The 144,179-nt window shown below is 29.9% G+C and overlaps 1 protein-coding gene across 2 annotated transcripts; it reads right to left on the reverse strand.

Annotated features, from left to right (window-relative positions):
• Positions 1–53,725: 53,725 nt before the first annotated feature.
• LOC148231290 (uncharacterized) lies at positions 53,726–108,939 on the reverse strand. Of its 2 annotated transcripts, none has more exons than XM_088194095.1 (3): positions 108,746–108,939; positions 60,260–60,363; positions 53,726–56,111 (listed from the first exon to the last, which is right to left on the reverse strand). In XM_088194095.1, the coding sequence occupies exons 2-3, from the start codon at positions 60,303–60,305 to the stop codon at positions 54,223–54,225; spliced, it is 1,935 nt and encodes a 644-aa protein (XP_088050221.1). In that variant the 5' UTR covers positions 60,306–60,363; positions 108,746–108,939; the 3' UTR covers positions 53,726–54,222. The 2 variants fall into 2 exon arrangements, with proteins under 2 accessions (XP_088050221.1, XP_088050222.1); XM_088194096.1 differs by lacking the exon at positions 108,746–108,939 and adding an exon at positions 65,403–65,600.
• Between the last annotated feature and the right edge of the window lie 35,240 nt (positions 108,940–144,179).

The following is a 144,179-nucleotide window of genomic DNA, read 5'->3' on the forward strand; positions in this document are numbered from 1 at the left end:
AATATATTATTGTGAACAATCAATTAAAACATAATATTTATAGAATGTGTATTTGTTTTACTAAATAAGAAAAACTAGTTTTCATGCTGTTTTGTCATGCTGTTTTTTTTTATCTTGTTTGCGAAAAATAACCTTAAACGTAAAATTAAAATTTTTGAACCAATCCTAAATAAATTTAAAAAATCTCTCTACTACTCAAATAATATTTCATAAGGTATACAATTGTATATAAAAAGATTGAAACAGTAGAAATATAGTAATTTATTAAAAAAAACTGCATTAATCTAAGCTAAAATTAATTTACTGAAAAAAAAGCATTTATAAAATATGTAATTTCTCACTAACACTACAAGTACATGTCCTTTTCTCATAAGTTATTATTAAGTAAAATTGTGTATGAAGACCAGCAAAGAAAGTACTTGTATTATATATAAAAATATATATATACGTAGATTAAATATTTTATTTTAATATTTAAAGTCGTTCGACGACGACGAGCGGCGGTACTTATAGCCAAAAAATATATTCCTAACACTTTATTGCATTAATTTAATAATTTTAAATTATTAATAATTCATGCTTTAATCTTGACTACAACTAATTATTAAAATTTATTAGTTAATTTAATTGCTTAGAAACTTAAAGATATTTATCAGGAAAAAAAAAAATATCAGGCATCGTGTTTCGTATATCTAAAAATATTTTAAATAAATAATAATAATTATACGGCTATAAGTAAGCAAAAACGATCGTTAAGAAATAGGTATACAAGCATGTACATATTTAAAATTTTACAGACTTTACAAAGATTATTCTTTAATTTAAAATTAATTGTGTTTATTGTAGAGCCTGTGATTTGTGTTTAAAAATAAAACAACAGAGCTCTTTCATATTGATCGATTATGATATAAATATTCATTAAAAAAGCAGTACTATTCATCATTCAAAACAAAATATGACTAGTGATAAAAATCTATTGCGTGTTTTGTATAAATGTCAAACCTAATGTTTTACAGCTTAAACTATAAATAATCTTAAAAAATAGCTTTCTGGAATTCGTATTAATATAATGTTTTTTAAGCAGTTCTATATTTTTATCCCAGTCTATATTCTTATTTTTATTATCAATCGTCCTGTCGATAAAAATAACGAATAACACGAATCGATTCATAACCGAGTGACGTGCGAGCAATTTCCAAAATGGACGACATTGACACTCGTCAATTTAGTTTTGTCAAAAAAATGTATATGTACCTATATCCAAGCCTAGGTATTTTGGATTCGATAAGATCGTCTGGGAAGGAAAGCCAATCACGTAATGTTGATGGATTGAAAGGATCCGCGACGAATATAATAAAACACGTAGCAGCGCAGAGTGATGGATACGTTTATATTTTTTTCTGCGGCGTAATGAAAAAGTGTCATGTCATCTGATTATGCCACAGCAAGTACGAAGAATTGGAAACGTCGAAATGCTTCACCGTAGACGTGTTTGATGGGATGGAAATTATTCACGTTTACGTGAAGGCTGCGTTTGCATTTTATTATGGAGCAAAGATACGGACAATAGACTATTTATCGCATTTTGTATATTTTCAACACCGTGTTAGCATTAATCAAGTTTTTCAGATACATTTACATGATATCAATAAGACCTTTTTTATTCTGTCATATATATTTTATATTTCTAGGCATTAGTTAATTAATTATTGCTTTACTAGATCTTGAATCACATTCGCGCTAAAGTCTGTTAAAGTAACATAGTTTTTCTTACAGTTTAAATTTTTTTAGTATCAACAAAAGCAAGGAATCCTACATAGTTTTGTGTTATTTAAATAAAAACGCGCCATTAAATACATTTAAAGAAACACGATATGAGAACCCCAAGAAGCAGATTTTGATGAAAACTTTCGAAAACGTAAACTAAGTACGCGTGATGTATATTTTATATATTTTTAAATTATTTTATTTTATAATAAATAAATACAAATATATTTTTATGGTATATAGAACTGTAATTGAAAGACGTTAAATTATAATCTATTCTCTAAATTGAGGCATAAAAGTTGCCGTCAACGCATCCATCATATGCATCCTTCAGCGTCAAAGACGATAAAATCCCGCAGAACCCCTTTTATCCCCCAAACACCCCATTCTATGAAACCAGGTTGTTTTTCCCCGGTTTAAATATAACGTCACTCACCGGCGTTAATATTGTTATGGACGTCGACTAAGACCTCCGGCAATTCCGGACACGTTTTCCCCTCGGCGCAGAATAAACACGGACCTTAAGCGCATTAATATACTGTCAACTGGCCGAATATTTAACAGCCAAGGACAGGTCAGGATAGGAAGAAGGTTAGCCGAAAAGAGAGTTGAACCCCCGAAGGTTTCGTGAAAGCTAGAGTTCCGGAAACGTATATTTGTGAAGCGTATATACTGAATTATTTTATACTACTAGATATACATTATTTTTTGTTTAAGGACTAAGTAAATTTACTTTTTCGGACAGTAATAGGCTTGATGAATATATCTTATGTATTTATTTATTGCACAAATTAGCGTATGCATACTAATATACAAATATATAGCATGGTGCTTGTGTCGGGGGTCAGTATCAAATGCGAGAATATCTGAATGACTCGTAATGGTGTAGTTAGTCGTAAATTGCTAAGTTAAACGATGTCAAAAGTCTGAATATAATGGGCGCAAAAGTATTGTCGTAAAGGGCATAAAGTATCCTTGATTATTTACTATCTAATATATTTATATATACAATTTAAGCTAAGACCACCATGACCTAAGAAGTCACACTAATATACGTCATCAAAAACTGAATCGTTTCTTGGTTCGTAAAAATGTACAAAAGTCATCTCTAAACTATAAGGAGGGTGAACAATTGTTTTTGTCAAATTTTGTCAAACCTCACTGCTATGAGGTACCGAAGCTAGCGAGTGTGCGAATACCGGACCCTCAAATTTTTGTGTTTTAAATATATTTTTTGCTTCGTTCTAATTTTTTTAATATATTTACTTTATAAACAATATAACAAGTGGGTAGTTTTGCAATTTACAATATAAATGGAAAGAGATCGCACGTGTGCGTTCGAGAAGTATGCGGTTGATTCTAGTGCATTTTTTACTGTTACCGCGTTACTGCGTAAATTTACGCACTATATAAACAAATATTTAGGATTTTCAATGATAGTCAAAATGCTTTTATTTATAAAAACCTTTTTACCATTTTTAGTTTATTTGAAAATAGGTTTACAACTCAGCTAAATATTTCCAGAAGAAAACATATTATATTATTCAAAGCTTGATTTGAAATTTTGATATTTAATGATAAAACATTGTATAATATATCATTTGAGATTAGGCTTACAACTTTGCTAGATAATAATAAAACTAAACAATTTATTACATTTATTTAAAATAGATTTGAAGCTTGGCTAAATAATTATAAAACATAATACGTCTTACTGATGCTACAACACAATCAATGACTTATAGTTGGTTCAATGTGGGCGATTATAAGTCATTGATTGTGTTTTAAAGTATTTCAGGTGTTTGAGCGCCCGCTTCATTGAAATAATTAAATAAACACTATAGTTTTTTAGTTACACCATAAATTACTTTATATTTAAAAAAAAATGATATGTTTTATGCGTAAATAGAAAAGCAAATTTTTAATTACATTTACTAATTAGAAAGAAACAATAAACATAAATTATCGACCAACTAATATGTTGCTTTGGACTACAAATGGACAGTAAGCACAATATGCGCTTTAAAAATGTTAGTAATTTTGAGACCTTTATCTTTTAATTTTTATTAAAAATATTGTATTTTGATTTATATTTTTTTTAAGTAAATGTTTTTTCTGCCTAGCATTATATATTTTAATAATTAATAAGTGCAAAAAGTTTTCACTGTACTTAAAATTTATATTAAATCAAACATTTAAAATTTATAATAAACTAAAAATATTTTAAATTTATAATAAAATAAAAATTATTTACAAGGTTGAAAAATATATTTTTTATAAATCTTAAAATTTTATTCGGAAACTTCATCATTTTAAAAATGTTTAAATTAATGTTTTACAATTTTGTGTAGTTTCCTTTTGAACGCGTCAGTAAATATGATTTTTGCAAAACCATATTAGTAGTTAATTGTTATTGACAACACTTTACGCGCTGTCATTGTGACAGCGTGAAATTAATATTGTTGTCACGTTGCTATCGGCCCTAGTTTTATATTTAAATGCATATTTTTTATTGGTCGACAGCAAAATAATTCATTATTAAAGGCTCGGAAATCAACAAAGGCAACTTAATTTTTATTTTTATTGATTATAATTAAATATATTTTCTTTGTTTATGTGTACTATTATGCTACGATCATACAGAGCGATACGATTAACAGTGTAAGAAGATTAACGTAGTGTGTTTCATTATAAAGCGAGTGCGTACGGATGCTACTGCTTAGAACAATTATATATATATGATAATAAATACTTGAGCTATCTTAAATAAATAATTTAAAGTTATTTACAATATATATTGTCTAGAATGAGAAAAATTGTTAATATAAGTACAAAACAAATATGCAAATTATTAAATAAACTATTGTACTAAAAAAAATTATTATTATAAATAAAAAATTCATAATTCAATTGTGAATATGTATAAGAACATAAGTACAGATAATATAATATTGACAAATGTCTACGTTACAATTTCCGTTTCAATTTCGTTACAAATGTAATATACAAAAATGTTTATGCTTGACCTAATTTAAATAAGATGCTTTTTTTTTATTTCATAATCTGTTAGTCAGATTTAATATTATGCTCTGATATAAACTAAATTAATGTTATTATCTGACACAAACCGAAATAGTGTAATGTAGTTATTTATTATGAGATACAAAAGAGAGAACATTTTGAGTTAACACTACAATAAATATATCTATGTATTACTATATGTACATATACTTGTCTGTATTACAATTATTATTCGATCATTTAGAAAATTTAAACCTAAATTATTGTTGTATGTAAACTGCGAGGTTTAAATTAAAAAACTGAAACACTTGAAAAATCATCGTTTTTAAATTTAATATAGCATTGAAGGGTACTTTTTGCATTTCCAATTCTTAAATTGATTATATATTAAGTAACATTTTATTCTATAAAAAATATATATTTAACTTTGGCTAAGTGGCTTTTGCTTTAAAAATGATGCGCACTACTGGCAAAGTTACTATAAAGATAAATTAATGTTATATTTGTTACGAAAAAAGGGTAATACTATATAGAAAAGGATAACGCTGTCAATTTTTTTTTTAATATATATTCATTTATTTTGCGTCGAATCCTGAAACTCAATTTAACTTTTACAACAAAGTAAGATCAAAAACATCACTGTGTAGAATAATATTAAGCATGACGGTTTCTCAAAAAAGATACGTTTTTGATTAGATTTAAAATAGTTTTATTTTCAATTTTAACTATTGAATCAGAAAATATACGAAAATATATAATTATTAAAAATATTTTTGTCTAGACCTCTAACGAACCCGATTACCCCCGTTACAAAACGTCTCATAAAAAACTGATATCGCTATTTGCTATCTAACATGGCATTGTTTTGAAAAATCACTTTTACAATTTACAATCGACACGTGTCTGGTCCCATGTCTCAATTTACGACCCTAGACTCCCCCGAGTGTAATGTCGCCTCGTGACAACTTCACGTTTTTGAACTCGAACAAGCCGGCAGACGTTTCAATAAAAAATGCCGTAAAAACGTAAAAGGCGTGACTTTATCGCCGTTTTAAACCCGTCCGCGGAAAATCCGATTTAAGCCACCGTGCCATTAGACTTATGCATTCCAAATGCGAATGCACTCATTTGATTTTACTAAACCTTTAACTGATGCTGAGAAATTTTCACGAACGTGTGCGGATTTTCACTCATAATCCCGACCATTACCACTAGGGTTTATCTTGAGAGATTGCCGGATATCAGTCTTTTTTAAATTATTTTGCGTTAAAGAAAAAATAAAAGTTAAATTAGTAATATATAACAAAATAAAAATAGAAATATTATATGTTCTTATACGATAAATTAATTATGGCACATAAAAAATCGGCAGCTGAGACTAAAATTAAGAATAGACAGCAAAGATATTCTTAATTCTTAAACGACACAGATAGGCAAACATTTAAAGCAAAATAAATGCTTCTTTGTTAAAGTAGGCCGCCACCGTGAGAAAACTTTTGTACTAAATAAGTCAAAGTACCTTTCATGTATCAAAAATAATAGCACTTTAATACTTGACACCCTCTACTACCATTTTCACTGAGAGTTGAAGGGAAAAAAATGATATTTATATTTTAACATCCACTTCTGATTTCAAAGCATTGGAACTTTAACTAACTTAGACTTGCTAAGTTTGTACGAACTTTTACCAAAGGGAAGCCAACGAAATCAGACGAAGCCACCGCTTCTCTTTTCGCTTCCCCTGGTCCAGTTATACATTTAGAATTCAGAGTTGAACCTGTTTAAAAGATTAAGTATAAACAACAAAATAAATATTACGCTTAAATTATATGTACATTTTCAAATGATCGACTTATTTTGGACTGCTCTGTACTAAAAAATACACGTTACACCCGCTTATTAAAACATGTCTTAATTCGACAAGGCAGTGGCGAGATTGCGTTCTATTTTCACTGCCTTTTTGCCTGAAAACAAAAATAGTAACGCCCCAAGGGAAGTGGTTAATGCGGTACTTTCGTAATATCCCCGACTCTAAACCAACCCTAGCAATGCACAAAGATTATATATTTTTTAACTGGGTGTGAGGTTAGTGAATGTGTTTTTTTCTGTTCCCCCCCCCCCTACTACTGCGGATGCATGGCTGGTAATGGAAATTTTCCATTTGGAAAATTGTTCCTCGCCACTGGTGGGCGCTTGTTGCTTTTCACGCTTTTCCATTTAAACCTCGTGACGAAATGACATAAAATGAAATATTTTTTTCAACTCTGAATGTTTTAATATTATATTTCTTACTCAATTTTGGTACAATGCTTTTGAAAAATTAACGACCTTTTAATTAAACGTTGCCTGGTAGACACACGGTTTATACTTAGGTCCTTCAAGTTATTTATTACTCGCCCGCATTTTCAACTTGAAAACTAGCTGAATTTTACACCAGGCTTTATATAGAAATATACGCAACGTTATATAAATATTATTTTGTTGTAGTAAATAATTTAAAATATTTCTATTCAATATTTAATGAGAAGCCTTGAATTAATTAAAAACTTGATATAGACCCCCAGCCTTAAAAATATTATATGTAATTAAAATACCTAACACAGTGAGGGGCAAAGATCGTACTTAAGTAACACTTAATATTCAAGTCAGAAGATTCCAATTAAATATATTTTATTTTAAAGCCTTTGAGAGCCGTTAAAATGGAAACATAATTTATATATCAAAAGTGACACCCAACTGTATCATTTTCATCACTTTCTGTGTTAAAAACACGAGGTGCTAAGTGATATGTTTAAGACAGCTTATATTTTATGTAAAATATGATGGTTATTAAAATATTTTAAATGATATTAATTAGGGTTATATTAACCTTCGTTGCCTTTGATAAAAAAATATGTCGATCGATTTTGATTGATATTTACATTGCAAAACATTTTTGACATAATGAGTAATATTTATTATACAAGCTTTAAATTAATATTATGTTATAATGAAAAAATATATGGAGCTCTCCCAAATTACTTTTGAAATGAAACAATGCAATTTCATAAAAGAATTTCCGTATAATTTAGCAATCATGGTTTTGATTGTTTGATTTCAGAAAAATTACATTCCCCCAAATGCCAACCTTTTTTATTACGCGCGATTGAATGAGAAACAATTGTTTTAAATTACAACGTAATATAAAACACAATAACTTTATCACGTACAAAAATTGAACGGTCATTTTAATAACAATGGTTTTTCTAGGTGCGATTGTATGTGTGTGTACTTTTACAAAGTTGAAATTAATTTTTCTTCAACTATAGCGCTCGGCCGACAATAGACGGAATTATCTTTCATTTGCATTCGAAACGAATTTCATCTACTTTTTCATATACAGAGTGTTTTATATTTAAAATTTAATAATAACATTTTAATATAACAAAACTATTATTTTATTTTCATCCTTTCTCGAATACATATTCATATATTTTTTTGATTGACTACTTTGGATAAGTTTTATTAAATAATTAATTATTTATATTCTTGGATAAAAATAGCTAAATAATACCCTAGATTTAACTGTTCTATTAAGAAAACTATTATAATATGGAAATTTAGTTGCTACTACGATAAACCTTAGATTTTTGTATAAATTGCTGGGGAGGAGTACCGTGGGGATATATTGTAAGATTAAAATCTGAAGCATCAATTGGCAACACTGATGTAAAGTGGCGATTCTATTACTATGTCCTTGTTAGAAATGACAGGCTGGAGTTTAGAAACCATCTGAAGGCAACCAAGGACTTAAAAAAATAAAAAATTGAAGTAAATTTATTTTAAAAACTTATTGAAGTTAATTCAATTTTTTTTAATTTTATGGCGCAATCTGTACATTGCTTTATTTATTATTGCTCAATTTATACATTTTTTTATGCATCCTTTCATCCGCCGCCAAGTTTTCCACTTTTTCATACTATTCTTTCCGCCGCTCAAAATGGAATTAAGTTGTAATGTTCAAACCGTGGAATGACCGTAGCGGGGGTAGTTTCCGCCCCCATCGCGGCACACATTTGAAAGTTGTCGCAAATACTCACCATGGGCGACAATATGTTAAGGGAGCACAATGAACGCTGGTCGAGGTAATGGAATGCGGCGAATGCGGTGAAGATATTCGCGTGCCAGCGCTTCGGAACCTTTGGACCGCAAGCCAGATTTGGGTCCGCGGCGCGGTATTAAGTCTCAGCGGGGATTTTTTTAAATTTAATAAAGCTCCCCTTTGTTAGGATGAAGGGTTGACCTTTCAAAGTTTTGTGGGCGGGCTCTGAAAATTGTTTCGAATTTCGAAAAAAAATATTCAAAATATATTTTTAATTATTTGTGTTTGAAATATGTTAGAGTCTTAAAGTTTACTTAGACTTCATGATCAGATTACTTCACTACATATTTTTTTGCATTTATTTTATACTAACATTTATATGTTTTTTTCTTTAACCTATTACAAGGCAAAGTATTTTTTATTATTTAATAAAATAAATGATATCAAAGAGAATAAAAAATATATGTATATGCGTTGAAATGTATTTAAAGAGAGAGAATGCTAAATATTTTTAATTCTGACTGACAAATAAATTTACCTGACAATGTACGCAAAGAAAACAGCTGCGCGCAACTTTTTTAAGAGTAAGATTTCACGTCCCATTAATAATAACATATCCCCTTCTTACGAGATATAATACACATGTACATATATATTATATCTCGTAGTAAGGGGATTACTGATTATAAGAGAGGAGTAAAATTATAAAAAAATCATGCATACATTCACAGTGAATATAGCAAATTCAACAAATGTTTTTTTTAAATAGAAAATATTAAAAAATAGTAATGATAAGCACCTAAAAAAACATGTAAAATTGTGTTCAATTTCTCTAACGCCTTATCAATAATATATATTAATAAATTATATTCATTTAAAATTTATGAATGCACTTACTATTCTGTAAAATTTTGAAATAGCTTTCATATCAATCGGGTTAATGTTTTTCTTTTCGGTCGTTTCAGGGTTAAAACGGCGTCTGCGAGGGTTTGAGAGCTTCCGCCGTCCGATAATGTGTTTGCTCGTTTGAGTTTCTAGCGCCCCGAAAAAAATCGGCCGAGTGGATAAATAAACACCGTTGTGGAAACTGCGGAACGTTAACACTGTGTTGCTCAAATACTTTACACGTTAATGGCCATTTTTATTTTCCGTTTTGCGCACGCTGAGCTTCCAAATGAGATACTGGACAACCGTTGGCACGGTGGCGAATTCGAGATTAACGAAAAAGAGGTGAACCGTTGTCTGGATTGTTTGAACCACATGATTAAAAACAACTACTGTTGACATCATATTCATACTCGTCGCTTCATTGTTGATATAGATTGTGAAAATAATTAGTTAATAGTAAAAACATTATACAATAAGTGACTATATTTTTAACTGTAGATAGTAAGGCAACAAATGCAGAATGCGTTGATTATCGCATGATAATCTTGCCGCAAAATGAACTCCACAGAGCGCCGCGCGACTCGCACGGGAATAAAATAATTTGCAACTATTTTTCATTTAATATTTTTTTAACTTGCAAATTATCTCAACTGCAAACGAGCTACTCATATTATCATTATTTATAGTCAGCCTAATAATTAATGTCAAATCATTGTGTTTTTTACTCTCAATAGTGGTATTAATTATATTTAAAAAAAAAGTTACAATTAAACTGTCCTTTACGAATATAATATTTAATCACTCCTAATACAATAACTATTTCGAGACCAAATCCTTGATAAGGGACACCAGCACTAATCACAATGCTGAAGATAATCGACATCGATAATAATTGAAAACAGACAGTCACAGACAGAGTTTAATTAACAGTTTATCTGTAGAACTGCGGTGCAGAAGATAAGGGAAAACCACTGTACTAATCACCAGAAAACAGTAGTCGCCAAAAACATAAAAAAATGTGTTTTTTGTAGCTTATAAAAAAAAAATTTAAATAGTATTATAGTAAGTCATGGCTATTAAAGACAAATAAAGTATTTTGAAAGTCTGCGAGGCTATTGTGCAGTTCTGGGTGTTGTGCTGATCTATATTTTTTTTAGAATTTATATTTTTGTAAGGCATTTTTCGTAAAATAGTGGCATTCGAAATCATTAAAGCAAATATTTGTTTTACTGACCTTTAATATTATTGTCAAGACAAAATGTTTTTTTTATTATCTATAAAAAATATAAACGTATTCAATTTCTGCTAAATACTTGTGTTACTTTTACAAAGAAAAGTAACATCACCTTGCAAACTGTCAAGGCAAAGTTAAAAGTGTATAAAACTTGCTTTAAGAAATGATTACCGCTGGTATTTTTAGTATATCTGCAAAACGATTTGGTACCTTAAAAGTGCGTATTTTTTCGTTATTTAAATCATGCCATTTAACCAAAAAGCCGGTTTTAAAAACATTAATTGCACCGGAGAGGAAATTTTAGCGTCATATAGTATACTCAATTACCATTTTTTTATTTATGTGAGTTAAAGAAAATAAATTTCTCCTGTACAATTTAACTACATCGCCAAGATGAAGGGCTTCCGTCACAAAATAAGAATATAACCATTTTTTTTACATTTTAACTTTTGATTGCCGCAATATTTATTTACGCTTTTTATTTATAAGATAGGTCTGAAGTTATTACATTTTCTTGTTTTTAAATAATCTAAGTTAGTTTTGAAATACATATTTTTAGAATGATTTCAGCATTGCGTTAAAATGTAAATCATCAATCTAATAATAAATTATGAAAAATTGCGCCCATCAACTAACTTTTTCCCCATAAAACATAATGAGATAAAAAATAGCATCTACTTGAAAAAATACGTCACGGATCCCAAACCATGGTCCGACGGAGGTGAAATTTTTTAAATTCAACAGACCTCCGTTATATTGAGGTCATAAATAACATTATTTTGCCAGGTGCTCATTGTGCCCGCCCGATGAGAATATATTGCTTTTCGCTTCTTTTTTTAGCTTTCGACACCGTCTCGGAGAGCGACCGCGATTGAGATTTATGTTGTTTGTTAAGAAGAATACCCTAATGAGCTGTTTCATCACTAAGTTATTACGGCGTCGGCGAAGACTAAGGTGTGTGCGCGGCAATGTCGACTTGCCCATTAATATTTCATACTTATACGTCTGAAAATCCAGGTGAGAAAGGTGAAAGTTTACTGAGCTCCGTAGAAATCAGTGAAGCTTCGTCAATAAAAGCGATAAGTATCTACCATTAATTAAATATTTTATATTATCCATAAAAACATACATCTTCAATCACTTTCTCTACAATATTATCTTTGACTCCAATACTATTCAACTCAATGGTAACAAAACTGGCACAGGATTAACAAGTCCTAAAATCATGTAGGCCAATAAGTCCTACCTATATTATCAAAAATTTTCAAAAAACTGTTGCTCAGAAGAATTACACCTGTTAGTTAGTTCCTTATCATCAATTTGTTTTTTTAAAGAACATAGTACACCGAGTGGTTGGTGAAGTGAACAGAAGCCTCCATATCTGAGTGACATTTTCAAGTCAAATACCAGGATAAAATGTCAGCTCTTCCTGAAATAAGACCAGGGGTGCCTCAAAGCAGTGTGCTTGAGCCGATAAAAACATTTAAATATACGTTAAAAATATAAATAGAAGTACATTGTAAATGACCGGCATAAAACCCACTACAACTACTACTTCGACTTTCACTGTGTTTATATTATTACATTAGTTTGTACAATTTGTTTATAAATACTCAGTGTAATAAACATTGATTCAATTTTTCAGTAGTACTTTTATAAGTTATGCTTTCGTTTGCAGAGAAAACATTTAATTTTCATTTAAAATGGGACAGCTATTTCACGATAAGTTCACTCAACAAATAAAAAGATGTCATGTACACGTATGAAATATAATAACTTTGGCTATATATTTAGACTAAAGTTTATACATCTATGTTTGACTTAATAATCTAGAAACCATTGATGAATGGTTCATGGTTTAGTCACCCTGTATTTAGAATTTTTTTTGCTGTCCACCGGTAAATTCACGTAGTGTGACTAATATATGAACCGGCCCTTATACGAACGTCAGATCGTATTTGTATCATTGTTCAGAGCGAATATAATGGGTCAGGTTATACATTATCGGAAGTGAATATACCCATGGGTCATGAATCACCGACGCAGTGGGTCAACAATTCCATAATACATACACGACGGGGGTCGTTTTGTACCCCTGATCCGTTTTCAATGACATGTAGAGACCTATAATAAAATAAAATATATTATCTTACAGAATTTATCTGTGTGGATCAATTATTTACTAGGACCTCTTTTACATCCTTTTTGATTAAATCTCTCCAGATTCGGTGGAGTGAAAAAATGTGGGCCAAGGAAATAGTAAACGGCGGTAAATGAGAGCGGGTAAAGTAGAGATAAAATTTATGGAGTCGTTGGATGAGCGTATAAATACGTGAGAAACTCAATCTCGGCTTAGTGTGTATTTTTTATAATGCATAAAATATTAAAATGGATATTCGATTCACAAAAAAGTAACTACAGGTTATAAAACACGTACTGATGGATTTTGTTCGAAGGTTCGCCGGATAATCTATATTTATAAAAGTAATAAACAGTAGTTTTAACATAGAAGCTGTGCAATATTTTTTATAATGAAATAAATGTTGATTGCAAACATCAAAGAATTATAACTATTTATGGTTCTAAATGAAAAGATTTAAATTTTCAGATACAAGTAATCTCTTACGCTTTTCAGCAGCACATAGACTGATATATAGCAAGCATATTTTTGTCATTAAATAATTGGTCAAATCATGTTAAAAAATATTTTATGCATTATTTTATTATTTTAATAAGTATTTAAATAGAATAGTATTCTAGGTACTATAAATTAGTTTTAGGTATAACATTTAAAAATAAAAAAACAACAATAATGATTTTTTAGTACCAATGATAGCAATGAAAATAGTTTGATGCCAACAAAAAAATGTTTGTATTTTTTTCCTGCATAAAAATTGGTTTAAATTATAAATATTAAAAGACTAGTATATTTCAATATTAGTATTGGTCAAAACTAATTTGTTTTAAAGATTCTCAACGCCTCTTTTAGAATCAACACTAAAATCGATTCATCTCATCTAAATTTTATTTTGGTGTGCATTTTTTTTTAAACTGTTTTTTATAGACAAAAATTTTAATTTATTTCCTTGGTTTTTTTTAGTAAAATTTAATTTTTTAAATCTATAAGCAATCATTATATCTATATTTTTAAACAAAAAAATAAAACGCGGAAAAAATATTTTAGGAGTATCTATTAAAAATTTATTTTATTTGCTACATTTACAAAAAAGTAAAATAATCGATTTAAAAAAATTTTTTTTAATTAAAACCTTATCAAATTTAAGATATATATTATAATCTTTAATCTATATTTTAAGGTCTATTTTTATTGATTTTTTAAATTTAATAGAAATTTTATCTTAGTTAGAAAATATTAATATTCAATTTTATGACACGTTAAACATTTTTTTTACTGTTTTACTTTAGATAAATATTAATATAAGTTTCATATTAAATTAGGACTTTCGTTAGTATTTTTTTCTACTGTTTTCACTTTAAAATGAGAACAAAATGTCATATTAAATATTGACATTCCTCTGCAACAATCAATTTATTTAATGTCAAATTTATAGTAAAACATAATCAAATTTTTAGTGAAAAACAGTTTTAAATGTTATATAAAACAATTTAATTTTTATCAAAATGCAATTATATTGTTTAAACAAAATATTTTTTTTAATAAAGTTGCTACTGTGAATTAAGAATATATTTTTTTATTTTTATAAAATTAAAAATTTGTACTAGTTTGAAGCTTTTAAATACTATACAACGAAATTCGTTGTTTGTGATAAAATAGCAAATAATTGCTTCTCGTAAAGCTCGAAAATAAAATGAATAAAGGAACTGCTTATTGCGTTTGTATATTAAATTTTATTATTGTGTAACCTGGATAGGTTAAAACTAGGTAAAATTGCGAAAAACATCATTGATATTATAAATAAATTCAGAAAACCAGATTGCATAAATTAATTATACGAAACATTTTAAGACGTAGTAATGCTTTATATTAATAAGAGAAAGCAATTACGCAACCGGCAAAGTCTATTTACAGCTCAACCACTTTTATCACCTTTTGTTTGCATAACGTGGTCATAATTTATAATAGTTCATATAAAATGAGATTTTGTTTCGAAATTTATTAGATTTTTCAGATAAAAACATTTATTGATTCGTTACGTTTAATGTAGTTTATTTTTAGTTCAAATTCAGAAGATACTCAATAAATGTACATCCTGTATGGACTTTGAACAGCAAATAATAAACAATACATATCTTTGGACAGAATTTCAAATCTACATATTTTTGAAAACATTATCATTTTTTTATTTTTGGCTAATATTTACCTTTATCAGACTTCAGCTATATAATCTAGAAGCGATTAGCATTTGGGTTGGGCCAGTCTGATAATGAGCCACTAAAATCTATTTTTGAACCCCTCGTATAATCCGTGCACATCCATATCTACACATTAAGATAGCGCCTAGTGAATTTAGCGCACTTTAACCCATTTCCCACGTCAAACTGCCACGCCACGCCGCCCGGTCACGAAAGGGTTAACGGCCGTCGGAAGCGCGCTCTTAATAATAAGCATTACATTATTTCGTAGGTGTGTTTTGCTGCGTCCAATTATCGGCGGATCGGGTCGGGTCAACCCCTAATCAGTTGGAAACACCGACCGCAGAGGGTTAAAGTTTGCCGGCGTGACCCGCGTCAGCGGCCAACTATAACCAGACGCCCGTTGACAACCGAGAAAATTATTCATGCTTATGTGGCCGCAGACAAAGGGTTAACAAGGAAAATAGACAGCGCGGAGCGAGCGCCGTCAAACGCAGTTTTTAGATCTTATCTCTCGCAGACATGAATTATTACCTGGAACCGGCTGAGAGGGTACTGAAATATTTAAACTACGGCCGAGGGTTGTGATGTTTAATTTTTATTTTTAACCCTCAACTGCGGGCTCGTTTTAAAATGATAAGATCTGCGTATTAACCTGGCGAGTTAGTAGTTTCGTAAATTGTGGCAAAAAGAACACGAACGTAACTGTATAAATCTGGCAATAATTTAACTTTATGAAAAGTTACATAACGCATATCTGAGAGGAGGAATATTTTAGTTATTAAAAACCAAGATCAAGGTCAGATTGCTTAAAATAAAACTTAAAGGAATTCATAAATTTATTTAGTTTGCTGAGACTTAAGAGGCTTGTTTGAACAGCAAACTTGTAGGGCCGAGAAGATAATTTTAAGTCTTTACCATTGATTAATTATCAAGGTAAAATCCTTAAAAAATGCAAAAATCAAGTATATTGTCGTAACATTTATGTCAGGGTATTACAAATGATATAAATTGAATAGTAATAAATATTTATTATTTTTCATATAGGTTATTAATTTATTAAACATTATTTTTGTGCATACTTTTTTATTCAAAGTTTAAGAAGCCGTGCCTGCGTCTGAAAAATCCAGTCGACTGGATTTTGGACATCGTAACTGGACTATGGTTAACGAAAGAGGGAAGCGGCTGCTTTCTTGCTTTCTCTATTAATGGTCGGCATAGCTCTACATACAGCCATATATTGTATTTTAAGTTAATTATATTGAGTAAGAGTTATTAATAAAGTGCCAGTGTGTATTTGCATATATACGGCTAATCTAAGTGGGGGAGAGGTATCATGCTCATCCACTCTTGCCGCGTCGGCCAATTACAAAAAACGGTAGTGCAATTTGATTAGTTTATTTCCGTTAGATTCCATAGCAGATTATTTGCGTTGCATGACTGTTGAATTTGTAGCCATTAGAAATTTGGCAACCTTGCACGTATTATTTCATAATAAAATTATTTGTCAATGTAATTAAAAAGCACTGAACAGCTGTTCAAAATTCTTTTAGGTAATCCCTCAGAAGCTATTATTGTTATGTACGAAATGTACTTTTCTGCATTACAAAAGCATAGCAACTTGTAAGCGTGTCTGAAAGACTCGTGCAATTTTACTTATTGCGCTTTTAACACGTATTGCAAATTTTTTTTTCAAGTTTCATATTTGCCTATTTTTTGACCTGCATAATAGAAATTTATAAATTAACTACAATAAAATCATTAGACTTAATGCTAAATGCACTTACACTAACACTTTACTTAAAATCTAATGACAGTATTAGTATTTGTTACTGGATCACTCACTATTTAGACTACTATTGTCAACAAAGTTGTACTGCATATTATAGTTGCTTAAATACATTTACTAGTAACTGCTGGTAAAATCTGACTCAAAGTAATTATTTGCTACTTTTGACTTTTAATCGCAAATCTCTACTGTTCAATTTACAAAAAAAGGGTATATTTTGATTTTTTAGATCTTGAGTTAATTATGACTTTTAGCAAATTTTATTTACCTTCACTACTTTGAAAAGGTTCTTACAATTAGATAAGTCTTGTTTCGAATACATTATACAAGATATTAGATACTTTAATTAGGCATTACTAAATAATAAGAATATACCTGAAAATTATATTAATATTTTATGACGCATTTTTAAGAAATAATTTAGAGCACTTTCTAGTTATAGTAAACGGCTCGGAATGACAATGATAAGATGCACTAAAAAATAATATAATCATCAGACACTAATATATATTAATATTAGGAAGAAAAATTGCTTAAATATCCCATTAAAATCAATTGCTCTTAGATTGCTAATTCCTTACAAATTAAAATAATTAATTAGCATAACGATATGCCTACTTCAATGGTAAGCACACATAGCGTGCTCGTGTATACCCAATTTATCCAATTAATCAAATGACACGACACCGATATGTACCTGTCTGAATCAAACGCGATTAATTAGATCCCCTATTACGGAGAAATGCTTTTCAATGTATTCGATTATTGGGAACATGTCTTTGGAGCACAAAAGCTCCCTGCGGAGGAGCTTTGGACATGGCCTCCCTTCCCGAGGGTCTTTGCATTGCTTGTTGTCCGACATATACTCTCGAAGGGCTGCTGAGTTGGTTAATTGTTTCCGAAACATAATTTATATACCGCGTGTATTGTGCCAATAACCAATTGGACTCACCCCCGGCACAAATGTGTGGGAGTAATTGTATTGACTATAATGATTGAAAGAGCTGTAAAAGATAAAGTCAATAACTATTATAAACTTCTGTGACTTCCGTATTTTATTTATTAATATCTGGTACAATGACGAATTCTAGCTCGAATACAGTTAGCATATATTTGTACTTATACATATGCTTTATATTTTATGTTTTTCGATCTCTAACACAACAAAGGTGGACCTAAAGGACATAAATTTAAAAGAGTTATTATCGAATGAAACAGCAAAATATTTTTTTCGGTACGCGTTGTACTTCATATTGTTTCCGCCAACAGCCATAAATAAGGTAGATTTAAATTAAATGTCTCAACGTGAAATGGAAGGAAAAGAAACGAAGAGACTCGATTAAACGCAGATCCTTTTTTAACAAATTAGATAAAGCAGATGTCTTGTTGAAAAGAAAGTATACTATATTACATTACCGACGCGAATTAAAGCGTACGTAATCTGCGAAAGTTCTATATAAAACGCTGCACGTAACCGGAAAGTTTTTTTTTCGTTGTTTTTGGAGTAATGATGCTATCTACCACGTTGACTTTTAAAACAAGGGAGGCTTAAATAAAAACATTAGTTTATATTTAGAATTTAATAAATAAATAAATAAGAAGACATTATTATTTTGTAAATATCTGTATATAACGACCACAATATATCATCCGGTATCCGGAACAGATATCTTCTTGTAACTTTACGTAAAAAATTGTTGCTTTTTTCTGATCTGGAAATTATGGTAAAGACTATTGGCAAAGCTTAATATTCTGTAAGCTTTTAATCAAATTAAATATTTAAAGCGCTTCTTATGAAATTTAAAAGGCAAAATTATTAAAGCGCGTTTCTAAAACTATTATTTATGCAATGGTAAAAAATTGTACTATAAATATATATTTATCTTCTGATGATGCTAAAGCACATCTTTGGCAATAGCTCGAGAAAACTTTAAAGGAAATAAACGCGAGGATAAAACACGTAAGTGTTTTATCTTTAAATTACCATGTTTTTTGACACTAAAATTCGTTTCTAAAACTCTCATTTGCGCAATTTAAAAAAAAGTGTACCATAAATAAATATTTATCTCCTTATAATGCAAAAGTTAAAATATTGAGAAAATATTTGTGGGGGGACCACACAGATGCTCTCGTTTGTGGGATGTTTTAAATTCATGAAACTCGCCCTAATTACTCTGACCTAAAGTGTTTATTTATTAATAAGGATAAACAAGACAATAGTGCGATTACAGATAGTCTCTCCATTAATAACACGCAAGTATTCTTAGGTGCATTGAATGAATATTTCTTTGTTACGAAATGTATATATATCACCGGAAGACAAATAGCCCCATGTGCCTACAATATTCCCGTCACACAATTCAACCTCGTAGTCACTTTCTTAAATACGAACCTATCTCTCTTAATCTCAAGATAAACACACAAAAATGCAATGAAATTACAACTGGTAAAAAAATGTAATGTGCAGAAGAACCACGACAAAGATACATGTGTGTGAATTTGTTTGTGAAATCCGAAGGTTGCCGAGTGTTACAATTCAATTTGTATAATTACCGCTAAGACGGCCGAATTCGTAGAAGCTTATCGCGAAATCAATCACGACTTAACGCTATTAATCCAAGGTGTTAATCAAATTTCACGGGACAGTTCCAAACGTTGCGTGACTGGATCTAAGTGTGAATGTTTGAGCGTCGGGTACGTGTTGAGTATATATGTATATAGTAAATATATAAATAGCAACCCAAATCTATTTTTCAATTATAATAATATAGAAAATATTTAAATATATGAATGAGCTGTATTGTAACATCTAGTTATGAAATACTATAGAGATACGCAATGTAAAAACATTTTTTTAATTGCTTAAACCATTTTTTATATAAATATTTTTTAAAAATTATGTTCATATATTTTACATCAATAAATTACAAATATATAAAAATAAATCTGAACACATGTAAGTCACTCGTCGAAATCTTCAGTACAAGACTGAACTGAAGATATCGACGGGTGACTTACGGGTGTCACAGCAGTAATCACTTGAATGCAGATCATTAAACTTATTCGTCACTTCATATGACTTGCTAACTAATGTGTATATTTAAATATAAATAACGGTAAATTTTACAAATTATATTTTTCAAGATCAGTGAGACTAGTATTAGCTCTCTTTTTATAAAAGTTAATGTCTATCTGTAGCAAAAATCTTTTGGTAGAGCATTTTTGTGATTCCCTAAACATTGATATTAAATTAAGCATATTAATAAAATGAGTTATAAACCAAATATATTTTAAAAGTATGTGCCAAACTTTTAAATATTTTTTTGTATTACACAGACTTATCTTATACCCTTATTACACCAATTATACATTCTAATTTTGCACTGTTAATATTTTAATAAATTTGTTATGTTTTGTTTAACCTATTCATTATACAAGTAATTCACTAACAGCTACTTAAATATTATTTTCTAATATGCTTCCATTTTACTGACAATTTTTAATTTAAACTGACGCGTACAGTATGCAAAACAAAGCATTTTTGTATCAGAATATAAATTAAGTTATTTTTATTTTTGATAAAAATATTATATTTTATATATTACGTGTTATTAAAAAAAATCGTATTTTAAGAGATCTGTTTAATATCACTATAAGTAAAATATAAATCACAATAAATAATCAAAGCTGTATTTTATATAAGATTAAAATTATTAATCTATCATAAAATTAAACGCGTTGTTACAATAAAAAAAAGGATACTGCACAGGACGCTTCACCGAATCGTTGTTTTTTAATCAAACGGTTAAAATCCATCCCATCGCTCGCAATATAAAAAGGGGTTATATTTATTCCACGACGCTTGAAAAGTTTAATTACAAGGGATTAAGTTAAATTGCGTTTTTTTCGACCCCATTTTTAAAGGTCTTCGTTTTATATTCGAAATTATTGATAAGGAAAAAAGTTCATCAATTTCTATTTTTTTACAAAAAAATCTAACAAATTATTTACTTTCTATATAGTACTTTATTTTATAAAATAGCACTATTAGCATCAATGAGCAAAGTTTTACTTAAAAGCTTTTTTGCTTTCATCGCTAAAAAAGTTGAAATAAATTAGGTAACTTTCGACGTGTTCGCCTAATCGTTGATACACGTGTGGTTGGAGCATCTCGCTTTTAAAGTTAAAATTATGATGTAATTTTGAAAGTCATATTTCCTGAAAAGTTTCAGTATACTACATACACGATCATAATATCTTATCTCTTTACATACATTATATAAAAGTTAAGTTTATCATCCGTCATTTAATCATTGCCAGATGTTCTAGTTTGCCCTTTAATTAATATATAAAAATAAAAAAATAGCTCAAATTTTGTTCAATGAATGTAATACGTCATTACTGACATATATACGTATATACAATACATGTGCGCAAGTTTTAGTTGTGCGCGAAGTTTTGATTAGTCTAACAACAATATTAGCACTATTATTTCACACACCCGTGCTTGTGATTTAGTCGCTAGTTCGAAAGCTTCTGAATTACTTGAGGATTAGACGATCACTTTGGAGTAAGCTGCAAAAGCTTAAGCCGTGGATAATATATCTACAACACTTATGTAAGCTGTATTGGCGTTATTAAATTATTGGGTTTACTGTTTGACGTCATTTAAGTCGATTTACGTGGTGTTTGAAAATAACAATATTACATTGAAATTATATTATATTTTTTTTTTTATGTTTTCATAAATTAATAAATAATTACAAATCTAGTATCAGTAGAATTTTTTTTTTTTTTTTAAAAAAGATCACTTATAAAGGATATTTATTGGTAATAATTTTAAATATATACTAGACTTTCTACAACATTATATATTAGTACAGAAACATTTTACTATAAAATATCTTTGATAAATTAATCAATTTTATATTGTATTTAATAGAAGATAATAATATTAAGCATACCCTAAAGTTCCATAGTGATTAAATACTGGTTTTGATTATATGTTTTTTTTTTAATATGTACAAGATTCTACGTATTTTTATATACCTTCCAAAGAAATCAACATAATAAATCAGATAAGAAGAAAAATTACCACCATTAACATTAAGCAATGTAGACAAAAATTATTTAACCGTTTGTCCCCACTTAACAATGTATTGTACTAAAGTCGAACTAATAGCTTTATTTTGATAAATATTTTTATTTATTGATCTGCCTAAAAGAACTGTAAAGCCACCACAATTTATTTTCTTATAAACGGCCACACAAAAAAAAACTCGCGCTAAAATATAGAAGCAGATTTTGATCTTATATACTAATTCTGAAAAATAATTCTTTTTATAAGGGTTTGCCATATATGTTTTTTACTACTAAATAATATTTTGTACTATTCTCGAAACTATAGAACTGTTATGTTAAACAAATAGTTCATCTTATTTATTTGCATAAAATAACTCTAAAGCCAGCCTAATACTGAAAAATACTAATGCTTTATTAGAGAGGCGTAACTTAGAGGCACGGAGTTTGCCTATATGGCCTAATTGATTTAAATAAGATGTTTTTCTTTTCGCCCAAGCCTCCTGAGGAAAATGTAAGAAATCAGAGGCTGACTGCAATACTCACTTAAGCGTTTAAAGAAACACTAATTTAAGGTTTGAGAACCATAGGAGGTGATGACTTCGTAGCCAGTGGAATCAAGTTAGAGTTTTATCACATATTTGCATATGTTGCGACAGAGATGTTTTCTCCGAGCGGTGATAGAGAAGCTAGCGAAAGGATGATGTCAGTGGACGATGTTCAGAGTTTTGGTTGATATGGCAGTAACAGTATATTCTCCGTGCGGTGGTGGAGAATCTGATGAAGCTGATCAGCAATCTGTTTTATAATATCCGCGTTAAAATTCTAAAAAAATAATACAGACATAAACCAAAATTCACACATTTCTTTGTTACAAAACAAAATAACGTGGGCAATACTAATTAAAAAATATCCAAATATTAACTACAGATTCGTCATATACGCTGCAATGTATATTATTATTGTAAAATACACAGTTTTAGTAGTAACTTTGACAATTACAAAGCTATACAATTCACAATAATAAAGCCAATGATATTAATTAAATATATCTACTCAAACTACAAAGCCAATCAAAATTATTGTTCCTATTACACATTAATGAAACCGACTCAAAACTACGTTAAAATAATTCCAACGTAGTTGAATGTACACGTGTAAATTTCCATTGTTGTGTACGTTGCACACATGTTCGCGTTAATTGTATTCTCTTAATTAAAGTATCGAAACTGGATCGCACGCAACAAGATAATTTGTATATATGAACACGGTGTTAAGGGTGAAATAAAAGGGATTAAACCAATAACGTAAATGTTGGCGGTTTTCATTAAACCGTCCCAATCCCACGATTTGCGAAAATTGAAGGCTTTTCGTTTTAAAAACGACCCCATAAATAATAGGGTGTTTTATATTCATGTAATTTCAGATATTATATGAAATCTGGCTATGCAGAAAAATAATTTAAATATGTTATACGCAATATATTGCTTTTAATAATTTTACCAATATTATCTGTAACAACGTAACTTTTATATTTTATATTATTGTTTCAACTATGTAAGTTAAAATAAAAAGCACTTTACTTATGATTTAAATTTTTAGGCTTAGGTCTAAAATTGAGTTGCAGACATAAAACATTTAACTGGGGTTCTGGGAAAAAATATCTCACTGATATTTTTTTTATTATCTTATTAATTTCAACAAATATAAAAGCAGAAAAATGATTATATAACACAACAAAACTGCAATAACTTCTTTACCACGTAATATTATAGTATTAATGACAACGATAATAACATTTTAGATAAAAATATAAAATTCCAAAGCACAAATTCCCTTAGGTTATATGATATTTTACTATAAAACCCTAAGGTCTCTAAATGACATAAGTTAATTTAAATTTTGTTGTAAATGGTTTATGGTATTTTTCCTTACATAAATGTATTAATTAGGGCTTCCAAACCGGGTTAGAACCGGAACCGGGGCCCCAGATACCAAGAACTGGGTATTTTTTAACGGGTACCCGGTTCTTTTCATTTCAATACAACGTTTATTTTTTTTTAAATAAACATTTGTTTTAACACGATTTTAAAGAGACAAAATTTTCCGTCTTTTTTTTTTATTTTGTAAAATCGATTTACAGATTAGTTTAACTTTTCCAGGCAACGATATTCAGTGCTTCCAAGAAGTCCGTTAAAATCACAGCTGCATGCAGCGTAGGTAGTTATAAGCGGGGTATCCAAAAGTTAAAATGAAATATGATTAAAATTCAAGATAATTCAAGTTACAATTTAAAATTCAAGATATATTATATTTGTCAATTTTAACTCCTTTATAAGAAAATACATGAGAACCGGGTAATGAATTTTGCCGGGTATTTGCATGCCATAGTATTAATGTAGCTATAAGTATTTTACTTGATAATTTTTTAATTAAATAAACGGTAACTTAAAAATGGTAAATATATGTACTATGTCTGTTACATATTTTTATAATTTGCAATTAGCCAAATGATTAAATAATGTTTATATATTAGTATTTTTCATTATTAAGTAGATAGAAAAAAATGAAGCGTATGGTTTATACCCGGTGTAGGAAGTACTATCACATCAGTTTATATTCACAAAGTAGAAAAGTAAAAACAAGCAAAATTATGTTTCCAGTCTTTAAAAAGTAATTAATCAATGTAAAGATTTTGAAAGAAATGTTAAAAATAAAACAATCAATTTCTACGTTACCAAAAATATTTTTTCATCAAAATAAATATATCGGTGAAAAAAAAAAAAGTCTGTTTCATAATAAAATACTTATTAAAAAATATATTTAAATTTATATGACTTAAAAATTTTTAAAGTGAAATTTTGAAATATTTAGTATTTTAACTGCGGTTTTTGTATTTTAAGTGCTTTTTTTTCTGCAAATTTAATGAGCATATATTTTATTAAGTATGTGTAATAATTGTTAATAAATATTTTATTTGCTAATAAATATTTGATAATAAATTTGTTAATAAATATTTTACTAAGTAATACATTACTGATTATATAAATCAACTATCACTATAAAATAGACTTTTTTGATTATTTAAATTAATTATTTAACAATAGCACTTACCTACTGATTAATTAATACCATTATTGAATATTTATTTATTCATAGTGCTATAAATATATTATAAACCAATTTAAACATTAGAAATATATCCAATTCAAACATTTTTATAGTAAATATTAGATTATTTATAAGTGTGAAAAAACTAAAAAAAAAGATTTGACACATATTTTAATTATCTCATTTAGTTATAAAATATATTTAAAACTGTGTTAAGGACATTGTTTTAACTTTCCCTACTAAGTTGGTATAAAATGTGGTGGTAAATAAATATATCTATCGGCAAAACAAATCAGAGAAAAAATGTCATACAATATCGTGCTATGGTGTGAGCTGGTGCATTTTATGGAGAATCAAATCGTATTAATTTTTTTCTCAACGCAATAATTCACATTATTTTGTAAAAGACATTATTTAGACATTTATTAAAATATTTATATAAATGTGTATTGAGACAAAAGTCATTAGATGTCGTAAGAATTATTTTTTTTTTTGCAATTTAACTTTAATATAAGTTCTCGTCAGTGGTTGAAATAAATTATAACACATCCATCCCTTATCGGATCGTGCCCTTGTGCGTCCCGCCCTAATCTTGCTCTCCCATTTGATTATTTTTCGTTGCCCTCTCGAAAAACCTCATCGTTGGCATTGGCCATCATTCCGATTCATTGCTTTTCCATTAATTAACGTGACGTCCGCCGTTTTATGACTTCATCGCTGTGTAAGTCCAGGGGGCAGAGAATCAAAAGGCCCATGGAGATTATTTTCCTACGGGAGTCCATTTTATGCCTCCTTTGTGCCGAACGAGAGGAGCCACTTCAAAGTAAATTTAGCGTGACAGATAGCAGAGTATTGGAAATGCCCTCAGATAAGAAGGCACCTGAAGAAAGAGTTGTCGTAAAATTCGCTGCTTGGCTGCAATAAAGACAAGAATCGGCTCCAAAGTAATCAAATACCCTTTAATATTAACGAGTGTCGTTATTTCAACACGAATCATATAATGGCGCCGTTGTATTAATTCCCCGTTTTATTGCCATTATATCGCCTACGCTTAATTTCAATTGCCGCTTTCCTTTAAGAATATAAACGCAAATGTGTTTTGCAGGGTCGCTTTCGTGAGTAACGGGCAAATGCCTAGAGCTTTGTTTATTTAATTCGCGAATATTTTTAAATACATTAAAAATTGTATCATTAGTTAATAGCGTTTAATCATATATTTATTTATATATAATACAATATTATTTATTATTATTACCCGAAAATTAAAAATATTTAAATATCAACTAGTATATAATTCTCAACAATATTTAATTAAAGATTGTTTAGGTAACATTAATTTTAAGTAGCGCAAAGTATTTCTATATAAACTGTTTTTCTATAATGGAATAATGCAATGTTTCAGCACCGACACAATTCATTTTTACTATGGTAAATTTTGCAGAAAATAAAGAAAAAACAGTTTCATTTGAAACTATTGCTGCTTTTATAATTATTATAATCTCCAGTATACAGCAAAAGTCTGGGCTTGAATAATCCTCGGTCCGAATAAATACATCACAGGGCCTAGGCTAGTATACTAACGACTAAACTTTCGCAATTTAAGTGTTGCCGTCTTTCAATGTATACGCCGGCGAGAGTTTCCTGGGGAAAGCGGAAACGGAAAACCCCTGGAAAATATTGTCCCCTTCGCCCCCGCTTCCGCAACTCGCTCGAAACTTTGTGACACACACCCCTTGAGATTTGCATTAGACAATAAACTATAAATTTTAGTGAGCAGACCGAAAAAGCAAGTAATCTAATACAATCTAGAATGTGAACGTTCAGCAACCTAGTTAGGTTGACAATCAGCCCTTTTGCCAAAACCTTTAAATTTCGTAAATATATATATTATGTATAAGGTTGTTGGCAAAATAATTATGGAAAAAGATTAAAATACATTTTTAATATTTTATATTCAAAATCAACATATCTTGCAATATGATTGTTGAACACTTTACAATGTAAAACATTATAAAACATATAAAAATAGTTAATAAATAAAAATAATTAGGTTACGTAGCTCTGAGGGTTATGACTTTTCATCCAGAAATACGCCAGTGGAAACTAATTTTAATTTATTCGTTATATTTAAAATGTATGGTAAAATGGCACACAACCGTAACAAGTATTTTAATAGCAAAAGATGCAAAGCTTGCATTATTGCCCAAATTTTTTTGTTGTAACCTAACAAACGTATACATTATGCGTTAAAAATAAATAATCTGTACCAACTGGGTGAGAAAATCAGAAATAATAAATCACTACAAGCACATATATATTAAAACCATCAAACACTAGTCTGTGAATCGATGATATCTAAATAATTAATTATAAATTATTATATCTGTATTATAATTTAATTAATTTATCTAAGTTACCAGTCAAGACTGCACAAACTACGCTACTTTAATCATAAATTTAAATTTATTTAAAAAACTCGTCACTAGTCGCCAAAAAGGAACAGAAGTATAGCTGCATGGTATCCATTGCGTGCGCCACTGCCGTTACCAGTATTAAGGCCCTACGAGTCCAACCCATATGGGCGGGCACCCAGCTTTTGACGGCCAAGTAATCAGGATCTTCACTTCCCATAGTGCTAAATATTTTACTGAAGATGCATTAGTATTTATCCGAGCTGCATTACTTTGCATTGCATGTATTGCGTATCATCCCAGTAACAACACCACCACCCATATTTTCGAGGGGTGTATTTGTTGCCTCAGTCGCAACCTTGGCCCTCAGATTCCCTTTGGCCTTACTTGCGATACTCATCAGTAGTGCCTCGCGCGCTACCTCAGACCGAGAGGTCACTTCCCCTCAAAAGTAGTCCCTCGCTCTCCCATACTCCCACGCCAAAAAGGGACAGACAAGAAAATACTTAATGAACTACCGCCGCTTCTCTCTTCGCATCCCTTGGTCCGACTTCATCAGAAACTCTCAGAGCTTACTAACGCACCCATATAAAACATATTTTAATTTTTGCGCAACATTTTAAACAGTAAACTTTTTCAGACAAAAATTCGAAAGCAAACATTTTCTATTTTTATTAAATTTATAGAAGAATTATTTAATATTTTTAAGCTTGAATATTATTTTTACTTTTAATAGCTTAAAGAAGCTAAAGTTAATTTATAACGGTATTTTTCTCGTATATTTTTCTACCGTTGCAAGTTAAGCAAAAACAATTTACATAATAGCGCCTAAGCAATATTTTCGCACCGGAAAAGGGAAAATCCCTACGACTTATTTTTTAACACGCCTGCACGTTCAAGATAAAGAGAAAATTAATCCTCGACTTGCATGTTAAATATATAATATATTTATACACTTAATAAAAAAATCCCTTTTAATACATTACGCACACTCGCATTTTATAATTGTGGGATTAAAGAAAATTCGATCTTTTTGTTGCAAATTCAACAAATTTAATTTATTTATATATTTATCATTTGCACGTTTTTGTAAAGAGACTTGAGTAAACACTGTTATTTGTTACATAAATATAAAAAAATATTGGGAAAATCAATATTAAAATGGAAAAAAAGCTTTTAAAACTATTTCCTTTTAATTTAATAAAAAATACTATTTGCGATATAAAATGCGGCATTTTTTCGAGTAATGCATCAATTTTATAGCACCTAATAATGGTCGTATATTTTATATGACTAGCTACGGGGGCGTTAATGTGTTTTCTTTGCAACTTTCTGCGTATTATTTATGAAAATTAATTACTGGCGTTCAGTGTTGTTGTTTTGCTTCTAATTGGTTCTCGACAGAAGTTAGTACAATTATTGAAAGAAGGTAAAATAAAGAAAGAAAGAGAGAGAGAACGATGATGTATATTATATTACATATATATTCATACATGTTAGCTTAAGATATGTATATGCATATATTTTTTTATATATAAAAGCTAAGAATGTATGTATTTTATTTAATAAAAATCTATTTATTTATTTTAATTATACAAAAACTAATTGGAAATGATCTACGCTCATTAATCAAACGACAGAATTATACCTTAAATGATTTTAAAAGCAAAATATCAGTAATTCCTTCACGTAATAACATAGAAATATTTCAACTTATTAAAAAAATAAATCGTTACAACGTAAAACTGTAACGTTTCGTATTCGCGTAAATTAAAACCATTGAATCCGGAAAACAATTCTGTATGGAAAATGACAAAATTGAATATATATATATATATATATGTATTTTAATATACATGTATTCTTTAAATAGCAAACGAATATGCAAATAACTTATAAAGAAGTAGCTTTTGTAACATAAAATGGAACTAATCTCGCAAATATTAATCTGTGGTACTTCATCATACTTTTTTTTTTAAATAAATTCACTCGTATTTTATATTTAAAATACAAAATAAACTCCACAGCTATCTAGCTACGAGACTCACATTTTGCGTCACACAATCACCCTCGACTTCCGCACCTAGTCCATTTCCACTCAACAACAACCCAGGGAGGGATTCGGTTATTTTCTAATCCGGCAAGAATAACCGTGAGAGCCTTATCTCGGCGGAAAACTCGCGCTCATTATCAGGTCGGCAGCCATGTCGAGTAGTCAGACCTTAGTCGCTAATGCGGCCATAATTCCGGATTACGGCCGTCCTGTTGAAATATCTTTATGGTCGGCAGGAAGCTTGGCTACACCTGCCTAGGAGTGCGCCCAGGAGATGCACTAATAGTCACAATTAACCAGACCCGAGACTAGACGCGTAAACTCAAACTCGACGGTTGTCTGCCGTTGTAATTAAATTCATATCAATAAATGTTTCGTAGTAAAGGCGAGCGTAAGTAATCTTATTTATGGGATGCGGTTTGCGATTCCCTAAAGGTGCTATCACATTTGTACTTAACTATTGCGTCATATACCCCCATTGTGATATGATAATAGTATAATATTATTTTAACTTTTTATTGCACTATAGCTAATTTTATAATTTTCATTAGGTCAAGTTAGGTTTGGTTAGGTTTGGGTTTGAACAGAAAGTTTTGACGTTTCGCAACTATCAATTTAAGTTTTAACAACAGTTTACAGCAGCATATAATTTTACTAGTGCTTATCAGTTAAAATATATTTTTGCCACTAAAAGTATATATTGCCTGATTCACTGCAACATATATTATATATCAATAATGTTTCACAATACAAGCTTAAATTTCATCTAAATTAATTATACGAGTCTGTGTACTGAAGTTACGATAAACAAGCTATAATTTTTTTTCACAAGAGCTAAATAAACAATATTTTAGGTGAAACTCATAAAAATATAAAAAACGCGAAAGTCGATGTACATATATCTCAACTGCAGGGCTTGGCAGACTATGTTTCGCGGAAAGTTAATAGATGTTTTGCGAATAAAATTAAAAGATGTTTTACTTCATATGAACAGAATAATGATAAAGGAGGACTATCTTTTTGCATCTAATGTGCAAGAAAGAGTTGACGTACATTGTTATTGTTCGACTGCTCAATTCTGACTGACATTAGGCATAATATCAATGAGCTTCATAAATATTATGAATGCCCACAAGAATATTAACAGCTTAACGCCCGAGGACTCGTATATGAGTCTTGAAAGAACATTGTTTAGTGGCCGTGAACTCTGGCATGACTCCTTCGTCATGCGTTTTCTTTTATTAAAAAATACTAAGATACCATTAAGTTTGCCTTTATATGATAATAATATATGGTAGTATACTATTTCTACGTACTAGCAAATTAAAAATAAATTATATTTTACTTTAATTTTTCATAAAAAAAAATGTCTTATTCCATTGCAATGCAATACATTGAGCTTTTTAAGAGCAAGTTAATTTTTTTATGAAATTTATGAACCATAATTATTTATTTTATATAAAAAAAATATTTTATATTGCACTTTTTGAACAGAAATTTCAGGGTCAAACTGCCTGGCTAGGTAAACATAAAACCAATCCAATCAAAAGAAATCGAAATATTCCGGTTGATAGTACGTCAATTACCATAGTAGTATGTTATTGCAAAATTAAAAAGTAAAATCGTTACGGTATATGTAGCTAAATTAAATAACACAGTAATCAAAGAACTTCCAAAAAATATTATCCATTAACTAACAAATATTTTTACGGGGTGTTTGTTATTTTAAAATTTTCTAACTATTTGGAAAACTGCAATGATTCACAGATTAAAAAACCAGGGAAAAAGAGCTACAATTCAGATTAATTATCGCTGTATTAATTTATTCTAAAATAATTTAAAAAAAAAATTTGCGCTTAAAAGAATCCCTGAGGAATAAAATCATGAATGAATAAATATGTATTTTTCATTCCTAATAATTTGTGTAAATTGAAAATGATTGCTATGGTTGCAAACCAATTATTTATAATTTAATAAAATATATGTTTAAATGCTTCTATCATTTTTAAACAAAAATAACCGTTTATAATATAATATAATTTGCACTCACCAAATTTTTCGGCGTCCTTTTTCTGCTTACAACTGTCACAGACACATTTATTTTTATCATTACACTTATAAACAACACTATATCACTATTTATATTTATTTTTATTATTCACACTTTTTTATCTATTTAAATATTTTTTGATACTTATAAAAACATTCGTCACTATGAAGAGAAATTGCACAACTTCTGCACATGTATGCAGTATCTTTTCTTATTCCATGCAGAACAAACACGACATTTTTTTCTCACACACTTACACACACTTTTTATTTTGATGGTTTTTCAGCTTATCCGGAAGCCTTTCTAGCGGATCGGCAGCATAGGCAAGGCAAGATGTGTCTTCAGGATCGATAGATTCCACTGAACTTTGCATCTATCCTTTAGCCTTACCCAAAAGAAAATCTTTGTATTTAATTTTACCGTTACGATTCAAATGTTGATAGACACTGAACGAATAAAACAATGCGCATTAAAATAAATAAAACACACCTTTTTTGTTTATTCCATTGTTTTTCGAAATATCAGGTAACTATGTATTGATCGGCGCAATTAATACATAGTTACCTAATATATTTATTATAGTCCATTATACATTGCGGCTTTTATATTTTGAGGCCGGTCGTTCTGGTTTTTTTCCCGTGTCATTCGTCTGGCTACTATCAAAGGTAGATATTATTCTGAAATCTATTTAATTATTTGTTTTCCAAATTTGGATAAGCTTTTAAGCTTTTCTGCCATGTTACGTCTATAGGCGCCTTAATTTTATATTTTTGAGATTCTGGCAGACCCCTATTTTTCCGGATTGTTCCACTAAGTTCTGTTTTCCGTAAAAATAAACATAAATATTAAACGCTATTTTTAGTACTTTCATCGCCGTGTTTACAAATACAACCGGTATCTGATTCGCAAAGCATTCCATTAAATATTCTTTATTTGATTGAGGACTTAATACCCGAAACTACCTAGACATGGAATCATTCCCTCATCCAGGGAAAGATTTTGCTTTGACTTGTAAACATTATTGAATTTGACTAAAAAGTAATTAACAATTGGTTTCACTTTTGTCAGTCAATCTGTACTATTTTTAACAAAATGCAAAAAAGTTCAAATTTGTCTAAATCTATTCCTTGCATAGTTTTTCGAAATATAGGTGTCTCGATTATGTTGTTTGTTAAGCTTATGAATTACTCCCATTATAATAAGTAAACTAAACCACTTTTTTGAATACTATACCTTAAGAACTTCTTTAATATATTACGCTTAATGTACTGCTAAAAAATAAATCATTTTGTAATAAACATTAAGATATAGGAATAGATGTGAAAAAAATTTTTGTGATAATATTTCTCTTGTATGATTATATTTTGCTGTCATGTCTTTGACCACTCTCATGCATTGATAGACTTCTTATTTATTATTGATCATGACCGTATATGCTTAGCAATTTAGAATGTAAGATGTTACAGCTTCGACAGCATTGGCAGCACATAGCCAGAATAATCTGAAGGCAAAGGTAAATAACGTGAGCTCCAAACATGCCCCAATTTTGATATACAAAAAGTTTCCTACAAAATAATTAATATTTGTCATATTTTTTTATCACAACAAAATTTTAATATCATACTTACAATAAACATATGTTCCGTGTTTTCGTTACACTCCAATGAATCTGACATATTTGATATGAACTATACACTATACTGCTTTTATAATAAATAATAATTTCAAATGAGAATGTGAAAAGTACTTACTACTTTATCTGATTCTGAATCGAACATTTAAATAACGTCTTTCTTATTCAAAAAAATTTCTACACCCTAATATTTGAGATCCGATTCATTAGAATCATTATATCTTTTGGCCATCGCTATAAATTTTATTTAAATTAAAGTGAATTTATATTAAAATTAAATGTATTTGTTAAGTCGAAAAATAATTAAAAAGCGCAAGAATATTTAGCGCTATGACGTAACTTTTCTGAGGAAAAGCAAACAAATACTAGCGCACGATTGAAACGCTGTCTGATGCGTGCGTCAAAGCATGAGGCACCTTGCCCTAGCTCTCTCGCTCCGTTACACGCACATTTATAAGCGAATCCGTGTGAGAGAAAAGAGAATATACTTACTCATTTTTCTCTGACAAAGCGGTATAGCACTGACGCGTGTTAGGTAAATACATATAATGTAACATATATGGTTGACATAAAAACTATTATGGATTTATTTCAGTATTGTATCAGATTTTGAATGTTGTCAGCATAACACAATACATACACGTATTACACATTATTCAAATCATTCATTAATCGAATTAAATGTAGTTAATATTAGAGACACGTGTAGCGCATTATGTACACGTGTGACGCATTTATCATGTTAATACGTTTTAACTATAAATACGGAATAATTAAATGAATACAGTAATCAGTCGCTAAAACTAGAGGATCATACAGTCGTATTATTCATCGAGCATCCTTGCTGTTCCATAACATTTGTCCATCAGAGGCACGGCGCTACATGTCTATTGGCAATTCAGATCATCCTGATGCAAGGCACAAAATAATTCAGGATTTCAGGACAAAGTTTTATTGAATTTTTAACAAATTTTTATGGTTATTAAATCTTGCGTTTCTGGCAGTTTTTAATAAAAATAACTTATTATTACAATAAAATAGTATAACTATTCTTAATACAAGAAATAAAATTATTTTTTGATACAAAATTACAATTTTGAATAATGATGGTTGAACAGAATAATTTTGATTTCTCGTCCTGCATTTGACTGACTGAATTTATTTTATTAAAAAAGTTTTTAATGAATTTTCCGAAAGCTATTTAGAATGATTCCTGGTTTTGATTGTTTTTATTTTATTTTCTGCGACAGTTTAATTTCAAGTAATTTTGAAAGTGACTTGCTGAAAAATTCAAAGATCAGCCATTAAACGCTTTTTGTCGAATTTTTCGTATGAGTACACCAGTTTACCAAAAAAAAGTTTTATTTTCATTCATTTAGACATATTTATGTCAAGCACAATTTTCTTATTATGCTGTAACAAAGTCAAAGTCCAGAAACTGACTACGCCACATCAGATATAATAATAAAACTTTATAATATTGTGTCTTATTTCAAGAAGATTTGTAATTTAAGAATCTAAAATTAGCAAAGTCATAAAGAACTTAATTTATTTATTATTTCATATGTAACGTTTTGAATAAAAAAATATTCATTTATTTTTATTTTTATTGAAATTTTAATACAATACCTAGTTACGAAATAAACAAAGTGTTAAATCGCAGAAAATTTTTGGGAAATCGAACAGTATAATAATATATTCGTAACGTAATAAGCAGTTAATGTGTATTTAAGTCATATAGTAAAGTGTCAAATGTTCTAACTTTTACCAAATCACATAACTCGTAGCTATACTTAAAGACGCGTCGCAATATAGGCCGCGTCCTAATGTCGGGAATCCTTGTAATATAGGTACCCTTCTCACCCGTTTTGACACTGACACACTAAGGTGAAAAGTGCGACTATAAAAACGAGCCCTAAGTACGTTTTCGAGTGAATAGCAGAATGCGTGTACCCAGAAGATTGTCCCAAAAGCCTCCCAAGAGATAGAATATACGTTATCGCCGCGTCCATGGGCCGGTCCTTTCCTCCTCTTCCTCACTAACTCAATAAAAAAAGCTAAGTCATATTTATTTATCTGTTTTCTTCCGTCCGTTTTCACATTGTCGCCTAGGGACCCTACACGTCTCCTCTATCCTATTGTAGAGATTTAAATTCACGCAAAAGCCACCTGTCAAAAACAAACGACCGCATCGAATTAATTTTAATTGCGTATTTGCTCTTTAGAGACTTATAAACTGCGCTGTGTGTTTTTTTGCACGTTCTTCTCAGTCGTGTTTTGCCTTTTAGGAAGTACCAATGTCACGCTTTTAATTTCCGCCGAAACGGTCGGTTTTTCCAGACCGAGAAAAAACGAAGAAATAATTTCCTCGGTGTTTCCTGAAAACGCAAACCAACGGTCTCGCCAGATTAATGTCTAAAAATTGTTTTAATGGTTTTGCAGAATAATGTACTTTGCACTGATTTAAGGCATTTATTTAACATATATTGTATACATTACGTATATTTTTTAATTATGCAGCGCCTATAAACTTAAAATAAAACACTACAAATATGATTTTAAAGTCTCCGAAAGCGAGACAAAAAAATTTTTCTTTTCAATAAAATCATAACAAAAAACTATTCTCAATAAATATTTGTGTGAACGTATGTTTGTGAAAAAGCATCCTAATAATTTATTTACACATTTTAATGGTAACAGTATCTTTTTTGTCTTATAATATATTTTTTCAACAACACGCCATTGTAATAATATATATACAAAACAGTTTATTACAAATTATATGTTTAAAGTAAAAATTCATATTTAATTATTGCTAGGCTAAGATACACTTTAAAAAGCATATCTTTTTTGACATGGTCTTTAGTAGGAAATCTAATTCCAGGATCATGAAATCCCGCATGATTTTCAGTACCTATAAATCCCGGGACTAAAGACATTTTATCAAAAAAATTTGAATTAGCTTTAATAAAAATTGTAACGTAAAAATTTCACGAGCTCACAGATAACAAATAAATAAAAAATTGGAAAACTAGACAAATAACCATCGAAATTTATTACTCGGTTCTCGGGTATTTTTACTTAGATTAACCGGGTATCCTGTTTGGCTCTGGGTAATTTTTTGCCATTATTGTATATTGACACAGAGTTATAATTTATATTATAAACAAAAATATTTTTGCATTTTGCTCAAATAGTAATTAAATATGAAAATTAAAACATATATTTAATAGTTAGCACACAGGTCATTTCAAGGGGGGGGTCAAAAGTTGGCCAATCAGTGGTCGTTTTTTTAATATTTCCATATCATCAAGATATTATAATATTTCAATTCTGGCCAAATTCGAGGGAGTCTCTGTTTATAATCCTCGTCAAAAGCAATAAAAACGTGCCGTTGCTGTTACAGTGAAAACGCTCGGTTATTAACGTATTTTCGGTTATATAACAATATTACGACTTACAATAAGTGATAATTTATTAAAGCATATCTTAACCTAAATTTTGACCAATAGAAGAACGCAAAAAACAATTATCACTTCTCAGAAGACGAAAATTCACGTCAAAAGCAATAAAATCGTTCCGTCGTGACGTGAATTTTTGTCTTCTGAGAAGTGATAATTGTTTTTGCGCCCTCTTATCGACCAAAATTCGGTTTGAATACACTTCGACCAATAGTAATATCGGTAAAAATAGCTATCTAATTTTAACTATAACATCTGTCTGAATTTTTTTCCGCTTATTTAGAGATATGTTGGCTTACTTTTTATTTTGGTTTAGTTTGGGTTTTAACAGCAAATGGATATTTCGAAACTGTCAAATTGAATTTCATTGACATTTTAGAGCAGCATATCAGTTAAATTATATTTTCGCTAATAAAAATATATATATATCGATTTCACTAGTAAAAATATATTTTAATGAAATAAATAAGTATGTGAATATATATTTAATATTACTTGGAAAAGTTAAAATTAAATAATTTCATTAGCACCTGTCAAATAAATTAGCCAGTCAGTAGTATTATTTTTATTTTAATAAGATTATCAGTATTACATTTAATGGTTTGCATTTCTGATCAAATTCAAGGGGGGGAAAGCCTCAAGCTACCCCCCCCCCTCTCCTGAAAATGACGTCCCAGGACACACATATTATTCAAATAAACAATAGATTATGATAGATATTGAAAATGAGAACATTATACATTTATATTTTACTATAATATATTTGCGTTAACACAGTCAGTTCGAGAGCTATCCATTTTATCATTATTCATAATTGAGAAAGAGATGCCAAGTTTGGGTTTACGCCCCTATTAGCTCTAAAGCACACGATACGGATATACGTTCGATGTACTTACCATTACTTCAATTGATTGATAAATATAAAAAATATAGTAATGATTTTATTTTCTATAAATTTTTGCAAATGGTCTTTATAACTATTTTTGTGATACATGTATATATTAAAATACAAAGTCAGAATTTAATAAAAGTTAGTCGTAAATAAAAAAGATAGAAGATTTTAAAACAAATAATTAATTTGAAATACAATTTTTAGCTAAGCCAACCTAACCAGTAAATATCAATAATATACAGTGTAAAAATATTATTTTATTTAATTACAAAATACACATTAACATAATATTTTAAATATTTATTTAATTTTTTCGATAAGAAATAATAAAATTTAAAGCGCAAAAAATTTTGCATCCAGTACGCAAACAGCAACTAGCTGCGGTACCTCACAGCAGTGAGGTGATCGACAGTTAGTTTAACTATTGTATATTATTGTAAATTGTAAAAAAAAATATAATATTAAGGTAAATTATAATAAAATAGAAAGGATTATTTAAATATATTTTCTAAATCTGGTAATTATATATGTAGATATTCTATATCATAGTAATAAATATAATATAAAGCTACTGTTATTGTATATTTCGTAATAATAATACAGTCTTACATATTCATTATGAGACGGTTCAAAAGTGTCGCCGTAAGAAGTAATTTCATAGTGGCAAACTATTTTCTAAGAAAATTGCACATTTCGCAATGGAACGAACTTCCCTCATCCAGCGAGAGAGAGAAAGAGTAGCAAACTTCGAGTACTGTAACAAAAAGTAATAGAAAATAAATCTCGCTACAATCAACGACTTTCCCGTTGAAACTTTTCAGAAAATTTTGATACAAAAATAATTGCATTTGCCCTTGCCGTGAATATATTTTGACATTTTCGTGACGCTGACACACAAAGGTTTCCTCGGTTTTCCTTTATTACGCTCGACCATTGTGTGTAGGCGCGCGTTATTGGTGTTGTAAAGAAATCAGATACACAAAAGATATTCTCATATCTACTATCTATCTTTATATACATGTATGTATATACAATAGTTATGAAATACCTAGCCGGATATGTATATATTGATGGCAACTAATGACTCTAGAATTTAGTTACCACAAACAGTAACTTTCTTTTTAAGCTGCATTCACTTTAGCTAAGTTTCAAAATTATTTTTACATTAAAATTTACAATAAAAAAACGTGATATTATGTATCAAAATATTTTTTAAACATCTTTAATCTTAGGATAGGTTAGTTTGGTTGTGTTAAAAAATGACATTTTTTATTTATTTTTTTTACTTTTAATTAACATTTAAAATGCGGCAATTATTTTATTTGACAAAGTTGTATTGCCTGTTTGTTTACAACTTCTTAAATAGCAGGTTTCAAAGTTAGGTTGTCTATTTAATACAATTTATAACACTTACTAAATATATTCTGTTCTTTAATATTTATTCTGGCATTTTGTGCATCGTCCTTGTTTTGTGCGTCATATCTTACTTTATGCATTCAAAACTTAAATACTTTTAGAATGCAAATTAGTGCATAGATACCGAAAGCGCCTTTGTATCCTAGCCTTGTTTATTTTTTACTGTTTTTTTTTTAATAATTCTTCGCTCTCTTCCGTCGTTTCCCCTCATTTCCGTTTTATTGCTCTCTGCCCCTCGTTTAAGGGAAGTGGTTTTTGCACCGGAACAATCTTGACCCCCGGGGCGCCGTTCTCCAATCAGCGGGGTTGTTTGCCACCCCGAGAGCTGAATCGTGACCGATGAATACAACCTGCTTCTTATTGTTCTCGGCCACGAGAGATCCTCAGCGAGAGGATCAAGTGCACTCAGACCGCTCTATGCATACATTATTGAAGATTGGGGGATGGGTAATAGCGCTGAACCGACGTGTTGTTGCAATTAGCAAGATTTCACCACTTTAACTAGATCGTGCTTAACGGAGGTTAATTGAAGTATACCGTCTTTGGAATGCCTTGTAAACGTACAATGGTAGAGATAACTTATGCCTTGTTTATTTTGTCACGCGTTAATTATCAACGTTCCTCCAACTTCCAGAGAACTCCTTAAGGGCATAAGACTCATATATCTAGAATCTTGTAAATTTACATTATTTAAAGAGTTCCATAAACAAATAATAGGACCATAATGATACCTAGTCAAGCTTCCATATTTTTTGCTCTTTTTTATGATTGCTTCTTTCAGTTTTACTAATTATGAACAATATTTAATGAGAAAGATACTTTGGTTTAGTGACAGCAACTCGTAGTACATGACACTCTGCTCTGATCCTAATATTTTTTAACAAACGTTGTTGTACTAAATTCACTTTTAATTACTATTGATGTTTGAGGAAAAACTCATCTACATTGCGTTAGGAGCTAAAATGTGGAACCCAAATATTAAGCTTTGTGTTTATTTCAAGCTTTAGTGTATATTTAATATCTAATTATTTCGTCAAATATTAAAAACTATATATGAAAATTTATACTTTCACTGGTAAAATATATATCTACTGGTGAAAATGTATTTCGATATGATTTACTGAAAAAATATTTTCGAGATAGATTCGAGACTGTTTTTTCTAGATTTTTTTTAGAAATAACCACATGAAACTGAAAGTATTATTGATTTAGTTTGCTTCATTTTCTGCATACCGAAATACAATTTATAAAAACATTGAATTTATATAATTCAACTAGTGCTATTGTTGATTTTTCGTTATTTCTTTGCTTCTTCCTTAGGTATTCGATCTGAATATTCAGATCGAATACTAATTTAAATTCATTGAATATTTTTTTAACGCTCAAAAGGCAATAAAGTCAACAATAATTTCTAAAAAAAATTTAACACAAACGGAGCCGCTTGAAAAAACTACAATCTGTTCCTTTGAATAAAAATGTTTATTGTGAAATTTGTGATGCCTTTGAAGGCAATGTTTTACTTATTCTATTTATTAAATAAAATGTGTAAAAAGGACTGAAGGAACATATACCTGAAATACGTCAGTATCAGTGGCGGGGGTAGATACTTTCCCTCTCGATAAGGACATGCTGACCGCATGCTCGTATCTCTCACTCACTCTCGCCACTTAACAGGCGAGCGAGCGAGAGGAAAAGTATCTTACCGCCCGCGCCTGGTCAGTCAATAGATACATCCCAAACTATAGTTTATCGATTTAGCAAATATTAAAAGAGCAAATTCTGTTTCTACAATTGGGTAATTATTAAATTGAAGATTATAAAATTTTATGATGCTTTCAAGTTCATAATCTGCGAGGGTTAACGATGATCGACACTTCATAAAGTTTTTGATAATTTTTTTACTTATAGTAGAAACACATTTTATCTGACATTGGGACGGGTGAGCCTTTTAACGTGTTTTACGATAAGCATATATTAAAATTATATCATGCTCAAAGGCAAAAGTTGTTCTGATATATTTTTAAATATCTTACTTATGTTTTATCACAAAATTGAATATTATCTGTGGACTTTAAAACTGTTGTATTATGACTAAAATTAAATAATTTTTAGATGCAACATTAAAAAAATTATATTAGTTTAATATGTAGCTTATTCGTTATTTTATGTATATTTTAAAATTGATAAATTTATTAAGCCTAATAGTTTTGTAAAAAAAATATGGTTGAGAAATTACAACTGTGACTAAAACAATATTTTTAGCCACTGTTGTAATTAATTTTTAAGTACTAATTTTAATTTAAAATTTTATTTTTCGGTGTACGTTTAGAACCCTCCTCCCTTACTCTATTTATACAGATCGTCACTTATATATATATAAAAAATAAAAAGTAAAAATAAAATTTAAATAAAAAGTTGCCATTACATAAATATGTTTCTACTTATACATAAGTAATAAATTTAATAATAATAAAAAATATGAAAATTATGATTATCTATGTGTTTGTAGTAGAATAATATATTTTATTTATTATCGTATATTATTAGTATTTTTATTAATTATTAATAACAATGTTTTTTGAATCAGCGTGTGCTTATTGAAAAACAATATTTCTAAACAGTCTTTTTATTTTTATTTGTAAATAATAATTTAAAAAACGTATAAGTAATTAAAACCACGTATTAGTCTGATATTTTAATGCCTTAAATATTAAATTAAATATAGATTATTTATTTATTTTATTTTATTTTATTAATTTATTTAGCTTAATAGCTAATCTTTACATCTAACAATTTTAGTAAACATATATAAAAATATATAAAAAATACATAACAGAAAGAAAAAATGAAAAAATACAATAATAAAGTCTTAATATTATAATTTATTTCTATATGTACGAAGGTGTTTTTTTATTCCATTTATGAAACCCGTTATATTTTTGCTGTTTCGGATTTCTCTTGGAAGACTATTATATAAATCAAAACCTCCGTACATAATTCCCCTAGCCGTACTCGTTTTCTTATACTTAATTTTCTTTAAATTTTCTCTATTTCTAGTATTATATTTATGTACATCTTTATTTCTTATTAAATACTTATTAAAATATTTTGGTAATATATTATTTTCTAACTTATATATAAATACTAAAACATTCATACTCAATATTTCTTGAACATTCAACCATTCTAATCTATCAATCATACTTTTACAATTAGTTAAGCTATTTTTATTTAAAATTACTCTCATTGCCCTATTTTGTAATTTTTGCAACATTTGTTTATCTAATTTATTTAACATGTTTAATAGTGTTGCACAATAATTAAAATGGGGCAGTATTATACTATTGTAAATTATTTTTTTTGTATTTATACTTAATATATTTCTTAATCTAGATAATAAACCTATTTTTCTACTAATTTTTTTTAATATGTAATTACAATGTTCTTTAAAATTTAATTTTGTATCAACAATTACTCCTAAATATTTTATATTATCCACTATTTCTATACTAGAGTTATTTATTACTATTTTGGTACTATTATCTAACACATTTTTATAATTAATAAACATACATTTAGTTTTATTCTCATTTAATTTAAGTACACTATTCTTTAACCATATTTCTAATATACTTAATTCATTATTTAAATTATTTACAATTTCTTTAATGTTATCACCTATGCAATACATTAATGTGTCATCCGCAAATAGATGAATTTTACATTTTTTCACGTTATTAACTATATCATTAATATACAAAACAAATAACAATGGTCCCAATTTAGACCCTTGTGGTACTCCATAAGACACTAATTTCTCTTCAGAATATACATTATTTATTTTAACTTTTTGTTTTCTTTTATATAAGTAATTATTAAACCATCTTAAAACTATATCACTTATACCTATACTCTCCAATTTCTTTAACATTATTTTTCTGTCTATTGTTTCGAAGGCTCTCTTGAAATCCAAGAAAACTGCTCCAATGATTTTGTTTGTATCCTTAGCCAACAGCCAATAATTTATCACTACTTGTAATGCAGTTTCAGTGGAATGCTTTTCTCTGAATCCCGATTGTTGTTCACATATTATGTTTTGAGAAGTAATAAATTCCTTTAATTGTTTGATTACTACTTCTTCTATTATTTTTTCTATACACGGTAGCATGTTGATTGGTCTCATTTCTTCAACTTTTTTACTATTTTTTATTTTAGGTATAGGTACAATAGTAGCAATCTTTAAATTTTCAGGCATTTCTCCTAAGGAGAGTGCTTTATTTATTAAATAATTTAATTTAGTTCCTATTATTTCCCATGTTTCTTTAATTATATTTATATCTAGTTCATCAGTACTAGTTCCTTTTTTAAATTTACATATTATGTTATGAATTTTATCTAATGATACTGATTTAAATTTACTAAATTTTACAATTATTGCTTTATTATTATATTGTACTAAATTACTAATCCTTGGTATTGAATTCACAATTTCTTCTATGCTCTCAATGTAATATGTATTCATTTTTTCTGCTATTATATTAGGATCTTGATATATATTTCCATTAATTTCCATTTTTATTATGTCGTTTTGCTGAGTTGGATTAATTAATTGTTTTATTGATTTCCACATCTTATTTGGATCATTTTGTATTTCATCTATCAATTTTTCATACCATTTCTTTTTAGCCATTCTTAATACTTTGACTGCCATATTTCTACATTGTGTGTATGTTTTCCATTTTTCATTAAAGACTTTATATTCTATTTGTTCTGTTTTTAATATTTGAAAAATTTTGTATGACTCATCTCTTTTCTTTATAGCATTTTTAACATCATCATTAAACCACGGTTTTGGGTTGTAACGATATTCCTTTTTAAAATTATATTGACTTTTTGTTTTACAATCTACTATATTCTTATAAATTTTGTTCCATATCATGTTAACATCCATATTATCTACATTCCAGTCACATTTTTGTAATTCTAATCTTAATTTATTAAAATTAATTTTTTTAATTATATCAATTTTTTTGGTTTTTTTAACCTTAAGTTCATTATGTTTTTCTATATAAATATATACAATAGAATGGTCAGTTATTCTTGGAGTTGATTTTACTTTACAATAAATTCTTTTGGTATTGGTAAATACTAAATCTATTAATGTGCTCGATCTATTATTTGTCCTTGTATTTTCTTTGACACATTGTCTTAAACCAAATATATTTGATATTTTTTCTAATTTTGATGTGTAAAAATCTTCACATTTGTTCCAATTAAAATTCCAATCTCCAATTAAAACAGTATCCAAAATTTGATCAAAACTCCATTCTGCAATATTATTTATAAATTCTATGAATATGTTCGGATTACTATTTGGAGATCTGTATGCTATACATAATATTATGGGAATTTTTTCAATAAAAATCTTAACTGTGATAGACCAGTATGTCTTATCTTGATTATTTTTAAATATAGTATTGAATTTTATATCATTTCTAATATACAGTATAACACCTCCTGTATGTCTGGAATTAGAATCACATCTAATTATATTATAATTGCCAATATTTAGTTCAAATTCTTCAATGTCATTTGTGATATGGGTTTCAGTTAACCCTAAAAATATTGGATATTCCTTTTCAGTAATTAATTCTATTTCCTCTTTATTTTTTAAATAACCCTGTGCATTGATTAATATCCCAGTTACTGATTCTTGTTTCCCATATGAACTTGATTTTTTTAATTGCTATACTATATTATATTGTATTTTATTATAGTAATTTTGCTCGTATCTTTTATAAATTGAACAATTTCTATCCATGGAGTTGTGTTCCACATTCAAATTAAGATTTAGTAATTTATTTGCTCTACAGCAATTCACACAGTTTTCTTTTTTGTTGCATTGATTTATTAAATGTTCTTCCGAACCACATTTTATACAATTTTTTTTATTTTTACATTCACTGGCTTTGTGATTATAACCATAACAGTTATAACAACGGTATATGAATATGTCTTCGTATACTTTACACCTATCCCATTCAATACTTAATTTGCCTACATCCATTATATTTTTAAATGTCGTAACATCTACTTCAATAATAGCATCATACTTATTAAATTTGTTTTTTTTAATATGTTTTACTTCTAAATAACATTTGTTTTCTTCTACACATGTGTTTTGTTTGATTATACACTTTTTTAGTTGATCATATTTTAATTCTTCAGAAATTCCAATTATTTTTATTTTTGGTTTCTTTAAATTTCCTACTTTTATATTATATTTATCTCCTAGTTTTTTTACTGCATCTGTCGTAATTTTCTATGCATCTTCTTTACTATCACATGTAATTATTATACCTCCTTTGCTTATTGGTCTTATATTTTGTATTCCAACTTCTAATTCTGTTGGTTTAATTAAATTTTTGCAATCCTTTTTTGTCTGCTCTATATTTTGCATATTTTTAGGTATAATTATCGCAATATCTTTTCCTTTTTTAACGACTTCCGAATAATATTTCTCTTGCCTTTTATTTTTATTAATATTGCTATTTAAATGTAGTTTGTCCTTTATATAATTGACATCTTTTTTAACTTCATTTAATAACTCAATTATTGAGTTATTATTTTCACTTTTATTATTTTCATCGTCCCTATTAGTTTTTAATACATCTAATAAATGTTTATACATTATATCAAATGTATCAGTTATAATGTTTTTTTTCTCTTTTGATAATTTATTACCATTTGATAATAATTCATTTAATTTTGTTTTTAATTCATTTATTTCCTTGATTCTATTTTCTGGCGTAATTACGCCCGCTATAGTCACGCCGCTATCGGCTATAGTCACGCCGCTATCGGCCATTTTTTTTTATGTAACAATACTATCTAATTACATTATATTAAAACTATTTATATTTTATACTATTTATATATTATATTAATCAATCTATTTATACTATTTATTAAATTGTGCTACATACGCGTAAATATCTGCCGGTTTTCACCTCCAAAGGGGTTGGTTACCACAATCTTGGCTAATTGCACGGCAGACACATGCACATACGATGAGCACAAACAGATGCTTAAATTATTTTTGCTATTCATTCAGTCGTTTATTTATAAAACATTTTCGCAGTATATAAACGTCATTTAGTTTGCAGTTTTTGAAAAATTCTGGTATAATCTCTGGCATGTTTTATTAAAAAAAAATATAAATATACTAAGCTTTTCATGTAACACACCTGCTTAAGTAATTTGTTGATAAAAATAATCAAAGTGCAACTAACATAGCATTAAAACTTCGATTATGCGCAAATGCATCAGACGCGACGTAAGCTAAAAGCTTTTTAAAAGTTGTGTAGCGCTTCTTAGCTTGTCATTGGTTTTCAAGCTTTCGTTGTTTCCCAACTAATCATACAATCTATAGAGGTATTATATATTATAATATATACACATATTTTACTCCATTGGTGTACTCAAAACATTTACAAATTTACGGTCCCTTTGCTAAATTCTGTACTGGTGTGACCGGGACTTTAAGCATATGATTGTATGCAGTCTGCATCTACCTTATATCGTAACTTCGCAACTTTCGCGCATAGGTAAGAAATTCACAAACAATGTGAAAGGAATTTCACCCCTTCCATTGTAACACAGTTTTCCAAATTGTTTCCCAGATTTGAAACTGCTAATTGGTTTTGTTGCCGATCCGAAATCTATTCGAATTTGCCTTCCGTAAGCCATAATACGTATCGGGATTAGTTTATGCGACAAGCTTATACACTGTATGGTTGTGATATATGGCAAGAATACATATTAAACGATTAATTATTAAGGTCTGAAGATTAAGGGAGGGTTGCGGTAGTTCAAATCCGGGCATAGACCGCTTGGATTTCCTGTACGGCTTAACTGATTTTCACTTGCCAGGTAGATTATATATTGAATTTTTATGGGTTTCTTGAATAATAATTACAACTTTTAATATAAGTTTTGATCCATGTGCTCATTTAGTTGTTCCTTATATCTTTACTACATAATATTTATATTGGCAAAGCTTCTAATTAATAAAACAATTTTAATGTTATGGGGTGGATTTTGACGTATTTCGGTTGCGAGCTTTAAAGTTCCATAGAGAGCGGCGATCGTGTCCCTTATTCTTGCTTGCTTCTGCTAAATTATTTGAAATAATTGCCTGCTAAATTATTTGAAATAATTATTCATAAATATCTTTACAATCACTTTCAGCAAGTTTTATTAGACCAACAGCACGGGTTTCGTCCTGCCCGTTCCACTGTTACTAATCTTCTGTCGTTCACCAAAACGGTGACAACTTCTCTCGATGCTGGAATTCAAGTAGACGTCGTGTATACAGATTTTGAGAAAGCCTTTGACAAAGTTTGTCATACGTTATTATTAAAAAAATTGTCGAACCTCGGTTGCTCAGATAATTTAACTCGGTTATTTTCGAGCTATTTAAGCAGTCGTAGACAGTTTGTAACCTATGGTGGTCGATTGTCAAAGGAATATTTTACCCCTTCGGGGGTTCCTCAAGGATCCAATCTGGGACCTCTGCTTTTTGTGTTATTTATTAATGACATAAATACAGCAATTAAAAATTCAAGTTTTCTTCTGTACGCAGATGATTTAAAATTATATAAATGCATTCGATCTGTTGCGGACTCCTTCTCTCTACAAAGTGATTTAGACTCTCTGTGGAGATGGGCTTCCGTTAACCGTCTGCCCTTTAGTGTCGGAAAGTGCCATACTGTGTCATTTTCTCGATCCCGTTCGCCATCAGCTTATTTCTACCATCTCGGTGGTAACATTTTGACTAAAGAAACTTCCATTAAAGATCTCGGAATCACTTTCGAGAGCAAATGGAGGTTCTCTCTACACATACACGACGTCTGTGATAAATCTTCCAAGATGCTCGGCTTTGTTATGAGGAATGCCTTTCACTTTGACGATCCGTCAGTTATTCGCATCCTCTATGACACCTTAGTTCGTAGCATTCTTGAATCGGGATCTATAATTTGGAATCCCCGAATAGCCAAATATTCCCTTTTAGTGGAAAAAATTCAAAAAAGGTATTTAAGATACCTTTACAAAAGGACATTTGGTTATTATCCGTACTTATATCCCAGCGCCTTTCTTTTAGGGGCGTTGGGATATGATTCGCTGAATTCTCGCAGAAAGCTGTATGTCGCTAAGCATTTTTTCAAACTACTAAAAGGTGCTGTCGACAATCCAGCTATTCTCGAGAAATTCCAGTTTTGGGTTCCGGAACATTTTCGAGAATCACGATCGACACCTCTTTTGATGGCAGTTAGGGCTAGGACATCCGCACTTGCCGACTCGCCTATAGCTGTGGCCATACGGCTCCTTAATACGCTTGCATTACATATTGACCTGTTTAATGTTAGCTACAAGGAGCTGATCCAGTTTGTCTCATTTAATTTTGATATTTTATAATTTTTGTTATGTTTATTATTTTTAAGTATTGTTCTATTTATGTATATATACGTTTTTTTTTTGTTTTATAAATTTAAAATTTGTTTTCGACCATCGTGGCGCATTGGGGTAATCTGTTAGGCCACGATGGTCTTAATTTAATCTAAAAAAATAAAAAAATAAATATACAACTTTGTCTAGCAGTTTTTTTAATTTTATTAAAAATATTAATTAAGTTAAAATCCTTTGGGAATTTTAACACCAGGTACGTTTTATACTAAAACTACTTACCTAATTACTACTGGAAAAGTTTACAAAAGTGACATTATTTATATTAAAATTATACGCCTCGGATATTTATGGTTATTATATGTATCAAGAAATATTATTTAATTTAAATTTTAAGTATATTTTTGAGTAATTAAGCTTTGTCGGAGTATTATTAGTGTTTTAGTTCCTAACAAAATTAGCGACCCCGAGCGCAGAACGAAGTCCAAAGGCGCGTTGCGACGAAGCGCCTGGAAATTATTACACAATTTTCTCCGGAAAATTAGAAAATCACATTAACTAGCAGAACTTTCGTCTCCATTAGGAAAACTTGTCCTCCGGGTTATTTAACTTGTACAATCACCTAATAGTTTTGACGTTTCATTACCAAGACCACGCGAACGCACGTGTATAAGACTATATTTTTAGCGTTACGACTTGTTGGTATTATTGTCTCTCAAAGCAACAACGCCAAGAATTGTTTTGCTTGCAGAGAAAGATTTATGGCGTATTTTAAGGGTTTAATATTGCCATTTAATTGCGGGGAAAAATTTGTGCCGCTCATCTGTGTTTCGACACGACGCGACGTCAAGTCCTTTGTGATTAATTAGTCGAGGAATTTCTAAACTTTGCTATTAAACAGCCCTTTCTCTATGACGTCGTCTGCGAATTCGTAGGAATGGTTTGACCATTATTATCAGCATGATATATTATATATGTAATTATTAAATTCTATTTCATGGAGACTATATATTTTTCTGAGAAATATTTTTATATAAAACTTTTTTTTTAATATTTTTTAGGAGCTTATCTTAATTTTTTACATATAATTTGCAATAATTAAAATAATCAGTCTGTTTAGAAATAATAAAAACTTACAATTTCTATAAATAACTCTTATATTTATATTAAAATAAAACTGTCAGTCTAGTTATGCTTTTTCTGAATGTAATTTGTAGTCTACTTTATTGCTTATACATTATTCAGCTTCGTGCGTTTTTGCTCAAAATATATATAGCTTTTCTTTATATACGTTCATGTTTAGTCTTGAAGTAATTTGCAAGCATTTCCTCTTAGATATATTCTTTTCCTCTAATGCATGTCTACATTTATCATTAAACCTTCGTGCACTTCTTTCTCCTTTTATATTGCCAATGGTATCCCTGAAAGCTGCAAGTATATTGTTTTTTTTTGGTTCTGCTAGTACGAGTTCGCTTTATTTAGTATCTGTGTACTCTGCAGCTTATTGTATTTTCTTCTAATACGTAATCATTGCTTGATAAGGTTTTTTTGATACTTTATCTTGCTGTCCTTTAGTTTTGCTTTATTCCATTTAGTTAGTTTCTGAGATATTTTTTAAAACATATATAATTATTTCTATCGTATTATTTTAATTTGAAATAGTTAGATTTTTACTATTCATCGTGATATTCATATTTGAGTGATGAACAATTGGAATTATAATTACTTATTTATAAGTCACAGATACGATAAAAATTGAAAAAAAACAGTAGGGTTCATATATCATCATAACCCATTTGTACTAGCGATTCAGTTTGTTTTATTTTTTCTTTTACTATAAAGTGTTCCAAGATACAATTTGGTCACACTTATAAATAATATATCTAAAAAATTTTAGTAAATATGAAAATAATTGTTTTACTTCAATAGGTAAATAACCCATCTCTCACTATGTTTATAAATATAGTTACAAGTTTTACTATAAACTTGTTGTATTTATTTTGTGCAGTTTAATTATTTAGTTTAAAATAACTGCAGAGAAATATTGCATAATATTAACATACAGCATTTCAGCATAATTATTAAACATTCTACCATAATTATTTATGTAACTTATCTCTCTATATTACTACGTTTCTGTTTTAATGAATAAAATACCATACAAAAGTTTTAATATAAAACATAGTTCATACATAGACTAAAAAATTCAAGTAGTATTTATTGTTTTACTAACAATAATAAAATGATTAGGCTTTATCAATGCAAATTATATGCTTTTCTTTATGGTTTTCAGTGACTTAAATAATAACTTTCGTAGCAAACTCTGCATGAATTTCATAATATTCCTCGTCATATTCGAGCCAATATTTGACACAAATTCCATCACTTCCTTCAATCCATATTACCAGTCTCCGTATACCATAAATGTATGCTTTGAACAAACGTAATTTAACTCTTGCAACCGCACAACGTCGGCAGCGTCATAACATTAAGCCCCCGGTATACGTTTCACGGCTTGCATCTAGTTTTAATTTTAAATTATCTTTGAAAATGTATATGCTGAGAGTGTGTACGAAAACTCGGTTCGAGTGTCGCTTGAATGCCATTAACCCGGAGCGGTTTTAATAATAATTGCCATAACGGGGTTGGATCTCGTCTCTTGATATGGCTATATGGCCTCGCTGTATAGCGAGTGCTGCCATAATTTTATTATCCCGCGATGAAAGATTGTCTCGGGGCTCAGTAGTCAAAAACGAGCTCAGAATATATGCAGATTAGCTAGGAGTCCTACGTAGCCAGCCTAATACCGTCGTTAAAACGAAATATACTTCTGAGTGGAAGTGGTTACTGTGATTGCTTCAAATTTAACCGCTGCTCTTGGGTGTGTGTGAAAACCTTCATTTCGGATCATCTTATCTATTTATGTAAGCACTAAGTACCTTCTTGCTTATTCTTATCTGTTTTAGTTCAGATAAAAAATAGAAATTGTGCTGTGGTGTATGCCGGTGCATTGTAGTGATTAGCGTTTAATTGTTTAAGATGTTTAATTTTAATCAATACGTACAATCAATTGTATTAGCTGTGACGTAATATTATTGTTGAAACAAATTAGTCGTTATTGTATTTAATTTTTATGACTCTGATCTGTTCAATATATATTTTTATTACACAGGATTTTATTTACATCATCCTGGCCTTCATGTCACGGGTATTTATTTTTGATTTTAATTGTTCATTTAATAAAATAATTATGCCTGCACTACACTCTCTGGAAGTTGTTCGAACCGAAGTTACAACTGAAGTCGGCCGAGATCTACGACTTCAAGTAGGCGACCACACTGTCGCAAATTTCATATGCCGTCCGGACACGTACAGCTGGCATATTTGCGCGCGATCAAAAAATGTGTCAAGTAATCGCAATTTTTAAATTGTCATTTTATTGAGTTTGTGTGGGCACTCACCAATACAATATCAGTGAAAACTTTTCGGTCGTAAATATTCAATTTACGCAAAATCTTTGTCGGCTTTTGCAAAATGCCATAAAGCATAAAAATGATACTTCAGAATACGAACAGCACATCTGTGATTATCCTTGAATTTATCGCCAACGATTCTAAATAATAATTCGTTATGGTGTGACATTTGAAGAAAATACATAAGAATATTCGAAACATTTTTTTTTTTTAAATCAAGTACCACTAATTGATTTAATTTTATATGAAAACAAATATAATAACGATATCTGTTAGAAAAATATACTATCAAAAATATAATTACTCCCTTTTGGTGCCCTAAAATACTCAAAGATGTCAGTAAGAGTCTGTTGAAGTCCCCGATAAGCATGTGGTATTATAACTTGACCACGTGACCACGATGCAGCGCTCGATATGCGTGTTAACCAAAGGACGCCTACGCGCATACTGAAATTGAATCAAGTTACTCATTCATCTCAGTTTGCGAAACACCATATCATTATCTCTCTCACTTTCGTCACTTAACATGCGAGAAAGCGAAAGGGGAAGTATCTCACCGCTCGCGCTCGAAAGAGCAGCTCCGACTTCGGTTCCTTTGACTTCAATCCGTTTGCCGACAATGTTCGGAAGCGCTCAAACTTTATCTCCCGTTCTCGGTAACCACGAAAAACTTCCGACAGATGAGACTCTTCCGGACTTCAGCTGGAATTTTTAGTGCTATCAAGATTTCATAATTAATCAAAACAACATAGCTTATTTATTTTATGTAAATGTTTTTTTCATGTTTAAATTAGCGTTAATGTATTGATTAAGTCTAATAATTTGGTAAGTCGCTTATTGTTCATTTATAATTGAACTATCAAAAAACTATTTTAGGCACGATAAGATATTTATTAAATATTTTATTAAGCAAATGAGATGTTAATCGATCAAAATGTTATCTTTTTTTCCGGGTTTATAAATGAATGAATTTTGTCTGTTTTTAAGATTGTGGCAAAACATGGATAATTAGTGAAGCCATTTAAAGGTATTTTTAATGTTATATATTAGGTCTAAGGGGTTTTTAATTCTTCATTTTTTTTACATAATTCTAAATTTCTAGTTGCTTCACTACATTAAAAAACTTATTAATGAGCCTAGATCTAAAGATATTGTAGGATGCTTATGTGTTTATTTTATTTTTATTTAATTAAATTAATCTTTGATTAATTTAATTTTTTGTAACTCACTCAAGTCAGCTGAAAATTTTACGTTTTATTTATGTAAATGCTAGATAAACTTTCGTCTCTCAATGCTAGAATAATTGCTTTATATTTATTTATTGCTGTGTATTTTTTTAGAATTATATAAAATATAAAATAATCTTGATTGACTAAATTTTTTAGAAGCATTTTAATGCAACTTTCTCAGAAACCAAAAAAAATAATTCAATAACAAATTTGTTTTAGAATAAAATACCCATATAATATAGTGTTACCTTATTATATTAAATGTATTATGTTTAATAATATATTTTTATTAGAACCTGATTCATAAATAATTAATAGACATAAAAATAAAAACAACTTTTTTTTATATAGTATTTATTTTAATGTTAGTATCGAAGTTTCGTATATAAAAAAACTACAATAAAATCTCTGATATATTTTGCTTTCTCAGTCGTTTCGTATCTTATTATTATAATATAATGATAGAATTGCCTATAAATTATGATAATACACATTTTTATATAATTTTTTAAAGCTCAGCATTCGTTTACAAATCGTTAGAGCTCTTTAAAAATAATACGAGGCATCAGACATTTTTTCACAAAGCATATAATTATTCATGACACGCATTATTTCGAAAACCTTACAAATAGGTCGTTATTAATTTTATTTCTATGAAGCAGATACACAATAAATTTATTTGCGTACAAAAACTTGATTTAGTTAAAGAAATAAATATTCTACTGCATCATTTAATCAAGTCTTTGAGAAAAAATATCCGACGCCTACTTATGAATAATTAATTAATTGGATAAACACTTTATTAAATAAATATAAAATTCTTTGGTTATTAAATCACAAGGGTATAAAGTCGAAATCTGGTTTCGTCGATAATGGAGGCGGCGGAGGACTCGGGATATTGTCACGTTCCTGATGAAGAGATAAAGTCGAATTTCCCCTTGCGTTGACACGTCTGCCCATGTTGTCATACCTTGGGCTTGTGGTGATGTTTGAGTTTTGGCATCGAGTTTCGTCACTCCTTAATTGCCTCCTAGGGAGTGTGGCGAAAGGTAAAATTGGCACGTCTGACAATCCGGGCGTGTCTTTCAGAGTTCCCCTGCTACCACTTCTTCTGTGGCTATCTAACAAATCGGGATATCTATCGATGCTCACTTGCGGATCGGGACTTAGGGACACAGATATGAATATGTTGCCCAAAGTACTACTTTGAGGCATGCCTGGAGATGAGAACTCGGGTGGAGGAGGATAAACCCCAAAAACACTAGGAAAAGTAGCTGCTAAAGGTATGACAGCTGTAGCCTCCTTAACTTGCCTTCTATTAATATATCTTGCTGGGTTATATCTATCAATTGAGACCGAAGAAGAATTCTTTAAAAGCTCCATGCTGCCTTGAGATCCCAGGCGTTCACAGCTAGACTTTCTAGAAAACTGCTCCGTGTTCGAAGAAGACATATCTAGCAAATGCTTCTCTTGGTCATAAAAACTCTTACTCAAATTCCCCTTAGCCTTTGCCTTTCTACGCTGCTTTCTTCTCTTCTTCCTATTATAAGCCATACATCCACATGCAACAGCTGAAGTTATCAATATAAAAACGATCAATCCACCGACCATTAATCCAGTGAACAAGAACCAGTAGTTGCTACTTCTTCTCACCTTCATCATCACTTGATTAATAATCACTGAAACATTAGCAGAAACAGCACCAATATAACTTTTAGCTTCACATATAAACTCGCCAGAATCGTACTCCCTTAAATCTAAGATCGTCAAGTTAGTCCATTCTTTATCTCGATCTATGATAAATCTATCTATTAAATTAGTATGGTTAGATTTATAAATCTCAACACCGTTAAATTGCCATATAGCTTTTGGTTCTGGATCTCCTTTCACAAGACAATGTAAAGTCACATTATCGCCTAGATCCTTATTTACAATCAAATCTTCCACAATATTTACTTCGGGATGACAACCAAAATCTAAATCTAAGATATTTTCCCAAAACTTATCTTTTAGATTAACTGGCTCTGCACAAGATAGAGACACTGAGTTTAAATTGCTAGCTAAATACCAATTCCTGAACGATCTCAAGTGACAATTACACTTCCAAGGATTAGCATCCAATGACAATGACTTTAATTTAGTTATAGGTAGGAATACTTCTTTGGATATGCTTTCTAATCTATTGGTGTTTAAATTCAAGAATTGTAAAAAACTTAGATGAATAAACGCTTGAGTTTGTATGGTGTCTAATTGACAATTGGCCAATTCTAAAGTCCTCAAGTGAGGCAATGGCGGAAACTGTTCATCGGTAAGCATCTTTAAAGGATTTCCACTCAGTGTCAGTATTTTTAGTCTTTCATTATCACTAAATGCTCCTCTAGGTAAGAAACTCAATTGATTGTCTGATAAATCCACTTCTATTAGTATCTTTAGATGGTTGAACGCATCTCGATTCATCTCCCTCAAAGTTATGTTCTTCATGAATATTTTTTGTAGATCCATGAGCCCGATAGAGCTGAACGCATCTTTTTGAAGATGAGTTATGAAGTTGTTCCTCAGATCTAACACTTGAATCTCTGCGTTGAGATCTGGTATATTGGTTAGAGATGCGTCGATGCAGTTGGCAGTTTTCTTCCCAGATATCCATTTGCAGGTGCATGGTGAAGGACAGTCACTCAGATTTGGAGCGATTAGTATGACCAAAATGAGGAGGTGGCAAAAAACTGTAACAAAAATAAAAATAACGTGTTATTGAGTACATTACAATGCTACATATGAAATTCATTTTGAATAACTATAGTTAATTGTTCTAATGATTATATTAATTTATATACATATTATTTTTGTATTTTTAATACAACCATCTCAGTTTGATTGTCGTTGATATGAAAGAAAGTCATAAAATAATAAATTTTATCATGCAAATACTCATTATAATCGTTTCATCGCTCGCGTTATTGTTCTCCGACAATATAGCCCCCGGATTATATCATTTCTCGAAGATGTTTATACACAATAATGTTATATAGCTGAAGCACTTTGGATGGATATAGGATAAAATAAAAGCTGAATGGGGGGTCGTTACAGAAGTAGGAAATAAAGGCTTAATCTACCGCTCGTATTGTCTCGCGTACTCGAACGGCATACGTAAGCAATTTTTATGTTTAATCATACATAATTTATATATTTATATACACATGGGTATAATGTGCGTATAATAAAACAATCATGGTACAAATGCGCGCTGATTGTATGACACGGTATATCGTTTGGATATAAAAATGTTATTGAGTAATTTTAAGCGAATGGTTCATATAAAAAGTGAGCTAAATGTCGTTAATATGTTTATTAACATGTGTGTTGCTTGTGATAATGAATAATAATATTTCATAATTGATTATTACGAATCATATGTTCAATGTTTATATTTGTTTATTTTAAAAATATAATATTATAAGTAAAAAAAAAAATTTGATTAATAAAAATATAAAATAAAATAAATTATCAAGTACAAAAAAGTGTCAAGCGAAAAGCGCATCAGGCGCGTATAGTGAGATACTTTCCCTTTCGCTCGCTTGCGTGTTAAATGACGAGAGTGAGTGAGAGATAAGGGCGTGCGGTACGCTCCCTCATCGTCAGCGCCTCGTTTTTTATGCATAACAGCATTAATAATCAGCATTTAACAGCACAGCTAGAAAGATATTAGGCTAGCAATATGACATTAAAATTCTCTTTTTTAAAAATGCAGTTTCAAAAATATCGCATATCCAAAATTGCCATTTTTACGCACATATTAAAATAGTATTATATGATAAGAACGAGTTTACAGCAACGCTTAAGTAATTAATATATGGTTAAAGTAAAGTAGTTCATGTATTCCTATTTCTTCTACAATAAGTCGGAACGCTTCTATATATAAATCACTTTTAACTTGACTTAAAATTTTTATTAACGCATTAAAACTGAAACCTAAGCTTGCTTTTCGTAGATCTTGAGCCAATTTATCACAAATCAATGATTTAGGGCAGCACCAATGAGGAGCAGCCTTTCACTTCGATCATCTAATTTGGTTCAGTACCCTTAAATCACCAGGAGTTAACCCGAGCTTCGAAACAATTTTATGCATTCCTATCGTACACGTTTCAAAATAAAAACATTAAGAAAAAATATAAACAAAAAAATTAGAATTTTTCTTACTGAATTTAAACTACTTTTTAATGTATTTTACGATTATATTTATATTAAATAAATATGACGTATTTTATTTAAAATCATATGCCTGCCTTAAGTAACACATATAAGTATGTTGAAAGTAAAATACACCTTAAGACTTTATAAAATATAAATAAAAATATATTTAAAATACACAAAAATCACAAAAACGTAAAAATGCAATTTATTATAGACATATTAATACTATTTTTTTAGATCGTTTGTTTTAAAATGATTAGCTCTTGTTTAAAAAAATATAGAAATGCTAATTCTCAAAAATTTCAGCTATTGAGATTATTTTTTCTGCACACGCATTTTTTTAAACAATAAAAGAGCAGTAAAAGTACTAGAAATACACGAAAACTTTTTAAATTATTATGGGTGACTGATTATTTAGTATGATCAAGCATACAATAATAAAAAAACTATAACAATATAAAATTAATATATACAAAAATTATTACGCATTATTCAAAAAAACTCCGATCGCCAACAGCCGCAAGAATTAGACAGATTTCTGTATAAATGGGTGAAAAAATAATATTTTAATTTTTTAGGATTTTATTTAACAAAGCCTTAGGTAGCTATTGAAAAGTATGATTTTTTAATTAAAAAATATTTTAATTTCTAGTAATAAACTTTATTACTTTTTATATTTTTTAACAAAGCTGATTTATTTTAATAATTGCTATTTTGAAACAACAACAAATCAGCTAAGACATTCAAACAATTTATTTTAAAAATAAGTTTCATATCGATATAATTAAAAGCATCATAATTAATGTGTCATCAATTTTCATAGTAAAAAAACGATTCATTGAAAATAAAAAAAAAATAAAAAGCATTATATTTAGCATAAAAAGCATTAGATAATTGATTTTTTATGTCCCATATACTAGATAGTATACAATGTAAGGATTTTTTTCTCAAATTCTATTTTAAAAAAAAATTTACCGAACTATATGCTATTCTAGCCAATTTATATGCTTTTCTGTTCATTTGCAACAAGCACATTATTTGATTACATTTTAGAATTATTTTGTAAAATATTTACCATATAAATAGATAAAACGCCACTGGAGACACGGTTTACGGAGCATATTATCCAAGGACACAGACCCTCGGTGACGCTTCATTATGGTCGACGGATGAGGTCACCGTCGTCCCTTGAGGACGATTACCTCAAATTCAGCTCCTGACTCTTGGGCCCTCTAATGAGGGCCTTAACCACGCAAGTAGCTCTGTAGACTGCGATCTTGGTAGAGGGTTTTGTAAAGGGTTTTTCTCCGGAGGAAAGCACAAATTCTTCGGCGTAATTAAAAATCTATCTTCATATTATTTTAACTACGCCATATTTAGCCCAAAAAGCTACTACTGCCCTTTGGCAAAGAGAATGCGTTTATTGGAAGCACTCAGAAACGTGTTATTATTTTCTTTATAAATCACAAAAAAACGGTTTTAAAGTAATGCATAAAAACTTTGTAAAACAGTTCAAGAAACGTTGCTGAGCAAGCAACTGCCAAAGTGCTATGAAAAAAAAATTCCATTTAATTTTTTTTCTTATTACTTTTATTAAAAAGAAGGTTTAAACCGCCTTCCTAAAGGTTATTTTTAAGCTGACACCATACTAAAGATGTACTGTCTGGTGAGCCAAAAATCTTAAGTAATTTTAAAAATATAGTACAGCTTAGATGAATATCTTTCAATCTCTTTTTGCTAGCGCTGGTTTTCTAAAAATGCGCAGCTGTTTACGTAGCACCTGAGCTGCAGTCTCTGGGAGCTACTATGGTGGTGCATGTTCTCTGGGGTACGCAGCTTTATCCAGGAGTCTGGCCATTAAGAAACAATGACCCAGCGGTGGCATTGACTATTTTTTTACTATATTTACCAAAGTGTAGTAAAGTTATAAAATTAAGTGAGATCGAAAGTAAATTCTGCTCTGAAGCGATTTTCTGACTTATTAGATTAAAGCAAAAAATGATGCTTACTATTATCCATTTTTAATGATTTAGGCAGTAATGAATTATCTGTTTATATTATTATAAACAAAAAAACTTCATTGCCTTTATCTTTGTCAAATTCTATTGCTTTTGACAAAACACTAACATTCTGTTTATATATACTGTTCAAAATAAATTATTTCAGCACTGGTTTTAGAATACAAGTTTTATAAAATCATAATATTTTTTTCTACGATAATATTTCTATTTATCGCAGATTCTATTTAATGTTTTTTTAATAAGAGCTTATATGTAAGTAAAATTTATTTAAAGACTATTAGAAGAGGAGTTCAATGATCATAAGTTACAGATTATTATTGTTGGATTTTATACAAATTGTTGAACTATTTTACAGTAACAATATTACAAATTCGTCATATAAACAAAAAATATTATTGTTTTATATTTACCTATGCGTTCATATAAACTCCCAGAAATAAACTCGTATTTACTAAACAAACACAAAAGCAACTCACGCGTCATCTATAAATTAAGACAATACGCTTTTCTTTCTTATCTTTTCTCGATTCTCTCTTCACGCACGCCGTAAGGGCTCACCTTTATTATTACCTTTTTTCTTTATCGTTTGCCCAAGGACAATTGGTTCCGAACAAAAGATTTTTACACAGGCCATATACAAAAGGGTAAAGGTGGCTCACCTTTGTTGCCCAGCATCCGGAACGGCGGTCTTCCTGTGGGCTCCATCTAGCCACCAGGTCATCTCAGATATCGCCTCACGCTAACGGCAGATGCGGTAGTGACGCTGGAAAAATAAAACTCGCATGTTAATAAAAGACTGTAGAAGGGGGAATCGAGAAATAAGCGTAGCGTGTATCGTGATTGAAAGAGGGCTTTGCCATTGTTGCGTCCGGGGATTCCACAAAGGCGTTGCGTCTATTTTCATTCGGTTTGTTTTCATACTTATTGGATTGCTTCGATGCTCGTCCCAGCGAGATTAACTCGGCACTGCAGGGTACCACTAGAAGCTCGTAATAAAAATGAAAACTTAGATTGTAATCTAACAAAATATAAATTACAAAATAGTGCTGTGGGACCTCAGAATCCTAGATCGTGATACTAATAATTTTGAACAATATAATTAAAATAGGCGGTGCAAATTGTTTGAGAATCACTGGAATAACGTATCGTATAAATGAGATCAACCAGCTCTGGCAGGTGGTTCTTACCGATGCCATCCCTTAACTAGGATTATATCATCCCGTGTCAACATCGAGTGTCAAGTGAATAAGCAGGGGCGGGATTCAGGTGCGCCGGGGATTAAGAATTGGGTCACGGTTAAAGTGATTGAAGATGGAGAACCAACGATTTAGCAGCACTGCGATACTATAGAATAATCATATATTTTTATTGCTGTTTAAAAGAGGATTTATACAAACCAAAAAATATAATAGTTAATCTTAATCAATTTTATATTTTTATCTTCAAAAATATATATACTTTTAATTTGAAACAATTTTATTTTAATAATCATTAAGCTTATAATTAAATTAACATTCATTCTGTTTATGTCGGAAAAAATGATAGACAAATGTGAATTAACACAGTCCGTAAAAGGCCTTAGGAATTTTATTTATATTATTTTTAATTATAAAGAATATTTTATCCTACTGGTATTGCAATTTAATGACCTAACAATAATAAAATACGCCAATTTTTGTTATGATACATAAAATTGTTTCGCTAAAATTTATCACACTGTCATTAGTCTGTCGACAGTTGCCAAGATTCTCAAGTCAGTTGGTCGCGCTAATAAACTTGTTTATAAATTATATTAAAAGAGCAAAAATAGCATACAGCTTTTTACACAATAAACAGTATATTGATTTAATAATTATAATTTGATTTATTCAATATTTGTTAAATAATTAAAATTAGATTTACTATTGAATAAATTACTACATATTTTTACGAAGTGTTTCATCGCAGGATTTGTTCGGATTAAGATTGTGCATTTGATTGATTTTAGATCATTTTAAAAGAGTTCATTGGACATTTTCTATTACAAGCTTTCTATATCGGTAATAAATTTATAATACGACCAAATCCTCACAATAAAGATGTCAAAAGGAACCTGAAAAAAATAAATCAATTTATTTATAAGCCACCTTGTATACGTATATTGTAATAACGTCACGCTGCGCAGCTCAAAATAAACGAATGAAGATCTAATCCGACTGGAGATGTATTACTGTGTAAACTTTGAAGACTGCAGGTTTTTGAAATGAATGCGGCACAAATCTAGTGTGAAATTGTAACGGGACAACTTTTCGAAAAAGACATAACAATAATAAATCGCTGTAGTGAATTTATGGGGCAGTTTTAATTTTGGAATACAAATTAAGCGTCAAATGAGATGAGATTCTTGTTCGAGAAGAATGTGGATTGAAGTATTTTGCCAGTTAAGCGTGCCATAAAAACAACACTTGATAATGATTATATGAAAAAGAAGAATTAGCTTTAAAATAAATTACTGATCCTTATTCTATAAGTTTATGGGTTTAGAATATTTAAAACAGGTAAAGCATTTCTATAGATAATCTACGGTATTCAAAATACTACCCATGACTTTGTTTCTATATTTCAATAATTAAAATAATTAGAGAATTTATTTATTACCACAGTTAAAATTTCAAAATCTATGAGTGCCAAAAACTATTTTTTTCTCATTTGGAATGCCTTTATTAAAATTACTAGAATATAAAATGAGTCGATTCGAAATTTAAGCTTTAATAAAAGAAATGAAGGTAAACAACCGCGCGAATCCCTTTCAGGATTAAAATTTAAATGACAATAAAAATGATTTATAGACAATGTGCTGTTTTAAAATTGAATATTTTTACAAAGAAAAAGAATGTTGATTTTTATATTAAAAAAATCTTAATTGATATACCATACAATACAAAAGTGTGTATGCAAAGGGATCTTTAGAGAGTTGTGAACTTATTTAAATAAAAAATACAGCATATATTATGCATGACAAGCTTTCACAGTTATATTTATTATTAAGAATAAGGACGCAGTCAGAAAATGATAAAATGTTACAGATGTTAAACCAAAAATGTGCAAAGCGTTTTAATAATATTTTTTACAATCAAATTTTATATTAAATGAATATAATTAACTGATTTTTTTATGAATGTATGCCATTAATATTTTCGTGAATTTTATTGTGTTTATTCGTTCACTATTTTACTTTTTTTATTTTAATCAATATTTAAATAAGACTGTTTAAATTTTATATACCAAAATTCCATATTTTTCGCTGCCTTATTTCAAACACTAATAGTCATTTTTCATATAATCAATAAAATCTAATCTTAAGTCATATTCACATGAAATGTTCATAAATATCCCTAATAGTTAATATAACCAGAAAATATTTTATAGTAATTCGCCTTCTTCTCCCATAAATACATATTTTTGTATGTATGTACGTATATGTATGTGTAATAAGAAAATCTTTAGCTTGAATCCGCAAAACTTTCCGAAAGTCTTTCGGCCGTACAGTAACTTACTTAATCCGATATTTATAGGGTAAAAGTGTGCGCTTCGCGGATAATCTGATTTCGAACCGTTAATATCACAGTTGTAATATGTACCCAAGGGTTTTAAACGTAAATTTTTGATAACCGGTCGTAAACTTTATGGTGAAATAAAATAAAATCTCTCTGCCGATCGTACATAAATTTGCCAAGATGTTTATCCCGCCTTCTGAAAGTTCGCCGATGTGTTATAGCTAGAGGTCTAAAAGTTTCGATTTGCTTCGAGTCTTAAATCATTTTCAGGATATGGAAAAACATTATTAATTCTAGTAAACGGCATGACAATGCTTGAATCAACATCTCGATATTTCGTTGTCCAAATACTATGATGTCAAGTTATACAGTTCTATAGTTAAATTGATCTGATATATGTATGTTGCACTAATAGTATATTATTTCACCAAAACAGTGACATAATCCCGATGCAAGAATACAAAATAGTGTTTTAAAAAAAGGCTTTGACAAAGTTAAAAAATTGTTTGACATAGATTTTTCAAGTTATTGAACTCATAACAAACTATATTTCAAAACATAGCGCCTCTATATTGGATACTATGTATATTCATATTTTACAAAAAACTTAAATAAAGTGCACGTCTAAATATGTGTTATTTTTAGTAAAATTGTTATTTTAATAACAAATATGTTTAATAAATAATAAAATTGGAAATAACACAAAAAAAACGATTTACTGTGAAAAGTACAGGCTTGGCCATAATAATGGAGCACCGCAATAAATGTGTTATATTTTATTAAATCGTGAAAATTTAAATAAAAAACCGGTCGAGATTTATTGTAAGTTTATTTTTAATATTTAATAGCCCCACCCTTAGCTTTAATTACAGCTGAAACCATTTTTGGCATACTGTCAACTTGCATGTGGACAGAGACAATTTTTTTCATTCCATTTGCAATTTTCTCGCAACATAATTTTTGATTTTCAATTGTGTTGGGCAACCTTTTTTTTATTTTTTTCCATAAATACTCTAAAGAATTTAGTTCTAGTTATTATTCAGTCCATTCTAAAAGCGTCAAACTCTTTGATGTGAACCAACCCCTGCTTTTTCGCAAAATATGTCACACTTGCTGGAATCGTATGGTAGCGTGATCTATACTTGGAAATATTTTCTTGTAGGAATACATTGAAATATAAATGCCACTACACTACACACACAAGTGTATTTGTTTCCTACCCCTGCTGCTGTCATGCAACTACAGACCATACCGCTTCCGCCACAATATTTGACTTAAGGTACTATGCAATCAGCTAGATATTTTTTTTACTCTGACGCACGTATACTACAACATGGATTCAAAAAATATATTGAAAAAATTAAAATTGTTTTAAGACATAATTGCTTTAAGTATTTCATATTAAAAAATTATTTCAAAGCTATATTTTTCAGACTTTCGCCTAATCCAAGTATTGACCAGGCTCAATACTGTTTCCTATGAACTTCCAAGGAACTTAAAAAACATATTAGATATTGAACATATCCATGTCAGCCCTGTGTAATACGTTGGTCGGTATTCATATTAATTTTGCACACATTAATCAATGTGTTTTAAAACAATTTATGATTTATTGAGTTTTTATATACGATTTTACTAGTATATAAATATATATTTTTCAAATACATATAAAAAAATGCGTTTTCAATGAATTATTATGAATAGGAAATAATTCAGACGTGTAACATAGGGTAATAAACAATAAGACGTTATATCGGTTACTACCAGCCCTAAACATTTTGGCGGTGCGTTTGGGTACGTGTGCGTATGTGAGTCTAAGCTCACGCGTGTGTATGGCGCTATCGCCATACACCAGATAATTCTACTATTGATATTTTAATTCCTGTCATAGTTATATACGGTCAAACTATTTTGTTTGCATATTTAGTTTAATAATAAAGCATTTAAACAGTGAAAATGTATATTAGAATTGCTTTGAGCATTTAAAAAAAAATAATTTCAAAGACGATGAAATTTTCCGCATCACGAGACCGAAATCGAGTGCCACGTGAAAGGGTTTAAAGCTCTTTTTACTATTTTTTAATTGCTAGATGTAACAAAAAATAAAGCGTCATATCAACCTTCCTTGCATTGGAAGTTAATGCGTCATATGTGACTTTAATATATCTAGCAAAAAAACTTCACAAAATGAATTAGTGGTATCACTCATTAACATAAATTTGTTCTATCTACGAATGCCTAAAAATAAATATATAATACACCATACCTGATTCCTAATACTTTAACACAAACACGCCAGACGTACACTTTCACTACATCGAAACAGTTCCGATATTGCCGTTTTTATCAAGCACTACCGTCTGAATTATTTCCGCCGACTAATATCACGAGTAGTCAAATTGATCGCCGTGCAATATTTTTTTATTGCGCAGCCGTTCTCAAAGAGTGGTGCGCGCACGACCGCCACCGGCCTCCGATTAGCGAATTTCGCAATGGACCAAATGAATAATTCGATACAGGGGCGAGTCGATTAATTCACTTTAATGGATACGGCGTTTGGCATGGTTTCAATTAGTGCCAATTAAGGACCGGAAACGGACGCCACTGGACCAATTGGTGCGAAACGCCGTTTTCGATGCATGTTGTGTGAAACTTTGGAAAATGCTAGAATAAGGGTGGAGTGGGAGTGGGAAGTGAACTTAAATTGAGGATATTTAATTTTTGGAATACTTTGCTACACAATATATTTAATAAAGTTTGAGAGGATTTGGAATATCAATAACGACGTGGTGCTTAGCATAATTAGCATTGTAAAAAATATAATCTATATTAAAATTCTTAAAGTTTGTCTTTCTCTTTGTTTTTCCAACAAAAAACTTTAAAGATATGATTTTTTTACTGCTGCGACATTTAAAGTGGGTTAAACTTTTTTCAATAATATTATGTAAACAAGTACTTAAACAATTGTTTAAATTAAAATAATATAAAAGTGAATAAATCTAAAATATGTATATATACTGTAGAATAAAAATAATTTATCATTAATTAACATTATGTAATGGTATTTTTTTAAATAGCTAATCTATTTGTGATCCTAGATTTAATTTTTTATTAGCTACTCTCAACCCGCACATGGCAAATGTTTGAAAAAGCGATCATAAATCACACGAAGGATAACGCTTTGTATTTTTTCAATTTTCACAAGATTATCAATCAATTTTCGGGCGGGTTTAATTAATATTTTTTTCGAAAGCCAAAAAAATTCGACCCACATTGTTCGTCACCCTCAGACAGAGCGTTTTTTGTTCAACGAAAATTTCCATTTGAAAACTCGTCTTAGGCTACGATTAATTATGGGCTCGATGAAAAATTCATTTTTTTTTCGTTTACCGTTTTTCGGAAATTTTATAATAATTATAAAATGCTAAATCAATATAATTAAAACTTCTGCAAGATTATGTTTTTGCCAGGAGTAAAATACAGTAGCGTGCAGAAGAAACGCATCACCTTTAAAATTATAATACATACTTCGTATATAACTATAGCCATAGATTAAATAATATATATCATATATACATAATAGAGACGGCGACATAGGCCAAAATCATGCCTAGTTTTGCACTCGAAGCTAGTCGCGCGATTATTCGCGGTCGGCAGTGTTTATAACGCCGACGGACAAAATGACCTTGTGACGTTTGACAAACGAATAGGGCTGTCACATTTGTAATTTCTTCATTTATATTTTTCTTTATTAATTTACTTTTATCTCCAATAATTATTATATCATTGTATTAAGTTTTTTGATACTGTTTTCATCTATAACTTAATTGCAAACTAGTTTATTGAGTCGATTGAGATTTTATTTTTAATGCTTCAAATGCTTTAAACGTAAACCCTGGATCTCCGTTCAAGTTCTGATACCATTTACCGATGGTTCTTATGTGAGGCAGGTTAAAATTCAAGTCTGTCGAATATATTGATATGCTTTGGGAGAATAAAAACTTAAAGTTAATGCAAACAATCAAACTAAGGCTGAGTAAGTAAACAAGTGTTTTGAATCAGAATCATAATTTGCTAATAGTGACAATCCGTTTTTCTCACTTAAAAGTCCTTTGTCTGTTATTGACTTAACTATATTATCCAAATTAACTATTTTTTTGTTTCTAAGATAAAGTTTTTGCCTTAGTGCGTGTATTATTTTTTCACTTTTTTTCAAAAAAAACCTAACATGATTTAATTTTCGTAATAAATTTATTTTTCTAGACGAGTTTTTTAATCAGTATTCGAAAGTTTTAATTGTTTATACCCTTGTTTTTATGATAAAAAAGGAATCTGGGTTAAAATGGTCCGAACAGATGACACTTCTCACGGATGGCTTCCATGAAGGACGTAAAATATGTTTAAGCCATATTTTTTGCAAATATGTATAATATTACTAACTCTTATATGTGACAAAAATATTTACTAATGAAATATATTATTTTTATCATTTATATTTAGTTTAAATATAAATTAAATATAAGCTCGAAGAATATAATGCACAACCCTAATTGGCGCGTGTAGAATGACGTGTTTTTCACGCTTCACTTTTAATAAAAAATCCTAAAATAACACAAATAATCTCAAAATGATAAATTACAATTCCTCTGCTGTTTTTCACTGTTTTACACAATTATACCGAACAGGAAGCCATATTTTAATAAATTTGTCGAATGCGCGGAGACGGGCACCACCGATCACGCGTTCGGGGTGAATGGTCTAGAGACGATGCGAATAATATTTAAAAGCACGCTAAATTTCTTCCTATAGACCGTTCTATAACATATTATTTTCAAACCCTTTCTGAATTATTTTACAATAATAAATCAAATAATAAACAAAAAAATAAAATATATGGTATAACGTTGTGTTATGTTACAATACATACATATAAAAAAAAAAATTTAAAATTCATTAATAAATTCCTAATTATCGTGAAGTGAAAAAATATTTTTAAATCATATATGACTAATAATAAAAATAAAAATTTCGCAGTAAATTACTACGAAAACACTATAAAATGACAAGTGGTATAAGTCTCTGACTGTCGATATGAAAGACCTGGGTTCGAATCCCATATGGAGTGTTTTTAAATTTCTATCGTGTCTGTGAGATCGAGATTAGTGATTATTATATAATTGAAATTCCAATCGATCATCACAGATTAGGTTTACATAGATGTTCCTAATCTCATTGATGAATATCGTGATGATCAATTTAAATCGAGCTAGGTCGTACTTATCTTGTATTGAAAATTCTGACTTAATAAAACTATAAAAACGAATTTACAGAAGTAAAGGACAAACCAAAAAATTATCTTGAAATATAATTATTTGGCAATAAAAGTCAATTTTCACACTTATGAAATCTAATATATAATAGCTCACAAAAGAAATACAAAAATACCACACAAAGGTCTGGAAAAACTGAACAAATTGTAAGCAAAAAAAATTGATTTCGCATACGTCACCTTATTGTAAACATAAATATTTCCAACCAAGTAAAATCTATTGTTTTTACAAATTTTGTATGTTTTTAAATGTCGTTAGCTTATATCCTAATTAAACTTGAAAAAATAGCGCATCGTGGTATAACAATCCTGTGTATGTACTTCACACATAAACATAAAAACATTCTGCTTTTATACTGTTTTTATACCCGAAATTAAAGTAAGTACTGTTCATGTGTTTACATATTCCACGTCGCTTTTTAACGGGTGCGTAACTAATAAACTTAATAATAACCCATTGCAAGCGTCCAAATTGCTTATGATACATTCAAGTTCGTTACCATCGACGAAAATTAATACGCGCGCGTTTATTTTCGACTGTTAATCTCAATTAAAGATCCCGGTTATATCTAATGGGGGAATTGGATCGTCAGTTAATTAATTTGGTCCATTAATCTCCGCGAAACACGGGCCACTGTTCTCCTGTTATATGTAGTGTATATTTATATCAGGGAATTGGGCCATTACTGTCGCGATCGACGCAAGTCGCGTTGATAAGCGGGAAATGTTTAATTTTAACTGCGGTGTTTAAATTTAACTGACGGCTAAGTGCAAAGGTAGAGTTATTCGGGCTCGAGTATTGAAGCGAGTGCAGTTGAACGGCTTAAATGCGATTTGTGATTATATTATTTTTTGCAAATATTTTTTTTGGGATGAAGAAACAGGTTTTTAAATAGTTTTTAATTACTAGAATCAAAGAATATTTAATTTAATATTCAACAGGTAAAACAACAAAGTACGACAATTATAAGTGTGTGTTTTATCTTCTAATATAGATATTGTCTTTATATATGACATGAAGATCGTTAAACTTTAAAAAACAGGCATAAAAAATGTTCTATATTGCATACATTTTCTTTAACCTTATTACCACTTATACAGTAAAAAATGAAGTACTTTTAATTCCCAAGCAAAAATAGGATTATTTCAATTAATTTGTAATATTGTATTATCAAAAAATTCGAATAAACAATTTTTTAAAAACTATAAATTTTACCACATATTTAAATACATTAATATCTTAAAATCTAAACTGCATCACAAAATCATTAATCAATACAAATTCAAGTGTATTTTTTATTAATATTACTCCGTCTGCAACGCGGCATTCGTAAATTTTTCGCCTTTCTTTAAGCGAAATATAACAGCCTCTAAAGCCAATTATGGAAAAGCGGATGTAATTTATCAAGGCAAAAACCGTCGAATTGACTCTTTTTTTCCCATCGTGCGTAGCACTTTCGGGAATTGAATCCGTGATCTAATAGATACTGGTTCATTGATTTAACCGTTCGTCTAACTCGACCGTATTTTCGATTGTCTTTCGTTTAACCGCCGCCGTTATAATGGAATGGGTATTTTAGTGAAATTCAATCAAGAAACGAATATTTCAAAGCCCATTGGCGAGATGCATCTTTTGTATAAACCAGGGATCGGTTCCGCATACCGTTTCAGTTCAGAAATAGATACTTTCAACGCTAAGCCCGTGCATCTCAGTCAGAGTCGATTTTAAAGCTTATTCGTCATTTCGAAAGCATTACACGCCTTTTAAATTATAAATATAATACGTGTGAGAACATAAAAAAATGATTCATAATCCAAAAATAGAGGGAAATTTTATTTTATTTTTTAACCAGTAAGTTGAGGAAAAAATGCCGTTATTTAATTACTTTATATTTTTGATGACGCGAGGCAATTCATTAAATATTGTACCGATATTTTTTATATTTAACAAAATTACTAATTATTAATTAAATGCTACATACATCTTTGCATGTTCATTTCGATTGTAGGTACAAAATTATATTATTAAGTCCTTAGCTTCCAAAAGTAGAGAGAGAAACTTTACATATATAATATTTAATTGCAATTTACTGTGTATTTACCATTGGCATATGGTTTAGGATTAAAGGACTTTGTCACGACCTTCGAGCATAAGAGTGACTGTAGATCAACCCGAACAAAAATTGTGTTCCTGATCCACTAAAGCCTGTCGACATTAATTATGAATAAATTTGTACAAAAATTAATTTAAACTGTTCGTGAAGTTAAAATAATTGTAAAAATGAACATAATAAGTATTTTATTTATTTATTTATATGTGCACGAATTTGAATAATAGCTATTTTGGTACATTTGGTAAATACTCGAAAGTACTCGAGTACTCGAGTATTTTAAAATTTTAATATTCGATACTCGAGTAGTTGATGGTTCGAGTAATTGGAGACTCTAGTCGCAACGTGTTGTCCTTTTCGTTTATATTTGACAACAAAGATTTGTTTCTACCTCTATTTTGTAAAAAAACCCTTATGTCTGCACTACACTCTCTGGAAGTTGGCCATGGTTGGCCATGGATGGAGAATATAGTGGGTCACTTCGGTTGAGTTCGGTTCTGCCAGCTCTAAAATCTCACGGAAGTTGTCCGAGGTTACTGAGAACAGAAGGTAATGTGGGGGTAATTCAGATGACTTGGCCAAGCTCCAGCGCTTCCGAACATTGTCGAAATTAAACTGTATAAGCATTCAAAATCTAGTGGCATATTAAGCTCATTCTAAAAATATTAAACAATTAAAAAGTACGTAGCTTTACTAAAAAACATTCTAGAGAAAAAAATTCTATAATAGATTAACATACAAACTTTTTTTACATCCTTTCATATTACTTTTATATTATAGGACAGATTTTTTAAATTACAAGCTATTATAAAAAAACAGATTATTAAAAGTAGATTAATAAAATTCAAAAAGTTGTTTAAGCATCTGTTTTCAAACAATTGGGTAATCTGGATGAAAAATAGCATATTTGGTCTTAAAAACACGTTTTAGTAGTATAAAATAATACAAATTATTTAAAAATATTTTTTGTATTTATGATTTTTTTAATTTTTTTATGCATATAATTCCGACGCACAGTGGTGTATTTGCCCGATCTGGGCGACCAAAATTATGTCTCCACTTTAGTTGATTCCACAAGTGCTCTTAGTCAAATATATAATATTATAAGTGTTAAAAAATACATTATAGAAAATTTTGTTTTTAAAAAAACTTTAAGAAAAAACTTTTTTTTTTATTTTTCATAAAATAATTCATGAAACTTTATTTAAATAAGTATTTAAAGTATTTCTTAAATTGTAGGCCCGAGGATGAGGAATTCCGTGTTGAACGGTCGTGCGAATTTCGCCGCGTCAAGTGTTAAAAATAAAATAAAAATTGTATATGTCACAAAGTTTGATATTTGCTGTTTTTTTAACAATAAAAAGTATTTGACTAGTATTTTATCATACTCGGTATCGTTTTCGCTTTTAAATATGTGTATATTTGGTGATTCTAAACAAATTATTATTATATTTTATTAGTACGCGATCCACAATTTGAGGTTTACTGGTTTTACCATGGTGATCATATTATTAAAAAATAACAATCATTATGAAATTTTATTTTAAATTTTACTTTAACACGTCACCTAATTAAAAAGTTACAATAGTTTAAAACGTTTAGGTCCTAACTTTCGCGACTAAGCCCCGTCCCATTTTTAAGAATAATGGTATGCAATGTGTTAAAAGCCGCAAAAATCCGCAGTCAATTTTACATGTATCATAAAGAGAAAGACTTAAGCTTTATATTTTATATAAAATCTACATTAAAAAGTGGTGGGAAATATAACTAATGAATTCAAAATTAGAAAAAAAAAATTGAAAAAGTACTAAAAAATGGTACTTATTCAAAACAATATTGTGTGTTTAATATGACAGCAACTGTTACAAAGAGCTATGAAACGTATATACACTTACCTGCTTTATCACAATCAATGGTTTAGATTTTTAACTGTACTCAAATAAAATAATAATAATTGTCCAATGTATGAGTATGCAATCGACGCCGAGAAAACGATGCGTGCACTCGAAGGGATGACTGACTTCCAACCGATCGTGGGGGTGCTAGCGTTATGCAAGGAATGGGAGAATTGTTTATTATGCGCAAAATTATCAGATTTACAGAGCAACTTTTCTTTTTTACCTGCGCTAAAATTTTCATAATCGACTTTTGGCCGCCCAGATCGAGCAAATACCCCACCGTGCGATGTTTCGCTTTAAATGTCTTTAGGCATCATCAGGAAAATGAATGGGCTGTACCTTTTTATAGGTAAAAATGCCTAAAAAAATATAATAGTGACAGTAGAACAACGCGTACAAAAACCGTGTTCCTGATCTACTAAAGCTAGCCGACAGTAATTATGAATAAATTTGTACAAAAATGAATTTATAAAATTTTTGATAAATAAAACTTTACAAGATTTTTTTGGATATTTAGTGCCAAAATTTAGGACCACCACCTTATTCGGCTTTAATTCTAGTGCTTATTATACTTTCCAAACTTTTCCGAATCTGTATTGACTATATTAGCCAAGATTTTAGAATATATGGACTTCAAGAAGCATAAGAGTTAAGTTTCCGTGGAATCGCATGGATGAAAACCATGTTGCTGATTCACTAATGCCTGCAGACTACTAGCTAGCAAGTGCTAAGTTTACTTTTTTGGATCGGGTTTACGAATGAAAAAAATAATAAATATTTAGTGTCACATTAAAAGAACGTTGAAGGATAATAAACTGTCAGTCTTTAATATTAAGTTATGAATTAGTCTGGAACTACGTGATTCAAGTTTCATATAACCGTACTTTTTTTTTGTATTTTCTGTAATGTTTATTTTACAGTGACCTGTATTTTATTATTAAGAAACATTTTCATGGCATTTGAGAAGCATAATATACGAAAAAAAATTGTGTTGCTGATCCACTATTTATATTTTATATATACGATATATTAAACAATTATTACTGTACCATATATTGTATTATATAATATAACACACCGATTAACTGTAGCTAAAGGCTCTATTAACAGCTGTAGAATTACAATAAACATAATTATATTAATTATAATTATATCTATGTAACCTTAAGAACAATGTGGGCTAGTGTGATAATATCTAATGGCACATTTAGATATTTTCTTTCACGTATCCAGCTTACGCCTTAGCTCTCCGTAAGCATGAAAGAGAAGCACATCAAGCGTTATTATTACTCGCCGTTATGTGAATACGAAAGTGACTACTATGCGCATTTATAGTGATGAAAAACTATTTTCGGGGCTTTGTTTCATACCCGCGGCGCGTTATAAAAGAGAGTGAAAAGTGATATATTAAAGTTTTATAGGTGCGCGTGCGTGCGTGATAAGTATCTCATTACGCGGAGCGTGCAACTTTAGCGCTCGGAAAAATTATTATGTAAAAACTTTACCCAGACACGGCCCAAATTAAATCCGATGTAAATGAACTGGAAAAAAGACACATAGACGCACAAGCGCAGGGAAATGGAAAAAAAACACGAGGAAAATTGTTTGCAGAACACTTTGCAGACGACGGAGCAGTTGCAAAGTTTCGGGGATAATGAAATGAAGGGAATGCTTACTGGATAATTAATTGCTTGAATTATCCGTTTTAGCTTCGGGGCTTTTCTTTAAAAAAATAAATAAAACTAGCATTGTGATGAAAATATGTATAAATATCGAGTTAAGCGCTTAGCTCTCAGTTATTCTAGAAAAGAATGGACTTAAAATGCTATTGTTATATTGGCTGTAAAGAGTTTTTATTTATCAGATTCTTAATAATAGAGATCGTATAATATTATGTTTAAAACATTGTTTCCGCAAAACATTTATGATAAGAATTTATTTATATATTTATTAGACCCTCAATATATATTATTTTAAGTACAACTTAAAACCATATTTTAATAAAAACTGCAATAATAATATACTCTATTGAAATATTCATTTGAAAAATGGTGACAAGTTTTATGTCAAGTTTTTAACATAAAACGTATTTTATAATAATATTTATAACATTATTTTATGATTTTATTTTTCTTTCTTACTATATATTATCAAAATAAAATGTATAGTATTCTCATCATCTAACGCATTAGGGTAATTTGGTCAAAATTTAGTTTGAATAAATAAATAAATAAGCATTATCATACTATCAAAAGCTTTTTATATGTATAATTACCATACTTTAATATATTATCTACTGAATATTGAACAAATGTAAGTAATTGACGTCTTAAATCAAAGCATAAACTAAATAGTTAATGCTTTTAAAAATAAATATGTAATTAAATAAATTAAAGTAAAGTGTACATCAAAATTAGGAATGAAAAATTTTAATACAATAACTGAGGAATGACAAATTTTCTATTTTATAAATAGTTCTTAAATAATTACAATAACTGATGGATTTAATTTTCTTTAATCCGAGTACCACTTTATGCTTATTACTAAATTTTCTGATAAAGACTTTTTTAATTTAATGTATTATATACATATATGATATTCTTGACAATCGAAAAACCTTATATGTAATCGGAATACTAATTATACATTTAGTCTATGACTAAGACATAAAAATGTTTCTGAGAGAAATTAATGATTATTACTATTTATTTAACAGTAAATTTTCATTAAAAAGTGACAGATTTTAGCCTAGTACATTACAAACGTGTAAACACAATCAACAATTACTAAGTAAATAGTGAAACACCAGACTGAAAACAGTCTCTAAATAACTGATATTAATTATAAAAAATCATTTTATCAATTTATTTTTGACTATTCTTTCGCGAAATTTTAAAAATATATCACATAATTATAAACCTTATCTATTATAATTAATCAGGGTTATAATTATACGATAATCACTAATTTAAAGCTCCTATATACGATATATAATATATTGAAAAAGCAAGTTGGCAATGGATTCGACCCTATTTCTTTGGTTATTAATCACCGACTATATCACTGGTCTGATAAACGTTGATACGTGACAAACTTTTGCAAATAATATAGTATTCGTATATTTTGAAAAAATTAAACTTACTTAAAATTTCTTGAAATAAAAAAGGAAAAATAAACTAAATATATTAGTTTTATTTTTAGTGTTAAAATACTTTATTAAAGTAATTTTCATAAAAAATAACTTTTTTTCTAAAATAATCTACAGTCCAAATAATTTTATATGTATTTAAATTATATATTAAAAAATCGTATTTTTACAACTATAAAATAAGCAGCAGAGCAAATTATTTTTTGCAATATTTTTTTAATATCAAAAACGAATTTATTCGAAACGTGTCGATTGCATAAGTTTTGTGCAAAGATAAAAAAACTGAACCCCATTTATTTTTCTGATGATGCTTAAATGTATTCAAGGCAAAACGTCGGGAGTAAATATATACATAAAACAAAATCAGGAATACAAAAATTATTATAAAAATGTATTATTTTATACTACTAAAACGTGTTTTTAGGACCAAGCCTGCTATTTTACATCCAGATTACCCAATTGTTTGAGTACAGTTGTTTGTAAAAGTTAATCTATTTTTTTTTAATTCAATAATTAATTTTGATTTAATTTAGAAGCTTTAAATTTAATAAATATTTTATTTTAAGAAATCCGTTCTATAATATAAATGTAATGAAGAAGGATGTAATTTTTTTATTTTAATCTATTATAAAATATTTTTCCTGTTTACTTTTTTTTCTCTAGAATGGATTTTAACAAATCTACGTATTTTTAATTGATTAATAACCGTCATTAAAAAAAAGATGGCGGATAAAGATAGTTGATAAAATAGCAACATAATAACAATATATGTTTTTATTATAAGCTTTATGTCGATAACATTAAAACTACTACAGTTATCGTGTTCGCTAATTTCAATATAACCTACATAAATGATAAAAAATTGTAAAAAAAATACATAATTTTTTTTAAGATTTTTTCAAATAAAAATAAACTATTTTAACACAAAATGGCGGGTAAGGCTTGTTGAATATTTTTTTTTAAATATTTATTTTACTTAAAGTTCTATTGTGAAATGTTTTTAATCTCATTACTCTGATTTATTTTAACATAATTGCAAATTAAATAGAAAAAGTCGCTATTTTAAAACACGATGGCGGATCCAACTTTCTTATGAACTTATCCAAGATGGATAAGATCTATTTTGAGAAAAGGTTTCATATCAATGTGATTTCAAATAACCATGTCTATCCAAAAACCTGTTTTTTTCCAAAAATCCTGGCTTGTCTTAATTTTTCAACAATATAATTTGGTATTTATACTTGGAAAAGTGGGTGGATTTTTAATTAATATAGATATAATATTCTAAAAAAATATATTTAATGCAAGTCTTTTTTATAATAAATTAAAACCAATTAAGAAAATATTTATAGTAATCCTATAGAAAATATATAAAAAAACATATGTTGCGTCATACTTATACATAATTGAAAAATTAACAATTTTAATAAAAACAAATTAACACAAAAATATGTTTCAAGTATTATTTATATTATTATATTATATAAAAAACCATGACGAAAACCATGTTTTTAATGTGCCATAATTACACAATACCAAAGTCACAACACAGAAGAGTATAAATAAAAGGCTTAGCAAAAAAGAAAGCTTGAAATAAAATGTCTAATTTATGTCCTTAAATTATGCGTCTAAAATTTATTCGCAAACGAAAATTATGCTTTTTAAGGCTTGTTCATTTTTTTTAAAATGCATGTGTGAAAAACTTAAAGAACAAAATTACTGATCTCCTATGTGATTACAGTGAATATTGGTTAAAAGTGGCTTTTAAACCTTTTGACGCTTTTGACTCCATTCCTAAAATAAAACTTGCATTTTTTTATCAAGAGCAAAGGAATTCCAACAAAACTAATTTACCCGACATTTTTGATAAAAGAAGAACATGTTTCAAAAATTAAATTTGACGGAACGTTTTTTGCGTTATAGTAAAGAACGGAGATTTTTCTTAACTTTATAAATCATCTAACATTGATTATTAGAAATAGAGAAGGCGGCGAATATGTTTTTTTTATATATTCCATTGTATTAAGATATTGTTTAAAAGGTCTGTCAATCAGTATAAAATATTGATTAAAAGCTATTAATGCAACTTAGAATTAGTAGATGCCAAAAGTACGAACTAGCTCACTTTTAATTGTACGTCAAAATATTCTAAATCAAGATAAATCTATTTTGTGGTCATTGATTGAAATCAATCACTATTTATAATCTTACATATTAAATAAAAATGAAAAAAAATACATACAAAAGATAATTATATATTGTATTTATGCACAAAAATAAGTCCCAGTAGTAAAGCTAAAAAGGTAGTACTTATATAAACTTTTGCCTAGTATGTATTTATCAATTTCACGAGTATCTTAAACTTTGCTTAATTTTAATTTATAATCAATGATTAATTGATACAAATATTTAAAGTTTCGTTTATTTAATTTTCAGCTATCTGTATATTTAACTATTCCAATAAATTCAAACGAAAGACTATTTTCCGTTGCCTTTAAATCTTATTTACTGCTGTAGTAAGATGTCCAATTACTGATATCTTCGTTCTGGCCAATAGCCAAACAAATTATTTACACATGTAAAATATACATCAATAACCATAATTTACATGTATACTCAACATGATTTGAATGAAATTAAATTAAAATTTGGCTTATTTTATTTGATTTAAGTATAAAGTGGACGAAGGAACAAAGGTGGGCAAATGTAATAGTGAGTTTCCCGCTCTATATTTTACATAACACTAACAATCTCTGCAAAAAATTTGCATATAGGAGATTATTAGGCAAATGGAGCAGTAGTTTAATTACAGTGATATGCATAGTTGCCATTTCGCCGCACGCGAAATGAAATTGTGTGCAAAATGTAGCATGAAATATGCCTCGTGTACACAAGTAAAGCCTGATTATACTTTGATTTACATATAAAATGATACAAACGGGCCAAATACGTTTATTAATATATTTTTATTATTAAATCTAACTGTTATTTTAAGATGATGAGTACAGCAATCTCGTGTTACTTTCAAAAATATATTTTAGTGTTTCCTTATAGGAAAACTTTTGCACGGCTCACCTACGAGCTTTAACTCTTTCATATTTTTTGCTAGGTCGATAACCCGATTTGTTCGTACGAGATTGGCCTATATATTCCAGTGGCAGCAAATAGTGCTGGTAGCTTTTAGAGGCGGCCATAAATAGTGATGGGTCTCGGCGTACGAGTAATGGAAGTCTATCTTCACTTCGTATCGCCGGTGGTTATATTTTAAATAATGTGTAAAATTCCTCAACCTGGTGAATGTGCACACGTTTAGCTTTGGGCATCGTAAAACGTGTACTGCATCTAAAAAGAATATTAAGTTATGGCCATAGAAAGCGATAAATCTTCCAAGTGATTTATTTATGTATGTGTCTTATATATTAATAAATTAAAAGTCTAAAGATCAGTTATTAACAATTATCTCAAAATCTTACTAAAAAGCAAATGAAATCATTATAACTAAAACATATTTAAACTAATTCAATATTGAGAAGAAAGGTGTTATCAGCGTTATCTATTTCCGATATTAATATTCAAGTCTAAAATACACTCAAACAAATGCTAATCTAAACTGGTTAACAGTTTAAAAGTTTGTATTAAAGGTTAAATTACAAAGTTTCAGGCACGCGTGTGTATTTCACGGGCCCTTATTGTATACCCTTACGGCCTGTTTGTTCTCCAGAACGACGAGAAAGGGCTTGAATAGTTTTCGAAAGCTCCGAATAACGTAACGAAATTACGTCGTGTCCGAATCACGGTCGCTATTGCTGCGATTTCGTTTATTAACTTTTTTGCACGGTGCTGTTTGGTAAATCTACCTGTATGCTTCACTTTTTGTTACGACTAAGAAAGGTCGAATCACGCCCTTGTGTTGATAGATATCAATCTCGTCCTTTTACAGCATTATGTAGGTACCAGCAATTTGACCCTAATAATCATGTATGATTTTTGCCAAGCTTTGTACACCTTCGTATACTAAAAATCATCAATATTGGACCTTTTTGTTTTTAAAACCGAGTGGTGTAAATTTTAAAATTAATTTACGTAATAGTTAACCCGTTACATGCCGTGCACGTTTTATGATGGGCAGCCGAGTCGCATCACCAGCGCGAAAACTACATGTTTTACCGATACTAGATGAAGATTGTTGCTTATATAAGCATTAAAAATCAATTAGAATTATTCATAAACAATTATATGATCATTTTTGTAAAATATAGGTTAAAAGTAGAATTTTATTTAATAGCAGGAAAAATGGGATTCGTCGTATTTGTATAATTTCGCGTTTTATTTCTTTATTTGTTATATTTATACACAATGTACAATAATATTACCATAAAAAATGAAATAAGAGCATAATTCCACTTTATAAGAATTTTTTTGAACAGTGATTCTTATGTGCGGCCACCAGAAAAGTTTGCTGCGGCAACCAACGCTTTACAAAATAATATTTTAAAAATGTATTTGTTAAATTATGAAATTGGTTGAGTTCAGATGATTTGCCTTAAATTACAACGTACAAAGAGAGGCGCAAAGACTTTGAAAATACCAGCTAAACGAGCACGAACTTTTTGAGAAGAGAAGAGAAAGTTTCACAAAGAATGGGATGAAAAGTATTTGATTTTGCAAAATGAGAATATGAAAGATTCTGTTGCTGCCGTCTGAGTGATTTGTAAAATTATAATTAATAAAATACAATCATATAATTTGGAACGGTATTATAAAATTCATGAAAATAAAGTTGAAAAAAAATAGCCCACTACGAACTTTCGTCAAAAACTAGTTGAAAAATTTAAGATTGAACTTTCTGTACAAAAAAAATCATGAGTGCATATCTTTCACAAAATGATGAGTTATATCTTGCACCTCTCAAAGTTAGTTATTTAATTGGAAAACACCGAAAACTTTTCACAGAAGGTGAATTTATAAAATCTGTAATGTCGGGAGTTGATCCTCAAAATAAAATATTTCGAAATATGGCGCTTAGTAATTATACAATTCAACAAAGGTCCAACGAAATAAATAATTTATAGGACTTGAAATCCATTAATAAGAGCCAATTTTATTGTTTATGTTTCGACAATAGTAATGATGTGGCAAAAACCAACAAAATTTTAGTATTTTCAAGATATTTCAATATTGAAAAAAGTGAATTTACTGAAAAAATTCTGTGTCAGACTTAATTGCAAGACCGTCCAATCTGACAATCTGACACATCTTAAACCTATCTAGGTTAGATTCATAAAGCTCTGTTTTTAATGAAATTTTCTTACGCGAAATTTTGTAGGATCAATAAGTGCTGCTCTTACATAAGCTTCATAAGCATTTTTAGAAATTTCTAACGCTAATTAAAGACACAACAGAAATCCCAAAAAATAAAATATTAGCAAGTAACTTTTACTTATCATCACCATCACGTACAAAGAAAAAAAATATAAACGTATATTTTAAATGTTTTACCACATTGTTCGCATTCAAATGAATTAACAGTATGAACATTATTGATGCTGGATAATTTTCAAATAAGCAAGATCAAAAACACATTGTTAGTCTTTAAAGCTTGCTCCCATCTATCATGTATGCATGACCCATTTGTTTAGCTTTCATGATTTTCCAAATTGATGTAAATGTAAACGAATTGATTCTATGCTTACATAAGAGTTTTTGACACGTAATGTTTTATTTTTCACACATTTCTAAATGCTAGACATATTTTTTGAAATTTCCTTATCCTATACACATTTTATGGCAATTCCTTATCTTTTTTTAAAATTGTAATCCTTTAAAGAAACTTTTGACTTCATTTGAGCTTTTGATCTCGCTAAAAGGCAAAGCCACGTTATCACTCGCCTTAATAGTACATTCATATACTACGTTCGTTACCACAAACTATTTCTGACGTCTCTTATTGTCACGAAGAGCTTAATTAGTTTAAGTAACGACCCATTTCCACACGTTAGTTCAGCGGCCACAATACATTTAATCAAAAGTATAATTATTTTAACTACCCACCAATAGATAAAACCACTAACCACCGGCAATGCGCCGCCGATACAATTTTCGGTAGTTAAACATAATAATCGAACGACTGCCATTATTACTAATTTGCGACCGCCGTTAGTTTCTCATTTAGCTAGATATAGAAAAAGAGAAGAAAAAATCGAATAGATTAGATCTGTAACTTGTATTATAAAATAAAAACAATTCTTTATGAAAATTAATTTTTGCATGCGTAATAAATTTAACAATGGTATATTTTAAATAAAATGCATAATATGGTTAAATAAATAACTAACTAACTCGAAAATAGAATTGTTAAAAAATAGTTTTTGGAGTACACGAAATTTTGTTAAAGCGATAGAGCTTATCGTGCCTTCCAGAGTTTATGAAAGACAATCAAACAAGTATTTGGACAATCGTACAATGATTTAGCAGAGTTTTTTGAACGGTTATATAAATATGAAGATATGTTTGTTTAAAGAAGAGGTCTATACCCTTCAGTGTTAACTAAAAACAATGGATATATCGCTAACTTTTATTGATTCATAAATTATTATTACAAATTTTTCGTATATTCATTCCTCGACAGCTTTCCGAGGTGCGCGCTCGACGAACTATGTTATTTTAACTGAGCTTAATGATAAAGCTCCCGAAAGTTTTCTCTCACTCTCTAGAATAAGTTAAATTAAGTCTATTTGTAAAGCCGTAGAAGAAAGTCGTTAAAGTCTTATTACTTTTCTAATTTGCAGACTTTTTTGCAATATTTTTTCGTTGCTTTTTCATCTCCTGGTTGATGTAGTGTAAGCAAAACAAAGATTTTTAACTTTAATGTGAATTGACCAGCGATAATTATTCGTAACGAAAAGTTTCAAAAATAGGAGTACATTATATTTAGATTTGGTATTCAAAAACAGAGCTTAAATATTTAAGCATGCTTTCTTGATTTTATATATATTCTCATATCGAGAATAATCGATTCGTAAATAATCCTATTACGAGCAATTTGGTTACATAATATTATAAGAAATTGCTTCAATCATACGATCGCAAATTATACAATATACGTCAAATTTACATACAAATTGATATCAGAATGTAAAAGAGCCAACTATTGAATAAAACTTAAGTTAACTAAGCTCAAATATATAAATACTATTATTTGACTTTCGTTTTTGTGAGGTGTTAATTTGTCAGCCGTTTTGATTAATTTTGTCGCCAATAAGTAAAAAAAATAAATACATTTAATAATTACATTTATCCCCTTTTGCAATATTTGTATTATAGATGATTTAACACTTTAATTTTTTTAAATAATAAATCAAATCCATTTCGCAAAATAATATATTAAACCATTTATACTTTTTAAAATAGGCTAAGAAACTGTTTAAAAACAGTATCAATAAAAAAACTAGATCTTTTAAATCATAGATACTACAAATTGTAGCAATCAATTACTTTTTCGTGATCCAAATTTTAATATGTTTACTCATCTATATAAAATAATAAATCATATATTAAACGCTTATAAAAACAATATAATACACACTTCACTATTAATTAAAAGTTTACAATTTTATTAAAGTTTTTAAAACTTTCAAGCAAAATTAGAAAACTTGTATTGCGTAATAAATAAAAAAAAAATTGCATTACCAAGTTTTAATATTCAACGATCAAAACTTAATTGGTTAACTTGCAATTTATAGATTGAACTATATTTTTATTAAGCAATATGTACTTAGGCATTTTATATTTCTAGTTACACCTATTTTTTTATTAACGTTATCGGTTTCAAAAAATATTTGATAAAAATCCTTTTGTATGCAGAATATTTTGGTAATAAATATATTATTCCAAGTATTTTTTTAACAAACTATACAAATATGTAAAAGATTAATGAGCTTTAAAAAACAAATATTTGTGAGTCTTGATATAAGCACAAATAATCTAATAAGAGTGGCTACTTATTTCTACAATTTTTTTTTAATTGTTTTATTCGCTAAATTATTTTGCTAGTACTAAATATACAAAAAGTAAACAGCTGTCTAAAACTTTTTTGTATGAAAATTTTATAGCCTATAGATGCTGTGTGATAGTTTTGGAAATAAATATCATTGCGATATTTTTTTCAAATATAGTGTACTAAAAACTAGAAATTTAAGAGCCATACGTGAATTTGTCTTTAATGTATAATATGTTAAGGTGTCTTAAGAATTATTTGCTGGACCATATAACACGATTTGACTAGTTTAGTTTTAATTATAATTTGTAATACAAATACTGTTTTTAAATAAACACAAATATTAATTTATCTACATATATATTAGCACGTTTTATTTATTTTAAGTATTTTTAATGTGTAATTAAAAAATATTACAAAAATAATAATTTGGCCAAAGTACAAAAAATACACAGCTGCTTGAATTTTTTTATATTACGATTTTAATGCAATATATGCTTTGTGGACAATGCGCTGTGATGTTTTTAGGAATAATAAAATTTTTCGCTGTAATATTTTTAGGAATAAATAAAATATTTTTATCAATATAAAATACTATAAAATAGCAATTTAAATGCCATAAAAAACTATCAAGGTATTTGCCTAAATTAATATATTCTATGTTTCAAAACCAATCATTTTATTTACTTACACAAAAACCAAAAAATTATTGTCCTAAAAAATCAACTCTATGCTAAATTATTTAGGAGCAAATATTTATAAAACTCTTTTAGTAAGCATTAAATACTTTATTTAAAAAACCAGATAAAATATTTTAAAGGTTTTATTTTTAAATAAAAGTGCTTGAATTATTTTACCTTTTAAATGCGCATTATTTTTAAAATATGTACGCTTTAACTACAAATATGCCTCTAATATAATAGTAAAAGTGTGAAAACAATATAAAAAAAAATCTCAAAAATTTTATTTTAAAAAAAATCTAAATAACAATCGATTTGTAAAGAATGATTACACTTAAAAACGTGTTTTCGTTTCCCAAAAAAATCATTTGTGCAGATGGTTGAAACCCTTAATTTGTTTGAATCTTCTATCACTTTAAATCGATTTAATCAACCTGTTTAATATATTATTATTATTTTATAGTTCTAAATTATTTATGGTACATTTCTGATTGCCTTTCTATTAGTTATATTATATAAAATTATCAATCATGGCTGATGCAAATTATCTAAAAAAAATCTTAAGGTTCAAATTAATTAACCACACCATTAATCTCGCGTTGCATAATATTAACCTAAGTCTTAAAATAAAACCTAAAGCTTTATAGAGATGCTTATTTCCGTCCGCATCCTGGTTCACAGACATAAAAGACACTTGTTCCACTGACATAGTGTCAGATGGAGACATTTGCTTTTGTCAGCGTCTCAGAAATAGACCCGTCTCGGTTTGTGTGAGCGAAGCGTTCGTTCACACACTTTAGCTTTTGATCTTTAAACACACGAAATGTAAACGAAATGTACCTGCGATTAAAAATTGAATCGTAATTCATAGACGGTTGCGTAATCTCAAAACCTTAATTGCGCGATTTAATCTTTGGAATTTATCCCTCGGTTTCCTGCGAGAGGATTTATCCGAATTTCAAATAATATATGTATTACATAATATAATACATATAAGGTAATCCAAAAATTACTTTACGATTTTAAAAATAATTGCATTTTTTTTAATATATATTATACAAGATATTTAATGAGAATATCTTATATAAATATATTTTTCTTTAAATACAGGTATACTACTCCAATGTTTTCGTGTTTTTCACGCATGATTTTCACGAGGCTTAATTTTTTTTAAATCTAACCAACAATGTCATTTTAAATGTTGCAGTAACTTATGAGTATCCATGTATAAAAGCTTAAATTGAAATAGGTGGTTTTTAATATAATTAAATGTCGAGCTTTATAGTTTAATTTGATTTCTTAACGGCTCGGTTTGCTCTCTCGGTGTATTATTAAAATTTAGCTGAAATAATAATGAGATTATACAAAGCCTAGTGTTTCTCTTTGCGCGAAAGCTTTTAAAGTAATTAATTTCGCTCAAAGTCGCAAAAAATATATATTATGAGCAGATTATAACTCATAGAGGAGTCGGTTTTGCGTTTTCTTTTGGAATTTGGATCAAAGTAGCTTAACTAAAGATAACCAGATGCAACGACGTTATTTCCAGCCAATGAAGCGAACGCTGCTAACGTGGCGTTTCGTCTCCAAGACAATTTATTTAAGTTGCAAGATAAGTGAAGAAGCGAATTAGCTAGAGCTTTGCGGATTTTGAAATTGGTTCAAACTTAAAACTTGTCATTGGTGAATTTTGAACGTTGATAAATCACACGTATTTAACGATATGAAAAAACTATTGATACAATATAATACATTTTATATTTATAGAAAAAGCTAACTAGCAAAAACAGATTCCGATTCCAAATTGTGAGCTTATTTCTATAGGCTGCCTCGTTACTATTCATGTCTATCCGCATTTCAAATAAGCTTTCGTCGATTTCGACGATAATGCTTTGCAAAACATTTAATTGATTAAATTATAGTATCGATATGCAATTCTTGTTAATAAAGTAATAAAAAGAAATAGTTTGCCATTTAACTAAACCACAGTCTGTGTTCCATTAAAGTTTAATTAAATATAAATAATCACAGCTTTAGTTTCATATTTATAAAATATTATTTTATGTCACTCTATAAGACTTTAAGTTGTCAAAAATAATAAGGATTACCAAATTGATATTTGTTTTAAATTAAAACGCTTTACAATTTAATTTAATTCAATAGAAAAATTATAAAAAGTGTTCTAAAACAATAGAAATAATTTAGATTTTTACTAAATCTATATTATCAAAAATTGTATTGATTTTTACAATTTTAGTGGCTATAAAAGTGTTTAGCTTGTTCTCATTATAGAGGCAAATAATAGTAAATAAATCTTTAAAAAATTGAACCAAATATATTATAGAAAATATCTAATGTAAATACTAAAATAACTGTATAAATAAGTAAGGTTTTGAATAAAGAAATGTTTATATAGGTAAACATTAAATACAAATAAGTTAATGCAATAGATTCATAAACACCTTGTTATATTTTTCCATTTAATATCTTAAAATTGTATTTCATTTAATTTTATTAAATTTCAATTAAGGAATGTAAAAATCAGAATAAAATATTTCTAAGGAGTTTTCAAAATAATTAAAATTATTTATTAAAAATAAGAAAATAAATATGTAGAAAAATATGATTAAACACAATTTAATGAATCAAGTTTATATAAAATATTATTGTTATATAAAATATAACCTTACAAAAACAAAAATCATTGTAAAAAATGTTATGCCTGCACTACACTCTCTGGTAACTACACGAACTGAAGTTACAACTGAAGTCGGCCGAGACCTACGACTTCGATTAAGCGACCACTCTGCCGCAAATTTCATATGCCGTCCGGACGGCAGCTTCTGTCACGTACAGCCAGCATATTTGCGCGCGATCGAAAAATGTGCCAAATAATCGCAATTTTTAAATTGTCATATTATTAAAAGTACGATACTGATAATTATAAAATTTTGTGTGGGCACTCACCAATACAATATTAGTGAAAACTTTTCGATCGTAAATATTCAATTTACGCAAAATCATTGTCGGATTTTGCAAAATTCCATAAGGCATAAAATGATACTTCAGAATACGAACAACACATCTGTGACTATCCTAGAATTTGTCGCCACCGATTCTAAATAAGAATTCGTTATGATGTGACATTTATATAAACCGATCTAGGAAAATACATAAGGATATTCGAAACGATTTTTTTAATCAAAATCAAGTACCACTAATTATTTTTTAATTATTTAATTTTATATGAAAAAAAATATAATAACGATATCTGTTAGAAGAATATACTATCAAAAATATAATTAATCCCTTTTGGTGCCTTAAATATGCAAAGATGTCAGTAAGAGTCTGTTAAAGTCCCCGATAAGCATGTGGTATTATAACTTGACCACGTGATCACGTTGCACGCCTACGCACATACTGAAATTGAACCGAGTTACTCATTCTATCTCAGTTTGCAAAACACCATATCATTATCTCTCACTCTCGTCACTTAGCACGCGAGAGAGCGAAAGGGTAAGTATCTCACCGCTCGCGTTAGAAAGAGCAGCTTCGACTTCGGTCCCTTTGACTCCGATCCTTTTGCCGACAATGTTCGGAAGCGCTCAAAGCTGGCCAAGTCGACTGAATTACCCCCACTTTACTTCCCGTTCTCGGTAACCTCGGACAACTTCCGAGAGATTTTAGAGCGGGCAGAACCGAACTCGACCGAAATAATCCACTATATTCTCCGTCTTTAGCCAACCTTGGCCAACTTCCAGAGAGTGTAGTGCAGGCAATAAAGTGAGCGCAAAGCTTAGTATGAAAAACCAAGAACCAAAATTAAATGTTTTTATTTAACATTATACATTTCACATATAAGTAATCTGATATTTTTAAGATAAAGTGCCTAAAAATATAACGTCATTTTATAAATACAATCTGTATTTTTGTTTAAAGAAGAGAGAATATTGTCAATTAAAACTTAATTGACATTCATTACTTTTTCAAGCTTTATTAAAATCACTGCAATATAATAAATTTATTGCATTTAAATGTGTTATTTTCTTAAAATTCATTTAACAGTTTGACATTTCATTGTATGTATATATAATTATTTTATTATTTACTTTTCAAAAATTGCGCACAGTGCGTCTACAAAGTGTAGACTTATTACCAGTAAAAAGTCAAATTCTACCAAAAAATATAAGTTGAATACTTTATTGAAATATATTAATAAAAATGTCAAAGAAGAACTAAACAAATGCAGTCTTTAAATATAGTATAAAAAACACGATATAGTGTAGCAATTTATACATATTAACACAGATCAAGAGACACAGTACACGCGCGTCTGAAGTCCCGCGAATGGTGCCCGCGGACCTAGCACTAAAACACGACACGCCTCGACGCTCAAACTACTACTTTGACCACAGATTTATGCCTCGCTTTTTTACGTATCACCGCAAGAACAAGTACCAACGATTTCAAGAAGGACCTACCGACGTAATTAAAGATCTACTATCGAAACAATTACGTACTACCTGTTAAATTGCAATAAAAGCCATATGAATATATAATAAACATATAAACCAACTTTATTTATTTTACATTGTAAAATATGAATTATTAGAGCAATCAAAAAGTCAGACGCTCACATTATTTTTATTGTAGATAGATGGATTCTAAGAGTTAATAAATATATTAAAGTACATGGCAAATCTCGAATAAGTTCAGTAGAGTAACGAAGTGTGAACGGAGAGGGCAAAGATGTTTAAACCAATAATGAACTTATGATCAGTTAAAATACACAAAATAAAAATGTAATTCATAAAATCTCAACTTTAACTCCTTTCGGAAATTTTGCGTGCGTTGGGTGTTGAATAAGAAAGCAAATGCAATTTATACGACATGCGAATGAATAACGATATTTCTAGGTTCATCAAATAAATTACTGTCCATGGTGATGTTGAAAAGATAATAACAAGGTATTTTTGTTGTATTGCAATATGAGTATCTTCAAAAATATTTTCTGAATACGTATCAATACTTATCAAATATTCTGCAAATAAGAATAAAAATTGAATGTATTATTTATCTCACGGGTAAATACCGCGATAAAAAAATGATTTAATCATAGTGGCATATAATAATTGTAATCTGTAATATTAGTTTATAAATAATAAAAAAAGTCACTGATTTTTAGACTTTGATATCAGTTTAATGTCTCACTACTTATTTAGAAGTTATTGATTGTGTTGACCTGGTTGTAACACATTTGACTAATGCTTGTAATGTTGCAACGAAATATTTTTAATAATTTTGTTTGAACAAAAAAAGTTAATTTTGAAAGCTCTCTGTGATAAGAAATGGGCTGAAAAATTTATACTTAATTTATGTGATAATAAATTAAATCAAATATTAATAGACACTATTTTGAGTTGAACACTTAAAATATACATTTTTGACACGCGTTGCTATTTGGCAACGACGCTACAGCAATTAACCCCTTCCCGACCCCTCACAGAAAATTTTAGCAAGTCATTTATAAGTAGGCGGGGTGTGAAAGCCGTTCGCTGCTGCTACTGCGGCGTAAGAGCTTGTAGTGAAACAATATTGTTTCAGAATCAACATTCCGCAGCTAGGATACATTGTCTTCGGCATCACAATGGCCCCGGAGCTGTTGTTTCTCTGTAATTAACAATAAGGGCTTCCTACCGCAGCGCAGCGTCGCTTTGTGGGATAACTGAGAAAAATGGGCTGAAACATGTGTGTAAACCTCTCGTGACGTCAAGAGGTCATTATACGATGCTTGTGTTGCTTGATGGATGATTAATCTAAGCATGAAAATTGTAATTATTTTAAATTATACAAGCATATAGATTTAAAAAGTACATTCTAGGGTTAACAAGTTGTATCTAGGACAGCGTTCTTTCATTTTATAACATTACCCATTTTCAACTTGAACGTAAAGTTTTTCGTAAACTTACGTAAGTACACATATTACTTTTAAGTAATAGTAACCCAATAAACTTAATTAAAACTGAAAGCTTTTGAAACTTGGTGCTCAAAAACTGCTGCGGGCATTTTAAACGAAAACACGAAATATACAAAATTTCATCACGTATCCACATTCAGCGTTATAAAATAATTCATACGTTGGCTGTTTTAAGTCCTCTAAACTTATATAATGTATATATATATATACATATATATTAATATTTTTAAAATTTTCAATATAAAAATGCTTACAAATCTATTTTTTAATTATTCTGAATTGTCATATTAACAACTTACGGCCCGGGGTTTTTTTTTTGCCGAGCTTTGCTCAGTGGCCGGGCGATTTCGCAGAATAATAGCAAACAATTATATTCCTAAGTAAATTCCCTATAACTTGGAAACCAATTAAGATATAATATTGAAGTTTAATATGTGGCTTCATTATGATTTTCGCATAAATATATTAAAAGATACTTTTTAAAAATGAATATATTAGAGTATATGACGCAACCTGAATTGAAGTATTCCACAAAGAAAAAAATGTATTTCATAATCGAATAAATGTAACTATAGGTTTTTTGTGATTGTTATTTAAATTGCAAAAAAATATTTTCAATCACCCCAATATGGACTAAAGAGATTAAACCTTTTTGTAAAAACTGTAAGACGCGTTGTCCAACGCCCCCATGCCGCATGAATATAGTGATATGTTCGAAAGTAATTTTAATTCAAGTGTACATGAACATAAACTGCGTGTAAAAATTTTTCTTTCATTTAACGATGGTGATATTATCCCAGAAGACTGAAGTGAATTTTATCCAACAAGCAATAATTAAGATTTTAAATGTATTTCAGGGTATAAAGTTTTTCTCAATAATAGTGAAAGCATTAAAGAAGTGGCCAGTTTATTTATTGGCGATTATTTGGTACAAATCATATCATTGACAAACATCTCACAAATTTAAAAATACAGAAAAAAACGCGCAATGGAACGATGTGACAATAAGTGATCTGAAAAATTGTTTAGTTTATTTATTATAATGGGAGTAGTTCATACGTTTAATAAGCTCCATAATTAAGACGCTGATATTTCGAAAAACTATGTCAAGAAATAGATTTAGATAAATTTTAACTTTTTTGCATTTTGTTAAAAATAGTACAGATAGGCTGGCGAAAATGAAACCAATTGTTAATTATTTTTTATGCAAATTCAATAATGTTTACAAGTCAAAGCAAAACCTTTCCCTAGATGAAGGAATGATTTCATGATTAGGTATACTTATTTTTCGGGTATTCAGTCCTCAACCAAATATGGATTGTCGAATAGAGTTTGCGAATCAGATACTGGTTATATTTGTAATTTTAAATTATACACCAGAAATACAGAAAGATTAGTAAAGACCCTAAACCCATATCTAGCAAGTGTCAACGTGTTTATACCTACATTTTTAATAATAGCGCTTTACTCGCAAAATATTTATTTTTACGGAAAATAGGACTTTGTGGAACAATCTGGAAAAATAGATCTGCCAGAATCTCAAAGTATAAAATTAAGACCCCTACAGACGAAACATGGCAGAAAATCCAAATTTGGAAAACAAATAATAAAATAATGATATCTACCTTTGATAACAGCCAGATGAATGACACGGGAAAAAACCAGAACGACCAGCCTCACAATATATTATATAAGCCTCGATGTATAACGGACTATAATAAATATATTAGGTAACTATGTATTAATCGCACCGATCGATACATAGTTACGTAATATTTCGAAAAACAAAGGAATAAACAAAAAAAGTTTTTGTTTTTTCATTTATTTCAATGCGCATTGTTTTATTCGGTCCGTGTCTATAAATCGTAACAGAAAAATTAAATTTAAAGATTTTGAGTAAGGCTAAAGGATAGATGCAGAATTCAGTGAAATCAGTCGATTCTGAAGACATTTCACCGGTCGCGCCCGTCTTATCGATCCATCAGAAACGCTTTCGGATAAGCTGAAAAATCATCAGCCAATAAAAATAAACAGTGGGGAGAAATGTGTGAGAAGAAAATATCGTGTTTGTTCTGCACGTGGAATAAGAAAAGATACAGCTTACATGTGCAGAAGTTGTGAAATTCCTCTTCACAAGTGTTTTTATACGTAGCAAATTTTTTATTGAAATAGGAAAAAAGTGTAAATAATAAAAATAAATATAAATAATAATATAGTGTAGTGTATAAGTGTAAAAGTGTAAATAATAAATATAAATATAAATAAGGATATAGTGTAGTGTAAAGTGTAATTATGAAAATAAATGTGTTAGTGGCAGTTGTATGCAGAAAATGGACGTCGAAAAATTTGGTGAGTGCAAATTATATTATATTATAAATGGATAGTTTTTATAAATCGTTTATACAAAAAAGTATAGAAGCATTTAAACATGCATATTATTAAATTACAAATAATTGGTTTGTTAAAATTGCAACCATTTTCAATTTTTACAAAATATTAGGAATAAAAAAAAACATTTTTTCGTTCATGATTTTATTCCTAAAATTCTTTAAAGCGCAGTAATATTTTTTTTTAATATTTAACTTAATTATGGCAATAAACTAATACGGCGATAATTTGTCCGAATTTTAGCTTTTTCCCCTAGTCTCCTAATCTGTGGTTTTCCAAATGGCGAGGAAATATCAAAATAACAAACATTCGTAAATATATTCAAAAGTTGATGAATTATAATTTTTTAAAGGTCTTTGATTAATGTATTATCTAATTTATTTACATATACCTTAATGATTTTAAATACCGCGGATGATTCGATTTATTTTTTTGGATTGATTTTATGTTTACCTAGCCATACGATTTTGACCCTAAAATCTATTTTTGTTTAAGAAGTGTAACATAAAATATTATTTTTTATATGAAACCAATGATTATGGTTCATACATTTCATAAAAAAAATCACGTGCCCCAAAAAGGCGACGTCACATTGCATTGCATTGCAATGGGACTCTTTTTACAAAAATTTTCTATAAAATATAATTTATTTTTCATTCGATAATACTTCAAAATATTATAGTTACATCTCTGATTATCATATACAGGCAAACTTAATGTTATCCCAGTATTTTTTTAATAAAAGAAAACGCATGTTCTTTACATGCATAAACAATGTTCTTTCAAGACTCGTACACGAGTCCTCGGGCGTTAAGCTGTTAACTGTACGAAACAGGATATATCAGAATATGTCAAATCAGAACTGTGATAATACAGAACCAATTAAAATAATAGATTCATTATTTACTGAGTTATTAATAATAATAATAATCATTTGAATAAAATATACCATCAGAAAAATGCATTGAATAATACATTTTTGATCAGTAAATAATTCAGCTTTTGATCAGTAAAATAAAATAAATGAACTGTAGATATAGTATTTAGTATTTGAGTATCCAATTATTTTGTCTTAAAATTAGCTGCTAATATAAAATATTTTTTAACTTGTTCTGAATTGTCATGTTTCTGTTTATCGTTGTTCTGTTTTGTCACAGTTTTGATTCGACATGTTCTGTTATATTTTTTTTGTTTATTCATGAAACCATATATCCTGTACCCATTCCAGATGTTGGGTCCACTATGTTTAAAAAAATACATTAGAATTACAATGACAAAAGATAAAATGTTTCGCTATTCTTGTAAATAGTACTTAGTTAATTGTTTACTATTGTAATTATTAATGCTTCTCAACATATTTTTTATTCGCACGGAATTTATTGTTTCTATTATTACTTTGATATACAAAACACTAAACATATTTTTGTATTTGCATTACAAATACTTACTTATTTGATGTTTGATTATAGATTATATTTGTCCATCATACGATATTTCTCGAATCAATATTCCAAAATAAAAATATGATTTTAGATTACGTCTTAAAAAATCTTGCATTATGTTTTTTACATAATATAAGAGTTATGAGAACGATATGGGCATAGTACATATTTGATAAGTCACGCCTAGTTTTTTGTCCTTCATTGCAATACACTTTAATATTATTTTTCGTTCATCTATACGTTACAATTTCTCCCTTGCTTATTTTTTTATTGCTCATGGAAGCACTCTTTTGTTAGACATGATTGTTTAGTTAAAGTAAATTATCCGCAAGTAAGTAGTTTCTGATATTTTCAGTCTAAGAAAAATTACCATTTACATTTTCCCAATTGCATTAAAATAATCCATAAGCGTTTCTTTCTTCTTCAGAAATAAATAAATATTTATGATTTAAATTCATAAACACAATCTCAATAGATATTTTTAATTTCACTATTAGAAATATTTGCTTTGGTTTATATTCGCTAACAGAAATTATGTTTTCATAATAACCCAATTTTATATTTTTGTGAAATAAGTTATCATCGTCCACCACATTTTAATTGTAAAAGAATAACTCTTTGTCATCACTACTATTAAATTTATTATTTACTTTATTAAAATGGTCGGTTGTAGTTTAAAAAAATATTTAATTTATTTAAAAGAAATATGTACTTAATTTTTTTTAAAAAGTAAGATTGCGATCCATGGATAACAAATCATACGTCTGGGTTTTAACAATAGCCAGATACTCCGATGTATTAATATATTTTACGATTAATTTTATTTAAAGTGGTTAGAAATTACTAAATCTAAATATATACCGTAATATATTTATATAAGTATCCCTAAGTAAATAACAAAATAAAATACTAAACATTGAATCATGAAGTCAATTAAAAAATATATATTATATTGGGCATGACATTGAACTTCTAATGGCAAATGGTATCAAAGTAATTCATGAAAACATTAAATAAAATAGGTCTATGTTTTAAATTTAATATGGCCATCTATTTTATTTGGATTTTAGTTAGGTTTACCTCTTTTATAGTGGGAAAAAATTTTAATAAAGCACTTGCCGAAAAAGTGTATTCATCACGCCGACGTGCGTGTGCAAGTCTCTACTTAAACGCATTAAGCAAATGTCTTTTCCAAATTGATCATAAACAAAAATTAACCGATGCAGTTTTTACAAATACGAATACAAAGGGATGCAATATAATATTCACACAAAGTGCTGACAAACCGGTGGACAAGCAAAAACACCGTTTCATTTTCTAAAAGCGTAGAAAGCTTACATCAGACATTTCCAACTACACTTCCGTCTGAAACTTTTATCAGATTCTTTCATATGTAATTATTTTTGATTTGGAACATACAAAAGTGTGTTCCAAACTCTTGTACCAAGCAGAGCTATGACGAGCATTGTATATGACTAAAAATACCGAAGAAGCAGCCGCTTTTAACTTTATGTCAATTCTGGTCTAGCTACGGTGTCTGAAATCTATTGTACATATAGTTTTGATTTGATGACTCAATTATACGAGACACAGACAAGACTATTATGTATCTATAGTTATTACAAAAATAAACCTGATTTAAAATTGTTGCATATACAATATAATATAAAAACTTTGCCTTCTATAAAATAAAAAAAAATTAATCATACTTGTATAATAATACTTGAGAAACTTTTTGAAAAGACGATGTACTGCGTAGCAGATATAGACATACATAAAGTTCGTTTCTTAAGCAATTTTTGCTGTTAAAATAGTGAAAATGGAAAGTTTTCCATTTTAAAGTTATACTTTGAGACTTTTCCATTATGAAGCGATCCTAGTTATGCTTTTCGCAAAAAATCCACAGTACCTCCTTCCTGCCGAGAGAAAAAGCTCGAATGTTTGTCTTACGAAGCAATTCCAGAAACACAGATTGTTTGACCGATAAAAAGCGGAAGAGCTAGAAGTGGTATAACTCGAACGTGTAAGGAAAAAATACGAGTTACATTTTTATGGATATAAAAATTGGATGGAATGAAATGAAAAGTGGGTCGTGTTTGAAAGTTTGGTTCGTGCTTTTATTGGGTCATCGATGTGTGCGGTATTTTTTCTTTGGGTTCGAATCCCTTGGGGTAAAACTTATTTTGTGGGTGGGATGAAAAAGTTTTTCTTTTTTTTCGTACTACCTTGTTACGATGAGATATTTACGATAACATTATTTGCATCATGGGTTGTAACGTAGGCTGTAAACATGCACGTCTTACTGTTTGCGAACGGGATCAAAGTTGTTGCCTATAAATATATTTTAAATTATATGTTACATTTCTCCGCGTATTTTTCTGATTGATATATATTTTTCAGAATAAAAATATAAATAATTAATTTGGCTTGTCGTTTTTATAACATAAAACCATTTACTGCACGAATGTTACGTGTAACACGTCATTTTTCACTTTGCCATATCGTACCATTTGTCATTGCATTTCTAAGCAAGCTGCTCAGCTGGGTAATGGAAGTTATATTAGATCAGACCATAAATATATATTAAATAAGATAAATGTTTAATAAACTTTGACGACAATTTTCTATTTCAATATTTTATTTTAAGAATACTTTACTTTTTAATTAATTTTATAACATGGTTATCGGGACTTGAACTAAACCATTGCCTTCTTGTGATATATAAAAGCATACAGGCTTACAACTTTAGGCTAAAAAATTAGGTCATCAATACTCAAAACATCATAAATAAAAAACTTTATAGTGTTGATTTTGTGACAAAGCTATAGCTGAATTTTCATGAGATGTTCTTTATGCCTACTCGCTTTTTTTCATACAAAAGTTATATAAGCTACTTAAATAACTTATTGTTGATCTCATAAGTAAAAAATAATATGGCTTTTGCTATAAATAAATTGTCATCGAAATTATTGTTAACGTATATATTGTCGAATTCCGCAAATGTCCGTGTGTGTTTCCGCGCCGGGATTGGAACGACGATTGATCCGGGATTATAGTATTAACTGCTAAGGCTTCCCCCACAAAATGGGGTTTGTTAAACCCTGACGCGCCCACGCTTACCAATTTCTTCCAGAACGCTCTCAGAGGGTGAAACTGGGTCGTGGCCAATAATTTTACCGTTTAAAATAGCATCCACAGACTTACGTGTGAATTAAGTTAAAATAAAATAATATATACATTGAAACAAATAATTATTAAAAAAAAAATATTATGAAACAATAAATACAAAATCACAATAAACACAAATTCCAAGCCTTTCCTCATTATTTTTATTTGCTATTTATAAACGACCGATACCTAAGAGCCAAATTATCGTTTCAATGAATGAATATAAAATTAAAATAAGGAATATATTTACTAACACAATTATTTTAGGGCAATATTGTTTGTAATTGTATGTATCAATATTCAATGAAGTTGTACAAATTTTAATTTTTATGTAATATAAATGTTGATAAAACATGTTTAGTTTATTTTTTTAAATTACGAAAAAAAAATAAAAATTAAAAAAAAAATATTTGATAAGCATATATCACTTTATGCACTATTACAATATTAAATGATAGCTTTTTCTAATTATTTATATTTTTAAATATTCAATTTACTATGAATCAGAGTTTTTCGTTAGCGTGACAAACGAAAAATTATGCGTATGTGAATTGCACACATTGCTTCACGCCTATAATGCACCAGCTTACACCGCAGCATAATTACCGCATTTGTGGTTTAATAATTGTATAATGGCATATTCAATTATATTAATTCAATAAATTAATTACTGCTAAGATTCCTAAAGTTACTTAGCGTCTTGGGAATACCTCATTCCCCGCCCTTTGTCTTCGGAGGGTTGGTCAAGGGATAATTGAAATTCCGGCTACGCAGCTTCCCGGTCTATCTCTCCCGTTTAATTGGGATCCGGGACTTCACAATCAATTGGTCGCTGCAGCGTCTTTGCAGATTCGGTCAGCTCGGATAACAATGTTATTGTCTCTCGGTTAATTCCGATTCGTAGCCTGCCACACAAAAATGGCACTCACGTCCACACTCTCGGATTGGAGCGAGTCTTGACTTTTATTTTTTCTTCCCTTCTTTATTCTCTCTTCTATTTCATTCGGCCGCTTCTTCGGCCCAATTAGATTTTATTCTACTCACAAATTGGGGTCGCGATCGGGGTCTCATAAGGAAACGAGCTAACCTTGAGAGTTTACCGAAAAGATAATTAATTGAATCTCGGCTAATGAGCCGTAATGCCCTTATGGTTTTAAACCGTATTAAATTATAAAAAAAATTAATTTTGAGTTCTATTTTTTTTAATTAAATTGATTAAGGCTTGCCGTTGATTTACTTATATAATCAAAAGGCAAATATATATGTAGATAAAATATATTTGTGTTTCGAGTATGTTCCTCTTAGATATTGTTAAGTTATATATATATTAAAAAATTCAATGGTAACGAGGAGACATATTATGAATTTTTATACCAAAATATGTATCAAGTAATAGTGGCATTAAAGTTTATAATACATAACATAACCCAATATTATTTTCAATTGATTAAAGCATATGAAATTTTTTTAGGCGATACTGACAGATTTTACATTTAAAAATATGTTTAAAACAAATCCTAGTAAATAGCAATGTAAAAGCAGTTCTGATCTTAAAAAAATGTGTTTATAGATTTGATATAAGTCGGTTATATCTGAAAGATCTGGATTCGAATCCCTTATGGTCCGTATTTAGATAAGTTTTCTTGGATTTTTTTATTTTCACGAATGAGTATTGAAATAAATAATAATATTAAATGTGATTAATGCATATTATTTTCAATATTTAATATTATTATATGTCACTTTTTTATAGACTTTGTAGTCTGATTTCTCAGGTCCTACTTAAGAGTTGTTTGCGTTAATTATTTTTTCATTGGATTAACGCCTGTCATGTAGCCACGTAATATTTACAATAAATAAATATATTTTTTTTACAATACTATAACAAATATATGGATTAGGTTTTCTATACATTATATTATAATATAGCATTTATTTAATCTCAAAGCAGGCGTATTCAATCATGCCAAACCTCAAATAAAACCTTTTGTACCCAGTAATAGCCAATTATCGATACTCCAAAGACCGGTTTATTTGCACAATTTATTTTTATACATATATATAAAAATATTTATATAATAAATTTAATTTACATAAAATAAGCTACTATGGTATTTTTTATTATTTATATGAATAATTCATTGATGGCTTCCGTACAATTATAATTTTTTAAAACCATTTTAATGGACTAGATTCTATCATATTAAATACACATGTAGTTTTTAAAAGCGACGCGCGAATAACTAAATGGCAATTAGTGTTTGTTTGATATTTTTTACACTCTCACAAAAAGTGTTTCATAAAAAAGTATCGTATTTTTTCATTTTAAATTAAATTAATTAGGTAAAGGTATATATTATACATATTAAAAAAAGTTTAGGTTAAAAACATGAATATAATATTTGTGTAACGTAAAATTTCTAATATTTTTTTGTAAAATTAATTTGTTTAATATTAGTATTTAATTACGATCCACATATTATTTTCAAACATCTGGATTATAAATCTCTTTTTAGAATATATAAAATGCGCACACGATTCTTGTGAGAAAGAACAGTTTATCTAGCTGTCTTTTGATGTCACTCTGATTTCCTGAAATAATGCAATCATTGTTTTAGTTTCGGACATCTCTTGATAAAAAAAATATGAAGCTATCGTTTTTTTGACTTATACTCATTTCAATGTATATTAGAATATGTTTTCAAATTCTCAACTATGTAGTTTTTATCTTAACATTTAATTGATTTGTACTTAGGTAGATCTAGATAAAAGGTTGAATTTGCTCTTAGAGCTTTTTTGCTTATAAACATAAAAGCTTTTGTCTGAACTGCGGCTGAGTTCTTCGTTTGAATAGAACTCGAATAAACGAATATAAACTCGTATGTGTATAAAATGTCGTGTTGAAACAAGGGAACATTTTATAGTCAGAGACGTTTTAATGAAAAATTTCTTTGTGTTTGGAAATAGTGTCATGTAATATGTATGAAGAGTACTTGTATTTTATATATTAAAAAAGCAGCTTTTATTTAAATTTAATATTTTATCATATCAATGTTATTATTCCGAATCCCTTATAATTAGCAACGATTCACAGTATTTAGTTAAATTAATTAGTTTAATGCCAATTAAACATAAAAAGCATTTTACTGTAAAACTCGTTAGTGTCCAATTTATAATTTGCGAAATTCGTTATAATTTGAGTTAATAAAAATAAATGTGTGTGTAATATAATTCGATCAAATTGAACTAATTATTTTGAAGGGCAATAAGGACAAATTACTATGATGAAAAATGTAATCATTCGACTGCATTTCAATTTAAGTATAAATTTAAATTCATAAAAATGTGTCAATTCCGGTGAAAATCACCGAACTTCCAAGTCCAATTACAGCATCGAGATCGCAACGGGCTAACTCACACTCCGTGGTATTTACCCCGTGACTATTATTTTAATGTTTAATTTGCATAGCGACAGTTTCTAACTTTATTATATATATATTAGTGTTATGTGCGCGTGTTTTATTGACTTTTTACAAATATCGCAACTCTTTCTGGTCTTGAAAAATGGTGCTAAAGCAAAAAAATATGAAAAACACATTATGTATTTTCCGTTGATATTTCAACGTAATTATTAATCATAAAATTTCGACACGTGGCACAAGGGCAATAAATAATAAATCACTCTTCACCAATGAACAATGTTATTGTTTAAACAAAGTCGGGCTCGACCAACAAACAAGTACCATTTTGTGCGTTGTTATATCAACATCGCTTTAAACATACGTATAATAAATACCTACATATACATACTCGTATATGTACGTCCTGACGAACGTTCGAATAACAATATAAGTAACGGGCGTTTAATTTTGATGTTTACATGCAAATATAGTAATTAATTCAGGCCGCGTTCGCGAAACGCAGAAATTAATTTGGAACGTATGCCAAATTGCGTAAAACGAGAGGTCCGCAAACATGTGTGTGTATTTGTGTATTTTAATAATAACACAATTATAATAATTTTCACCGATACGATATAATTCGCTAAATGGGACACATGTGCGGTTAAAGCTGGATTTAAGAAAGCGTATTGTTTTTAATAATTAGTATATTAAGAATTGTTTTTGGTTGAGGTCATATTTTTTTTAACATTTGTACAACTGTCTTTGATGCGCATGGTATTTTTAATGCACATTTGACGCATAGTTTGTGTTAAAAAACAAAAATTCAGTAGTGCAAATTAATTATAAGGCTTATATGTTCAGTTTGTATTACTATATAAACAATCTTCAAGCAAAAGTGTTTTATGTATAAAATTAGTAAAATATTCATCAAATTGCTATAATTTAAATTATAAACCACTACATGAAAACACATTACAATAATTGAGAGTGTTACTAAGAGTAAAACCATACGGAATTTTCAGTCGTGAAAATACAACAAACTTGTTTACTGTTCAATGATTGATTGTCAGATTGACAGAGTTGCTTATAAATAGTAAATCTCCTATGCTTTGTTGTACTGATCGGTTTCTCCAAAACTTTGCTGTTGTAAATATATTATAAGTTTCTTATTATATTCAGGAACATTTTTATTACAAAAGAGCTTAAACTGAATGTCGAGATTCAGTTGGCTTAAAATCTCAAGTCTATTTGCAATTTGTTTATTGATTGATTGAAAAAATAGAGTAGACGATGAACTTAAAAATAGAACGTCTGGGTAATTTGGTAATTTATTTAATTAGCTAATATATATTTTATTAATTTATTTATACACATTAAACATAATTAAAACATACATAAAAAATATAACATAAACATAAACAGAATATAAAAAAAAATAGTTAATGCAACGAAGGTATTTCTTTATTTAATTTAGTTACATTTTTATTTTTTTAGATTATTCTAGGAATTAATATACAAATTCACACCTCCATACAATAATCCCTTAGCAGTACTCGTTTTCTTATACCATTCTATTCTCAAATTATCTCTATTCCTAGTATTAAATGTATGTACATGCTTTTTGGTTATTAAATATCTATTAAAATACTCTAGTAACATTATATAATCTAATTTATATATAAACACTAAAACATATATTTCATCAATATTTCTTAAATGCCCATTCCAATATATTAATCATACTTCTGCAACTAGTCAATCTATTTTTATTTAAAACTACTCTCATTGTCCTTTTTTGTTATTTTTGTAACATCATCTTATCTAATTTATTAAACATATTTAATAGTGTTGCACAATAATTATAGTAAGGCAATATATTACTATTGTAGATTATTTTTTTGTATTTATACTTAACATATTTCTCATTGTAGATAATATATATATTGTGTAATAAAAACGTTTCTTAAACTTTTTCTATAATAGTGTTGTGGCGACAGGTAACAATAAATTATTAATATTCCCGTTCGGTATATAAATAGACGGGACAGAAGCTCCAGAGGGACAGTCGCCCGATTACATTACGAGACTCGACTACTGGCTCCGCTCACGCCCTCGCCGCTTCCGCCGACTACTTGCCGCAGCTCCGACACTGCGACACCGAGCTCCATCACGACTACCCCCAAACTGGTGTCAACCCGACGTGAGCACGAGCTCCAGCACCTGACGACACGACGACCCCCACACTGGTGACAACCCGACGTGAACACGCAACATTCTGATCATGACCAGCTCCGTCAACAACAACATCGACCCGCAAACTGTTGAACTACCGACGTGAATTTGGATAACAATTTTGCGTTCTGATGTCTCAGACGGAAGACTAACGCAAAAATTCTGGACGGGGCCGGTACGAGCACGGACGCCATCACGCTATCCTCCTGCCGCAGACATTACCATCACCTTTTTCACCGACCACGCTACGTCTTTTATACTTTTTTAGAGTTCTATCTTAATCGTTTGGCTAATGCGATGATTTGGGGACGAAACAGATTTTTATGAATTTAATTCTTTGATACGTCATGCTTGTCAATTATACCAAAAAATATTTAAAATATGCACACCTAAAATATAAATGCACCATCTCAAGTATTTTTTACCAGCTTATATGTGTAGCAGACCTAATAAATTAATCGACTTGGTAATAATAAAAGTATATTTAGCACCTTTGATGATTTTAGGTAGAATGTATTGTAGTATAGTGTGCCTATAACGCTTATCGCATTCAAACCTTTGTATTCAGATTTACATTTACATCTTTAATCTAAATCAAACATACACCAACACGTACCATTTATCTAACCCACCAAGGCAAATATTTGAGGGTTCAGGCCTCAAACTCTGTTTGATGAGACCAAAGACCTATAATCGATCCCGGGGACCTATTAAGCCAAAAACAAACTGTCTGAACTTAAATAATTCCATTAGCATCCATTGTTTGCTCTCCTGGCAAGTTTCACACACGCATACTACATACGTATAAGCCTCGGTCCAAACAAACTGGCCTTAAGACAATCGACCCCGCGAATTGTTCCCGAAAAGACGAGAGGAGAGGATGCTGGGAATTATTCCTGAACAGGGAGGATCATTCGAGCGTGGCGAATATAATGGATGATAAAGTAATTTAGGTTTGGTGCTGCTGTGTTGTTAGTGTGGTTAAATGGCGCGGAAGCCTCGATGAATTAAGGCCGTGGAGGAAAAGTGCGGCTTTGGGTGTTTGTGCAAGGCGTGCTTTATATCGCTTATCATGAAAAGTTTTTTTTAATATATTATAATGTTCTTTCTCGTTTTCTTTATCACTGAGGGTCGTGATCCATGCCGATAGAGGGGTATCTCTTTACTTCTAATAAAAGTATTTTCTTCTGACGTTCATGATATTTATGAACAAGTCTCTATCAACTAGTAAATAGAAAGATCTGTGTGAAGAATAGTTAATAGTGAATTTTTAAAACATTTTTTATATAGTCAGTAAATAAGTTGTAAAAAATAATTCGAGCAGGTATATTTCACTGAAGATCTGGAATCATTGATATGTTGTCTTTTGCTTTTAAATCATAATATGCTTGTATTAAATTTTAAGGTTGTTTTTATTGTAGTCACCGATACACGAGATCAGAGGGTTTTTGAAAAATATTTTTTTATTATTTTTTTCTATAAAAATGACAGTGTTTTTTAATTGTTAGTATTTGAAGGCTAATATGCATTTTTTATGATTAGTATAAAAATGTGTATTATATATATAACATATTATTTTTTTATATTTACGAATTTTATTCGTGCGTGTATGTTCTTTGAAGTTTACTCGATATTTCGCCAAAGATGTCCTTCAGCATCATAAAGATATTTATTTATGGTACACTTTTTTTTTAACATCGCACAAATAAGACTTTAATATTTTTTTAAAAACAAGATCATTAAATTGTGAGCTGATCTCCTATCCGCGGGGCAAAATTTGATCGTATATATAAAAATAATATATTATACATTATTTTTATAGTTTTATTTTAAATGAAAATTACTATTTCTAGTGTTACTTCACGCCGAGCATATATTAAAATAGGTTTATATAACCGCTCATTGATTGAAATTTTATTTTTTATAGTCGGTCTAGGGGTCGCAATAGTGGCAAGCCTTTTAGAGTGAAATTCCAAAATATGTATATAAAATTCAAGCAAAATTGTTTGTTGATAATTTTATTTTCCACTGACTATTTTTAACGCATATGGAATATTTTACTAACGGTAATAAATTTATGGAGCGATAACTATGATCCTTATTGTGTTTTTTTCATATATTGGTGACGATCACTTAAGTAACACAAAGAAATTTATGACAAATTGTGCTTAATGCTTTTTGAAAATCGGTATTGACTTCGTAAATCTAAATTTGAATACCGCTTTTAAGAGGCATATGAGGTTAATGACTTTGCAGCAACATAGACAACAACCATGTTACTGGTCCACTAAAGCCTGCTAAACTATATTAAACAAGGCAGAAACGGCTACTGATCTATAGTTTGCTATAAACGATTTATCACCATTATACGATGTAGTTTGCGATGATAATTTATGAATTTTTAAGAAAATTTTTCTCATAATTCATTCTTACTTTTAAATACCAATACGATTTTTTTTGTATTAATATTTACAATATATAAATAGATTCTTATTTTATTATTTAATTCATATATAATTTTACTGTGTCAAACACGCATTTGGTTGCCTTATTAGCTAATACTTAAAAGGGGTTAAATTAAGTTAAGGTGAACCGATTATATGACGTTTGCCTTCACGAGTATAAAGTGAGTTGTAATCCTTAACAAACTTAAAACCATACAAGTGTAGTGTTGCGTGATAGTTATAACAGAACTATGTGATGTTTCTAAATTTATATATATACGTATAATAAGTACTGTTTTACGCTTTATTATGTATAGCATATAATAGTATTAAATATCTTCTAGATTAGTAACCCTTAAACAATACCAAAGAGAAACTACTGAAGTTTATCTAACTTTCGATTAAAACGATGTTCTTACTAGTTTATATAATGTTGTAAATTAACATTTATTATAAGCAATGTCTCTATAATAAAATACCTGGATACATAAAGGCAATTCTCTAAATCTTCTGATATCACCTAAATGGGTCAAGAATATAGGCTTATTGGGGAGAGTAAGATTTATTATTAAAATCAAGGTGATTGATAATGACTTTAAAATTTAAAGTATCAAAACAACAGCAAAAAATATCTCAAACTCAACAGGTTCCACGGTCGCCCGATTCATCATCATTGTTTTTCATTATATCCACAAAAATAATAACCATTATTTTGTTCATGGGTTAAGCCAATTTATCGTTTAACCGCTTAATTCTCGGGCGTAAAACGTTTGGTATAATATATACAATTTCAAAGCGCTTTATCATATACATTGGTACATACTGTGTTATGTTTAGGTATGTAAGTTGATACGGTTATTGTGCTGATACTCAATATGACACAATTTGTGACTGCAATACAATTATTTCAATCAACTGAACCGATTAATGTGATCCCTAGATGTGTACATCCATATATTGTGTGTCACCATTCAACAGTTATTTAAAAATAAATTTGTAATATTGACAATATTTAAAATAATATGCTAAAATGCTTTTATTTATTGTGTTACAGCAATATACCTACACTAAGTAAGTGGTTAGATACCAGACTGAAATCAGTCTTTAAATTAGTGACATATATTTTATTAAATTTAAAGTAATATTAGAGTAAACATTTAATTGGCATTATTAGGCACGACCTAGCTTTATTTCATTATTAGTATTTATCGCGATATTTATATGTGAGATTAAATTAAAAACATAAAACATAATCTCTATTAATCGTCAAAAATTAAAATTGTATGATAATTATTAATTTCGATCTTCTAGATGCGATAAAAAATATATAAAATACACCAGTTCATATGGGATTCGAACTTAGGTGTATACCGATAATCTATCGTGCTGGTTATTTTCTGTAAAAATTTATTAAAATACAATTAAGATCAATAAGATGGAAAATATGTTTTATTATTGACATTCGGATCTAAATAAATATTATTTTACTTTTGTATGTAGTTGATTCACTGAGTTTTTTTATGTTTATGTAATCAAACAAAGCACTAAGAACCATCAAGCTATTTTTGCGGAACGAAACACATTTCAACTTTTTTTTGGCAAAAGCAATTCTACTTGTAAACGAAATATCTGTGTTTATACAATAGATATCTTGTATATCACGTTTACGAAATTTCAGTCTTTCATGATTAAAAAAAATGGTATTAGACTAGAATCTATTTTTCCCTATGGGCTCATAAATTTGCGCTTTACGATCGTAGCTTGTTTTAAGAAATCATAAGCATTTATATGATAACAATCACGATAAGATAATATTTGGTTAGGAATAATGGGAAGATATTAACAGACAAACATCAATGTCGGGCGTCGTGTTTCGTAAACTTAGAACATTAATATCACTTAATTAATAATAAAATTGAATATATAGAATATTTTAATGTAATCCATACTTTAAAAAAATGTATATATGTACTAAATGTGTTTGTTCTTGTCACTTATTGAACCCTAGTATTCGTAATTATTTCTTAAATTAATCTCAGGTTTAAATATGATAATACATACATATGTATATCTTAGATTTAATATGATATTTTGCTTTTCGACACAAAATAAAATTTATAATTTATTGAATAATTGGTAAATACTTTATGTTCAACCATTTTTTTATATTTAAGAAAATGTATTTCAGAAATTCTTTGACAAAAAAATAAATAATATTTGGACCATCTAAATTTAAAAAAATTAAAACCTAGATTTTTGACATTTGATATATTTTATTTCCTGCTTTTTTTTACTAATAATTGGTAATTAATTTTCTTTGAATTTTAAAAAGTTTTTAAAAAGGGCACAGTACATTTTTAAAAATGACTCAAATACGTCTGGCATGGACCTGCCCATTTTTATGCAGCGGTTTAAAAAAATGCAGCTGTTGTAAAACGTTGAAAAATTTTCATAAAAATTAAATTTTAAGCAAAAAAATGTTCACTTTTTCGAGAAATTTGCTGATTTTTAAGATGAAAATTCACAAAATAAAAATTTCCGGGTTATCTATGGCATAACCAGGAAGGGGTGAAGTAACAAAAATGTGTCTATTATTATTATTATGTTCCTTATTTTGATTTGCTATTTATCAGCAAATAGCAGGAAAATGTATTTTAATTTAAAAGTCATAAACCGACATTATTTTACATCATGTTATAGGTAAACTAATACATATATATATTAAATATAGTTCGAATGTATTTTTTATTGAAGAAACGTATTTACAAAGATTTTTCTTTGAAATAGAATTGATTTGCTTTAGCTGAATCTTTCCTTGTGTTTGGTTGAAAAAGGGATAAACTTTAAGGTCGAATAACTTTTTTTTAAATTGAGTCAAGTTTGTCTTGTAAAGACATAAATAAGTTTATCTTAACTTTTTTACATACCAATTGAAAAATCTTCTTGACCTTCACAAATATATAAAATTGCGCAAACTAAACTTGTGCATACGAAAATTCTATTTATATTTTAAGTAAAAAAATATTGCGTAATTATAGGAAATGTAAGTGTCTTGAAATGTTGCAATGTAAATTAGTAATATAGTGTAAAATATTTTCGAAACATGATATTTTTAAATTAAAATCATATTAACATATGTTATATATACAGACATTATTTGTTTATATATTGACGTGTTCTTAAATACACATATATTGTTCATCAATGAATGATCAGAATTTTGTTGTTTAAAATTGTGCGCAAATTAAATTTGCGCAATAATCACCGAACCATATACAAATATATATGAATGTAAGTTTGATATCAAACGATCATATTATTCATACTACAAATAAATTTCGCGCTCAAGTGACGCACCAATGACAACAGCAATAACAATAAACAAATTTACTCACGCATTTCTAAGTTCAATTCCTCTCATCGCTCATTTCTCGGCATGGTCCAGAGAAGACGTCAAAGGGAAAAGCAATATAGCGGCGCGCGGCGGTGCGTAAACGTCAAAGGAGGCGCGTGTTGTTTTGTATACACGTGCGCGTGTCAAAATGTGGTGCGCGGCCGCCTCTCCAGAGGTCCCAGGCGCGACTGGCGCATTCGGCGCGCGCACACACGCGGACACTTCCGGGACACGGGAAAAACAATACGTCCCAGGACGTCCCGGCTGGCTCGTTAATCATCGGCACACTACACACACATACATATTTTATATATGGATGTGTTCATATGTATGTTTAAAATCGTTTGGGGGAGCACGATATCTATTTTGTTTTGTAGGAAGGGTGCTTAAATTTTTTATGAAGCAATAAAAAATAAAATCGGTTATTCGCATTCTCTTATCGGTGAGGATCGTGACCAGTGGCGGCCCGTTCACATGCATCGTACTTCAATTTGTAATTTAATTTAATTCCTATATTATTTTTATACAGGTGTAAAAATGCAATACATACTTTGATTGTTGTATATATTTATGACGTCGTTTGTTGCCTAAGTGTCTCGCTTAAAATCACGCTCTCTGTCAGTTCGGACAAGCAGATTTTGCAGCCTAAGGATCTGAGGATTCTTTGCCTTTATTTGCCTCTTAACCCGCCGTTGGTCGCACGGCGGCGCAGCGCTCACCCTATCGGTTTTTTTGATGCCGTTTTTTTTGTATGAAACATATCAACTTGCGGGTCCCTCTACTTTTCAAGAATTATGTTTTCTTCAATATTGCAGGCTCAAACACGTGTTTACTAATTCGATATACATTTGGTTTTGCGTATTAGTTGTCTTATATCAAAGATCGAGAGAGAACGTTATTTACGCGTGTTAGATTCGTGCTGGAAATTTTATTTTTGGTAGTTTCTTTTTATTATTATTTACTTTTTTGTTGTTATTATTATGTTTTTAATTTATTTTATAAATATATTTTATTTAACTTGATTGATACATAGTATAAAAAAACTATTATGAAATTTTTTTTCGATCCTTTAGATAATTTTAACAAATTAAACAAATTTATCGCAAAGTTTGCAAATAAAAATATAGCAGTATTTAGGAAAGAAAACTGACACTACGATAATTCATCACCCAAAACCAAGTGAATAGAATCGTCCAAAATGTAATTTTTGCCCTAGGAAAAAAATCGCAAAATCACCATAAAATGCCACATGTGCTATAACCCAATATGCAAAGAACATTTATCGGCAATATGTCCAGATTGCATAACTTAGTATTCAAGTAATCAAGATCAAAAATAATATACATTTTTTCATGTTATTTTTGAAGTTTTAAACATATATCTAAAAAAATTATATTTTACTTTTAAAATATTTAATATTTTATTTTTCATCTTTCGTTATGTAAATAAAAGTTTTAAAGAATTTATTTATTTTATATATACAACACTAAAATATACCAAAAATAAAAATAATAATAAATATTCGATATTTAAACTTAAAAACGTAAAGAACTGGGAGGCGGCTATTCGCTCAGGCGCGACCAACGGCGTATGCAATACTCGCGCGACCAACGGCGGGTTAATGCAAAGAAAATGCTCTTTCTTGTCTTTCTTTACCTCTTTAGGCAAAGAAAATTTCCGTGATATTTTCATGTGATTTTTTACTTGTTTCTCTGACGGATGAGCGAAGGATATTGTAGTCCGAAAAGTCATTCATTGCCCTATAGGTGAATTAAAATCTGTCTGTGTTGATTACCTTGCATACAAGGTGTGATCAAAAAATACAGTGAATAATTTTATTACGAATAAAGTAATTAGCTTAGATCAAATTTAAATTAGTCTCCTTTAAAGTACGCTCCTTGGCTAGCGATGCACTTATTCTATTGATTCCATGATTAGAAGCATTTTTGGAAGACTTTTTTTCTGAAGAGCCTTTAATTGCTTCGTCGTGGTCCATCTCAATGTCGGGAATGGTGTTAAAAAGTTTTCCTTTTAGCACGGTTTTTATTTTTGCCACTCACTATCGATAAAAACAATTAGCATTGAGAAAAATATTTAAATGAAATCAACCGGATACCCGTCGAAAATTACCCGGATTTCGGTTCCATGAAAAACATTGCGGGTACCCGGGTACCCGGTTTTGGTTCTACCCAGTTCGAATGCCCTACATACACCCAACTTTCATCTCAAATTATAATTTTGACCATCAGGTCCGGATAAACTGACACACGATTTGCCTTCTGTTCGTCAGTCAAAAGTCTGGGAACAAATTTCGCACTCACTCATCTCATTTTCAAATTACTCTGACCCGTACGAGATGTTTAGTTCTTCGGTAAGCTCTCAAATAAGCAATCGCCTGTTTGCTTGAACCATTTTGCACGTTTTCGTCTGTTTTTTCGCGATATTTGTAAATAAATCAATAAAATACGCGCGTATAATCACTTATGCAACTAACATAGAAACCGTTGCGATGCAAATTATTCATAAAAATATAATAATAATAATTGTCGCAGGGTATAGTACCCTCTAATGATCTCGGTGTAGTGTTTGTTCTTAAGGATTCGCTTATTTTAACCGGAGATCTCAACGCCAGACACGTGCATTGGAATTGTTCCGGTGTGAATCGATCAATGGCGACGCTTTTTAACTACTTACTCGAAACAGATACGATTTTAAGCTTTCCGAAATCATCAAAGCATTACCCGACCAACTGCATGACGCTGTCAATTTTAGATATTGTGTTAGTTAAGGGTAATACTCAGATCTTAGTAATGCAATGCATCCAATGGCAACAGAACTATGCCCCAACGGACACTATCGACGATGATATTAATTAAAATCTAAATTATCATCAGTATCGAACCGTATTTTTTTTTTAATTTTAAAAAATTAAATTAGAAAGCAGTGTCAAAAAACTAAATCTACGAAATTTAAAACTTTAATAAACAAATTGACATGATATTCACGATAAATTCAGAGCATTAAAAAACGAAACGTAGTCGTATAAACCTTCCTGAATTTAGATTAATTATTTAACAAATATTTTTAACGCCATTTAACGGTATTTCCCAACCGATAAACATACGACGGTGCCGCCATAACGAGTGTAAAAAAGGCAGCGTACAATTAATTATTAAAAAATCGTACGAAAATACGCAATTCATACACTGTTATTCTCACCAAATTTAATGATTGAAAAAGCTGCATCACATGTGCGAATTTTTTTCTCCAGTCTTGCTGCAATACCTGCATATTTTGCAGTCACCCTCGCGTTTAGCGACACTTGAAGGGATTTTCAAACGAATTCCACGATTGTCACTCCCTTTATTTTCTTGGCTAGCAAATGTAAAGGTTCTATTTTTTGTGATATATTTTGTGCATTACAATATAGCTCTTAAAACATATACAAAATAGTTTTGTATGATAAATTAAATGTGGCCATTACTTGATCCAGAAAATATAAATGTTGCTTATGAAATTTACCTTATATGTTTATAGTAATTCGCAATAAACTATATACCAAATCAATAACGAATTATTTTTTACATTGAAATTAATAAAAAAACAGCAACTCTAATTATTAATTACATTGGATAATATATTTTTACAAAAAAAAATTTTAAATCTGAGAAATCGCAATGGTAAAGATTTTGTTGCAGCACTTCTATGATTATTATTCTCCAATTACGAATTACAAATAATTTAATTAGCAATAGACTAACAAGCACAATTTTTTTAATTACCTTTAAATAAATATATATTTCTCTTATAATTTGATTCTATTTAATAATTTAATTGAAAAAAAATATGGCAGCTATTTGTCATGATTTTTAATTATAGTTACATGTTTATAATTCGCAATGAACTATATACTTTATTAATTCTAGTATGTCTTCTAAATTTCTTTAACATTGAATTTTATAAAAATCAGCAACGCCAATTATTAATTACATTGGTTAAGATTTTGTAGTTTGAAAAACTTTTTTGATTATTATTTTCGAATTATGAATTGCAAATAATTAAATTTGCAATAGACTAAAAGCCACAATTTTTTTAATAATATGTAAATAAATACATATTTCTCTCATATTTTTTTATATGTTACATTTACCTAAATGTTATGATTTTAATTTCAGTTATTAATTTTTTTTTAATAGAAAAGGTTCAGAATCTTCTCTTAAGTTAGTGTTACAATAAATTCTCATCAAATACACAGGTTAAACCCGATCGAACCACAGAAAATAAAATATTGAGATACATCCATTATCGCTAATGCGGCGTCGTTCGCGTGCAAAAGGTTTATCTTCGGTCAACACAAACACTGAACCGGATCGTTTATTTGATAATACCCAAGCAGGGATATTAATACTTTGGCCATGATAAATAACGAGCCAAGGATTTAATCAGAGATCCCCCAAGTTTAAACATTGACATTATTATTTCGTTTAAATATTGCTCGGTCTAGACGGAAAGAATCTTATATACTATGCAAATACTTACATTTAATAAATATATTTACAATTACAAAAAATGTATAAAACTTCAACCACTTTTAACAATTTAAAGCACCGCGATTTTCAAATAATGGGCTTTACAGCTCATTAAATTTTTTTATTGTTCGCGAGGAGAATTTTAATAATACTTTAGTTCTTATTGTATAATACTTTATATTGCTTATAAAACTATATTGTAAAAATAGGACACAAAAATCTAATTAAAATTATTTGCAAGAAATTCAAAAGCTCTTTACCCCCAGACCTTTGATCACACTGTCTCGTATTTCTTTATTTATCCCTTAATAATTTACGCTTTAGGAATTATTAAAGGATAATCTTTGAAATTTTATAATCTAGTTTTGAATAATTCATTTGAAACTCTGCAAAGTAAATATAGAGTGCCAAAGTCGAATAAAGTCTGCGTTAATCTTCAAAGTTATGTTACGTCACAACCAGTGGCGGATCGTTCAAAGAGCTGTGAAGCTGCAGCTAACTAACTAAATAAATTTGTTTATATAACATGACGCAATTCTGAATTTCAAAATTGTATTTAATATATCTCTTAAATGATTAGTTTATAAAATACATGCTTACATTTATTTTGTTTGTACAGAGGTGCTTAGAAGAGGTGGATATTTCCCTTATAAAATTCTAAATAAAATATTCTTTTAATTATGAGTACAATATTAAATTTATTTAATTACAAGTACATCTGATTTTTATACATATATCCTTACAATCAGGTCATAGACTAGAAGTATCGATATGGCAACCTACATATATTCAATAATTAAAAATAGTAATAATCGCGGTCACAAAGTGCCTTTATGTGGACTATTCGGCTTCCAATAAAAGTTTACGAACAAACTCTAACTGTTTTCCGATAATAGTAAAGCTTAATTTAACGATCGAATAAAAGAGTAACAAACCCAAATAGTCAATATTAACTTGCCAAATTTCACAATATTTTTTATCTCTATCTAGATGCAAATACGTTTACGATATTCTTTTTTAATCCGCCAATGTAGAAGTTTTCTATTTCTTTGAACAAAATCGTAAACCGATACTAAATTAGCTATATATATATATAAAAAAAAAATTTAAACCATCACTGGTTTTTTTTTATGAGGTGCATTAAAAACAAATACATTCACAATATATTTGAAAGTCAATAAAAAAATAAAGATGCACACAAATAATTTATGTTTATTAAAAAAAATACTGTCTCAAATATCATTTATCTTAAACTGAAAACTTGTAAATTGTACATTGTAAATGTAAATTGTAAAAAATATATCACTCTTGCTCTTTAAAAACTTCTAATGTTATGTTATGATCGAAAATGTTTTTATTAATAATATAAACCTACAATGTTATTAATATAAAAACAATACCGATACAGCTTCTATTGAAAATGTTTATTAAAAATTGCTTTCCAAAACCATTTTAACAAACAATCACGTTATTTTTTTGAAATGTGTAAATGAAATTTAAAAACATTAGCTTAGATAAGTTCAACGGTCAAAACCATAGAGTAAAGAATATATATATATATAATAGAGACGGCGACATAAGCCAAAATCATGCCAAGTTTTGCTCTCGACTGCTAGTCGCGCGATCATTAACCTCGCCGTGTGCGCCTGCGCGGTCGGCAGTGTTTGTAACGCTGACGGACAAAATGACCTTGTGACGTTTGACAAACGAATAGGGCTGTCACATTTGTAATTTTTTAATTTATATTTTTCTTTATTAATTTACTTTTATCACCAATAATTAATTTATCATTGTATTAAGTTTTCTTATCGCGATTTGATCTATAACTTAATTGTAAACTAGTTTATAATTTTTCAATTGAGATTTTATTTTTAATGCTTCAAATGCTTCAAACGTAAGCCCTGAATCTCCGTTCAAGTTCTGATACCATTTACCGATGGTTCTTAGGTGAGGCAGGTTAAAATTTAAAGTCTAACGAACATATTGATAAGCTTTGGGAGAATAAAAACTTAAAGTTAATGCAAACGATTGAACTAGGGCTGAATACTTGGCTACTTTTGAATTATTTTTTCTTTTTATAAAAGTTAACAACTGTTATGAATCAGAATCAAAATTTTCTAATAGTGACAAGCCGTTTTTCTCACTTAAAAGACTTTAGTCTGTTATTGTCTTAACTATATTTTCCAAATTAACTATTTTTTTGTTTCTACGATAAAGTTTTTGCCATAGTGTGTGTACTATTTTTTTTTTAAATTAACCTAACATGATTTAATTTTCGTAATAAATTTATTTTTCTAGGGGAATTGTAAGAAATTTTTAATCGTTTATCACCTTTTATGATAAAAAAGGAATCTGGGTTAAAATGATCCGAACAAATGACACTTCTCACGGATAGCTTCCATGAAGGACGTAAAATATGTTCAAGTGATATTTTCTGTAATTTTGGGCATAAAGGAAATTTAAAAAACGTGTATAATATTACTAACTCTTATATGGTACAAAAATATTTACTAATGAAATATATTATTTTTATCATTTATATTTATTTTAAAAATAAATTAAATATATACTCGAAGAATGGAATGCGCAGCCCTAGTTGGCACGTGTAGAATGACGTGTTTTTCACGCGTCACTTTTAATTAAAATCCTAAAATAACACAAATAATTGCAAAATGTAACCTGTGAAATGATAAATTGCAATTCCTCTGCTATTTTGCACTGTATTTACACGATAATACTGAACAGGAAGCCATATTTTAATAAGTTTGTTGAATGCGGGGAGACGGGCACCACCGATCACGCGTTCGGGTTGAATGATCTAGAGACGAGGCGAATAATATTTAAAGCACGCTAAATTTCTTCTTATAGGCCGCTCTATATTATATGGTCAAAACATTTACATTTTTTGTCATTGCGTTAAGTTACTTCGCTGAATAAAATAACGTATTCTATCATTAGTCATTTCTATAAAAAGTATTTTATTGTTAATATTATATTGAATTTAATTACATATTTTTGAACCACATATATTGTATGGTTAACCAGCAAACATTTGTTTCTAGTGTTAATTGTGAACGCTCAAAAGCTTTGCTTCTAGTGTAGGAGTCTTACATAGAGCGAACCGCAATACAGCATCAACCACCGCCAGCTAGCTGCATATCTCTGGTCTGTGTTGCCATGGCGCTTAATTGAAACTGCTTCGAGGTGCCTCGTGTCGCATAAACACTTTTGTGGTGTACAATATCCATCCTCGTCATATATTAGCCAGGTCGGCGGGATGTTCGCCAGAGCTGGTGGAACTAAAGGCTTTCCAGAGGGAATTAATTAGGCGGCCGGGGCACCGTGTAATGAGGTCACTGCTAACACGTGAATTTTGCATCCGGAGAATTTGTAGGGTTTCCGGGGATGGCTATGTAGGTCCTAAAGAAGAGACAATTTGTAAAAAGCGACACGCTTCAAGACCATAATTCTGGCTGTTATTCTTACATATAAATCTCATACTACCTGCAAATGGCGACAACCCCCTAATTTAAACGTAATTTTAGTATATATTATACATATATACATACACATATCTGTGTCATCTGCTCTTGTTGTTCTTCATGAACGACTTATGTATGTCAATAACGAGCCAGAAATATTTAATATTTTTTTTTCTGCTGTCAACAAGCGTTTGGCCATACTTGCTAATATGCAGCTCAGTTACAATTTAATATGAATATATAAATAAAATGTATTCTTAAAATCACATATTAATTTTGTTCAAAACATATTGAACAACCTTGCAAGGATGTTATTTACTACTGTGCTGTTATATGGTTAAGTAGATGTGTTGTTCTAAGAAGATTCTGCCATAATATTTGCAAGCTTTGAAACGTAAATATTAACAATGTTATTTTTTAGTTCAGATAAAATTCTTTATGTTGCGACATGATACCCTCTACAATGGATATCTGAATTGCAGTATAAAATCTTGTTCAAAGTTGTTCTTCGTAAACTAGGAACGGACCCTACGCTTTTTTATAGTTACCAACCTATAATTTTATCGCCGGTCGTAAGTAAAATGCCCAAAAATACTATGCAAAATAAATTATTTTAATAGCTTAATAATATTAAAATCATGCTTAATGAACAATTTGTATTTAGATGTTCTCATTCCACAATCGAGCAACTACATCGAGTTGGGAAACATATCCTCGTGGGCTTTGACAAGATAATGACCGCGGAAGCAATGTTCTTGAACATTACTGAAGTTTTTGATCGCGTTTGATTTGCAGGCTTTATATGTAAATTAATTAATTCAAACTTCCAGTAACTTTAGTTAAATTGATTAATTCTCTCTGAGTTGTAAAATATTTTGAATTAACATTAAAATCACAATGTTGGTTAATAAATGCCCTATTTTTTATATATTAAAAATGGTTTACGTGACCGACAATTAATTAAACTCCTTATTAGACTATTTAAAATATATTTCAAAACTTAGTTTTCCACTTGTATTCAAAAAGTTTATGAATAAAACTAAATGAATTGTATTAATGATAAATATACTAGTTCGAAAAACTTAGTATTTTTTAGTCAGTGGTCCATAAAGAGGAGATTGGCTGCCTTGATGTTGACGTGCTGTTGTGTTCAGCACCAAAACAATTCCTCCAGAGTTATACGCCATAGACCCAAACTAGTTTCAGAATATAATTGTGTATCTTGATTATGCTTCTTGCCATAATCAAATAAAACTTTATTTCAAGTTATTTTTTTAATATTGTTTTTTAATTTCAGTTTGGTGTCCAAGTGAATACCAAAGTATTTAGCTGTATTTATATATAGGATGATGTTGCTATTTATGAATTTGTAATTGATTAGTTATATTTCTTTAGTCAAAATGATATTAACCAATTTTAATTCAATCAAATTTATTTTATAGTTTTTTCTCTAATTGGTAAATTTTTCAGCAGCTTGTTGAAGTGTTTTAGTAGTTTCTATATTTATTTCATCATCTGCGAATGTTACAATTGTGACATTTTCAGTTTGTATTACGACCTTAGTTGATTGGTTTAATTTTTCGCTTTTTATGTCATTGTCCAGTATTCCAATTTTATTTAATTAATTTTAACCTATTTAAATCGTTTTGAATGACGGCATAAGGGTTATAGTCTTTTTAGTGTAAAGAATATTTTAATTTTTTTTTTCTATTAAATTATTTAGTGAAATATATATGAATTTTTCATCAAGTTTTTAAATTTTTCGTTATGAGTGTTGTGTTTCATTTTTTTTTAATTTTATCTCTACCCCTCTTTTCTTTATTTGCAAGTTCTCTTATCACTATTGTATAATTATTGCTTACTATATATTTGGTGAGTACTTTAGTATTGTTCCATGTAGATTTTTTAATGATCTTAAGCTTCTTTATGAAGGTGTAGTTTTGTTTTTATTTGGACATTAAACTTATTCTTATTTTTTATTTCTTTTCTAGTATGTTTTTTGTTGTTGTTTAGAATTGGTCTGTTTTTTGTTATTTTCTTACTTTGAATTAAAATTACTGCTGAATGATCCTAACATAAATCAAAGCTACATAATTGTTAGCTATTTTTCTAAAAATGAATAAGTCAATGAAGTCTAAGCATAGTCCAATTGCATTTATCAGTTTTCTGCTTTTTGTAGTAGCTAATCTTGATCAACAATCTGCATGTTTGTCATTATAATGTTATATGTTTCTCCTTCTACAATGTTTTTTTTCTGTATATTGTAGAAAGTTTAAATGTTTTTTTTAGATTCGATTAACATTAAGTGATGAGCAATATACAAGTTTTGCCATTTACTCCGATATGAAGCGCGTCAAGGGTCAAAATTATTAAAAATCTTGTTATACTTTCATGTATAAAAAAATAAATCCATTATTACTTTTAAATAACTCATGTGTAGCTTTTAGGGTGTTAAGCTTTTTTATTATTGTTTTAGCATTTAGTGGTAGACAATAATTGTACTTGACGATTTATCCAGCATAACTTACACTTATGTTTTTGTGTTATTCAAATGCAATTTAAATTAAATGACAAAAATTGTAAGGTTCCACGATTTTCGGCAAAAAACAACACCGTCATGATTTTGCAGCCACCGTACTCACCAGATTTTTTGACTGTTTTTGCAGATTTAATAAAATCATTAAATAAACAATTCATTTTTCAAATATTTTGTGAATTAGAAATTGTATTGATCTATTGGGAACTACTTCAAAGAGGATACATGAATAAATGGATACTTTTTAATAAAAATAATCGTTATTTTATCATCGCATTTTACCGTCAGTTATGTATCACACCCTTTTAGTTTAAAAATCCGAAATTTAATATAAAATAATTACCTTCAATGGGTTTAACTAGAAAATTAACTTAACAGTTTCATACAGAGCAAGTAGTAAATCGAATTTAGTCCTTGAAAAAGATTTACATTACTTAGGTTAGAGCAGGTAACACTTCCTTATTATAAAATTAATATCATTTAAAGTTTCTCCCTGAAGAAGCGTTATTAGCTAGAGCGCTTATGAATAAGAGTTTTCGTCGAAAGCTTGGCGCTGCAAGAAAATGAACGAATGCCTCGACAAGCTATGAAAGCTGCTTTAAGCTTTCAGCTATCAAGTGCATGTGTAACATGTTTCGCCGCTTTTATAGTATAGGGTCTTAGTATGTTATTATCTGGTGGATGCCATGCAAATTAAAGTTTGCTCTGCTAATGCCGTTTTAATTAAAAAAGGTGTGAGTAAAAACTGCAAATAAAATAATTTAACGTCACTGTTTTGATGTTGGCAAATTGGAATGTAAACCAAAAATCAATAATGGTAATTAACAAAACTTCAGTAAATCTTAATTTCTGCAACGTAACAGAGATAGTAACCCTAAAATTGTGTGATAAAATTAAAAAACATCATTTAAAAATGTTTTTTTTATATATACAACAAGAAGTTAAATTAACTAATTATGGAACATTTTAAGCAATAAGTAAAAAAGTGCGTTTAAAATTGTGTTATTGCGTCAAATTTTCTTTTAGAAATAGCCTATAATATTTTTACTAATATTTTCTGATGCATAAATAATAAATTGTATTTTATTATTAGTAAATACCGAGCGTTCCCACTGCGACAGCGCCGACACGATTTTATTGCTTTTGACGTGAAGTTTTGCTTTCTGAAAAGTGATAATTGCTTTTGCACTCTCCTATTGACCAAAATTTGGTTTGAAAATACTTTGATCAGCCCTCTTATATTAGAAGTCCATAGTAATATCGGTAAGGATAGTTATCATATTTTTAAAACATAGTGTAATATCGAAATGCAGACAAACTATGAATCAATATGTGAGATGCGATGTCTGTCTGTATTTATTTCTCCACTTATTTTCCCCTGAGAGATAAGTTGGCTTAGTATGTATTTTGTACTTGACCTAATGAAAGTCGCAAAACTATAATTAGTTTTAGAATTTGTATTAGGTTAGGTTTGGGTTTGAACAGCAAATGAACGTTTCGAAACTGGTTTAGGGAGCGTAACCCTAGGCGTGGTTGACTTCGCGGCCAATGAGTCTCCTGGTCGAATCCTATAAGACTGTTTATTATTTTATATTTACAAGTTTGTTAATGGACGAATACGGCGTGACGTTTCTCGTGATATCGGAGTTCGTGCAGTTGATGATGCTCAGGATGGCTCAAGCTGCATGCGACAGGTGTCAGGAGTGTCAGGTGGGGGCGCGTAGCTGGTTCCTCAGGAAGGCTGCTGGTTGTCGTTTGCCGCTGATTCCGCTCTCTGGCGTCTGGCCTCTGTCTCGTGCCTCAGCCGCCTTGGGCTCTCTACCAAGGTCTTGTGTCCACTGCGGATCAACTCGGATCAACTGCCATCTCCTCGTCGGAGTCCGGGCTTATATTCTTTTAGGGGATGCACCCTTGCTGGCCAATCACGCTTGTGCGTCGATCTCCTAGCCAATCGCTGGAGTCGCTTCGTAGAATTCGAGAAATTGGATGTTGCATATTTGGAAGCGAGTTTTTGCTTGCTCCGACTTTCGAATTCTACGGAAAGGGTTTGCTGTTGTGATGATTAATTGCATCTTCACCGTTTAGTCACAAAAGGGATTCTCTTAACGACCCGTGTTGTGTGGTCAAAAGAAATCCCTCTTGTGCCATGATGTTTGTCTCATTGTTAATGGTGAACATTCTTGGTTACGGGCATCAACAATGAGACAATTGCCATTTTTTTGTGCGTTACTATTCATGGTGGTCGACAGTCGCCACACTGGCAAATTGAATTTCATATACACTTTCAAGCAGCATCAGTTAAATTATATTTTTGCTAGTAGAAATTATATATCTACTAGTGAAAATGTATTTGGACTTTACTAGTGAAAATATAACTTCACTAAAAAATACACATTCACTGTAACTTTCATACATTGGATGTAAATAAAAGTATGGAAATAAACAATATATATATATATATATATATATATATATATATATATATATATATATATTACTACATATGGAAAAGCTAAATTCATATAATTTTACTAACACCTGCCAGATAAATTATATTTTCACTGGTAAAAATATATATTTACTGGCGAAAATGTATTTTGATATGATTTTACTGAATATTTTCGGGATAGATTTGAAACTGTTTTTTCTAGATTTTTCTTAACCACATGAAACTGAATGTATTTTGCTGCAATAAAATCTAGTTGTCAAATTACTGATAATGCAATCTATAAAAACAATAAATTTATATAATTCACCTAGAGCGGTAACTGATTTTTAGTTATTTTTTATCTCGAACTGACTGTCTTAACTCAAATAAAGTAGAGTTTAGTTCAGATTCCTTATTTGAGGATGGTTTTTACTTTTTTTATAAATATATTCTTGCTATTTTTTTTCTAGTCGGCCCCGGGGAATTCGTCTACTTTCCCTCCCCCCCCCCCCTTTCGACAGGCCTGAACATCAATATTATATATGCTGTAGAGATGAAATTAAATGCAAATAAGCAATCAGAATCTATGCGGATGGTCGTTCAGTAATTATGTAGATTTTTAATATATTGAATAATTTACTTTTGGGTAAGAACTGGAGTTTAATGTAAGTGAATATTTCTTCAAATTACTGAAGGATGCTGAAGTATAACTACGTGTTATCCTTTGTGTGCACCACTACCGTTACTATTACTAGGGCTATACGAGTCCAACCCTTATGGGCGGGCACCCAGCTTTTGATGGCCGGATGAGCGAGACACACACCCCCCCCCCCCGTAGTGCTTAATATTTTATTGGTGTTTTTGGTTGGCCTGCATTGCTTTACATTGCATGCATTTCGTATTATCCTTGTTACAATACCACCCACCCTGATCTTCGAGAAGTGTATATGTTTAGATGTAATTGAGGAATTAATGTTTTTGGTTCCGGAACATCTTCGAGAATCACGATCGGATTCTCTTCTGATGCCCGTTAGAGCTAGGACGTCCGCACTATCCTTTGGCTGTCACCATTCGGCTCCTTAATACGCTGGCATTGAACTGTTTAATGTCAGCTACGAGGAGCTGGTCCTTTTTTACTCACTATGTATTATTTTTATCTTACTTCTACTATATTTTTGAGTAATATAATATTAATATGTATTGTTTTTGACCATTGTGGTGCATAAGGGTAACCTAAATAAATATAATATATTCAATGAAAGTACCATATAAATCAAAAAAGCTTGACTCATATTTTTCGGATTCGTACATCGTACAGCAGTAAACAGCGGCAGCAAAAGCCGTAAAACTTTTCACATAACTGTAATGACAAAATCCGGTCAGTCTTCGTCGAGTAACGTAAAAAATGTAAGCCGACGGTGATATTGATTAACCGAGAGAGAAAAATCGGTCTCGCATTAGCGATCAAACGGAAGCTTTTCAAAGCTATCGATTGCGGCTGCGAAAGCTCTCAGCTGTCAGTAATGGTCTAGCGCTCTGTTTTTCCAGTTAAAAATAAGAGGAAAGCTCCAAGTAGGTTATCGTACGGTCGCGACCTGAATCCTTCAATATGGGATTTTTTGACACATCGAGACCTGGACCTCTTAGGTCTAACCTATGAAGGATCAGAGACACCCTATTAATACATGTTTTATTTTTTTATAAATATAATTATATATATTTTTATAAACATTGAATAAAGAGAAAAATCGGCACACTGCTTTTTTATCTAAAAAAGTTTTAAGCCAATGAAAAATATATTAATAAAATATACACTGTTAATGACAGTAGCATGAGGTTTTATATCAAATTGTTAATTCTTCGTGGCAAAAATCATATTAAAAAATATTTAGTAATATTATAAAAATATTTTTATATGTATATATGTGAAAATTTTCATATCCTACATATTTCTATGCACAATGCAAAATAGTTCTGCCCAATTGACGTCAATTGGCCAATAGATTGTCACGGTCGTGTGTTTGACATTACGTCCAGTAATTGGATATTCCGTGGGAAGTAGTATTTAATAATTACACAACTCTCAATTTTGGTTTATCACGTGAGAATTAATTTTATGCGGTTAAAAATAGCCGATAGGGGCTCTTTATCCCGAACCATCAAAGCGGGTTGTTTTTGCAAATAAAAAAAAAGTTTGTCGCTCGCTTCGAAAAATAATTGTACAATACAAACACGGTCACTCAATCAACGAGCAAACATAAGCCGTAACGCCGCAGTTTTACGGCCCGTATAACGGCCGTAAAATCCCAATTTAAGCCCAAGAACTCGGATATAGAGTAAAGCTCGGCGGGGCTTGTGCAATGGGAAAAATGGTAAAGGCCGTGTAAATTTCCCCGCGGAAAACCGAAAGACAAACGGAAAAACTAGATAACCTTGAACCGATACACTTTAAGATCTGCGCAGTAACATACAAACGTATAGTTTGAGTACATAAAGAAATATTATTTAATAATCTGCTTAGTATATGTTCTTTTATACATATAATTAGCTCGAATGGAGTTTAGACGTAATGATTTGCAGCATTCTTAAATATGAACATATAATTAAGAATCCCTGAATATCCAAATAAATTAATGTACTATTAAAGTAATGTAATTTATTAAAGTATTGATCGTATGCGGACCGCATTAGTTTTCACATAATGATTATTCGCGTTAACCGCATTGACATTTGAAAGGTTCGTAATGTAATTTGAGGCAAAAACATATTTATTTTTTATACGAGTCGCGACACTTTTTTACGTCAGACAGACGCCGTAAACATTTTTTTATGCGAAGACACAAAAAAATCCATTACGATATTGAAATTATATCGAAGATGGAATATTTCAAAACATTTTTAAAGTTTTCTATAAATATTTATATATCACAGTTGCATTTTATGGATTGTCAAACTATGTATCTATATTGAAATAACATTCTGAAAAGGTGTTATAATTGCATACTACACTTAAACATAGTAGCATTGTTTGCCAAGTACGAAAATTTATGTTCTCAAATCAAAAAAATACGTAAAATTTAATTATTTTTTTTTTGTTAAGTTTGCTAGAAGCAAGCTAAAAATATTTTGCGTTTCTTACTAAATTTGGATATGTTGTTAATCTTATATCTATTATGTAGCTATTTTCCAAATTAGATCATCAGTAAAATTATATTAAAAATATACGTCAATTCTGTTGCAAATATTTAAATCGATAATAATATAGATGCTGGTTTTAAGTTTAAAACATATTATTTTATGGATTAATCAAAAAAAATATATATAGGCTCTAGACGTAGTTAAAAAAATTTAAATCATTTCTAATTGTATTACGACTAGCAAAATCAAGGCTTTAGTGTTGGGCTTTTCCTAGGTACTTTAAAATAAATCTACAATATGCATTATGAAAAAAATACTGTAAACTCCAAACGCACGTAAATAAATATTTGTCAAAAACTCATATTTCACCAATTGAAAAAAATTCAGCAGTCTATATGACATATTTTTTAGTTTAAGTTCAATTAACCAGAATCATTTCCGTAGCATTTTACTTTCTGATAAAATGTGTACTAAAATAAATATATTTTATTTTATATTTAAGCTCTAATAAAAATCACAGTAATATATTATAAAATAATAACAGTAATATATTATACAATATATTTATAAAATAAATATAAATCACAGCTTGAAATATTCATAAACATAAATGATTGTTAGGTAACTAATGATGCAAATAAGGACCAAAATATTTTAAGAGAGCTTTTAAAACCACTCTTATATAATGATAATGATTTTAAGGGTTCAAATTTGGACAATAATTGTTTTTAAAATATATTTTTATAATAACATCCATTTTAAATATGTTTTATATATTTCTTTTGCTATTGAAAGCATCTTTCTGGTATTTATTTTTAGTGTGTTCTGATCTTCGTATCAGCGGTATTTATTTTTTGCGACAAAGTTATTGGTAAATTATTAAGAGCGTTACAAACAGTTTGTATGTGTTAGTTATTCGCGAATTTCTACATAAGTGCATCCTTAAGCTTTAAGTCCGAATTCCGGACGTCAAACTGGGCCGAAGAGAGAATCGGCGGAGTTCTGATGTTTTGAACTCCGAAGTGGATGTAATTTATTAGCATATAATTTTTATTCTCATGCCTGTAAATTTCCCTAAAATGTTTTTGCGCGTAACCTGTCAATGTTATTCCTCTATTGAAAGATCCGACTGATAAATTAAAATCAATCGACTGAACTGTCAAGTAAAATAATAAAATGTACGATATATTAGTTTAATTATTTAATGTAAAAAATGTGAGCACTATTTTTTTTATTTAATATATTGAATCATAAATATAATTATTAAAACATCTTGAAATTTAGCTAATATTAAATTAGTACAATAAATACTGTACATATATATTAAGAACTTGTCAGGGTTTTTTGCGCATCAAAGCTCACCCTTTCCGTTCATAATCTCGATACGGCTCTAGAAAAGTTCACGGACTGTAATTCACCGACTCTACAATTGATCGCCGATGATTTACTTATTAAAAATCATAAAGCGTCAGTTAATTTAATAAATTATCATTTTATTTGTCAAATACATATGAAATTTATATTTTTAATATTTATAATACTTTATATGTAATTGAATAAATTACACAGATTTGATAAATATGTGATTACGTGACTTTCAACGCTCCAATTTTAACGATATTGGATTAATTTAATAAAATTACAAGCAAATTAATTTAAAATAAAATACTTAATAAATTAATATAAAAAAAACGTATCTACATATAAACATATAAAATCCAAAATATCTCAAATCTTACTTATCGATATTATTTATTTTTTAAATGTAAATATACTATTTTTATATAATTTTTTTTAAAATACTTACATTAATTTAACGTAATTAAAAAATAGGTGTGTAAATAATTTAATTGTATTTATACGTAATTAAATTAATATTTTTCCTTAGTTTATAAATAAATAAACAACAAAGCAAACGCTTAAAAAGATCTTAAAGAACAATAATTTGTAAAGATGTATTATTATATATTAAATGAAAATTTAATTTAATCAAAGTACAATTAAATAAACAACTAAATATATTGGTAAATATAATAAAATACATATAAAATTAATATATAAAAAACGTATCTATAAGCATATAAAATTCTGTTATATATTACCATCCGGTTTTCGTTATTATAATTATGATCTATTTAATCCTACATCTTGAAATTCAAGATTATATATAATAATATCTATTAAATTGATATCTAAGTAAAAAAAACATTTTTTCTAAATAGTTTTGAACTTTATATATTGTAGATACTAGAAAATTAATATTTATTTTATTTTTTAATCTTTACAGTTTTTAATCTTAATAGCTAATAACAATAAGTATTATAAATGACGCATATAATGACATACCAAAAAATGTAATATGTTAACTGACTTAATAAATAAATTATCAGTTGTAGAATCTATGAATTTTCCGTTTGACGAATTGTGGGGAAGATGAATTTTCCATTCAACGAATTTACCAGTCGGTGAACTTACAGGATACCCTCCATACATATGTACAAGTAACTGATTTATGAAAATATATTACTGCTAGATATGTACAGGTGGCAATTCTTTAGAAAATAGATTAACGTTAAATGTATTTAAAAATAAAATATTAAATTATAGTTAAAGCAACCATATGTATTTATTTCGATGTTAAATTACATTATTCGTCTCTTGATGTGCGTTAAAAATATATTAGGAAAATAACCTGTTTAACAAGTCGTTCAAACACAGATAAACAAACAGAAAAAGGATTTTTTTCATATTATATATGATTTTATGGTTTACTCTGTATTTAATATGTATCTATGTGTATGTAAAGGATGAGGCCTGTTATTGAATAGGAAAAAATGCGAGTCGTAACGTACATGGGCGGGTGGAGATAAAAATGAAAAATAAATACGTAGGATGAAAATACGTACGTATCGCAATTTAACGTCTCTCAAGATGAATGATCGTCTCGATTTAATCGCTCCTAAATAGACGTGTGGAAGATTGAATTGTGCCATTTCATGAGGGAGAACTTTTTGTGGAACAATTTTTATATGTGTACAAATATATGTGTATTGTGTTTTATAGTATTGCAAATCGTGATACTATTTGATATAAAAATACATATCAAAACTATTTTTAATTATTATTTTAAGTTACTGATCTGATTCACCTAAAAAATGCATATCATGCTACTTGTTAAAATAATTTCTGAGCTTATTCAGATACACTTTTTTAAACGCGTTAATAAATTATTCACTGAAATTTTTATCGTTAGGTACTGCTTTATAAAATAATATCATATGATTTAACCTATTTCTTAGTTCACTTTTATGTAGCTGTTACAGCTTTTGAATTTAGATAGTCCTTGCTGTGAAATATTCTCTGTCGATTTCTTTAATACGTTTATTAGTTTAAGTAAAAGCAGATATATATTATAATTATATATAAAAGATGTATTTTGTCACTTATTATATAAATAATTTAAGACTTATTATATATTGTTACTTCTTATATATATTGTAGTAATGCTACTAACTATGCTCTAAGAAACAGGTGTTTCAAGTCGACTTTTATTAATAGTGTATTTCACTTGGTGTTAATTATTAAGGCAGCTGTGTGTCATATTAAATTGTTGACGATCCCTTGGCTTTGGATATTTTTATTTACCGATGGATATTTGCTAATTAAAATTAAACTTTCTGAAAAGTACGCCGACTACTCTATACACAAAAAATCAATAAGCATTCGTGTATTTTTTCGTGTCAAATAACAAAGGTTCCTAAATTTCATTATGTCTCGGCCAGACGTTGAAAAAATAAATAAAAATCAAATTTAAATGAAACTATTGAAATATTGATAAAAGCGCTATGAAATTCAAGATATTTCGATGTAATTTTAGCTTTGACACTTACATTTTCTTTATGGATTTTATTCAAAAAATATTTTAAATATTTGCTTCCTAACATTTTTATCCAAATAACATAGTAGTAAAAACAATATTCTTGGCAAATTTAATTGTTCCTTAATCGTAGCTACAGAATAAAATCTTTTGGTTAATATTATTTTGATATTAATCTTTTATATGTTATTCACATGTGGTTTGTGAGGATGATAAATGCAAAATACTACTAGAAAACATTATTGTTACATTCGCAGTCGTGATTGCCAAAGAAATTTTATTGCTTTCGCCAACGCCACGTCAGTGTTTCCAGAGTGCTTGTGGCCAAATAAATCAGGCCCCACAGTGCTCCTCACTCCTAGCAATTAAAATTGTGAAATTCAACTAGGATTCCGGCTCTGGCGAATATGTGGATGTTGCTCTACACTTGAAAATGAAAAAAATCATTGTATCAGTACAAGCAAAAGAATGTTTATAATAAATCTGGTCCTTATAAATGATTTTTACTAAATCAGCGATCTGGTGTTAACAGCTAGAGTTGGCGCTGACTCCAGCGGCGAGGTGTCGCTGGAGTCGTCGTACTTCCGTTTTTATTGCTAGAATAATTGTATCTCTCTTACCGTCTAAATTTTAATAATAAATTAGATTTACATATTTTATGTTTTTTGCCATATGCGTATTTTTATATTTTTTTGCCATTAATCAAGAACAACATAGCGTATAAATTATAAAATTATATTATAATCCACATCGTTGAAAATATATGTCACAATTATCTCTAGATGTTGTTATATTCGGTAAATATGAAAAATTACCGCAATTGAATTATTAACTTGACCTTCAGATTGTGATTTAACCCATGAGTTTAAATGGCACTTGATATTTCTAAACGCTAAAATAACTTTCATGCCAATTATCTCGAAACATGTATTTGTTGAGTTGGCTGTTAATATTCTCAATGTGTGAATATATGTATGATATTCTGTCTCAACGCCCCATTTTCGATTTACACGATATTATGCAACTTGCATATTCTCATTTCAAATAGGCGCACATGTGCGCTATACAGATACGCCTAAGCATCCTTCGTTCGCCCCCGGGAGTATTAAAATGTTTTCACATGGAAAAATAGGATAAGTGTCGGTCTGGGGGGCGTAATTTGCTATAAAGTACGAGTCTAGAAGCGGCGGGTACTAAAAACGCCAGGAATGAAAATTGCATCTGCCGCTTTTTCACAGAATTCAATTTGAGAATCATTTTCGCGTCCGCCGCACAGAGCAATCTATGTATGTTCTCAGGTACGTGGGTCTAACGAAACTCGCCTGTCTCCCTTGGAAACTCTCAGAGATTAACAAAGTTTTCGCCGGGGCAAGTTCGATTCCGGATCCGTTCAGGTGATGCTCGTAATTTGAACGTTCCCCTCGAGTATAACCGGGAGATGCATACAAATCATGCAATGGATAAACATTTTTTCCGAGTCGTGAACAGCGCTCAACTTTCGAATTGGGTGAGATCGGAAACGATGGAAAAGTTTTTCTTTATATAAATTATCTTCGCCTTCAGATAGATTTGCCAACTAGTTTTTAGTAAGGAAATGTGCGATTTTCCTATAAACGCGATTTTTTTCAATCTACTGTAATGCATTAAAAATAAATAGTTTTAACCAAAAAAAAAAGTAGTTTGTATATTGAGAATAGACTTTAACAGTGTGAATGTTTCATAGTTTATATTTTACATATGTTGATGTTTAATTATTTCACAAATTTCAGTTCATCGCACTCACTTGAATATTTCACATAAGTGACGCAATGGCTAGCAGAAATAATTTCACGGTCTAAACTCAATCTGTGAACATTCCGTACCGCTAGGGATAATTTCCACGTTCGACCCTCGCATTTAATGGTCCATGAAACCTGAAGATGGATGTGTCGACCGGCTAGCCATGACCAGTGATGACCAGGTATGCGATGAACGGTACCCCTGAGGATACACACAGGGTGACCTCAAAGTCTAGCCATATTTGTGAGAAAACTAAACATTTTAAAACACTGACTTTTTTGTATTTTACCCTTGCATTATTTTTTTTATATATAAATTCAGTTTCGGGTCATTAAGCTTTTGAATACAAATAGCCACAGGAAAATATAATAATTGCTTATTAAATATACATATATATATATATATATATATTTTTTTTTTTTTTTTTTTTTGTTGTGAGGAGAGGAAATCTTCTAAAGACTTCACCAGCGTCCAGATTGCTAGTGATTGTGCCGGATTCCGCTGCAAGCAGCGACCTACCGACTAAAACCTCTCCCCAGCCCTCTCCTGGACGGCCGGTACTATCTTCCGATATTGCACTTCGGCTCGTCCAGTTTAGAGACTCTGTCCCGTTAGGGCCGCTGTCTTGAACTGTCTTTCAGCTCTTTTTTTTCCGCATCACGGCCGACACGAAGTTCGTCCATGCCTCGTAGCAGCTTCGGTTCAATAACATAGATTGGACCATAGTGTCTACTGTGGCAGACCTTCCTATGATCCTTTCTAGCGCGATCCTGTCCGCTGCCCACGCCAAGCATCCGAAGAGTGTGTGCTCAGCGTCGTCGTCTTCTCCGGCGTTGCAATGGAGGCACTCGGCACTCGCCGCTTTGCCGATCCTCTTCAAATAAATACCGAAGCATCCGTGTCCGGTCATTCCCTGTGTGAGGTGGTACGAAAGCTCACCGTGCTTCCTGCCGACCCAGGCCGACAGATCGCCGATGAGTCTGTGCGTCCACCGGCCCTTGGTGGACGCGTCCCATCTCCGAGTGGACGACCTCGTTATACAGTCGTCGCCGGTTTTGCCTCGGCCCTCCGATGTTCGGCATCAGCCTGGCGAGGTCCTCCGCTACGCGCGCCGCCTTCGCCGCCGCCGCCTCGGCATGCCTGACGAAGCGCAGCTTGTCGTCTATCTGGACACCCAGATAGCGGATTTCTCTCTTGAAGGGCACTTCAAAGCCGTCGATCGCTATCCTGGGCGGTTGTAACCTGCGCCTCCGCGTAAAGAATACAGCTTCTGTTTTCTCCGTCGCGAGTGCGAGCCCAACTCGGGCCATCCAGCTCTGAATCGCCTGCAGCGCCTCTTCTACGACCTGCTGTAGCTGCGTCAGACGCTTGGCTGTTGCGACGACCGCGACGTCGTCGGCAAACGCGACCAGCTCGACGCCGTCGGGCATCTCCAAGCGCAGCAGCTCGTCGTACATGGCGTTCCAGAGTGAAGGCCCCAGTACCGAACCCTGAGGGACGCCTGCCGTCACCCTGCGGGAACGCTTCTCGCCTCCGCTTTCATACTCCAGCACCCTGTTCGTGAAATAGCTCTCAATGAGTCTCACCAGGTATGCTGGGGTTTTTTTCGCAGTCAACGCCTTAACCGTCAGCCCCCAGTTGGCCGAATTGAAGGCGTTGCGAACATCGAGGGCTATCATCATCGCGTGTCTGCTGGCTCCAAGGCTGCCCTGCCATGCATCTCTTACTTTGGATACGACCCTTTTGATGGCATCGATGGTCGATCTGCCGGGACGGAAGCCATGTTGTCGATCAGACAGCCCTGACGTTTCATTTTCGAGGACGCTCTGCAGCCGCTGGAGGATCACCCTCTCGAATAGCTTTCCGGCCCCATCCAGCATACACAGGGGACGGTATGCGGACGGGCCCGGTGGAGCTCCCTTCTTCTTGGGGATCAGCACAAGCCGCTGCCGCTTCCACGATGTCCCAAACGTGCCTGCCTGCAGGCAGGCGTTGTAGACCGCGGTCAGTAGCTGTGGGTCCATTGTAGCGATCCGTCTTACGACCGCGTTCGGTACGCAGTCTGGACCCGGCGCCTTCCTAACGCTGATCCTTTTTGCTGCGGCGGCTACCTCTTCTTCGGTGAACGGTGTATGTGTGTTCAATTCGTCGACCGAGTCGATCTCGCAGCTGGACCAGGTCTCTTCAGGATGTTGGGGAAAGAGTCCGTCGACGATTCGCTCCATGTTGTCCTCGTCTTCCAAGTACGGGTCGACGGTGGCTTTTCGGAGTTTTCCCCTCACCAACCTGTACGGTGTGCCCCACGGGTCCTCCTTCAGCGTGGCGCACAGCTCGTCCCAGCACCGAGACTTGCTCACACTGATGGCGATCTTGAGGGCTCTTCGGGCCTGCTTGTAGGCTTCCCTCAGGTTCGCGTCTCCGTGTCTCCTTTGCGCCTTTCTGCGTGCCATGAGACACTCGCGGCGGAGGTTCGCTATCTCTTCAGTCCACCAGTAGACGGGCCGTCGAGGCGTTCCTTTTCTTCGAGGCATGGACGCATCGCAGCATTGGCGCAAGAGGCCGTTGAACGTTTCTACGATCTGCTCCGATGACGTTCCGTCACGTGCAGCGTCGATCACCGCGTCTCTTCTCACGGCGACCGCCTCATCGAGCAGCTCAACGTCCAGCTTGCGCGACGCCCATCCGCTCTGTGAGAGCGGGGGTCTCGGGCGCAGAGTTTGTGTCATCAGCTCGAACTCTACGTACATATGATCGCTCGCCGAGTATACGTCTTCCAGGACGCGCCACCCGGTGAGGCGGTGAGCGATCGACGCGCTCGTAAATGTGACGTCCAGTACAGAGCCTGTGTCTCCTCTTCTGAACGTCAAGGCGTTCCCTATATTGGCCGTATGCAGATGCAACTGAGACGCTGTTTCTGCAAGCAGGGCTCCGCGGCGATCCGTCAGTGTGGAGCCCCACTCGGGTGCCTTGGCATTGAAGTCTCCGGCGACGACCACTGGCAATCTCGAGGAGGAGATATCGTCTGCAAGCCGGGACAGGTCCGCGGCGAAGGCGTCTATGGGCGAGTTCGGGGAGTAATAACAGCTGTACAGCCGTATCCCCTCGAGCTCAACCCACGCGAAACCCTCGCCTCGCCTCCCTCAGCCGCGCCGATGGCACGTAGACTGCGCACCTGCACTCCGCTCCGGCGTACCACCGATATATATATATATATATATATATATATATATATATATATATATATATATATATATATATATATATATATATATATATATATATATATAATACAATTTACAACAAAATTAGAATACGGCTCGTCAGAGAGTCTGGTGTATCAAATCATATTTATCGGCCGAGTAGCTTGGATTGTCTGGGTTTACACTTAACTGATTTTTTTGCCGCTCTCTGGACGATCTACTAATATCTCTCATGTGACTCTGCTGGTGTCTGTCCGAATATCTGCCTCCATGTCTCTCCAGAGTCTGTCCCAATATAACCAAGTGTCATATCTTTTATTTCGATTGTTCATGACAGCTCTGGAAAATCGTAGATAAGGATGTTAACTAACAGTTTATTTTGAACCCTTCCCCAAAACTTATTCATATCTTAATAAAAAACATAGCTTTGATGACTATAATAAACGTGGTGTCAAACTTATTATATGGCGCGCAACTTTTCATTTATTTTTTTTATTTATTATGTACTCTATGAGCTGAAAATAGCTCATTTTCCATACTAAATATGTACGACCTAGCTCGATTTTAATTAATCATCATGATATTCATCCGTGAGATTAGGAAAATCTAGACCGGAATTATAAATATATAATAATCACTAATTCCGATCTCCCAGAAACAGTAGAAATTTAAGAACATTAAGATTTGGGATTCGAACCCAGGTCTTTCAGATCAATAGTCGGAGACTTATACCACTCGTCTATCGTGCTGCTTGAATAAATTGTTTTTATTAGCGGCGACGTATTGTCTTTGCCGCGCACCCTCTCTTACAAAAGGTTGTACTTAGCATTTCTTCTCGAGAATTTCTCGAGAATAATGTCAAATCGTGAATTCTGATTTCTCGAGAAATTATATAAAGCATTTTTTATTGTTTAAAATTATATTTGTACGAATATGTTTAAAAGGTTTACAACCACTGCACGTTTTATAACGCTGCATGAGTATAGGTGGGTTCATGCCTAATATGCATAATTCGGGGAAGGTTTTAAGAAGGGTCGATTACAATTTTTTAACACTCGAACTTATTTTTGCTTAAGTAATAAAATTAGACACTCAGAAAAAACATCTTTCCGAAGGTGCTCGTGCCAGATGTTTGAACATATGCATACTTTCTCGGAAGATCGAAAGTATTTGAATGACTAACAATTTTTTGCGATTTTCTAATATGTAATTTAAACATAATTAGAATACAATACTTTATTGTATTTCATACATTTTTTCAATAATCAAAACTTTGAAAAGTGAAGTCGCGAACTTTCATTTTACGAGAAATTTAAATTTTGTTCTACCTGTAAAACACCATGAGATATTGTTTTCTTTTAGGAATAAGCATAATTTATATAAACTTTTTATTTTTATTTTTTAAATAATTACCGAACCATCTTGAAACTATTTCACTCATACCTCTCATCTCTAAATTCATTAACGTTATATTTTTAAATAACCCATTTTTAATTTAGAACTAATGGATTCAAATAATTACTTACAAACTCTGTGGGAAAATGATGCATTCTCAACAGATTACAAATTCTTGATTTTAAGGCGAGAAATTATTGAGATAAAACAGCAACCTTATTAAAACGTCACTGAAAGAGTTATTCGTGTGTTTTTTAAAGGGTTATTTTAAGAATAACATGTATTAATGTATCTCATTTCTTGGTAAATAAAAATTATAAAAAATTCAGAATGCTTACCTATTTATTTAGCTCTATATTTAAAGATTTCCCTAAAATTGTATTAACTAAAATAGTTTAAAAATAAATTTATTCTCTTCTCCATCTCTTCTGTTTTATTAAATTTTGTGATAAAAACACATTTTAACTTTCATTTTTTATTTAGATCCCATCATCATCTGTTGACCTTTCTATTCACATTCATCAGTAACTCACTTTTCTCAAAGGTATTCTAAAGTTTTGTCGCTAATTTTTGGCTCTAAATTGCTTACGATCTGCTTAAAGTGTGTAAATGGCTCGCAAACTTTATTTAAACACTAACAGTTTGACGTTTATTGATTTAACCATTAAAAATACAAAAAAAAACAATCATTAAATAGTTAATTAAATGTTCGAAAAATAATAATTTTTATTCAATTATCGCAAGTAAATAGCGGTATTCAATATATTAACTAATGAGTATATTATTTTTGCTGTGGCATATAAATATATTTTTCTATTGCGGCAATTACTTTTTCTAATGATTTTATTCATATATTTCATGATTATGTGAAACTTAACGAATTATGTTTAAGGTACTAAATTCGTCTTTGGAAAACTTCACTATAATTAGATTCTTATTGAAGGATCAAGTCAAGTTCATTTCTGTCTAACCCTATAAAAATATTTTGTAATATATCAGTTAAAATATTTTTGTCAGATTATGCTCCTAAAATGCAATAAATCTCACTTATTTTTAATTTTCGCAGCAAAAGTACGTGTGTACATTTATTTACATATGAGTTTATAAAAAGTGAAATCATCCTCTAATTGATTAAAACTGTTTGCGAGAGCTAATGGCGCGCCGAGGATTTTTAAGTTGTTCTGAATTGCTTCGGTTGCTCTGCGGAGTAACGCATTTAGGACCAAATTAGGGCTAAGTGAATTTTGTCACTCCGGCAAGAGCAGGACGCCCGCCGTAGGGCACCTTTAACGGCGCACAGGGCCGGCGGAGGCAATTAACTTGCCCGTCCTGGGTAATTATAGCCCCGGTTCAAATATCAGCCCGTTACCCAGCCCCGGGCGTAAATATATCAGCGGGGACAGAATGAGACCGCAAACCCATAATTCAACACCACTGCCACCGACCGACGAGCGCTGATTTTGCGACGTAGCGAAAAAAAACCCTTTTGCGAAAAAATCGCGATTATGGTGCGAGCTGAAACGACTTTAGCTTGTTGAACACCACAGGAAACGTGACTACTAGAGTCTAGTGATTTTTATGAATGGTTAGAACGTTTTTTTCCGCGGTAACTCTGAGTGCCACATTAAAACTTTTTGAACTGTATTATCTGACGCATTTGATACCAAAACAATTATCTAAAAGTGATAAAACAGAAACGAAACCAATAGGGGCGATAAAAATAAAACGAACAGCACTCGTGTGAATCCATCGGATAATCTAAATATACACGAACGATAATCAGCAAAAGTTGTAACATGTATCTGAGCACTTTTGTGTTATTGGGAATTATTCAGCTAACTATCCTCAGGTGTATAATCCATTTTCCGATTCACTCGTTTACGTTCACGATTCAGCATAGAGAAATTAACTCAATTACAACTTTACAAGCTAAACGAAAGCATACATAGTATATATATAGGTGTAACTATTTCGGGGGGCTCTAAATTTCTATACGCCTTAATTAGTTAGGGAATTAGTTTTGTTGTGTCCACCTACCGATCCGTTCGCTGTCTGAAAAGACGCTAAAATACCCGTGTCACTAGTTGTAAAATATGTTTTTATCCTTATTTATGGACAGTAATCACGCGTGACCCTTTTGTGTACCAGGATATATAAAAAAATAATAAACGCTTTGCTTTTAAGGTAATATTTACAGATGTACAAAATAGTATATGGTTAGTGATCCCTTATTTTTATTTAATATTTATTTACTATATGTTTTTTATTATTATATCTACTCTTATGTTTTTTTTATTATTATATCTACATTTGTTGCGATGAAATTAATTATGTATATATTGTCATTTTAATCGATGACTCTATATTATCTTTCCGTTCTGTCTTTTGAGTCAGGAGATATATTTTTTTGTTATGTTATTGTTATTGCAACAATTAAGAGACGTCAAATCTTTGTGTGGGCGTCTGTAGTCTCCTGGTGTCTTCAAAGTGAGTTGCTCCATATGCTCCATATTACGCGAAGAGAGAAGCGGTGGCTTCTAAAATCCTCGCTGGTCTAAAGTTGATTGGCTTTTTCTTAATTGTAGTCCATGCTGGAGATTTGTAAATGAAAATGTCAGTAGAAGTGTCTCTGAGAATTGCTTGGTCGCCTTCCCGTATTTATATTCATTGCCCCCTACAAAGGAAATTTTGTTATCTGCCTCTTTTTGATGGAACAATCAATTACAGAAAGGTATTGAATTTTTCTTAAAACAATTAAACAAATTTAGAGGAGATAATATTCTTATTGTACCTTGCGACTTAATTATTATGATAAAATATTTCCTAAATTAGTAATAGTGTTTCCACACATAATCCTCATCATGTTTTGCTTGTCCAGCAGTCGGTAAGAGACTGAGAGAGTACTTGATATGCGTCGCGTCGCTTGGCACTTTATCTAGAGGCTATTAAGATTTTTTTATAATATAATTTTTTTTAGTCATTTAATTTTAATTCAAAACTACTCTTATTGCTACATTTTTATACCTAATTTATTAAGAATTATAATATTCTCCCACAATAATTGAAGTAATAATATTGTAGATTATTATTTTTAATTATACTTAACATATCTTTTTGATTATGTAATCAAAATAATCCATAATTTACAATTACTTTTAAATATTTTATATTATTAACTATTTCTATGTATAATAGAGTTATCTATAACTATTTTTATATTATTATCTAATGCTTGCACTACACTCTCTGGAAGTTGTCCGAACCGAAGTTCAACTGAAGTCTGACTTCCGAGTAGCGGCCACACTGCCACAAATTTGACGACGGCCGTGAACGACGTCCGCACGGCGGTTGTTGTCACGTACAGCTGGCATATTTGCGCGCGATCGAAAAATGTGCCAAATAATCGCTATTTTTAAATTGTCATATTATTAAAATTACGCTACTGATAATTATAAAAATATGTGTGGGCACTCACTAATACAATATCAGTGAAAACTTTCGGTCGTAAATATTCAATTTACGCAAAATCTTTGTCGGCTTTTGCAAAATACCATAAGACATAAAAATGATACTTCAGAATACGAACACCACATCTGTGACTATCCTAGAATTTGTCGCCATCGATTCTAAATAAGAATTCGTTATGGTGTGACATTTATACAAACCGATCTAGGAAAATACATAAGGATATTCGAAATGATTTTTTTTAACAAAATCAAGTACCACTAATCATTTTTCATTATTTAATTTTAAATGAAAAAAAAATAATAACGATATCTGTTAGAAGAATATACTATCAAAAATATAATTATTCCCTTTTGGTGCTTTAAAATATTCAAAGATGTCAGTAAGACTCTGTTGAAGTCCCTGATAAGCATGTGGTAATATAAATTGACCACGTGACCACGATGCAGCGCTCGTCATGCGTGTTGACCATACTGAAATTGAAGCGAGTTACTCATTCTATCTCAGTTTGCGTAAAACCATATCATTATCTCTCTCACTCTCGTCACTTAACACGCGAGAGAGCGAAAGGAGAAGTATCTCACTGCTCGCGCTCGAAAGAGCAGCTCCGACTTCGGTCCCTTTGACTCCGGTCCCTTTGCCGACAATGTTCGGAAGCGCTCAAAGCTGGCCAAGTCGACTGAATTACCCCCACTTTACCTCCCGTTCTCGGTAGCCTCGGACAACTGAGAGATTTTCGAGCGGACAGAACCGAACTCGACCGAAGTAACCCACTATATTCTTCGTCTTTGAGTCCAACTTTCAGAGAGTGTAGTGCAGGCATAATATATCTTTTTAATTATTACTAATACATTTAATTTTATCTCATTTACTTAAATTACATTATTTTTTACCCATCTTTTTATTTCACTTAATTCGCTATTCAAGTTATCAAAAACTTCCTCAACATTATTACCTATGCAATAAATTAAAGTATTGTCTCCAAACAGGTGTATTTTATATTTTTCAATAATATTAATTATATCATTAGTATACTAGTATAATATAAACAATAATATTTATAATTCGGTCCAAAATGAAAAAACAATTGTCACTTCTATGTTATATATACATATATTTTTAATAAACTTTTAGGTTATTTAAAATAATTATTGTACTCTAAAGATATAGTTATTTTATATCAAATTGCCGTTTTTTTAAATTTGGAAATGAATTGTGATTTTAACAACACTGTATAGTAAACATCAACAAAAAAACAATGTTGTGTTTATATTTATCAAATTATCAGTCATATCCTATAGTATCAAAAAATATTACGTATCCTTTTTTATAAGAGTTCAAACTGAAACACAATATGGCACAGGCCACAAGATATATCAATTTAGGATTTAGCGAAGGTACTGTTAGTCATAGAACTGTAAATGTGATACTGTCGATATTTGTATTGATAAAAAGGCTAAGAAATATTATATAAGCTAATTTAGAAACAAAGTGTAGCATTCTTAAAAGTCTCTTCTTTTACCATTTCGCGACATCTGGATACATAGAAAGGTTAAACAATAAACCAATGATTAATTAGACCGGTTTTAAAATTTGCTTGCCCGGTGTGGAACAACACGAGTAACACTAACTTTGATAAATTGCAAGTAATTTAAAATAAACCATTAAAAATAATTTATAACACCCCATTTTATACAAATCTAAAAAGTTACATATAAAAAAATCAGCAAATAAAATAAGATTGTTATTATCACTCGGATAAATATTATAAAAAACATTTCGCGAGAACATACTAATCCACTAATATCTAGTATCGGTAACTACGACAAAAAGCACATTTTTCTTTAAAATAGGGGCCGGCAACCTTTTCAGAATCTTGGGTGACATTTAATTCTTAGTTTTATTTACCGGGCCACAAGTGATTAAGAGGATATGGATTTCTTAGCCAGTCGATCGCGATTAGTAAGTCACAAGATAAAATCTGATCAATTCCATTCGATGATTTTTATCTTATAAAATGTGTACTATTAACTCTGAAAATCTAGAAATGGCAATATAAAAAAAACAATAAATTGAAATGGGCGTATAGCGAAAATTTTTGGAATGTTCTCTTAATTTTTCTTAAGAAATTTATTCGAGAAGTAAAAAATTCTCTTGATAACCTATTTACTACTTTTTTCTCAGTATACTCGAGTGACTATTGACTACTTTTGTAAAGATTTAATATGACTTTGTAGAATTAGTCATTGGCGATATTTCACTTTCAGTAAAATCTATATGAATGATTTATTTTTTATCATTATGGATCTTGGAACACTTGCATAATATTTTTCCAAATTTCGTTACTGTACATGATGAATTTAGTACTTATTCATTTTAAGACGCAGGGACGGCATTTGAAGGGTACATTTGTATACTCTAAATTTTGCCTTAATATATGTGTCATTTGTTAAAATACGATATAATGTGACACTTCTTAAAAAAATCGTATATGAGTTAAAATCAAATTGACTGCATTTCATTATTTTATGCAAACTACATATACTGAACATACAAAAATTTTCTTTGAAAAATAGAATTATCTGTCAAAAATCTAACATTCAGATTAAATATATCTGATCATACTGAAAAAAAATTTTGGTATACAGCTCATTTTTAAAAAATATAGTATGATATAGAACCTAAGCAATAAAAAACATGGACTATTTTTGATATAAAAAATATTTACAAATTGACTAAGTTTTGCTCCACCCTGGAAAAAGCTTAAAAAATTTATATAATCAAGGGTTTAATTAAACGTAGTTTGTATATATTTAATCTATTTATACGAAGGTGTGACAAACTATAAAGATTGTTTAAATTCTGGCAATCGATACTTCGCGGAAGACCGCCAATCTTGAGATAATAGCAAATCAATAGTTCATGAAAATAATTGAATAAAACAAGGTGTGTTAATGCTTTATTCTCAGAAGCAAATATCCATTACGCAAGCATAAAAAGCCACCCGCTTCAAATGAGATTTTTTTCAAAGAAAAAAACTCCCAAAGCGCAGCAGGTAATTGCCTTAATAAAATGCAATTTTTCATGTCTCTAAATTGCGTTTTATTACGGACCAAGCCAGTCAGTACACATCTTAAATTGTACTATAGGTGGAATAATTAAAAATGATAAAAGTAGGTAATGTATTATCTCGATCCGAAATTAATTCGTCCATTTGCCCCCCGATTTTCCACCCCTAGACCGCGCCTGTGTCACGTGACCCGCCCACCGTGCGATCGTGTCTCCCTCTTGCGAGCTTTTAATTAAATTCGTTCCGCGTCACATAAATATTCAACCCCTGAAATATAGGTACAAGATATGGTGGCGTTAGGCGTATTATACACGACAAACATACGACCTTACACATATGACACTCGACCACTTTACTACTGATTAACCCGCACACGCCTTGCCGTGCCGAAAACTCCTGTATTTTACCCCGATAACATGTCAGCATCTTGGGAATTAAGTAAAATTCATAAAATTTAGTATAGTACAACTATTTTTTACAATAAATGTCAAAGTTTCAATGACAACTTCTGTTCATTTCATTAATATTTATCATTATAGTCTCTGATTTAAGATTGTATTCTGAGACAATCTCATTTCCTTAGATCAAATATGCAATCTGATCTGGAAACTTACTTTGACTTAAGCCATTGTCTCTACTATATTATAAAAAAATATTTTATCTCTTCTATTCATAAGTAAAATTCGGTAAAAATAATTATTAAATATCTTAAAGAAACATTTAAGCCCAATTCAACCATCGAATCTCAAAAATTTCAGTATATTTTACTGAATTTTTATTAATTTTTAAATAATATTAGCATATTTTTAGCAACAGAATTTAACCTGAATGTGTAAAGATTTTTACGTCCCCCTTCTTCCAAAATAATTTAAGTGAAATAATATGATTTGATTATGTCGCTAGATATTTTGCGGTTCAGTCTCTGAGGGCTAAGAGATGTTCCAAAGCCAACTGAGATATGAAGCCTTAGCGGTGAACAGGTTAGCCTTTCAAGTTCTAAATTAAAAGACTGCTGTCTGAAGATGTCTTTTTATTTTATTTTTTATATATGGCTTGACAGGTTTCACAGGATGGCCATTATACAAACAATATTAAACATTTAATTAATAAAATAGTTGCACACTTAAAATAGATGGGCACTTTACCATATAACTTTTTCCAGCTCCTCATAGCTATTGCCGAAAGCATGCTTTGTATTGTTTTTAAGCTCATGAAATGTCTGCATAATTTTTTTGTAAAATTTGTTGGTGTTCCGAAATACCGATTTCACTCTTTTTGTTTAGCCAAACCTACTGTAGTATTTACTTTCCAGCGGGATATTGTTAAGCTCCAACACAATATATTATTTAAAAATTTGCAAGTTTGCTAAAATATAAATATAATTTAATTTCTAAATAAAATAATTTAGAAGAAGGCGATGGAATGGAATTTATTTATTAATACTGCCATCTGCACAAGAAGGCAGAAACTAATTTAAATATTAACTAATAATGTGTAAACGAATTACGGTCCTTTATTTTCGTAAAATTTTATTATTATCGATTTTCTTTATTTTAAATATATATTCTGTTTTATTAAAAGTTGACATTTATTTTACGTTATTAAAAAAATATTGAAGGAATAAAACGCCATCTTTATGACTTCGGTTTATATTTTTTTTAAATATAATATATACATATAATTATATAATAATAATAAAAATATTTTAGTCTGATAAAAATAAAAGATGTTAAATATCATTTTATTATTTTATATAATATAAGTCAGTAAAGGACAGAGCCATTTTTTGATAAACTAACTTAAAAATATTATGTACATATAAAAAGCAAGGTTTTTAATGGCAAAATATATTTTGGTGTATTTATTATTTTTATATTTTTATTTTCATATTGTTACTAGCAGATCTTATATTTTTAAATATAATGACATCTATAGTGTTTTAGAAAAAATATTATTTATGATTCTTACAAAAACTCTATTATTAAAAGATATAAATAAGTACAATATATTATCAATAGATGGCAGTATAAGTTACACAAAAAATATATTTTTCGCACATCTTTTATTACAAGAAAATATAAATATGATGAATATTTATATTTTCTTGCATAATAAAGTCTTACAAAACTAATAATAATAATAATAAAAATATTTTAAGTCTGATAAAAGTAAAAGATGTTAAATATCATTTTATTATTTTATATAATATTAGTCAGTAAAGGACAGTGCCATTTTTTGATAAACTAACTTTAAAAAAATATGTACAGTCAGTTCTCGAGTTACGACGGGGTTCCGTTCCACCACCTTGGTCGTAACTCGAAAAGGTCGTAAGTCGAAAATCATACAAAAAATAATTAAAAACAATGCATAAATGCGAAATACAAAAACCACTTTTATTGCTGACTTCAAGTTGTTAACTAAATACTTTTTAGCAAATATCTACATAAATAATTTATTTATAAGAATTGATCTAGAGTATTTTTATCATCTGTGCTACTGATATCCATTGTTAATTCTTGAGATTTTTCAGCGAGTG

The sequence above is a fragment of the Plectrocnemia conspersa genome, unplaced genomic scaffold (assembly GCF_051122295.1).
Source record: "Plectrocnemia conspersa isolate PC_06_02 unplaced genomic scaffold, ASM5112229v1 ptg000010l, whole genome shotgun sequence".
NCBI classification, from domain to species: domain Eukaryota; kingdom Metazoa; phylum Arthropoda; class Insecta; order Trichoptera; family Polycentropodidae; genus Plectrocnemia; species Plectrocnemia conspersa.

Bases quoted from the DNA above. Each gene is read 5' to 3' on its own strand.
- LOC148231290 (XM_088194095.1), bottom strand. From the start codon at position 60,305: ATGGAGCCCACAGGAAGACCGCCGTTCCGGATGCTGGGCAACAAAG. The intron at 56,112-60,259 runs GTGAGCCACCTT...TTTTTGTTACAG, and splicing joins CCGGATGCTGGGCAACAAAG to TTTTTTGCCACCTCCTCATT.